The sequence below is a fragment of the Leptodactylus fuscus genome, chromosome 1, assembly GCF_031893055.1.
Source record: "Leptodactylus fuscus isolate aLepFus1 chromosome 1, aLepFus1.hap2, whole genome shotgun sequence".
In the NCBI taxonomy this organism is placed as follows: Eukaryota; Metazoa; Chordata; class Amphibia; order Anura; family Leptodactylidae; genus Leptodactylus; species Leptodactylus fuscus.
This window is the reverse complement of record NC_134265.1, coordinates 94,915,196-95,056,675: the sequence shown is the minus strand read 5'-3', so window position 1 is coordinate 95,056,675 and position 141,480 is coordinate 94,915,196. Positions and strand designations below refer to the sequence as shown.

At 43.4% G+C, this 141,480-nt stretch overlaps 5 protein-coding genes, 16 non-coding genes and 2 pseudogenes across 29 annotated transcripts; 20 read left to right on the top strand and 3 right to left on the bottom strand.

The window, feature by feature from the left end:
* Window positions 1-537: 537 nt before the first annotated feature.
* Window positions 538-656, top strand: LOC142189798 (5S ribosomal RNA). The gene has a single exon (XR_012713751.1). It is a non-coding gene; the product is annotated as a 5S ribosomal RNA (ribosomal RNA).
* Window positions 657-1,370: 714 nt separating this feature from the next.
* LOC142190116 (5S ribosomal RNA) lies at window positions 1,371-1,489 on the top strand. The gene has a single exon (XR_012714047.1). It is a non-coding gene; the product is annotated as a 5S ribosomal RNA (ribosomal RNA).
* A 715-nt stretch (window positions 1,490-2,204) lies between these two features.
* Window positions 2,205-2,323, top strand: LOC142190163 (5S ribosomal RNA). The gene has a single exon (XR_012714093.1). It is a non-coding gene; the product is annotated as a 5S ribosomal RNA (ribosomal RNA).
* Window positions 2,324-3,038: 715 nt separating this feature from the next.
* LOC142189941 (5S ribosomal RNA) lies at window positions 3,039-3,157 on the top strand. Its single transcript, XR_012713886.1, has one exon. It is a non-coding gene; the product is annotated as a 5S ribosomal RNA (ribosomal RNA).
* Window positions 3,158-3,871: 714 nt separating this feature from the next.
* On the top strand, window positions 3,872-3,990 carry LOC142190084 (5S ribosomal RNA). Its single transcript, XR_012714019.1, has one exon. It is a non-coding gene; the product is annotated as a 5S ribosomal RNA (ribosomal RNA).
* Window positions 3,991-4,691: 701 nt separating this feature from the next.
* On the top strand, window positions 4,692-4,810 carry LOC142190229 (5S ribosomal RNA). Its single transcript, XR_012714155.1, has one exon. It is a non-coding gene; the product is annotated as a 5S ribosomal RNA (ribosomal RNA).
* A 714-nt stretch (window positions 4,811-5,524) lies between these two features.
* Window positions 5,525-5,643, top strand: LOC142189948 (5S ribosomal RNA). The gene has a single exon (XR_012713892.1). It is a non-coding gene; the product is annotated as a 5S ribosomal RNA (ribosomal RNA).
* A 1,989-nt stretch (window positions 5,644-7,632) lies between these two features.
* LOC142190228 (5S ribosomal RNA) lies at window positions 7,633-7,751 on the top strand. Its single transcript, XR_012714154.1, has one exon. It is a non-coding gene; the product is annotated as a 5S ribosomal RNA (ribosomal RNA).
* A 714-nt stretch (window positions 7,752-8,465) lies between these two features.
* LOC142191138 (5S ribosomal RNA) lies at window positions 8,466-8,584 on the top strand. Its single transcript, XR_012714748.1, has one exon. It is a non-coding gene; the product is annotated as a 5S ribosomal RNA (ribosomal RNA).
* A 701-nt stretch (window positions 8,585-9,285) lies between these two features.
* LOC142190421 (5S ribosomal RNA) lies at window positions 9,286-9,394 on the top strand (annotated as a pseudogene).
* A 714-nt stretch (window positions 9,395-10,108) lies between these two features.
* On the top strand, window positions 10,109-10,227 carry LOC142189796 (5S ribosomal RNA). Its single transcript, XR_012713750.1, has one exon. It is a non-coding gene; the product is annotated as a 5S ribosomal RNA (ribosomal RNA).
* Window positions 10,228-10,941: 714 nt separating this feature from the next.
* LOC142190115 (5S ribosomal RNA) lies at window positions 10,942-11,060 on the top strand. The gene has a single exon (XR_012714046.1). It is a non-coding gene; the product is annotated as a 5S ribosomal RNA (ribosomal RNA).
* A 715-nt stretch (window positions 11,061-11,775) lies between these two features.
* On the top strand, window positions 11,776-11,894 carry LOC142190300 (5S ribosomal RNA). Its single transcript, XR_012714221.1, has one exon. It is a non-coding gene; the product is annotated as a 5S ribosomal RNA (ribosomal RNA).
* Window positions 11,895-12,609: 715 nt separating this feature from the next.
* On the top strand, window positions 12,610-12,728 carry LOC142189940 (5S ribosomal RNA). Its single transcript, XR_012713885.1, has one exon. It is a non-coding gene; the product is annotated as a 5S ribosomal RNA (ribosomal RNA).
* Window positions 12,729-13,442: 714 nt separating this feature from the next.
* Window positions 13,443-13,561, top strand: LOC142190083 (5S ribosomal RNA). Its single transcript, XR_012714018.1, has one exon. It is a non-coding gene; the product is annotated as a 5S ribosomal RNA (ribosomal RNA).
* A 701-nt stretch (window positions 13,562-14,262) lies between these two features.
* Window positions 14,263-14,381, top strand: LOC142190227 (5S ribosomal RNA). Its single transcript, XR_012714153.1, has one exon. It is a non-coding gene; the product is annotated as a 5S ribosomal RNA (ribosomal RNA).
* A 714-nt stretch (window positions 14,382-15,095) lies between these two features.
* On the top strand, window positions 15,096-15,214 carry LOC142189947 (5S ribosomal RNA). Its single transcript, XR_012713891.1, has one exon. It is a non-coding gene; the product is annotated as a 5S ribosomal RNA (ribosomal RNA).
* A 1,989-nt stretch (window positions 15,215-17,203) lies between these two features.
* LOC142190559 (5S ribosomal RNA) lies at window positions 17,204-17,312 on the top strand (annotated as a pseudogene).
* A 6,805-nt stretch (window positions 17,313-24,117) lies between these two features.
* On the bottom strand, window positions 24,118-37,432 carry TMED2 (transmembrane p24 trafficking protein 2). 2 transcript variants are annotated; one of them, XM_075274331.1, is made up of 5 exons: window positions 37,130-37,432; window positions 33,176-33,368; window positions 32,294-32,314; window positions 29,109-29,216; window positions 24,118-28,020 (listed from the first exon to the last, which is right to left on the bottom strand). In XM_075274331.1, exons 1-5 carry the CDS (start codon window positions 37,307-37,309, stop codon window positions 27,896-27,898), a joined length of 627 nt encoding a protein of 208 aa, XP_075130432.1. In that variant the 5' UTR covers window positions 37,310-37,432; the 3' UTR covers window positions 24,118-27,895. The 2 variants fall into 2 exon arrangements, with proteins under 2 accessions (XP_075130432.1, XP_075130442.1); XM_075274341.1 differs by lacking the exon at window positions 32,294-32,314 and having other exon boundaries at window positions 37,130-37,426.
* Window positions 37,433-50,620: 13,188 nt separating this feature from the next.
* On the top strand, window positions 50,621-84,527 carry RILPL1 (Rab interacting lysosomal protein like 1). 5 transcript variants are annotated; one of them, XR_012716111.1, is made up of 9 exons: window positions 50,621-51,122; window positions 58,598-58,748; window positions 64,003-64,121; window positions 66,829-67,053; window positions 67,214-67,386; window positions 70,299-70,391; window positions 73,371-73,454; window positions 78,394-79,520; window positions 82,021-84,527. XR_012716111.1 is itself a non-coding variant. In XM_075274266.1 (9 exons), exons 1-9 carry the CDS (start codon window positions 50,838-50,840, stop codon window positions 78,397-78,399), a joined length of 1,224 nt encoding a protein of 407 aa, XP_075130367.1. In that variant the 5' UTR covers window positions 50,621-50,837; the 3' UTR covers window positions 78,400-78,511. The 5 variants fall into 5 exon arrangements, 4 of the variants coding, with proteins under 4 accessions (XP_075130367.1, XP_075130354.1, XP_075130382.1 ...); XM_075274266.1 differs by lacking the exon at window positions 82,021-84,527 and adding an exon at window positions 75,114-75,201 and having other exon boundaries at window positions 78,394-78,511; XM_075274253.1 differs by lacking the exon at window positions 82,021-84,527 and having other exon boundaries at window positions 78,394-80,423.
* A 1,101-nt stretch (window positions 84,528-85,628) lies between these two features.
* SNRNP35 (small nuclear ribonucleoprotein U11/U12 subunit 35) lies at window positions 85,629-86,821 on the bottom strand. Its single transcript, XM_075274317.1, has one exon. The coding sequence runs from the start codon at window positions 86,819-86,821 to the stop codon at window positions 86,045-86,047; it is 777 nt and encodes a 258-aa protein (XP_075130418.1). The 3' UTR covers window positions 85,629-86,044.
* A 1,700-nt stretch (window positions 86,822-88,521) lies between these two features.
* On the top strand, window positions 88,522-104,685 carry RILPL2 (Rab interacting lysosomal protein like 2). 3 transcript variants are annotated; one of them, XM_075262472.1, is made up of 5 exons: window positions 88,522-88,653; window positions 92,706-93,033; window positions 97,669-97,820; window positions 97,936-98,049; window positions 104,446-104,685. In XM_075262472.1, the coding sequence occupies exons 2-5, from the start codon at window positions 92,728-92,730 to the stop codon at window positions 104,483-104,485; spliced, it is 612 nt and encodes a 203-aa protein (XP_075118573.1). In that variant the 5' UTR covers window positions 88,522-88,653; window positions 92,706-92,727; the 3' UTR covers window positions 104,486-104,685. The 3 variants fall into 3 exon arrangements, with proteins under 3 accessions (XP_075118573.1, XP_075118574.1, XP_075118575.1); XM_075262473.1 differs by having other exon boundaries at window positions 88,541-88,653; window positions 92,710-93,033; XM_075262474.1 differs by having other exon boundaries at window positions 88,541-88,656.
* A 4,134-nt stretch (window positions 104,686-108,819) lies between these two features.
* KMT5A (lysine methyltransferase 5A) lies at window positions 108,820-123,199 on the bottom strand. 2 transcript variants are annotated; one of them, XM_075274295.1, is made up of 8 exons: window positions 123,061-123,199; window positions 117,464-117,561; window positions 116,049-116,208; window positions 114,700-114,895; window positions 112,476-112,563; window positions 112,230-112,289; window positions 110,815-111,005; window positions 108,820-109,678 (listed from the first exon to the last, which is right to left on the bottom strand). In XM_075274295.1, the coding sequence occupies exons 1-8, from the start codon at window positions 123,068-123,070 to the stop codon at window positions 109,468-109,470; spliced, it is 1,014 nt and encodes a 337-aa protein (XP_075130396.1). In that variant the 5' UTR covers window positions 123,071-123,199; the 3' UTR covers window positions 108,820-109,467. The 2 variants fall into 2 exon arrangements, with proteins under 2 accessions (XP_075130396.1, XP_075130404.1); XM_075274303.1 differs by lacking the exons at window positions 117,464-117,561; window positions 123,061-123,199 and adding an exon at window positions 117,562-117,743.
* Window positions 123,200-141,480: the final 18,281 nt, after the last annotated feature.

Below are 141,480 nucleotides of genomic sequence, written 5' to 3'. Positions count from 1 at the left end.
CGTGGTGGCCACCAGCGTTGTGGCTTTTTACTTTTAATAATAGCAGGCTTCATTTCCATAGTATCTGGGCCTCCCGCCGGGCTGGAAGCCATAGCTAGTAACCTGCAGACCAATTTACAGGGCAACACAGGCTGAACATCTTTGCAGACAACGCGCCCTAAGAAAAGAGAAGCTGACTGAAAAGCAGCTTCGCTTCCAGGCACGGGCAACCATCTCAACTTCTTCCTTAGCCGACTCCTGGACAATGGGCTCTGGTCCAGCTTGCTCTTTCTTTCACCCCCGGGATGGTTTCTTAGCCCTGCGCAGACCTTGCGCCCAGCCCTTTTGAAAGAGGGCGGCTGCGGCCTGTGACTGGTTGCTGAACAACACCTGTGGGTATAAGGGCCGCCCCCAGCTCTTGCACTGCTCCTGTTGGAGTATGAAGTTCCCTTAAGAGAAGGCAAAAAGTGAAGAAAAAGGTCTAGCGTGAAGTAGTGCAAAGAGCTGCCAGCAGCCAGGCTGCAAAGTAGAAGAGGAGTAAGTGAGAAGTTTGTCTCCGCCTACGGCCACACCACCCTGAACACGCCCGATCTCGTCTGATCTCGGAAGCTAAGCAGGGGCGGGCCTGGTTAGTACTTGGATGGGAGACCGCCTGGGAATACCAGGTGCTGTAGGCTTTTGCTTTTCCTCACTTCCACCAGCAGGGGTACCTCTCCTCTATGCCATTTTTACATTCACTTTTTACACTGCACACTTGCTTCTTTTACATTCGCTTTCTCTCTTGCACTCTTTAGGCCTTGCAAAATCCTAGTATTCTCAGTCTTACCGCTATCACTCTTAGCAGCCGCAGCGGGCGTGGTGGCCACCAGCGTTGTGGCTTTTTACTTTTAATAATAGCAGGCTTCATTTCCATAGTATCTGGGCCTGCCGCCGGGCTGGAAGCCATAGCTAGTAACCTGCAGACCAATTTACAGGGCAACACAGGCTGAACATCTTTGCAGACAACATGCCCTAAGAAAAGAGAAGCTGACTGAAAAGCAGCTTCGCTTCCAGGCACGGGCAACCATCTCAACTTCTTCCTTAGCCGACTCCTGGACAATAGGCTCTGGTCCAGCTTGCTCTTTCTTTCACCCCCGGGATGGTTTCTTAGCCCTGCGCAGACCTTGCGCCCAGCCCTTTTGAAAGAGGGCGGCTACGGCCTGTGACTGGTTTCTGAACAACACCTGTGGGTATAAGGGCCGCCCCCAGCTCTTGCACTGCTCCTGTTGGAGTATGAAGTTCCCTTAAGAGAAGGCAAAAAGTGAAGAAAAAGGTCTAGCGTGAAGTAGTGCAAAGAGCTGCCAGCAGCCAGGCTGCAAAGTAGAAGAGGAGTAAGTGAGAAGTTTGTCTCCGCCTACGGCCACACCACCCTGAACACGCCCGATCTCGTCTGATCTCGGAAGCTAAGCAGGGTCGGGACTGGTTAGTACTTGGATGGGAGACCGCCTGGGAATACCAGGTGCTGTAGGCTTTTGCTTTTCCTCACTTCCACCAGCAGGGGTCACTCTCCTCTATGCCATTTTTACATTCACTTTTTACACTGCACACTTGCTTCTTTTACATTCGCTTTCTCTCTTGCACTCTTTAGGCCTTGCAAAATCCTAGTATTCTCAGTCTTACCGCTATCACTCTTAGCAGCCGCAGCAGGCGTGGTGGCCACCAGCGTTGTGGCTTTTTACTTTTAATAATAGCAGGCTTCATTTCCATAGTATCTGGGCCTCCCGCCGGGCTGGAAGCCATAGCTAGTAACCTGCAGACCAATTTACAGGGCAACACAGGCTGAACATCTTTGCAGACAACGCGCCCTAAGAAAAGAGAAGCTGACTGAAAAGCAGCTTCGCTTCCAGGCACGGGCAACCATCTCAACTTCTTCCTTAGCCGACTCCTGGACAATGGGCTCTGGTCCAGCTTGCTCTTTCTTTCACCCCCGGGATGGTTTCTTAGCCCTGCGCAGACCTTGCGCCCAGCCCTTTTGAAAGAGGGCGGCTGCGGCCTGTGACTGGTTGCTGAACAACACCTGTGGGTATAAGGGCCGCCCCCCAGCTCTTGCACTGCTCCTGTTGGAGTATGAAGTTCCCTTAAGAGAAGGCAAAAAGTGAAGAAAAAGGTCTAGCGTGAAGTAGTGCAAAGAGCTGCCAGCAGCCAGGCTGCAAAGTAGAAGAGGAGTAAGTGAGAAGCCTGTCTCTGCCTACGGCCACACCACCCTGAACACGCCCGATCTCGTCTGATCTCGTAAGCTAAGCAGGGTCGGGCCTGGTTAGTACTTGGATGGGAGACCGGCTGGGAATACCAGGTGCTGTAGGCTTTTGCTTTTCCTCACTTCCACCAGCAGGGGTCACTCTCCTCTATGCCATTTTTACATTCACTTTTTACACTGCACACTTGCTTCTTTTACATTCGCTTTCTCTCTTGCACTCTTTAGGCCTTGCAAAATCCTAGTATTCTCAGTCTTACCGCTATCACTCTTAGCAGCCGCAGCGGGCGTGGTGGCCACCAGCGTTGTGGCTTTTTACTTTTAATAATAGCAGGCTTTATTTCCATAGTATCTGGGCCTCCTGCCGGGCTGGAAGCCATAGCTAGTAACCTGCAGACCAATTTACAGGGCAACACAGTCTGAACATCTTTGCAGACAACGCGCCCTAAGAAAAGAGAAGCTGACTGAAAAGCAGCTTCGCTTCCAGGCACGGGCAACCATCTCAACTTCTTCCTTAGCCGACTCCTGGACAATGGGCTCTGGTCCAGCTTGCTCTTTCTTTCACCCCCGGGATGGTTTCTTAGCCCTGCGCAGACCTTGCGCCCAGCCCTTTTGAAAGAGGGCGGCTGCGGCCTGTGACTGGTTGCTGAACAACACCTGTAGGTATAAGGGCCGCCCCCCAGCTCTTGCACTGCTCCTGTTGGAGTATGAAGTTCCCTTAAGAGAAGGCAAAAAGTGAAGAAAAAGGTCTAGCGTGAAGTAGTGCAAAGAGCTGCCAGCAGCCAGGCTGCAAAGTAGAAGAGGAGTAAGTGAGAAGCCTGTCTCTGCCTACGGCCACACCACCCTGAACACGCCCGATCTCGTCTGATCTCGGAAGCTAAGCAGGGTCGGGCCTGGTTAGTACTTGGATGGCAGACCGCCTGGGAATACCAGGTGCTGTAGGCTTTTGCTTTTCCTCACTTCCACCAGCAGGGGTCACTCTCCTCTATGCCATTTTTACATTCACTTTTTACACTGCACACTTGCTTCTTTTACATTCGCTTTCTCTCTTGCACTCTTTAGGCCTTGCAAAATCCTAGTATTCTCAGTCTTACCGCTATCACTCTTAGCAGCCGCAGCGGGCGTGGTGGCCACCAGCGTTGTGGCTTTTTACTTTTAATAATAGCAGGCTTCATTTCCATAGTATCTGGGCCTCCCGCCGGGCTGGAAGCCATAGCTAGTAACCTGCAGACCAATTTACAGGGCAACACAGGCTGAACATCTTTGCAGACAACGCGCCCTAAGAAAAGAGAAGCTGACTGAAAAACAGCTTCGCTTCCAGGCACGGGCAACCATCTCAACTTCTTCCTTAGCCGACTCCTGGACAATGGGCTCTGGTCCAGCTTGCTCTTTCTTTCACCCCCGGGATGGTTTCTTAGCCCTGCGCAGACCTTGCGCCCAGCCCTTTTGAAAGAGGGCGGCTGCGGCCTGTGACTGGTTGCTGAACAACACCTGTGGGTATAAGGGCCGCCCCCAGCTCTTGCACTGCTCCTGTTGGAGTATGAAGTTCCCTTAAGAGAAGGCAAAAAGTGAAGAAAAAGGTCTAGCGTGAAGTAGTGCAAAGAGCTGCCAGCAGCCAGGCTGCAAAGTAGAAGAGGAGTAAGTGAGAAGCCTGTCTCTGCCTACGGCCACACCACCCTGAACACGCCCAATCTCGTCTGATCTCGGAAGCTAAGCAGGGTCGGGCCTGGTTAGTACTTGGATGGGAGACCGCCTGGGAATACCAGGTGCTGTAGGCTTTTGCTTTTCCTCACTTCCACCAGCAGGGGTCACTCTCCTCTATGCCATTTTTACATTCACTTTTTACACTGCACACTTGCTTCTTTTACATTCGCTTTCTCTCTTGCACTCTTTAGGCCTTGCAAAATCCTAGTATTCTCAGTCTTACCGCTATCACTCCTAGCAGCTGCAGCTGGTGCGTTGTGGCTTTTTACTTTTAATAATAGCAGGCTTCATTTCCATAGTATCTGGGCCTCCCGCCGGGCTGGAAGCCATAGCTAGTAACCTGCAGACCAATTTACAGGGCAACACAGGCTGAACATCTTTGCAGACAACGCGCCCTAAGAAAAGAGAAGCTGACTGAAAAGCAGCTTCGCTTCCAGGCACGGGCAACCATCTCAACTTCTTCCTTAGCCGACTCCTGGACAATGGGCTCTGGTCCAGCTTGCTCTTTCTTTCACCCCCGGGATGGTTTCTTAGCCCTGCGCAGACCTTGCGCCCAGCCCTTTTGAAAGAGGGCGGCTGCGGCCTGTGACTGGTTGCTGAACAACACCTGTGGGTATAAGGGCCGCCCCCAGCTCTTGCACTGCTCCTGTTGGAGTATGAAGTTCCCTTAAGAGAAGGCAAAAAGTGAAGAAAAAGGTCTAGCGTGAAGTAGTGCAAAGAGCTGCCAGCAGCCAGGCTGCAAAGTAGAAGAGGAGTAAGTGAGAAGCCTGTCTCTGCCTACGGCCACACCACCCTGAACACGCCCGATCTCGTCTGATCTTGGAAGCTAAGCAGGGTCGGGCCTGGTTAGTACTTGGATGGGAAACCGCCCGGGGATACCAGGTGCTGTAGGCTTTTGCTTTTCCTCACTTCCACCAGCAGGGGTCACTCTCCTTTATGCCATTTTTACATTCACTTTTTACACTGCACACTTGCTTCTTTTACATTCGCTTTCTCTCTTGCACTCTTTAGGCCTTGCAAAATCCTAGTATTTTCAGTCTTACCGCTATCACTCTTAGCAGCCGCAGCGGGCGTGGTGGCCACCAGCGTTGTGGCTTTTTACTTTTAATAATAGCAGGCTTCATTTCCATAGTATCTGGGCCTCCCGCCGGGCTGGAAGCCATAGCTAGTAACGTGCAGACCAATTTACAGGGCAACACAGGCTGAACATCTTTGCAGACAACGCGCCCTAAGAAAAGAGAAGCTGACTGAAAAGCAGCTTCGCTTCTAGGCACGGGCAACCATCTCAACTTCTTCCTTAGCCGACTCCTGGACAATGGGCTCTGGTCCAGCTTGCTCTTTCTTTCACCCCCGGGATGGTTGCGCAGCCCTGCGCAGACCTTGCGCCCAGCCCTTTTGAAAGAGGGCGGCTGCGGCCTGTGACTGGTTGCTGAACAACACCTGTGGGTATAAGGGCCGCCCCCAGCTCTTGCACTGCTCCTGTTGGAGTATGAAGTTCCCTTAAGAGAAGGCAAAAAGTGAAGAAAAAGGTCTAGCGTGAAGTAGTGCAAAGAGCTGCCAGCAGCCAGGCTGCAAAGTAGAAGAGGAGTAAGTGAGAAGCCTGTCTCTGCCTACGGCCACACCACCCTGAACACGCCCGATCTTGTCTGATCTCGGAAGCTAAGCAGGGTCGGGCCTGGTTAGTACTTGGATGGGAGACCGCCTGGGAATACCAGGTGCTGTAGGCTTTTGCTTTTCCTCACTTCCACCAGCAGGGGTCACTCTCCTCTATGCCATTTTTACATTCACTTTTTACACTGCACACTTGCTTCTTTTACATTCGCTTTCTCTCTTGCACTCTTTAGGCCTTGCAAAATCCTAGTATTCTCAGTCTTACCGCTATCACTCCTAGCAGCCGCAGCTGGTGCGTTGTGGCTTTTTACTTTTAATAATAGCAGGCTTCATTTCCATAGTATCTGGGCCTCCCGCCGGGCTGGAAGCCATAGCTAGTAACCTGCAGACCAATTTACAGGGCAACACAGGCTGAACATCTTTGCAGACAACGCGCCCTAAGAAAAGAGAAGCTGACTGAAAAGCAGCTTCGCTTCCAGGCACGGGCAACCATCTCAACTTCTTCCTTAGCCGACTACTGGACAATGGGCTCTGGTCCAGCTTGCTCTTTCTTTCACCCCCGGGATGGTTTCTTAGCCCTGCGCAGACCTTGCGCCCAGCCCTTTTGAAAGAGGGCGGCTGCGGCCTGTGACTGGTTGCTGAACAACACCTGTGGGTTTAACCCCTTAAGGACCAGGCCATTTTTTGGTTTCGCATTTTCGTTTTTCCCTCCTCACATTTCAAGAGCCATAACTTTTTCATTTTTCAGTTCACAGAGTCACATGATAGCTTATTGTTTGCGGGACAAATTGTACTTTGTAATGGCACCATTCAATATGCTGTGCAATGTACTGGGAAGCTGGAAAAAAATTCAGAATGAGGCGCAATTGGAGAAAAAATGCATTTGCGCCATTTTCTTATGGGTTTAATTTTTACAGCATTCACTGTTTGGTACAAATGACATGTTACCTGTGTTCTACGTGTCAGTACAAACGCGGTGATACCAAATTTATATAGTATTTGAAATTTTTTGATACTTTTAAAAAAATGATAAACTTTGCAAAATAGAAAAAAAATTTGTGTCATCATGTTCTAACACCTGTAACTTTTTTATATTTCCATGTATGGAGCTGGTTGTGGTGTCTTTTTATGCGGGACAAGATGACGTTTCTATTGATACCATTTGGGGAAAGATCCGATGGTTTGATCACTTTTTATTCAATTTTTTATAGGAGGCAAAGTGTTGAAAAAAACGCTTTTTGGCTGTTTTTATTTTTTTTGCCGCTACGCCGTTCGCAGTACGGGATAAATGTTTTAATATTCTAATAGTTCAGGCATTTTGGAGCGCAGGGATACCTAATATGTTTATGTTTAATGTTCTTTAATTACTTTTATAGCTGATCTAGGGAAAGGGGGGTGATTTGAACTTTTATATTTTTTTTATTTTTTTAATACTTTTAAAAACTTTTTTTTTTCTTCTGTTACATTTATGATCAGACCCCTTAGGTACCTTGAAACCTAGGGAGTCTGATCGCTCATACTATTCACTGCAATACTACAGTACTGCAGTGAATAGCAGAATCGCAGCACTTCTATTAGACGATGCCTCTGGCATCGTCTAATAGATCTAGTGCAGATACAAGCCTGGAAGCCTTCAATAGGCTTCCGGCTGTCATAGCAACCGATCACCGCCCTCATGTGACGTTCAGGAGGGCGGCGATCGGCGAAACATGGCGGCGCCCATGCCGCCTGCGCTGTTTACACGCTGCGGTCGCGTTTGACCGCAGTGTGTAAAGGGTTAACAGCAGCGATCGGCTCGGGCACCGACCGCTGCTGTTAGTGGCAGGTCCTGGCTGTATTATACAGCCGGCATCTGCCGTGTATGGAGCGAGCTCAGCGTGTGAGCTCGCTCCATACATCCCCATGCGACCCATGACGTACAGTTACGTCAAGGGTCGCTAAGGGGATAAGGGCCGCCCCCAGCTCTTGCACTGCTCCTGTTGGAGTATGAAGTTCCCTTAAGAGAAGGCAAAAAGTGAAGAAAAAGGTCTAGCGTGAAGTAGTGCAAAGGGCTGCCAGCAGCCAGGCTGCAAAGTAGAAGAGGAGTAAGTGAGAAGCCTGTCTCTGCCTACGGCCACACCACCCTGAACACGCCCGATCTCGTCTGATCTTGGAAGCTAAGCAGGGTCGGGCCTGGTTAGTACTTGGATGGGAAACCGCCCGGGGATACCAGGTGCTGTAGGCTTTTGCTTTTCCTCACTTCCACCAGCAGGGGTCACTCTCCTTTATGCCATTTTTACATTCACTTTTTACACTGCACACTTGCTTCTTTTACATTCGCTTTCTCTCTTGCACTCTTTAGGCCTTGCAAAATCCTAGTATTTTCAGTCTTACCGCTATCACTCTTAGCAGCCGCAGCGGGCGTGGTGGCCACCAGCGTTGTGGCTTTTTACTTTTAATAATAGCAGGCTTCATTTCCATAGTATCTGGGCCTCCCGCCGGGCTGGAAGCCATAGCTAGTAACGTGCAGACCAATTTACAGGGCAACACAGGCTGAACATCTTTGCAGACAACGCGCCCTAAGAAAAGAGAAGCTGACTGAAAAGCAGCTTCGCTTCTAGGCACGGGCAACCATCTCAACTTCTTCCTTAGCCGACTCCTGGACAATGGGCTCTGGTCCAGCTTGCTCTTTCTTTCACCCCCGGGATGGTTGCGCAGCCCTGCGCAGACCTTGCGCCCAGCCCTTTTGAAAGAGGGCGGCTGCGGCCTGTGACTGGTTGCTGAACAACACCTGTGGGTATAAGGGCCGCCCCCAGCTCTTGCACTGCTCCTGTTGGAGTATGAAGTTCCCTTAAGAGAAGGCAAAAAGTGAAGAAAAAGGTCTAGCGTGAAGTAGTGCAAAGAGCTGCCAGCAGCCAGGCTGCAAAGTAGAAGAGGAGTAAGTGAGAAGCCTGTCTCTGCCTACGGCCACACCACCCTGAACACGCCCGATCTCGTCTGATCTCGGAAGCTAAGCAGGGTCGGGCCTGGTTAGTACTTGGATGGGAGACCGCCTGGGAATACCAGGTGCTGTAGGCTTTTGCTTTTCCTCACTTCCACCAGCAGGGGTCACTCTCCTCTATGCCATTTTTACATTCACTTTTTACACTGCACACTTGCTTCTTTTACATTCGCTTTCTCTCTTGCACTCTTTAGGCCTTGCAAAATCCTAGTATTCTCAGTCTTACCGCTATCACTCCTAGCAGCCGCAGCTGGTGCGTTGTGGCTTTTTACTTTTAATAATAGCAGGCTTCATTTCCATAGTATCTGGGCCTCCCGCCGGGCTGGAAGCCATAGCTAGTAACCTGCAGACCAATTTACAGGGCAACACAGGCTGAACATCTTTGCAGACAACGTGCCCTAAGAAAAGAGAAGCTGACTGAAAAGCAGCTTCGCTTCCAGGCACGGGCAACCATCTCAACTTTTTCCTTAGCCGACTCCTGGACAATGGGCTCTGGTCCAGCTTGCTCTTTCTTTCACCCCCGGGATGGTTTCTTAGCCCTGCGCAGACCTTGCGCCCAGCCCTTTTGAAAGAGGGCGGCTGCGGCCTGTGACTGGTTGCTGAACAACACCTGTGGGTATAAGGGCCGCCCCCAGCTCTTGCACTGCTCCTGTTGGAGTATGAAGTTCCCTTAAGAGAAGGCAAAAAGTGAAGAAAAAGGTCTAGCGTGAAGTAGTGCAAAGAGCTGCCAGCAGCCAGGCTGCAAAGTAGAAGAGGAGTAAGTGAGAAGTTTGTCTCCGCCTACGGCCACACCACCCTAAACACGCCCGATCTCGGAAGCTAAGCAGGGTCGGGCCTGGTTAGTACTTGGATGGGAGACCGCCTGGGAATACCAGGTGCTGTAGGCTTTTGCTTTTCCTCACTTCCACCAGCAGGGGTCACTCTCCTCTATGCCATTTTTACATTCACTTTTTACACTGCACACTTGCTTCTTTTACATTCGCTTTCTCTCTTGCACTCTTTAGGCCTTGCAAAATCCTAGTATTCTCAGTCTTACCGCTATCACTCTTAGCAGCCGCAGCGGGCGTGGTGGCCACCAGCGTTGTGGCTTTTTACTTTTAATAATAGCAGGCTTCATTTCCATAGTATCTGGGCCTCCCGCCGGGCTGGAAGCCATAGCTAGTAACCTGCAGACCAATTTACAGGGCAACACAGGCTGAACATCTTTGCAGACAACGCGCCCTAAGAAAAGAGAAGCTGACTGAAAAGCAGCTTCGCTTCCAGGCACGGGCAACCATCTCAACTTCTTCCTTAGCCGACTCCTGGACAATGGGCTCTGGTCCAGCTTGCTCTTTCTTTCACCCCCGGGATGGTTTCTTAGCCCTGCGCAGACCTTGCGCCCAGCCCTTTTGAAAGAGGGCGGCTGCGGCCTGTGACTGGTTGCTGAACAACACCTGTGGGTATAAGGGCCGCCCCCAGCTCTTGCACTGCTCCTGTTGGAGTATGAAGTTCCCTTAAGAGAAGGCAAAAAGTGAAGAAAAAGGTCTAGCGTGAAGTAGTGCAAAGAGCTGCCAGCAGCCAGGCTGCAAAGTAGAAGAGGAGTAAGTGAGAAGTTTGTCTCCGCCTACGGCCACACCACCCTGAACACGCCCGATCTCGTCTGATCTCGGAAGCTAAGCAGGGGCGGGCCTGGTTAGTACTTGGATGGGAGACCGCCTGGGAATACCAGGTGCTGTAGGCTTTTGCTTTTCCTCACTTCCACCAGCAGGGGTACCTCTCCTCTATGCCATTTTTACATTCACTTTTTACACTGCACACTTGCTTCTTTTACATTCGCTTTCTCTCTTGCACTCTTTAGGCCTTGCAAAATCCTAGTATTCTCAGTCTTACCGCTATCACTCTTAGCAGCCGCAGCGGGCGTGGTGGCCACCAGCGTTGTGGCTTTTTACTTTTAATAATAGCAGGCTTCATTTCCATAGTATCTGGGCCTGCCGCCGGGCTGGAAGCCATAGCTAGTAACCTGCAGACCAATTTACAGGGCAACACAGGCTGAACATCTTTGCAGACAACATGCCCTAAGAAAAGAGAAGCTGACTGAAAAGCAGCTTCGCTTCCAGGCACGGGCAACCATCTCAACTTCTTCCTTAGCCGACTCCTGGACAATAGGCTCTGGTCCAGCTTGCTCTTTCTTTCACCCCCGGGATGGTTTCTTAGCCCTGCGCAGACCTTGCGCCCAGCCCTTTTGAAAGAGGGCGGCTACGGCCTGTGACTGGTTTCTGAACAACACCTGTGGGTATAAGGGCCGCCCCCAGCTCTTGCACTGCTCCTGTTGGAGTATGAAGTTCCCTTAAGAGAAGGCAAAAAGTGAAGAAAAAGGTCTAGCGTGAAGTAGTGCAAAGAGCTGCCAGCAGCCAGGCTGCAAAGTAGAAGAGGAGTAAGTGAGAAGTTTGTCTCCGCCTACGGCCACACCACCCTGAACACGCCCGATCTCGTCTGATCTCGGAAGCTAAGCAGGGTCGGGACTGGTTAGTACTTGGATGGGAGACCGCCTGGGAATACCAGGTGCTGTAGGCTTTTGCTTTTCCTCACTTCCACCAGCAGGGGTCACTCTCCTCTATGCCATTTTTACATTCACTTTTTACACTGCACACTTGCTTCTTTTACATTCGCTTTCTCTCTTGCACTCTTTAGGCCTTGCAAAATCCTAGTATTCTCAGTCTTACCGCTATCACTCTTAGCAGCCGCAGCAGGCGTGGTGGCCACCAGCGTTGTGGCTTTTTACTTTTAATAATAGCAGGCTTCATTTCCATAGTATCTGGGCCTCCCGCCGGGCTGGAAGCCATAGCTAGTAACCTGCAGACCAATTTACAGGGCAACACAGGCTGAACATCTTTGCAGACAACGCGCCCTAAGAAAAGAGAAGCTGACTGAAAAGCAGCTTCGCTTCCAGGCACGGGCAACCATCTCAACTTCTTCCTTAGCCGACTCCTGGACAATGGGCTCTGGTCCAGCTTGCTCTTTCTTTCACCCCCGGGATGGTTTCTTAGCCCTGCGCAGACCTTGCGCCCAGCCCTTTTGAAAGAGGGCGGCTGCGGCCTGTGACTGGTTGCTGAACAACACCTGTGGGTATAAGGGCCGCCCCCCAGCTCTTGCACTGCTCCTGTTGGAGTATGAAGTTCCCTTAAGAGAAGGCAAAAAGTGAAGAAAAAGGTCTAGCGTGAAGTAGTGCAAAGAGCTGCCAGCAGCCAGGCTGCAAAGTAGAAGAGGAGTAAGTGAGAAGTTTGTCTCCGCCTACGGCCACACCACCCTGAACACGCCCGATCTCGTCTGATCTCGTAAGCTAAGCAGGGTCGGGCCTGGTTAGTACTTGGATGGGAAACCGCCCGGGGATACCAGGTGCTGTAGGCTTTTGCTTTTCCTCACTTCCACCAGCAGGGGTCACTCTCCTCTATGCCATTTTTACATTCACTTTTTACACTGCACACTTGCTTCTTTTACATTCGCTTTCTCTCTTGCACTCTTTAGGCCTTGCAAAATCCTAGTATTCTCAGTCTTACCGCTATCACTCTTAGCAGCCGCAGCGGGCGTGGTGGCCACCAGCGTTGTGGCTTTTTACTTTTAATAATAGCAGGCTTTATTTCCATAGTATCTGGGCCTCCTGCCGGGCTGGAAGCCATAGCTAGTAACCTGCAGACCAATTTACAGGGCAACACAGTCTGAACATCTTTGCAGACAACGCGCCCTAAGAAAAGAGAAGCTGACTGAAAAGCAGCTTCGCTTCCAGGCACGGGCAACCATCTCAACTTCTTCCTTAGCCGACTCCTGGACAATGGGCTCTGGTCCAGCTTGCTCTTTCTTTCACCCCCGGGATGGTTTCTTAGCCCTGCGCAGACCTTGCGCCCAGCCCTTTTGAAAGAGGGCGGCTGCGGCCTGTGACTGGTTGCTGAACAACACCTGTAGGTATAAGGGCCGCCCCCCAGCTCTTGCACTGCTCCTGTTGGAGTATGAAGTTCCCTTAAGAGAAGGCAAAAAGTGAAGAAAAAGGTCTAGCGTGAAGTAGTGCAAAGAGCTGCCAGCAGCCAGGCTGCAAAGTAGAAGAGGAGTAAGTGAGAAGCCTGTCTCTGCCTACGGCCACACCACCCTGAACACGCCCGATCTCGTCTGATCTCGGAAGCTAAGCAGGGTCGGGCCTGGTTAGTACTTGGATGGCAGACCGCCTGGGAATACCAGGTGCTGTAGGCTTTTGCTTTTCCTCACTTCCACCAGCAGGGGTCACTCTCCTCTATGCCATTTTTACATTCACTTTTTACACTGCACACTTGCTTCTTTTACATTCGCTTTCTCTCTTGCACTCTTTAGGCCTTGCAAAATCCTAGTATTCTCAGTCTTACCGCTATCACTCTTAGCAGCCGCAGCGGGCGTGGTGGCCACCAGCGTTGTGGCTTTTTACTTTTAATAATAGCAGGCTTCATTTCCATAGTATCTGGGCCTCCCGCCGGGCTGGAAGCCATAGCTAGTAACCTGCAGACCAATTTACAGGGCAACACAGGCTGAACATCTTTGCAGACAACGCGCCCTAAGAAAAGAGAAGCTGACTGAAAAACAGCTTCGCTTCCAGGCACGGGCAACCATCTCAACTTCTTCCTTAGCCGACTCCTGGACAATGGGCTCTGGTCCAGCTTGCTCTTTCTTTCACCCCCGGGATGGTTTCTTAGCCCTGCGCAGACCTTGCGCCCAGCCCTTTTGAAAGAGGGCGGCTGCGGCCTGTGACTGGTTGCTGAACAACACCTGTGGGTATAAGGGCCGCCCCCAGCTCTTGCACTGCTCCTGTTGGAGTATGAAGTTCCCTTAAGAGAAGGCAAAAAGTGAAGAAAAAGGTCTAGCGTGAAGTAGTGCAAAGAGCTGCCAGCAGCCAGGCTGCAAAGTAGAAGAGGAGTAAGTGAGAAGCCTGTCTCTGCCTACGGCCACACCACCCTGAACACGCCCAATCTCGTCTGATCTCGGAAGCTAAGCAGGGTCGGGCCTGGTTAGTACTTGGATGGGAGACCGCCTGGGAATACCAGGTGCTGTAGGCTTTTGCTTTTCCTCACTTCCACCAGCAGGGGTCACTCTCCTCTATGCCATTTTTACATTCACTTTTTACACTGCACACTTGCTTCTTTTACATTCGCTTTCTCTCTTGCACTCTTTAGGCCTTGCAAAATCCTAGTATTCTCAGTCTTACCGCTATCACTCCTAGCAGCTGCAGCTGGTGCGTTGTGGCTTTTTACTTTTAATAATAGCAGGCTTCATTTCCATAGTATCTGGGCCTCCCGCCGGGCTGGAAGCCATAGCTAGTAACCTGCAGACCAATTTACAGGGCAACACAGGCTGAACATCTTTGCAGACAACGCGCCCTAAGAAAAGAGAAGCTGACTGAAAAGCAGCTTCGCTTCCAGGCACGGGCAACCATCTCAACTTCTTCCTTAGCCGACTCCTGGACAATGGGCTCTGGTCCAGCTTGCTCTTTCTTTCACCCCCGGGATGGTTTCTTAGCCCTGCGCAGACCTTGCGCCCAGCCCTTTTGAAAGAGGGCGGCTGCGGCCTGTGACTGGTTGCTGAACAACACCTGTGGGTATAAGGGCCGCCCCCAGCTCTTGCACTGCTCCTGTTGGAGTATGAAGTTCCCTTAAGAGAAGGCAAAAAGTGAAGAAAAAGGTCTAGCGTGAAGTAGTGCAAAGAGCTGCCAGCAGCCAGGCTGCAAAGTAGAAGAGGAGTAAGTGAGAAGCCTGTCTCTGCCTACGGCCACACCACCCTGAACACGCCCGATCTCGTCTGATCTTGGAAGCTAAGCAGGGTCGGGCCTGGTTAGTACTTGGATGGGAAACCGCCCGGGGATACCAGGTGCTGTAGGCTTTTGCTTTTCCTCACTTCCACCAGCAGGGGTCACTCTCCTTTATGCCATTTTTACATTCACTTTTTACACTGCACACTTGCTTCTTTTACATTCGCTTTCTCTCTTGCACTCTTTAGGCCTTGCAAAATCCTAGTATTTTCAGTCTTACCGCTATCACTCTTAGCAGCCGCAGCGGGCGTGGTGGCCACCAGCGTTGTGGCTTTTTACTTTTAATAATAGCAGGCTTCATTTCCATAGTATCTGGGCCTCCCGCCGGGCTGGAAGCCATAGCTAGTAACGTGCAGACCAATTTACAGGGCAACACAGGCTGAACATCTTTGCAGACAACGCGCCCTAAGAAAAGAGAAGCTGACTGAAAAGCAGCTTCGCTTCTAGGCACGGGCAACCATCTCAACTTCTTCCTTAGCCGACTCCTGGACAATGGGCTCTGGTCCAGCTTGCTCTTTCTTTCACCCCCGGGATGGTTGCGCAGCCCTGCGCAGACCTTGCGCCCAGCCCTTTTGAAAGAGGGCGGCTGCGGCCTGTGACTGGTTGCTGAACAACACCTGTGGGTATAAGGGCCGCCCCCAGCTCTTGCACTGCTCCTGTTGGAGTATGAAGTTCCCTTAAGAGAAGGCAAAAAGTGAAGAAAAAGGTCTAGCGTGAAGTAGTGCAAAGAGCTGCCAGCAGCCAGGCTGCAAAGTAGAAGAGGAGTAAGTGAGAAGCCTGTCTCTGCCTACGGCCACACCACCCTGAACACGCCCGATCTTGTCTGATCTCGGAAGCTAAGCAGGGTCGGGCCTGGTTAGTACTTGGATGGGAGACCGCCTGGGAATACCAGGTGCTGTAGGCTTTTGCTTTTCCTCACTTCCACCAGCAGGGGTCACTCTCCTCTATGCCATTTTTACATTCACTTTTTACACTGCACACTTGCTTCTTTTACATTCGCTTTCTCTCTTGCACTCTTTAGGCCTTGCAAAATCCTAGTATTCTCAGTCTTACCGCTATCACTCCTAGCAGCCGCAGCTGGTGCGTTGTGGCTTTTTACTTTTAATAATAGCAGGCTTCATTTCCATAGTATCTGGGCCTCCCGCCGGGCTGGAAGCCATAGCTAGTAACCTGCAGACCAATTTACAGGGCAACACAGGCTGAACATCTTTGCAGACAACGCGCCCTAAGAAAAGAGAAGCTGACTGAAAAGCAGCTTCGCTTCCAGGCACGGGCAACCATCTCAACTTCTTCCTTAGCCGACTACTGGACAATGGGCTCTGGTCCAGCTTGCTCTTTCTTTCACCCCCGGGATGGTTTCTTAGCCCTGCGCAGACCTTGCGCCCAGCCCTTTTGAAAGAGGGCGGCTGCGGCCTGTGACTGGTTGCTGAACAACACCTGTGGGTTTAACCCCTTAAGGACCAGGCCATTTTTTGGTTTCGCATTTTCGTTTTTCCCTCCTCACATTTCAAGAGCCATAACTTTTTCATTTTTCAGTTCACAGAGTCACATGATAGCTTATTGTTTGCGGGACAAATTGTACTTTGTAATGGCACCATTCAATATGCTGTGCAATGTACTGGGAAGCTGGAAAAAAATTCAGAATGAGGCGCAATTGGAGAAAAAATGCATTTGCGCCATTTTCTTATGGGTTTAATTTTTACAGCATTCACTGTTTGGTACAAATGACATGTTACCTGTGTTCTACGTGTCAGTACAAACGCGGTGATACCAAATTTATATAGTATTTGAAATTTTTTGATACTTTTAAAAAAATGATAAACTTTGCAAAATAGAAAAAAAATTTGTGTCATCATGTTCTAACACCTGTAACTTTTTTATATTTCCATGTATGGAGCTGGTTGTGGTGTCTTTTTATGCGGGACAAGATGACGTTTCTATTGATACCATTTGGGGAAAGATCCGATGGTTTGATCACTTTTTATTCAATTTTTTATAGGAGGCAAAGTGTTGAAAAAAACGCTTTTTGGCTGTTTTTATTTTTTTTGCCGCTACGCCGTTCGCAGTACGGGATAAATGTTTTAATATTCTAATAGTTCAGGCATTTTGGAGCGCAGGGATACCTAATATGTTTATGTTTAATGTTCTTTAATTACTTTTATAGCTGATCTAGGGAAAGGGGGGTGATTTGAACTTTTATATTTTTTTTATTTTTTTAATACTTTTAAAAACTTTTTTTTTTCTTCTGTTACATTTATGATCAGACCCCTTAGGTACCTTGAAACCTAGGGAGTCTGATCGCTCATACTATTCACTGCAATACTACAGTACTGCAGTGAATAGCAGAATCGCAGCACTTCTATTAGACGATGCCTCTGGCATCGTCTAATAGATCTAGTGCAGATACAAGCCTGGAAGCCTTCAATAGGCTTCCGGCTGTCATAGCAACCGATCACCGCCCTCATGTGACGTTCAGGAGGGCGGCGATCGGCGAAACATGGCGGCGCCCATGCCGCCTGCGCTGTTTACACGCTGCGGTCGCGTTTGACCGCAGTGTGTAAAGGGTTAACAGCAGCGATCGGCTCGGGCACCGACCGCTGCTGTTAGTGGCAGGTCCTGGCTGTATTATACAGCCGGCATCTGCCGTGTATGGAGCGAGCTCAGCGTGTGAGCTCGCTCCATACATCCCCATGCGACCCATGACGTACAGTTACGTCAAGGGTCGCTAAGGGGATAAGGGCCGCCCCCAGCTCTTGCACTGCTCCTGTTGGAGTATGAAGTTCCCTTAAGAGAAGGCAAAAAGTGAAGAAAAAGGTCTAGCGTGAAGTAGTGCAAAGAGCTGCCAGCAGCCAGGCTGCAAAGTAGAAGAGGAGTAAGTGAGAAGCCTGTCTCTGCCTACGGCCACAACACCCTGAACACGTCTGATCTCGGAAGCTAAGCAGGGTCGGGTCTGGTTAGTACTTGGATGGGAGACCGCCTGGGAATACCAGGTGCTCTAGGCTTTTGCTTTTCCTCACTTCCACCAGCAGGGGTCACTCTCCTCTATGCCATTTTTACATTCACTTTTTACACTGCACACTTGCTTCTTTTACATTCGCTTTCTCTCTTGCACTCTTTAGTCCTTGCAAAATCCTAGTATTCTCAGTCTTACCGCTATCACTCTTAGCAGCTGCAGTGGGTGTGGTGGCCACCAGCGTTGCGGCTTTTTACTTTTAGTAATAGTAGGCTTCATTTCCATAGTATCTGGGCCTCCCGCCGGGCTGGAGGCCACAGCTAGTAACTTGCAGACCAGTTTCCAGGGCATCACAGGCTGAACATCTTTGCAGGCAACGCGCCCTAGGACAAGAGACGAAAAAGCCGACTGAAAAGCAGCTTTGCTTCCAGGCATGGGCAACCAACACATGTGGGTACAAAGGCCGCCCCCAGCTCTTGCACTGCTCCTGCTGGAGTATGAAGTTTCCTTAAGACCAGACCTGGGTGTGGTTGGGGGCAGGGTTAATCATGGGGGTGTAGATTAGAATCATGTACATATGAAAACACAAGAGAACGTGCAAACTAACCGACATTGCAGGTTATGAAGATGAATACTGATGACAGATATCACTCCTAATGCTGCTATTAACTTCACTACAGCCTCACTACAGCTACATTACACATCACAGGGACAAGTGACGTGTAATGTAGTTGCCCAAAGTTTGGTAGGCGAGTGCGGGGTGGAGCCAAGACCCGCTGCATGTCTTGCATAGTACTAGAATCCCGGACATACAGCGGGTCCCGGCTCAACCCCACACTTTGCTCACCTTATCCTGATGAGCAACAACCAAGCGTCAGTGTTGTGGAGCGGGCTGGCGGGTCCTGGTTCAACCACAGTAGCTGCTGACTCCTCACCGCTGATACACGGACCGGTGCAACATGCCCCGCAGGCTGGTATTGGTCCGCGGACCGGTGGTTGGGGACCCCTGCAATTAGTTGTAGGCTCCAAAAATGGTGTCATTACAAAATGCATCGCATCCCACAAACAATAAGCCCTTATATGGCCACGTCACAAGAAAAATAAAGAAAATATAGCATCTAGCAATGTGAAGACAAAAAAAAAAAATCACCAAATTATTAGAACACAATTGGCTGTGGCAGGAAGGGAATATACAAGCTGTGTGAGCTAATGTTAGCAGACACCCCAGATTTACAGCTTATGAGGGAAAAGACACCAGAAGTGACCCCAGAGTGACTTACCCAATCATAGGAGCTACTGGGACATAGTAGGGAATTTGGTGTTAGCAATGTACTCCGCACAGCTTACATATTCCCTCTTTGCCATCCGCTGTGCAGCCACGTCTGGGATACTAATACTCACTACACCCCCTGATAAATTCTTTGAGGGGTGCATTTTCAAAATGGGGTCACTCCTTTGGGGAATCCACTTTTCTGGTACCTGACACTGTACTCCAAAAGCCGCATCACGCTCCTTCCCTTCTGCAGTTTATGCCATGTGTATGACACTGGTGTACCTGGGATAACTTACGTAATGTCATATGTGGGTATAAACTGATATTACGGCACAGCCGGACACAGAACGGAAGAAGGGTTGTTTGGTTTTTGGAGCACAGACGGTTTGGTTTTTGGACACCATGACACTTTTGCAGAGCTGAAACGCCAGTAAAGTAGAATCCCCTGATATGACACCTTATTTTGGAAACTACACCCCTGAAGGATTTATCCAGGGGTACAGAGAGCATTTTTAACCCCCAAGTGTTGCTATAACTTATCGAAGCTGATTGTGAAAGGTAAAAATGACAATTTTTCCAGGAATCCGTCATTTCAGTGCCTAATATTTTGTGCCCGACTTGTATCAGAGATGAACGCTCTAAAAGCTGTTGCGCCCGGGATACCCGCTTAACAGTTTTTGGAGTGTTTCTGCTGACATAAGTTGGGCAAAACATATCAAACTCTGGAAAAATCTCATTTTTAACTTCTCATTATCAACTGCGATTTCATTTCTGGAAACTAAATAAATTCAACACTCATGGGTTAAAAATGCTCGCTATGCCACTTGAGAAGTCTCATCAGTGGGGTAGTGTCCAAAACGGAGTGACATGTCTGCGGATTCCAATTTATTGGCAATTCAGGGGCTTTACAAAAGTGGCATGACGTCCCAAAACCAAACTGTGCTCCAAAAACCAAAATAGCACCCCTTCCCTTCTGTGCCCAGCTGTGCCAAACATCCATCTCTAACCACATATGGCATTACGTACGTTATCTGGGGTACACCAGTGTCATACATGTGGACATACACTGCCATTTGGATACGCAGCAGGGCACAGATGTGAAGGAGCAATATGTGCTTTTGTAGTGCAGATTTAGATTCTTCATTTTTGGACACCATGTCACATTTGCAGAGACCCTAAAAATGCCCCTACAAAATGGCTCACTTATTGGGGAATTCCAGTTTACTGTTGCCTCCAGGGCTCTACAAAAACAACATGGTGCCCAGAAAGTCCCTCTAAATCTGTACCCCAAAAGCTAAAAAGCGCAGTGCTCCTTCCCTGCTGTGTGTACAAGCAGCAGTTTACAACCATATATATAATTTTTTGCCCCTTGAGATGGCCCAATTAATAGTTTTAGGAGTGCAGGTCTCTGACAACACAAAGTGGGTGCAACGTATTGGGCACTGAAATGGCATATTTCTTGCCATTTCTTAAAAATTTCAATTTGTACATTAATTTTTGGGAAGCATTTTTAGGCTCAAAATGATAATACCTTGATACATTCCTTGATGGGTGTAGTTTTTAAAATGGGGTCACATTTGAGGGGTTTCCATTGTATTGATACTTTAGGGGCCCAGCTAATGCGACATGGCACCTGAAAACTATTCCAGCAACATCTGCCCTCCAAAAGCCAAATAGCCCTCTTTCCATTCTGAGCCCCACCATGTACCCATACAGCAGATTATGGCCACATATGGGGTATTGCCGTGTTCATGAGCAATTGTGTAACAAACTGCGGGGGGGGGGGGGGGGTTCTCTTTAACCCCTTGTGAAAATGAAAACTTTGGAGATAGGGAGAAGGGACATTTTAGTAATTTTTAACCTACACATCCCAAGGTTATTAAAATCTGTGAAATGGCTATAGGGTCAAAATACTCACTATACCCATCAATGAATACCTTAGGGGGTCTAGTTTATAAAATGGGGTCATTTATGGGGGATTTCAATTGTTTTGGTAACTCAAATCTTGTTTGAATGTGCAATGGGCCTGAAACATTTTGAAGCAAAAATTGTGTCTTGAAACCCAGTTGGTGCTCCCATCTTTTTGGGCCCTACTGTGCGTCCGTACATAGGATTAAGGCCACAAAGTGTACATTTTTGAACACAGGAGAAATGGGGTCATCTATTTTGGGGTGTTTTTCTTCATTTTCATGCGTTCTAGGAAAAAACTGCCTTTAAAATGACACTTGTGTAAAAAAAATGACCCCTATGGGGTCAAAATACTCACTATACCCCTCAATGAATACCTCAAGGGGTCTAGTTTCTAAAATGAGGTCACAATTTGGAGGTTTCTACTATTTGGGCACCTTGAGGGCTCTGCAAATGGGATATGGTGCCTGATAATGATTCCAGCAAAATCTGGCCTCCCAAACCCAAGTAGCGCTCTTTCCGTTCTGAGCACTGCCATGTGTTTGTATATCAGTATACCAGAACATATGGGGTATTGTTGCATTCAGTAGAAATTTTGTAGCAATATGTTGCAATTTCTCCTTTAACCCCTTTTGAAGAGGAAAAATTGGGGGCTAAAGTGACATTATATTAGAAAAAAAATAATTTAAAATTTTCATGTCGCAATGGTAAAAAAAATAATAAAAAAAATCTCTGAAACACCTGTAGGGTCAAAGTGCTCACTATACCCTTGGATACATTCCTTGAGGGGTATAGTTTTCGAAATGGTGTCATTTGGGGGGTTTCCACTGTTCTGGCACTTCAGGGGCTCTCCAAATGCAACATGGTGCCTGAAACAGATTCCAGCAAACTCTGCCCTCCAAAATCCCAATAGCACTCCTTCTGTTCTGGACCTTAGTGTGCCCATACATCATTTAACATTCTCACATGGGACAGTTTCATGCTGGGGGAAATTGCTTAATAGAATGTAAAATGCGTTTTCTCCTTTAACCCGTTGTGAATGTGTAAGTTCTAGGGCTAAATGAATATATTGGTGAAAAAAAAATTTAAATTGTAAATTTGACCTCTATTTTGTTTTAATTGCCTTGAAATGCTGAAAGGGTTAAGAAACTTCCTAAATGCAGTTATGAATTCTTCCAGGAGTGAAGTTTTTTTTTAGAATGGGGTGATTTATGGTGGTTTCTATTAGAGAGGCCTTTCAAGACCCCTTCAGAACTGAACTGGTCCCTTGAAAAATGTGTGTTGGAAATATTCTTAATTTGGAAAATTACTGCTTGACTTTTAAGCCTTATAATATCTGAAAAAAATGAAAGGGCAATTAAAGTTTGATGCCAATATAAAGCAGAAATATGGTAAATTAAATTTATGAAGTAATTTGGGTAGTATGACATTGTACATGAAAGGCATGCAATTTCAAAGTTTGATAATTGCATTTTTTCATAATGAAAGACAAAATATATTGACCAAAATGTACCACTGACACGAAGAACAATGTGTCGCAAAAAAACAATCTCAGAATCACCATGATAAGTCAATGCATCTCACAGTTATTACCACCTAAAGTGACACATCAGATTTAAAAAATGAGGCCTGGTCATCTAGGTATTTTTAGGCTTGGTCTTGAAGGGGTTAATAAGGGTTTCTGCAGCAGATGAGAAACTAAGCTTGACTATTAATGCAGATTTCTCATTGTTCTTTTCCCATAGAATTCAATGTAACTCTGATCATTATAGTTGTCGCACTTGTAGTGGTATTACTGACATTTCTTGGGATTGGACTGGTTGTTTATATCTGGTAAGTTACTGATATTACATTTTATATGCCAGAAGGTCCAAAATTTTGACAAATTTTTCACCAGTTGACAAAATTTTAACTGTTGGATTTTACTGCAGTAATAAATATTGAGCGCAGAACATTGCGTGGATTCATTGTATATTCTTTTCTCTTTTTTTACTTCTCAGGACTAAAAAGAAAGCTCCAAAACAAGACACTGAAGAGCTGCTGGAAGTTGTAGTCCATAAATCAGGTAAGACTCCTCATATAACCACTATACATGGCCTCTATTCTGTGCTCGGCCGGTGTAACACAGTAGTCATTATAGTGTAGACCCAACTTACAAAGAATAAAACTAGGGCCAACTCTTGTGGTGACAGCTGCAAATTTCCCTAATCCAGTCCCCTAACTCTGTCAAAAATAAAGCCCCTAAAAATTCCCACATGGAACATAGCAGATCAGTCACCTTTGGTCAGTTTGGTCTTCTTACATTAAATTTAGAGAACATTCACATAAATGATTTTCAGGCCTGGTGGTTGCTGATCCCTCTTCTAGTGAATAATGTTCATATTTTTTGTGTGTCTGCTAATTTATATTTTCTTTCTCTCCAGCCAGCAAACCTGACCACAAGTTGGACAGCTTCGAGCAAAGTAATGCCGGAGAACCGACATTTATATACCTGCCTCTACATCTCCTGTATCTCCAGTCACCAAACCCGACCAGATGTTGTCCAGCTCCGAGCACAGTGAAGCTGAAGAACCAACAGACCTTTCTATACTTGCCTCTACATCTCCTAGAAAACTCATTGAGAGACAGAGAGCAATCCTGGAGGGTGAACACTGGCGAGAAGATGACACTATAGACATCTCCCAGGAGATTCTACAGAAACAATTCGGGGCAGTTGGACTGCAGTCCTGTGTGGTGGCACAACTGGGATTTCAACCAGTGCACAGTCCATCAGTACAAATCCATTAAGATGAAAAACGTAGTCACTGGTTCACCTCCTGCTTCAGAGATGGAAAGATTCTAATAGCTGACCTGATGAACAAAAGATGACTGTCACGTGCAGAGAAGAGACAGCTGAAAGAACTGTACCATAGAGCCCCACATATGCATGTATAGCCTTTAAAAAGGCTATTCAGGCACCGCTAAAATAATATTAAACTAACCCCCCCCCCCGTTTTATAATAAAACCCTAAAAAAGAATATGTTAAACTTATCTATCGTGCACGGTGGGCGGGCATTCAGGGTCCGATGTTATCTTCAGCCACGCCTCCTCTTCCAGCGATGTCTTCAGATCCCGTCTTCCTCCAGCGCTCGCAAACTGCCATGATAAAAAATGGCACGGGTGCATGCGCATTAGCATGCTGCTACTACTACTGCACATGCCCGCACCATTTTTTTTATCAATGTCAGTTCGCGAGTTAGACCTTAACAGTCTTGTACAATAGATGACTACATCAGTGTTATGAGCTGGGACCAAAGAATGACACAGAGGGACAGGCCCTGCCACAGAAATGATGGAAACCCTCAAACCACAACACCCTCCCATTTATCTCATTTTGATGACCTTAGGATATATAGGTCATAGATAGGATAGATAGGTCCAAGGAATGAGTTGTGGGCTTGCAACCAATGTTGGTAGTATAAAACCACTATTTACTTTTTACAAAAAAACATCATAAAAAGCCAGTGTAGCACCAGTTTATGCATTTCAGACAAGTTTTGTCCTCGCATCTCTTCTGTACCCTCCTGCATTTTGCTCGATAAACCGTGTAAAAAAAAAAAATGCAATAGCAACTGAATAGGAGTCTAATAAATTAGGAAAATTTACAAAGAAAAAGCAAAAATTAAGACGCCATTTTGTTAAACAAGGTTTTATTTTTCACTGAACCTGGGTAATATTTAGACAAGCATTCTCTTCTTAAATGTACATCTTTGAAGTAAGTTTGAAAGTGAAATTCAAAAACAACAAATTGGCAAGCAACAGTCCTAACAAAGATACTAGATCATTCTTAGAAACCTGCTGTGCGAGAAGTTGAACCCAGTGTGGAAAATATTCTTTAAACATGGAAACCCATAAGAAAACAATTGTACAAAACAGTTTTGTTGCTCATAAAGATTCCTTCTGCGTCCAGAGGAAGAAAGACAAAGAAGACAAAAAAAAACCAAAAAACAAGCAAGTAATTTACATAATTCACTACTTAACCCTGATCCGCACCAACACCAGAAGCCAATCGATTATCCCATTATCTAAACCACAAACAGTTGAGAGATAGCTGGATGTCTTGTAGAAACAAACACGATGGTAAGTATTTCCCAGTGTAACTAAACTGAACTGAAGCAATGAAAAAGTATAAACAGAAATTTAAAGCAGGGGTGGCATTAAAATATCAGGGTATTTCTCCAAGCTTCCTAGAATACAGTAGTATAATTTCAGCTGAGACACTACACACAGAACAATGCTTCCCAAAGAAGTATACATCACATGGCGGTATATGCAATTGTGAAACAAGTATGTTAAAATACATTATAGACTATGGTGGCATGTTCATCTGGAGTCTGCTGATGTGCTTAGTCATATTAAGAGGTGGCTTTATATAAATTGTGGGACTAATGTGTTATCTGCTATGTATCAGCTCCATACCATCATCCTCTTTCCAGAGTACAATTTTGAGACACAAGTTTGCCCTGTACCCGTACTCCTGTGTTAACATATGAGTGCCCTCTGGTGGTAGTTTAGAAGATGTAACACTTCCATCCTTATAAAGTTGCTGCAGCCAAGCAATATTTATTAAGTTTATTTATTATACAGTACTATACTGTAGCTATTTTGTTACACTGCCTGGTTGATTTTCATAGAATCTGTATATATTCTAGTATATCTTGGGGTTGCTAATATTCCTCCAACTGCGACAGTCATGGAAAACTAAGAACTGATTAAGTGACTTTAAGTGATTTTCCAGGCTAAAATATAGATAACCTCTCTTAATTATAGGTCATCATTACTGAATCCATGGGGTCCCAACACCTCCACTGATCAGCAGCAGCAGTGTTCCCTTTGTAGTGGCCAAACCAGGTACTGCAGGTCAGTTCCCTTTAGCTTGACTGAGAGCTAAGCTGTAGTAACTTGGTTTGGCCACTACACAGAGAACAGCTCTGTCATCTTCTTGCTCCATTATCTATGTACTAGCTGCAACAGCAGGACAGTGGGAATACCAGGTGTCAGACTCCCACCAATCTGATCCTTAGCATAGGTTTTAAATATTTTTAGCCTGGTAAACCCCTTTAATATGCCTGATATCATATTCCAAATAAATAGCATGTATTTTAAGTGCCACCCTAAGTGCATCTGGCCTGATCTCAGCCAGTCTCATAAATGACCAGCTCTACTGCTGGTAATCATTAAAAAGTGATATAATGGAATACACCAACATCACTAAAACACACTAATCTTACAATAAAGTTTCAGACCTCCACAAACCATTTATTGGAAGAAGACTATTAAAAATGGTAGTTTCATTTTCTAAAATGTCTTATAGACTGGAAAGAGGATAAGACAGAATAGATAGAATGTGACAACCTTTTACAGTTATTTACTTTTCACACGGCAAAGACAATATTAAAATCACCTTTGTTGCATAGCAGATGATGACAAAGCCAATACAAGTACTAAAGTGGTGTCATTAACTAAACACAGTTGTTAATGTCTGGTCTGATTTACACTTGCATATTATGGGGTATTTCTGAAGCCATAGTACAGCCGAGAGCCCTGACCAGCCAACAGCATAGAGATCTATGGTGCTGCCAGTTAAGGTCATTAGACCCAATCAGGTCAGAACACTTGGCCATAATAAGGGTACACCCATAACTTTGTGTTAAAGCGGTCTAATGCGTGGTTCACACATCAGTATGCCAAATGTCCTTATCTCAACATAAAAAGGTGTCAGTATACGATCAGTATGTGCATCAGTCCATTTTTTAGTCTCAAACTGAATTCAAACAGAGGGATGGCATACGGATGTGTGAACCAAGCCTAAGAGAAGTTAAACAGCTCAATAAGTTTCCAGGACTAAAAAAAAAACAAAAAAAAACCCCCTAAAACAAACAAACAGCGGTTTCTTCCTAAAACAGTGCCACAACAATACACCAACTGAAGTGAATGGGAATGAGCTGCAATACCACATGCAACCTATGGAGAAACAGTTAAAAGATTTGGAGATGTCTTTGGAAGAAAGCCCCCGTTTTTCTAATTCTGGACAACCCCTTTAATTGGTTACCATGAACAAACTTCACTTTTTGCCTGCTCTAGTTTTTATAAATGAGCACCAATATATATTTTGAAGATTGCAAAGATATTGTTTTAATTGTTACTAAACATAGCATGTCCGGGCATCTTTAAATAGAGCTTTTACCAATGTAAGTGTCAATTTACATGCAACACATTTGCTGCTGAAATTTCTGCAGTTCATGGGAAAGCAGGTTGCATATATCCACAGGTTTGCCAACAAAACTGCCCTATTCAGAAGTATGGAAGCGATTTATTCACAAGTGACAGCACCATGCTGTGCTAACGTTCTGCACCACATTGTTCCTGTAGCAACACTTCAATCGTACCTACTCTTTCCCTGTTCAAGTCAGAGTTCCAAGTATCTCGAAAAAATGCATAGGACATCTTCCAAAGTCTTACCAGGGCTTATACAGGATCAATCCCTTATAGGTATACAAACCTATTTTGGTAATAGTCCCACTCGCTCCTTGTTGGATGGTAAAGTAATACTAGGGTGAGAACCAGGACAACAGCCTGCTTAATCTCTCATATATATATATATATATATATATATATATATATATATATATATATATATATATATATAGTGAAGATACAGGGCACGATAAGGTGATACAATTGTATAACATTTTCTGAATAGTGTTCATTTTGGCATATAGGCAAGATCTTTAACCATTCACTTCCGTTAGTGTGTTGAACACCGATACATATTGCCTATTCCTATGGGTTTGTACTAGATGTTAGCCCCCACAAGTTGTTAGTAGTAGGCCTACATTTTAGACAGTGTACTACCACTCCGGGATATAAACATTTTTGCAACAATTCTGTCACTTGTTAACATACCCAAAGGCTCTCCTACAAGCAGAACATGCTTTATGAGTAACTAGAAAATACATATCAAAGCACAACAATTATCCCAGGAATTCAGGAGAAATACATCTGCTCAGAACAGAAATGGAAGGTTACATTTGTGTGGATTATTTTGAGACACCTTATTTATGAACCTCTTTGGCTCTTAGTCTTCATGAAAAAAAAATTGAAAGAGTAAAGTGGTAAGAAAGAAAAAAATATAACTAGATGTACTTCCAATCCGGACGGGTACCACAACACAGGCCTTGCTCTAAGATCTTCTCAAAATGTCACTTTAGTTTGATTTCAAAGGGACTTTGCTGAAGATAACAAATGCAGCATGAGGTGTACTTGTGCTACAATGAGCATTTCCAAAAGAAAAATTGCAAAATTCAATTTCTAAAGTTGGTCTGGCCAAGTTAACAAGAAAGGGGAAAATCTGGGGGAAAAATTGGATCATTACTTAGGGCAAAATGAAAATCCCCACAGATGCAGCTTCCTAAACAACTCGTCGTACTTCAAAAAATCTCTTCAGATAGTAGATTTGTCCCAGTGTCATAGCAACGAGTACAAGAGCTTCAAAAAATGACCAAAGCACCACCCTACTGTTCGTGTTGTCGTTGACTGTAAAGAGAAGACAGGAGAGTTAGTGCAAACTGGAGCTTATGCATAAGTCATGTTACTGCCCAAATATTACTAGGCAGTAGTAAATGGAATAAGGGTGCATTCACACTGAGTAAACGCACGTGTAATTTTGTAAAAATACATGTGTAAAAATAAGACTCCCACTAACTTCAATGACATTTTACAGGCGTATTTTTACACGTGTAAAAAATATCATTGAAGTCAATGGGATAGCAAAATTTACAAGTGTAATTTTACTCTCCAAAATAAGCTAGCGTTTACTCAGTGTGAACTTACCCTTATACTGCGACAAAGGTCTAACATTAAAGGGGTTGTGTCATCAATATAAAGGCAATAACCCTGCATGGCCTCTTCAACTGTAGCCGGGGCGTGTCATCCCCTTTTTCTGTTTTATTTCATTGCATTTGTTTTTGTTTTCTTGTCAATTTCCTTTTGAAATATCTCTAATAAAATTTGATTACACCTAAAGGGCAATAAACTGAATATCGATTTTAGAGGTTTGCAGAGTAGTAAAAAAAATTATCTATCTATCTATATATTATCCACTTGTAATAGCACCCCCTGGTGTTCAAAATGCAAGTCTATGCAAGTCTATGCAAAATGCAGGTCTATGCAAGTCTTTCTAGTGAGGCTATGTATTGTAAAGATATATATTCTACATGCTCAGAAGAATATACTAAAGCTTTACCCTCAGTGCAAAAAGGGATATATTTTTGGCTGCGTATAGATTTACTCTTTCCTCACTGTATAAATGCTGCTGCTTATGATGGGTTTCCTCTTGAAGAAGCAGAGAGCAATCCAGTGCCAGCCTAAATAATATCCATGCTTCTTTTACAGAAACATACAGAAGCTTTATTGTATTCAACTCGTCATGCATAACTAAGATATGCACAGACCTATACATATTGGAACACCAGTGGGTGCTATTAGTAACATGACTAATACTTCTGCAAGGAAAGAAATATATATTTTTTTATATAACAATACAAAATCTAAAATGCATATTCAGCTTATTTATTGCCATGTGTACTGATGGTAAAAGTCTTTTATGTCTATAGAGAACTTACTTGCTCTGTGTATTCTTTCCCGCACTTCCATGTATTCTTGTTCATGCTTCACAGCTGTCATGGCCACTGCAAGTTCATTGATCATCTCTTCCAGTTTGTTCTGGTGTGCTGCACAACAGGTGAACAAACAAGTTGTGATATATCTTTAAGAAATCAAACAGTGACTGCATGTCATAGGTAACGGGCAAGGTTACTGCAAGTTACTGAGCAGTCATCCAAACTAAAGCACTAAGTAATCCCGTAACATACACAAGATGTTCATATCAGAAAGCACACAATATTTATTAGCAGTTGGACACACAATAACATTTTTCCTTGCTCAGCTTTAATGCATAGTATAAATCCCAATGCATACCCTGAAAAATAAGTGTCCTAAATTGTGGGATATTAAAAAGGGTTTTCTGGGAATTGTACAGAGATTACTCTTCTTTTAACCTTAACTTGAAACAAGACGACCTGCCTCTTTGTGGTTTATTTAGTACCATGTAAAAAAAAGCCTGTAGGCAGCTATTCCTATATGATAGATTACCTGGATGACTGATGTGATTTTGTTCACGTTGGTTGTTTCATTTCAGTTATAACAATATTTGCGAGGTTCCACCTGCAGTTTCATTAGGTCAGAACCAAAACTAAGTGGAGGCCCTAAGGAGGCGAGCGAAAAAAAACAAAAAAAAAACCAAACAGCGTTACTCACCTCTCCTGTGCTCAGGAACGACTACCTATTCTGTTCTGGTCTTCTGACATCAGGGACCCTGAGGCCTCAGCAGTCACAAAGGTCTTGCGGCGTCGCAATACTTGCATAAAATCATAAACCTCAGTGGTCCTTGACGTCAGTCAGAAGACCAGGAGAGAAAAGGGAGTTACAACGAAGATGAGGAGAGGCAAGTAGTAGTTTCTGTTTGCTCACCTCCCCTAGGGCTCAGCATATTATTCTCTATTGTAAGAAGAGACCCCATAGTATAATAGTTACAATTCAGTCATGTTCGGTCCAAATGAACAATGTGAGAGAAATGACAAAAATCGTACGAGGCTTGACAACATTCCTATTCCTACTAATATAATAAATGTGAAAGTTTGGGTGTTTGTTATTCAATCATGAAAAAACGGCTGAATGGATTTGGATGATATTTGGCGGATCATCGACGCCAACAACACGCTCATTATACGGCGTCCCAGCGAGCTGCTTAGATGCCGGAATAATCACAGGCACAGCGCAAGGAATGAGTTCAGTGGCAGGCCAGCTTCACAGCTGCAGAAATGCCAAGCAGTCGGATCATCAACGCGGCAATTTGCTGAATATAGGCAGATCATCGAGCCAACAACACGCAGACGAAGTCGCTGCTCACAGTTTTGCAGTTGTGTCTGTGTGTATGAGAAGTGATTTTGCAAACGAAACATCACAACTGCATGTTACCTCAGATGTGGGTGTAATTTATTACCTGAAATACCAATTCAGGGGAGAAGGGAGGGGTACACAGATAGTGAGAGCAGGCAGATGAATCATAGGAAATGTAGTTTGTTCAGAAATACATACCTCTATAAAGGAATGTGCAATGAAATCACAGGCAAAAACTCACTCCCACATGCTGCTGTAATGTTTTGTTTGCAAGCTCACCCCCCCCCCCCCTTCCTCTCTGGGGTAGCCCAGCTCAATTTTAAATTGTTGACCTATCCTGAGGACAAGGAGACATCCCTTTTCAAGTAGCTGATCAGCAGGGGCCCCAAAGATAAATTATTGATAAAGGAGAAGAAAGCAACAGCCCCTTTAATATAGGCAAAGGGCCTGTGTAAAAGAAAAAAAAAGCTGTTGGCACATTGCATCAGTCTTATCACTGCAGTGAGACTATTCAGTAAGTCCTCTCACAAAAAAACTTATGTAATGGAAATATATAGAAAGAGCTAATAATGCAATTTCCTAACGTATGGTTTAGACTAAAATTCTCAATTCTGCATTTACTGCTGTGAGAGCAAACCAATAGGAATAACTTGTGAGTATGTGAACAAAGCCAAATGTGATTGCTTATTAATATATATTTTGGGCATTCTGACTCTACAGAAATTAATGTATAACATGTCTTCATAGAGGTATGTATTTCTGACAGTAAAGTGTCACATTTTGGCAACTACCACTTGGGATGCTGCTAGTAGTGGGCAATTAATAGACTGCTCAATTGTTGTGAACTTGATCATATCGATTATTTGCACCCATGTCATCCTGTCTCATACTGCCACTGGGTAAAGGAAATGTCACTCAATGCATACTATTAAATCAGGATTGCTGATACGAGAATAACAGAAACCAAAATTCGATGGCATGGTATAGCATATAAATAGGAGGTGTGGCAATGTAAAAATCAGAGTGTCCTAAAATAATAGCCCATTAATCATAATTGAACTAAATTTTCAATCTTTGGCAATATTAGTCATAAATGCCCGGCCGTAACTGCTGCCACACAACGTATCTGATGTGGCTATAGTCAAATTCAGTTCTAGGGCTGCTGGTGCTTTCATTTCATAGCTAATACTGTGTACGTTTGATCCAGCAATGTATTATGATTCACAGATTCCTCGGCTACACACACACACACACACACACACACACACACACACACTATATTGTCTGTTATATTCATTATTAACTTTAATAAAACCAGTTATAAACAACTTTTCAGAAATGAATAGTACCTATTAAGAAACTTTGTAATATATCTTTTTAAGGCTGGAGTAGGAGGCTGCTGTCAGGTGGTTAATGGATTGCCTCATTCTGTGCCTCTTATCTACAACCAAACAGTGATGAAAGCACAAAGTGTAGCAGCAGAAACTATTTGAGTGTATTTTCTTCTAGCCTCTTCCAACTGCCTCCATAGACTAATATGTAAAAAGTAACTCTTCATAGTTACTGTTCGCCAGACTCAAGTTTTTCCACATAGGGTTGTATTAAACCTAATATTTAAAATACTTCTAAAAGGAAACACAACAAACAGCATGCCAACCCTGAACACCACAATGCTTGTTAGGCGAGTTACAGCCAAAACAATGCCTTCATTATCTGCATCACCCCAATTCACTGCCATGCCAAAAAAATTAAAAAAAAAAAAGTTGCACACACAAATACGTAAATGAATTGCATAGCAATGTTAATATGCACAAACAGTAGATAGAACTTTGATCAGCAGAAGACCTACCATCCCATGTATCTCCACCACCTAGGAGAATTATAGAGATGAGAACAAATGAAGGGAATTGTGTTAGTCTTTGAATTTTAGATATAATTGCCCCTCTGAGTGGACCTAGGTTTCTGGTTGGACTAGTTTCTCTTCATATTCTCCTAAATAATCTAAGAGACCATAAGTATACAGCCAGGGAGGCTGCACTGTGTGTTCCTTCATTATTACAGGAGCTGTCTTATAATCAGCAGTAACTAGTAATAGCATCTTAAGCTATGGAGAGCCTGTGGGGTACAGTCCATATTTTGTAAAGTATCCTACATGACCTCAAACATGTACATGTAAAGGCCTTTGAGAAAACGGTGCAGAATGTTGATGATATCCATGTACTGTGCATGATCCGCACGGTCTAGCCCCTGGGCTCACAGCCGCCTAATATATACAGGCAAGTATACGGGGCCATAAGAAAATAAAGGATCAGTGTGCTATTCATTGATAACACAGTTAAGACACTAGCAAAGTATGTGTGTGTGAGAGATCTTATACAGAAAGGTCTTTTGCATGAGATGAACTCCTTGAACTAGAAATATATGTTATTCTCAGGAGTCGCCATGAGGTCACATGATCCATCTGAAGAAAAGGAACCCATCACCTTTCAGATAGGAATTAATAACTAAATAAGGTAATACTCGCTGAATTATATATAGTGGGGGACAAATGCATCCTGAAAGAAAATAACTCAAAGGCGCTATAAGATGCTAGAAAATAAAAGGTATATAAACAAAAGCCATACGAAAGAAGAAAAGGCTGATACAAACTCACATGTCAGGTCTCTCATGGATATAAATGTTCTTTGTTCTATGCAGTCAACTTCATTTCATTAAACACAAAGTAACTCACCTTCTGTCTCCATGTCCTGGCCTTTAGGGGCTTCCCCTACATCAATAGTGAACATCACAATCTTCGGAGTCATTGTTGACATTCTGTTACTGAAGCAAAATTTGTATGTTCCATCCATGTGTGCGGCAAAGGTGTACTTCCCACTGGACTCTCTGTCTCCTTTATAAATACCTTTATTGTCAGGACCAGTGATCTAAAACACAAGAAGCGGTCTTTACAATTTTCTTTAAAGAAAAAAAAAAACCACCTTTAAAACCTGCTCAAAAACCCCCTTGGCACTGCTCAGAGATTTAACCCCTTCCACCTGTAGTCATTTTTTGATTTTTGTTTGTTACTCCCATCCTTCCAACAGACATAACTTATTTTTCTGGTCAAAGAGCCATATGAGGGCATATTTTTTGCAATACAAACTGTACTTCACAATGGTATAATTTAACACAACATGTGATGTACTGGGAAGGTGAAAAAAAAAAACCTGAATGTGGCGGAATTAGAGAAAAACTGCATTTGTGCCAGTCCATGACGGGTTTTGTTTTTACAGCGTTCACTATGCAGCCAAAACGAGATGTTACCTATGCTCTGCAAGTTGTAAAGATTACGGCAATAGCATCTTTATATAGTTTAAAAAAAAAAATCAAAAACTTTGCATAAAAATTTATTTTAAGTCACCATATTCTGACACCCATAACTTTTTTTTTTTATATACTTCCATATATGCAAGTGTAAAGTAAAGGCTTTCTCTGCCTTTAGGACCCCCACAATCACTTGAATTGGGGTGTTTTGCAGTTTGAATTGAGCAGGTCCCCAACCCTCTATCCATTTCAATGGGAACCACTGGAGATAACCAAAGTACAGTCCTCAGCCATCTCTGGTGACTTTCACTGAAATCAATGGTGCGGGAGTGCACATTTCTGACCTGCTTCCCTATTCAAACTGTTGTATAAACCACCCCAGTTCTTGGGATCGAGCTCTCACCACCTTAAGACCCTGAGGGGCACTGCATGGCTAGCAAAGAGAGACCCTGACTCCTCCCATCCCATCTTTTTAAAATATTCTCTCTTTCTTCTTACCTTACCTTTCTCTCCTCTTCACCCCCCACCTCTATCTTTTACCCAACATTCACCGCCTACGCTCCCTCCCTCCCTTTACTGCTTTTTGAGTGTGGAAACCTGCTATATAGCTGTGTGAGCTGTAATTGAAGTTATTTAACTATTGTCTTGCCCTGCTGAATGACATACGTTTATTGACGTCTGTATAGTCTGTGTGTGAATTTAAAGAATTAAAACAAAAAGCCTCATTAAGGTCAGAGCCCCATGGTCCGAAAACGCCACAGGAAAAATCGCAGCATTTTACAGTAACTGCAAAGTGAATGGGATTCATGAGAATTAAAACTTTACTTGACACAGTGTGATTTCCAAAACCAGCACTGTTTCGGAAATTGCAGCATGTCAATTATATCTATGGAAACGCCGGCAGCTTTCCTGTAGATATAATTATAACAGAAAGTCTGTGGGAAGAACGATGCGTTCCCGCCGCGGTTTTTCCCTCAGCGCTTTAGTGCTGCGGATCGTCCCATGGGGCCTTAGCCTAAATAATACATCAAAAGTGCGCTGTGCAAATGCACCCTTAAAGCTACACTTTCCACCCAGCATATACAAGAATTCACTTTTTACCATCACCATGCTCCCCTACTGACCCCCACATATCATAACTCTCACAGGAACTGAATTACTTGTTTTTTTGCGAATTAGAAGAGCTTTTCAGCTTTTATCTGACCATAGCTGTAAACCAACTCTACCCTGTAATAGGGCTGCTGTACACTGTCTGTCGCAGCTTCATGCTGTGTGATAGTTAACAGAACTCACCTATATGTTCACAATGAGGCTAAAACCTGGTTCACATCTGTGCATAGGTTTCCTGTTTTTTTTTTCTTTATGTGAATTAGGTTTCCATTCGGGGTGGTCCCCAAGCGGACTCCCCATATGGAAACCTAAACCGCATAAAAAAAGCGGTTACCTTAGGAAACCTGCAGATCACATAGACTATAATGGGGTCTGTGTGGTTTTCACACAAAAATGCAGTGGAGGGCTTTTCTCTCCGCAGATGTGAGCCGGGCTTAAGATGCCACATAGCGGGATGCAGCAAAATTGCGCTTTTCACAGAAAGTCTGTACAGGCTTCCTCTGCGGACTTTCTACTTCTATTATACCTATAGGAAAACCATCAGCGTTTCCATGGGTATAATTGACATTTTGCTATGTCCAAAACCGCAACGGTTTTGGAAACTGCAATGTTTCTGCTGCACGTATTTTTTTGCAATGAGAAGGGGAGAAGGGGAATGGGGTTTGAGCTCTCAAATGAATCATCAGAGCATCATGTGACCTCAGATGTGGGAGTGATTTTATTGCCTGTGATTTCACTGAAGGGGAGAGCAGGGAGATGCATCATGGGAAATGTAGTTTGTCCACAGATTTACTGCATACAAACAACAGTGAAACAATGAGTCTCAAGTAAAATAAAGCCAAAAGGCTGTACAAAGTGACAGTGAGTATTTAGCACGGCTGTGGATTTATTTGCATATCATTTTTGGAAGCTGAATAACCCCTTTAAGGCAAGTACAGGTGCCATCTTCCAATTAGAAGTAAACACACGCAACTGCAAATTGCAGGCAGTACCTGTAGATGCGATTGCTTTAAATGTGAAACTAAATGTGGCCACTTTTACATTGTCAGTATATGTAATTTAAAAGTGGGTCCAAAGCACAGAAGTATAAATCTTTCCATTACCCCTTACCCATGCAAAATACTGACTGTGTGAAAGTGGCCTTATGTGCTCTCTCCCTAATCAGCCACATCATTAACTCAACTCCATAGCACACGCTTCCATTTGGCAGACATAAAACAAACACGAATATTGTATAAATTGTCAGCAGCACACTGTTATGTGTAAACTGGGACATGCTGCAAAGAACCAATTAAAGTGTATGGTAGGGGAAACCAAATTATGAAGAGGGCACCACACATTACAGAAAGCTGGGGATCATGGCATGTATGCCACGTACATTGAACCAACATTAAATAGGAAAAAGTTGCATTCACAAAAAGGAGACACTCAACCCAATATTATATAAAAGGGCTCTGCACACCCTATAGCTATGCTATTTCTTCCATATACTGTAATCTGAATTATCTGCTGTAAGGCTGGATTCACATTTGCGTTGAAGTCTCTGCTGCAGATTTTGCCTAAAATCAGATTTTTAGTATAAAAACAGACACAACCCCAACAAACCCCATTATAGTCTATGAGGTCTATGGGTAACCGCTTTTAAAGCAGACGGTCTGTCTTTCAGGCCCCTAAGCAAACCCAAACTATAGTGTGAACCTGGCATAAAGCATATGACTGCTGTATAGGTTATATTGTTAGTGGGTGCTTATGTGCCTGAACCCAGGGGGGGATAGGATGTCCTAATAAATGCCACTGGCAATCACAAAAACATTAGAAACTTAACCTGCTGAATGCAAAACATGGGCAGGTGCAGCTCTACACATGAACTACTCCAGGTGTCACCCTGGGGTGCGGCAGCTTCTGTGTCAGACAGCCAGGACATATTTGAGGTCCTAGTTAGCAGACAGCAGAGCCAAACCCTTTCTACAGGGATCATGAAGGCTATACATGAACAATGGCAGGAGCTAGTGCTCTCCTTTATCAGCCCCAGCTGTATGCACAATCACAACCCATACACAGCAATGCAGCCTTTAGTATAACCGGAATCTAATAGCCAAGTCATTGTGTCTGCCCTCATGTATATCTGCAGCAGTGACTCTGGTGACCATCACAGCTGATCGGACATCCCGGGCACACTCCCGCACACTGCAGCCCCCTGCCGCCGGAGGTGAGGTGGCGCTTACTACGAGGTCCTCAGGTGGCCTCCCCCACAGGAGCCGTCCATACTCACCTCCACATCGATGTCCAGGAATCCCCCTTCTGCCACTTCAAAGATCAGGCCCATCTTGGTCCCCGACGTCACATGCTCGTAGTAGCATTCATCAGCGTGAGCGTCGATGCTCACAAAGTATCCTGAGGCCGTGGCGGAGAAGAAGGCGACCAGGGCTACAAGCTCCGATATCGTAAACATGGTGACCAAAGGAAGGGAAACAAGCGAGCACAGGCCGGGAAGCTGGCGGCGGAGTCTGGGCCTCACTATGAAAGAGGCGTCACCGCTCTAGGCAGCCGGGGAGCTAGCTGCTAGTGCCACGTAACGGCTCTACGGTGGCCCAGGAGGGACACAGTCACATCCGGGCACCACAAACGTAGTGCAGACTTGGCAGATCGAGGAAACGCGCTGTTACGTTAAACTGACAGAAGCCCCGGCAGACATATTGTTTAAGGGAATGTATTGGCAAATAATAAATTCATGGGTGTAAAATAACTGTATTTGCATTTGATGCCTCACCAATACTGACAGGCTCGAGAGTATTCATTAATGAAAGCTTCCAGATTAGTTTATTGTCTCTCTGTCGTCCAAGATTATGCTCTATATCCCACATTCAGGGCCGGTTTTAGATAAAGTGTGGCCCTGGGCAAAATTCAAGTGGTTGTGCTGTAAAGAGGGCCAAGGTCGCAGGACGGGTGGAAAGGGGGCCCGGGGTCGCAGGGTGGTGGAAAGGGGGCCGGGGTCGTTGGAAAGGGGGCTGGGGTCGTAGGTGGTGGCAGGGGACTCCGAGGAAAGGAGGAGTGGCCCAGGCCCGCGCTGCATGTGGGTCGCGCAATGCGGGGATGCTGCCGCGGGCGAAGTCTCGGGTACTGCTAGTATATTTATATTTGTTACTTATTGTATGATTAATTCTAATAATATATAATTTAAAAGACAAATTAAAGATCTATTATATTAAACCTATTTTTTTTTTCTTTTTTAAAATATATATATTATGTTACCTATGTGACAAAGGAGAAATTAAAGATTTACTATATTAAGCCTATTTTTATTTTTAGATTATTCCATATTATGTTAAATATATATTACATTCTATTTATATGAATAGATAATAAACTACATACAAGATACATTAAAGGGATTCTACCACTAAAACACTTTTTTCTAGTTACCACGTCGGAATAGCCTTTAAAAAGGCTATTCGTCTCTTACCTGTGGAAGTGCTCTCCGACGCGCCGTTCGTTCAAAATACCGGTTTGTACCGGTATGCTAATGAGTTCTCTCGCAGCGATGGGGGCGTCCCCATCGCAGGAGCAGCGATGGGGGTGTCCCCATTGCAGCTCGAAAACTCACCGCAGCGCCGCCTCTCTGGTCTTCGGTGTCCTCCCCTTGCTTCTTCAGCGTCTGTCGGACGCCTGCGCAGTATGCTCTCTGTTCGGCAAAGATTGCCGAACGTACTGCGCATGCGCGAAATTGCGGTCCCAGCCATAGTGCGGGCACCGCACTTTTGCGCATGCGCAGTACGTTCGGCAATCTTCGCCGAACAGAGAGCATACTGCGCAGGCGTCCGACAGACGCTGAAGAGGCAAGGGGAGGACACCGAAGACCAGAGAGGCGGCGCTGCGGTGAGTTTTCGAGCTGCAATGGGGACGCCCTCATCGCTGCGAGAGAACTCATTAGCATACCGGTACAAACCGGTATTTTGAACGAACGGTGCGGCGGAGAGCACTTCCACAGGTAAGAGACGAATAGCCTTTTTAAAGGCTATTCCGACGTGGTAACTAGAAAAAAAAGTGTTTTAGTGGTAGAATCCCTTTAAAGATCTATGAATTAAACTTAATTTAAGGCAGTTGATCCAGAGGAAAGAGACAATTATAAGGGGAAAAATTCCTTCCTGGTCTAAGAAATGGCAGAACAGGTCCCTGGATCAAAAGCCATTACTTAATCTAGGTTTTGGGTTGTTGTTTTTTTTTTTTTTAATAGTTATTTTAAATATCTGTATTAAGTTATTATTTATAGTACATGTAAATAATAAAGCTAATTATCAGACTAAACCTATTTCTAGACTGTGTTGATCCAGAGGAAGGCAAATTTTCCTTATATAAGGGGGAAAATTCCTTCCTGACCCCTGGTTGCCAGCCAGATATTGAAGGATGCCATGTCAAGGTGTGGGCAACAACTTGGTTGTAACTTTGCAGTATTCAGGTTGGAGAGGATGTTGTTGGCAGCCAAGGTCTTGCAACAAAAGAGGCATGGTCCGAGTCCAACTTGGAGACATATAGTTGAATTCGTCCTTGGGGTGAAGGGTTTGGTTCTCCGGCCACGGCAAGTATTCATTCTCCAGAATAGCCTTGAATGGAATGAAAGGCGGCTGTGCTCTCTTCTTCTCCTAATCCTCCCAGCAAATGATGTTAAAAAATGGATGGTCTTTGAACTTGCTGTACATATCCAGCTGCTTCTCAGGACTTATCTGCAGCAGGTTCAGGAGCAGATCTTCTAGGTCGGCATCCAGCCAAGATGGAAGCTTTGGCTCGTTTCTGGTGATATTGCCACCATAATAAAATGGATGGAATCCTGTTGACATCCTAGACATAACAATCCCCAATCTCCACCAGTCGATTGCTGCATCAAATTCCTACACCACGTGGTCCTGATAACTTGGTGTGCCCGCTGTTCCACGGATCTTAGTAGAGGAGGTGACACTTTCGCAGGCAATCCCCAGGTTGATGATGCAGATATGTCCATTTACATCCAACATGATATTTAATGGCTTTATATCTCTGCAATGAAAGAAGACAGATGACACGTTAGAAAATGAGAATGATAAATCTATTCAAGAAGACAGTGATATAGAAAACATGACATGTACTATAACAAAACTAGATATCAATCAGGACTCTGGAAAAGCTGAGTACATTATTTTCCCCATTACAAAGGAAGTTTCTGCTTACGCTGGGTTCACACTAGCGCCCGGGCTTGGTTCTGAGCTTTCTGTCTTCTGCATGCAGAAGACGGAAAGCTGTAAGACCGGGTCCGGCCATGAGCGGATCCTGTACTGCATGTCCGACTCTGTGTCCGGAGAGCGGAGAGCATAAAACACTCACCGGCGCTCACAGCCAGACATCTTTCAAACCCATTCAAATGAATGGGTATGAAAGAGTCCTGCAGCTTTCCGTCTCCTGCTCTGTTTTGTGCAGGAAACGGAAACCTGTATGAACGGAGACCGGGTGCAGATGTGAACGAGCCCTTACCTGTGGACGATGTTGCGTCTATGGAGGAAGTGGAGTCCACATGCTATCTCAGCTGTGTAGAATCTGAGGACAGAGTATAGAGTCAGTGACATGAAATCCTTCTCTACCAATTCCCTAATATCATGTCATGTCACCCTATATTTTCTGCCCTTTAGTCCTCTTTCAGTCTCTTTTCTCTGATACGTGATTTACTCGCCTTACGCTGTCGATGTTCAGTCTGCTGCACATTGTTATTAATTCCTCCAGGCTGCCACCAGATAGATACTGGCATTCAGTTGGCAAACAAATGGGCAGTCTCAGGCCTTCAGGAGCATCTGCCGCTTTCTCATTAAAACTGCTGCGTTGTGGTCTGTCTTGGTGACAACCTTGGCGGCCATGATGGTGTTTCTGCCGGGTAATGATGCCAGGAACACCTGAAGAAAAGGAAGGAAAACGTATTAAGAGGTCCCACAGGCTCTTTATTCCATGAGAGCAGCTTTCAATCACACTGGATACTCCTTTCTAGCAGACTAGACCTATAGAAAGAGCTGCTGATACCAGTCACACATATGGATATACAGTTACTGGAGATATCAGATATAAGGAGGTGAGCAGGGAGATAGAACATTTCTGGACATCCTAACATTCATGCCATTGGAGACTACAGTTAGCCTCTGATATTGTTTAATTGGCTGATAACATGAAACAATAGCTTGCATACAGATGAACAGCAAAAGAAAAATAAATTATCATATTTTCTATCCTTTTTTTTTTTTAAATTAAGATTTATTTACTTACTTTGCCAAAGCCGCCCCTACCCAACACCTGATGAATGGTAAGTCGGTGGATATAAAAATCTGCGTAAGGGCTGGATGTTGCAGGGTCCTGGCTGCTCCCTGGTCTTGGCCCATCATCCTCCAATGTTCTGGCCTCTCCTTCTCTCCTCTTCTTTGTAGCTCTTGATCCACACTAATCATCCTCTTCTCTCTTCCTCTTCTCCTCTCTCTTCTTTTCTTCCCTCTCCTCCTCTTCTCTCTTCCTCTTTTCCTCTCTCTTTCCTTCTTCTCTCTGCTTCTCTCTTCCTCTTCTCCTCTCTCTTCCTTTTGCCTTCTCCTCCTTGTCCAGTAGATGCCATTCTCTGTAGATTCTCAGGTAATTATTATTATTATTTAGTTATATAGCACCATTAATTCCATGGTGCTTTACATTTGGGTAATCCTGTAGTAAAGTCCTATCTCTGCCGTCGACAGTTGAGACTGTCAGTTAGTCGTGTGCAGGTCACATAATGCCACCTGCCTGCCAGTACTACATGTACCAGCTCCACCTTATAGGATAGCATCATGACTGATAGTCCAGCGTCCAGATGAATGGAGAACTTCATGGCTGGTTTTTCTAGTACTCTATTATCTCATGATGGGGCAGAGGATGTGACTTTATCACTGGGTTGGCAGTGATACTCATAGCCCACCAGAATCTCTGTTGGCATTTTAGAATAAATGCAGTTGTGTAGAAATTCAAATGATCCAGATACATTGCTGTATGTTTTACCTCAATAGGTTTTAATGGGCAATGTCCTTGTCAGTGTGGATCTGGGGGTACAGGGGAGGAGAGGCTTCTATGGAAGTTAGATCGGGGTTCCTCTACTGAGGTGTGAAATATTAGAAAGGTTTCATTTAGAAAAGTATTAGGATAGGAGTGATCTTATCATCCATAGTGATCATGGTTTGGGTCATTGTAGGGGGAGGGAATGATAAATGGTCACAGTAATATATATCCTGCATTTTAAGACGTAACGGCTAAAAGTTTATATTTAGGCAGAGCCCTAAAATGATTCTATATTATGCATTTATATGTGTATCCAATCTACAATATGACAAAGAAGATGTAGCCTGGTATATAGGTGATTTTGTAGAATGATATAATTTAGTATGTTACCTGTATGGACATAACTGGTCTAGTGTTTATGGCCAGGGCCAGGATAATGATTAGGTGAAGAAGGAGGCCCCCTAGGGGTTCAGGGACATGTGAAAATTTGTGACTGCTCAGACAGGCCCCTGAAGTCACCCATTTCCCCTTAAGTGCTGCTAGTCCCTTTTTGTCCCCCACACAGTAAAATTCTCCCTTAGTTGCCCCAGAAGCTATGCTATAGAAAGAATTTACTCACCTGGCTTGGTTTCATGAATTTCATGAATTTCCCCATGGTAGGACTATTAAAGGATTACCTTATCTTAATAATGTGCCTCAGTGGCCTACAGACATTTGATAATGTCCCACAGTGGACCTCAGGCAAGTAATAGTGGCCCCCAGATAACTAGTAATGTCCCCCTGTGGCTCCCATACAAGTAATAATGACCTCCAGTGGCCCCCACACAAGTAATAATGTCCCCCAGTGGCCCTCTGACAGATTATAATGTCGCCAGTGGCTTCCTGACTACTAATAATGTCCCGTATTGGCCCCCTGACAACCAATAATGTCCCCCAGTGGCCCCATAACAACTAATAATGTCCCACCGTAGCACCACACGGTATTTGTGCTATATAAAAAAACCAAAAAAAACAGCACATACCAACCCTCAGTCCCTGGAGCTATGTGATCTTCCTACTCTGCATAGCAATGCAGCAGGTCTTCATCAGGCATTACTACGAGTAATAGACCAGGAAGGCAAATCAGAAGGGGGAATAGGCTCAGAGACAAAAGGAAACCCCTGTCTGTCATTCCCCTTTACATATAATGGTTGGTACCCTGTGCAGCCACAAAGAATGCCTATAGTTATGGCTAGTCCTAAATGTTATAATATGCAGGCTGACAGAGAGAAGTAGATGCTATAACATATAGGCACAAGCTTAGACTGGCCGACCGGGGTACTGTGAAGCCCCCTGATGGACCTTGTGCATTTTGGGGGCCCTACCTGATCAACACCGTTTTTTTAATAGCCAGTGGAGGTTCAATAACCACCCCTATTAACTTACCTATCCCCACTCTTGCTCACTGCAGTCTTCCTCTTCAGCCACCAGGGGGCCCCGTGTGCAGCACATTACGTCATCATGACATAATATGCAGCACACAGGGCCTGTTGAAAGCTGAAGAGGAGGCCACGGGCAGGAGCGTGTATCAGTAAGAATGCAGCTAATTCTTCCAGGTTCTTCTATTCGGTTGTTAAAAATACAACCTTATTGCACCCCTCCACCCAATTCTGCTACGGATAGAGCCACAGGCTTCCTGCTCTACCACTCCTCGACATGTAGGCCACAGGCTACATTAAGTTGCTCCTCCCCATACAGTGGCCGATTTATTGGTTCTCTCTACACAGTGTTCCCTTCACTAGCCCTCCATACTATTGATGGGTCCATTATATTGTGTGGGGGCAGTGATGGGGTTAATATCCTGTGCAGGGGAAATTAAAATGTGAGGCATTAGGGATGAATAATAAAGGGGTTTAATGTTTTTATGGCCTTTTCTCAGGACTCCCAGCAAGAAGGCACCAGCTAAAGTCTGAATAAACACTGGCAACAGACAATGGAGCTTGGGAACAGGTGAGTATGCCATTTTTTAAAAAAATTATTCTATTTTACACCTCCCTTCCGCCCCAGTTCCTTGACAACCACTTTAAAGGTTTTAACCATCTTTCTAATATTGATGGCCTGTCCTTACGCCGTCTGACACCTCCCAGCAATTTTTGGGAATCAGAGATGCCTGGTTGCCCCCCATTCCTGAGGGGTCATCATCACAGATTCCTGCCAGTCACTGGCTTCAGCATTAACCTGCCCTAGTCAGTGAGAGGACATCTCCTGTGTCAAAAGGGACCAGTAACAGAGACTGTCAGAGGACCCAGGAAAGATCTGTTTGGGATTGGTGGGGAATTTGATGTAAAAACTATAGGTATTTACTTATTTATTTATTTATTTATTTATTTATTTATTTTAATAGTATTTTCAACCTGATTTAAGCAAAAGTTATTGAGCAGGGAACCTATTTAACTTGCAATGGAATCTATTTGTACATGTTATGTATAAGAACAGTAAGAGAAATTTTTGGAGGGTAGGATATTAAATATACATATATAAAAAAAACAAACCAATGCACTTGTGCACAACTGAAAAAAACAACAATATAATAACACCAATTTATCTTTTTTGTACATCACATGAAACAAAATTAAGTCAGGTTAACATCTATCACTCAATCATAGTCTATTAATATGACCCTGGAAAAAAGCCAACGTGTTCTATTATTGTCCTAAAATACTGCAGTGCACCGTATTCATGTGACAGCACTGCATACTTTCCATTGTGTAACCTAATTCACTGCAAGGCAATTTCAGAAGCTTCAACAAAAGAGGGAGTGTATTCTTGTTTTAAACATTCAAATATCTAAAGTAACATAAAATTTTTATCATTGTAGCTGGAAACATTAAGACATTTTTAGTAACTACTGTATATGATATAACAGTATGTAGTAGTTAACATAACTTATGTTGCTATGCTATATCTGCTAAAAATGTTTAATTGTCTTATGTGCATATTACTGCAGGCAATCTATGGGCCATGCATTTTGGGTGTGTGGACTGTTTTGGGTTGCGATTTATGCTCACTTTGAGAAAAGTGAGAGCAAGATTGAGCGAGTGGAGTGAATTAACCTGGCGCACATGACATGGGTGCAGCTGTCAGAGGTTAATTCACTCCACTCACTTAATCTTGCACTCAGGCTTAAAATTAAGCGTAAACAGAACCCAAACACAGTACACAGAGCCCAAATACATGCTGCAACCACTACTGACCTTGGGCTCAGTAGAAACCCCACTCACGTATGCACATGTAGTCAGATGCAAACACACTTTAAAAAGGTAATGGGTTCATAGCACACATCTATTATTAAATGTAATAATTTAATACCCAAATGGTTCAGTGTTGATATATACACACATACACACACACACACACACACAAATAAGATGAAAAAGAAGCAAAACAGTGTTTAAAACAAAAGGGATGAAAGACAAAAAAAACCTAATAACTTAACACCCAAGTTATTTTGTTTCCATGGAGCTTGGAGAGTTTCTCTGATGGGATGACCAACATCCAGCTTGTTGCAGATCCACAAAGGTGTGACACAGTTCCAAGGTATTCACAGTTTTTTGTAATGTGAAGCTCCTACCTTGTGCTTACCCTACCAGGGTTCCACTCTCCTCATCCTACCCTGGACTGAAGAGACAATGTGAACCCACTGTAGTGCCTTTCAATTAGTGTGATTACAGGTGAACTACAACCAGTAAGTGGATCTGTGAAAGCTTACGGACCAATGCCCAGTCCATCTTAAGGTGACAATCACTGTCAAATGCTTGGTTATTGTAAACTATTTCTAAGGCTGCGTTCACACAGAGTTTTTGGTCAGGAATATGGTCAGGAAAATGCTTGAGCGTTTTTTGAGGCATTTCCTGAAGCGTTTTTTGAAGCGTTTTCCACCTGAAAAAAATCAATGCAAGTCAATGGGAGGCGGAAAATCTGCCTGGAGTTTTTGAGGCGGTATTTGTCCCAAAAAATTTTCAGGTGGAAAATGCGTGAAGAATGGACATGTCGCTTTTTCTGTCTGTTAGTGGAAAAAAAAAAGCAGGTTACATAGGACTGTATGGTGAGGCGTTTTTTGGAGGAGGATTTTGAAGCAGATTCCTGACCAAAAAACTCTGTGTGAACACAGCCTTAGTGTCACAAACAAGTCTGCTCAGATAATGAACAGAAAACTGTATTGCAGCACATGAAATGAAAACCACACTGAGACCATGAATAATATTTTGTACTGAACTGTGAACTAATACTGTGCCACAGATTAAGTGGAGGCCGAGAACAAGACTGGCACAGTGATATTGACCCAAAGCAAAATCTTTAATAGGGCCCCTAAATACTACGTGCCATCTAGATTAGTGGTATATTCTGTGTGACTGAAGGACCTCTGGGGTCCCCTCAGTGACTGCTACTTCTGCACCATCTTTAACTATGCCCTGATAATGACTGAAACTTCTGTCTCTGTAAGAAGGTGCACTGGAGCTGTTACAGATGTGCCCAATATAACTGAGACTGTGACTGCCACGATAATTGGTTCATATCTGAGTAAACCAGTCGCGTTTGTGTGAATTACATCATCCTTAAAGGGGTATTCCCACTATCATAACCATATCTATATTTATAGATAATGAATTAAAAGTTAAACCATTACACTGTCTACCAAGAAGTATTTGGACACCTGTGGTAGAATAGAAAACCAACATTTATTCCTATTAAATAGATGGTAGAACCCAGCAGATGTGCTTCCTTACGCATGGTATTGATCGACACAATACTCCCGGATACTTGTTGAAACTCCTGGTGTATGTGCGGTTCTGGGTGCGGTTCTTCCGAATTTCTCTGGCCAGTTCCCGTTGGTCTCTAGTATCTCCCAGTTTCGAAGGTCTGCCAACTGGAGCACATTCCAACAATCACCGTTCACCTTCCACTTCGTAATCACAAAGGCCACTGTCAATTTTGGGTAATTCAGTTCACTTGCTATGTTCCTTAAGGATCGACCATTTCTATGGTACCCGACAATTACCCCTTTCTCGAAATCGGACAACTCTGCACTTTGTGGCATCTTGCATGCGACTAATGCTAATGCTGTTTCCTACACGATATTTAACGGCGGAAGGCGTAACACTGCAGATATCTTCATTTGCTTGGGTGTCCAAATACTTATTGGTAGACAGTGTATAAGTAGTTAAAAATTTTGCAGGGTTTTAAAGACGTTCTCTAACCACCTTAGTGGTGACAGTCTGTTGTCTAGGTTGGTTGCCAATGAATACAACCACAAATGCATACATTTTCTATGGTCCGCGACTTGTCAAAAACCCTGCCATGACGTCTTTATTGTATCTGGGTTATCAGGCAGGGACGCTACATGTATCAGAAGATATCCCGGCCACAATAAGAACATCATGACTGATTTTCTGAGCTTAGAAAGGTCCTGCATTCATGGTCGTATCCAAAGGCAACCGATCTAGACAACAAGACTGGGACTTCAAGATATTTAGACAAAAATCTTTAAAACTCTGCAAACTTTTTAATTACTTACATTTGCAAAAATGTTTAACTTTCAATTATCTACAAATTTATAAATGGTTATGTTTGTGGGAATACCCCTTTGAGGGGTCAATAAGCCATGTAAGGCGTTACCCCGTACAAATAGAGAGAAATGTGTGTTCAACCTTTTTCACAATGGACAGATTTAGTTAAATAAACCAGGAGCAGAATATATTGTGAGCAAAAGAATAATAATAATAATAAAAGTGGTCATACTTATAAAAGAGGGCTTTTTACCATCTTCACCTGGTCCCAATTTTGCCATTTAATAGATGCAGCTCTTACCATTTCCAGGTATTCCATGCAATTCGTTTTGGTGCCTGATATGATAGTTAAGGTGTCCAAGGTCAGGGAGGGACAGTCTCCATTTTTGATCCATGTGCCGCTGTCGCTCTTTGCTTTTTAAATGTCCATCTTTTTGATATCGGAATAGATGCACATCATTAAACGTAACTATATTGTTCAAAAACTATCCAGTCTTTAGCTGTGCATTAGACATCAATAGACACCTTAAAATGTCTTTATTCAGATATTGTTTGTGCTAATATTTCAAAATCCCTATAGGTGCTGGGTTAGCAATAACCTCAAATTGCATTAAAAAGAAATCACTAACACTAGGTTCACAACTGCATTTGTGCTTCCGTTTGGGGTCCACTCGGTTTCCGTGGAAATGGGGAACACAATCCCCCAGTGGAGAGCAGGTGCAGGTGTTAAAGGCCCTGGAGTTAATAGTAGAGTCTACCCCTTAAAGTTATTATTTGGGAAAACAACATTTTTAGTATGGTTCCAGGGAAATTGAAAACATTTTTTTTTTTTAAATCCAAACATACTCACCCGTCCCTGGTGTTCCAGGATCTCTCAGCGTAGTCCAGTCCTGCTGCTCTTGTGTTTTCTTCCAGCAGAAGTCCCCGTCATACGTGACTACTGTGGCCAATCAACTGTCTCACTGGCCTAAGGAAAGGGGTACAGAATGTCACAGGTAGTGACGTCTTGTCTTTAGGCCACTGATTGGCTAACTATTAATGCCATTTTTATCCATTCTAACTATACATTCTAAATTATCAGCCAATGTTAAGGTGATTTGGTTTGCGGGGATGCCAGCATGGAGACTAACTTATCGATAGACATTGTGGGCACTAAAGTCTAGGAGAGAACTTACACATCCAATTTTAGCAGGGATTATAGGCAGGTGGAACCAACAGGGAGAATAACAAGCTCAATGCATTTTTGAAAGATTAGAGAAATAATAGAGGATATCCCTTCTCCTGAGTGTAATGGATTTACTTACTGTATTGTGGTTTGTAAGAGAAAAATGAACCTATGTGAACTTACAGCTATTAATACTGCAGTTGTGAGATGTCCTTTATTAGAGAGACACCTCTTTCAAGGACTTCCATCACAACACAGACAAGCAGCAGGACAGGACCACGTTGGGAGACATTGGAGCATCCAGGGACAGGTGAATATGTTGGGATTTTTTTTTACCTCCCTGGTAGAAAGAAAGAAAGAAAAAAGAAAGAAATGTAAGTAATACAATATGCTGGACAACACTTTAAACTGTTGGGATAGCTGGAGGGTGACATTAAACTGTAGGGGTAGCTGGAGGGGGACATTATACTGTGGGATGGGGGTATCTGAAGGGGGACATTATAATGTGGGATGGGGCTATCGGAAGGGGGACATTATCATGTGGGGGCAGCTGAAGAGGGACATTAAACTATGGGAGCAATTGGAGGGGGACTTTATATTGGGGGGGTAGCTGAAGGGGGACATTAAACTGGGGCAACAGGAGGGGATATTAAACTGTAGGGATAGCTTGAGGGGTACATTAGACTATGGGGGCAGATGGAGGGGGACATTAAACTATGGGAGCAACTGGAGGGGGACTTTATATTGGGGGGGTAGCTGAAGGGGGACATTAAACTGGGGCAACAGGAGGGGATATTAAACTGTAGGGATAGTTTGAGGGGTACATTAGACTGTGGGGGCAGATGGAGGGGGACATTAAACTATGGGAGCAACTGGAGGGGGACTTTGTATTGGGGGGTAGCTGAAGAGGGACATTAAACTGGGCAACAGGAGGGGATATTAAACTGTGGGTGCACCTGATGAAAGACTTTATACTGTGGGGGCAATTGAAGGTGGAAATTATGCTGTGAGGGCAACTGAAGGGGACATTACAATGTGGGTGTATATCATGTTAGGGTGACAGTAGGGGTGTTATACTGTGTGGGGGCACAAAGGGAAATTAATGGGAATGGGGGCAGTCAAAGTGGTAGTGGGTGGGACTAAGTTTATACTGGTGGACACATTCTGTCTCTCCTTCTGTCCATTGAAAGTTTCAATATGTGTCATGTCACTGAATTGTGAGAATAAAGAATTCACCTAAAGCTACGTTATCAAGTGCCTGAATTGAATATTGATCTACTAAGCCTATGTGACACCACTGCAGTAGCCGTATCCGCTGCTATGAATTGTACAGCAAGTGATCAACGTAGTGTGAATAAGGTCAGGAGCTGTGTGCCCCTGGAAGCGCGGGAATTATGGGGTGAGGACAGTCAGATCCCCTCTGATCTCAAAGTGCTGACCAATCTTAAAGACAGATAGGCCAAAAAATTTTAAAAAGTGGATAACCCCTTTAACATGAAATAATATCTGACATTAATTTTATCAGTAAACTAGGTTTTGTTGAACATGGTTTATGTCAAGTTCACATTAGTGTTGGCTCTCATCAGGGACCAGAACAATGGACGGCTGGCCTGGTAAACATAGCAGTTACATACGGTGCCCGATAGGCCTATTGACTGTAATGGAGTCCATTGTTATAAAACTGGAAGCGGCTCACAAAAAAAGCTGTGCGTCGCAAATGTGAATGTAGCCTTATTCTTCTACAGACTGACCTTTTCCCTCCCTATAATACTTCTTTCCATACCCAGGTATATTTTCTGTTGAACAAACAAGTTTCATTTGTAATAATGTTGAAACCTATTGCATTTACCAATAATCTCCTGTATACAAATATTTTATTAAACATGCAGACACATAATAATTCCTTATAAAAAAATGTGGAATTCCATCATCCTAAAATCTATAGCCCATGGGTCAGTGAATGGGTTAAAGGAGCTGCCAGCTTGGACATGCGCAGTAGCGCCCTCTGGTGTCATATAACCAAATCGCGTGTTGCTTGCCTAGAGTTGCCTGGCGCTGGCAGTTTTCCTCAGCAGAAGGCCGGGACGAGCTTGTTCTTCAGAGACTATGTAGTCTGTACGTGTAGAGAGCTGCACAGGATCTGAGAGCTGTCTGCGGGAGGAGAGCGCACTTCCCCCGGCTATTCTACGGGAGGCGGCTGTGTGGAGGGCAGGAAGGAGGTTGGGAGGAGGAGGGGAGAAGTCATGGAGGGGACCTCAGCCCTGGAGAAGAATGTGGCCGAGCTGACAGTCATGGATGTTTATGACATCGCATCAGCAGTGGGACAGGAGTTTGAGAGAGTCATTGACCAGTATGGCTGCGAGGCCATTAGTCGGCTCATGCCCAAAGTTGTGCGGGTCCTGGAGATCCTGGAAGTCCTGGTCAGTAGGAGCAACATCAACCCAGAGATGGAGGAGCTGAGGCTGGAACTGGACAGACTGAGGCTGGAGAGGATGGACAGGATAGAGAAGGAGAAGAAGCACCAGAAGGTGAGGACAGAGGCACAGGAGCAGTCAGGGCTGTCCTCAGAGATACTTCTAGGAAGCCTGCAGTCACAGTCACATGAAGTTTCTGCTGTCACCACAGATGATCTCTTCATGGCTCAGTGTGGAGCAGTCAGCACAGAGCTCCATGACTGAGCCACATCACATTGCTGGCATGTCCCTGCCCAATTGTTTGTCACTGCATTGTCCTGGAGGAAGAGCCAGGGGTGCCAGTGAAACCCAGAAGGCCACCACAAGCAGTCTGTCACTTTAGATACTCACTTATACATCCACATATCCTTACACTTGTATACACATCCCGTACAAACACTTGTACACTATGCAGACATAAACACGTGTGCCTTTTACTCACATCCCTTACACACATGTACATAAATCCCTTACATACCCGTATACACTGCACACTTCTACTCACATCTCTTATATACGTATACACTGCACACTTCTACTCACATCTCTTTTATATACGTGTACACGGCACACACTTCTACTCACATCTCTTGTATACGTATATACAGCATACATTTATACTCACATCTCTTATATATGTAAATACAGCATACACTTATGCTCACATCTCTTACATACGTATAGACTGCACACACTTCTACTCACATCTCTTATACATGTGTACTCCACACACATCTCTTACACATAGTTAAACTTTACACACGTCTTACAGATACACAAATCCCTTACATACATGTATACACTGCTCACACTTATACTCACATCACTTATATACGTATATACAGCACACACTTCTACACACATCTCTTACACATAGTTAAACACATGTATGCTGCACACACTTAAATGCCTTATACATTTATACTGAACACACATCCCTTACACATATATACACATCCCTTACAAACTCTTACACAACGCAAACATATGCTTCTTACTCATCCTCTTTGCACACACACTTACACATACGTGTCTTACACATATACTCATTACATTTTAACCTGCATGAAGACATATTTATGAAGATGTATAGTGTGCTACCTGCACCAAATTCACCAATACAGTGTTTACACAATACCACTCTGAATTAGCCCCATTCTGTAAAACTTGCCATACACATAAGAATATAACCTGCCTTAATGTAGTAAATCTTTCATCTGATCTATTTTACGGCTAAGGCCCCACGTAGCAGGCTGCATCGAAAAAACACTGTCGGAAAAACCAAGGTGGCAAAGCACATTTCTGCTTCAATTATACAGAAAACTGCTGGCATTTCCATAAGTATAATTGACGTGCTACGATTTCCAACACCGCGACGTGTCTGCCGCACGTATTTTTCTGCAACATGTGAATGGGATTTGCTAGAATCCACTTTGCAGTGACTATAAAATTCTGTGTTATTTTCTGCTGTGTTTTTTTGCCAAAAAGTGATTCAACTGTTAACATGCCAAACAAAAGTGGTAGATCAGGGAGATGACAAAAGAAATGTAAATTTGACCAAAATATATAATATTACCAGTAAATGAGGACCTTCTTATAGACAGCTATGCCAAGGGTTACCCTAATCTGAGCATTAGGGACTTCGCTATAGGGAGTGCAGAGGTAGCAGTCACTTCTGGGCCCTGGTGGTTAGGAGGGGGGTCTGAAGACCAGTATTATACATAACTCCTGGTAAGCAGGGGCACTATTACAGATTTTTATATTGGGACCCAGGAGCTTCTAAATATTCCATAGCACCATTTTAGAGTTAGTTCAGTAGCCCAACGGTTAAGCCAAGCATATCAATTCTGCAGTTTTGGGCTGGTATTCTTCAGTATACCTATATTCTTATTAGTGGCATTCTAATAATAATATGTACCACGTAGTATGTATTTTTTTAACTTGGGAGACTTATGACATAGTTTGTGTCAGAATGGGTGTCAGGAATTATTTAGAGGCTGTGGCACACCACAGGAGGTCCCTTATACCAGAAATAACAATATGACAGTTATAAACTGGCGCAGATTTCTGGTGTGTGTTATAGTAAATCTGAAGGGTTGAGTTGTTGCTGTTATATCAACCCAATTTTTTTTTTTTTTTTTTTTTTTTTGAGCCAAAATCAAGAATGGCTACAAAAGGAAGGGGAAATATATAGGAATTGATTATATTTCTACCTTCTGCTCATCCACTCCTGGCTTTGGCTCAAAATTTGCAACAAAAAAAGCTGTTTTTCCGTAATGTGAGCGGAAAAAAAGGTTTCCCATCTCCCTGTTTCAGTAGCTTTACCTGCTGTCTCTTCTTCTCAATTCCTGTATTCCTTATCAAACTGACAAAGCTGCCTCCCCCCAGCTTGCTGAACAGGACATTATAAATATCACAATACTTATTATGATTACTAAAAATCTAATATTAATTCTGATCAAATAATATGCACATTTTTCTAGAGAAAGTACTAAGGCTCAAGTAGGACTTTTGTCTTCACATTTTTCAGGCAGAAACCTGGTAGACCCCATTATAGTCTATGGCTTAGACGGATTAGGTTCCCATTTCTCTGTTCCCCAAGTGAACCCGAGGATTCATGCTATTGTTGGATTCCGTTGAGAAGGTGTCCGTTTAAAAAAACAAAAAAAAAACCAACCAAAACCCCTATCATAACGAACACAAACGGACAGCAACTGATAACCATCCACTTGGATGTTGCGCATAGACTTCCATGTTTTAAAAATAACGGAGTCTTGATGTCCATTGTACGGACAATAGCCACGGACACTGCTGACAGAATCCAACAGTAGTGTGAACGCCCCCTTACTGTAGTTTTTATTAAGTGTATTTAAACATTTACAAAGTGAGGCTAAACCAGGAATAAAATCCATTGTAACAATTAACCAGTTACATGAACAAAGAGAAGCAATGCAATAAAGAAGAGTAGAGTCCAAGAACACATAATATATAAAACAAAGACAAGGGTAAAGAACATATACGGGGCTTCGAACACCTTGCCTGATACAGTAAATATCACAGTGGGGACAAATCACATCAAAGGCCTTCACCCTATGGTTAAAGGAGGCTATCAAATATCTTTGAACATCTGTAATTCGGGCTATTAATTCAGGGGCTTGAGAGGGGGGAAGAACCCCTCTCCAATGAAGAGCCAATAAATGCTTTTTAAGCAGTTTGGGCTTCCATTTTTTTGGGTCCCCAAACACAGGTGTGAAACTTGCATAAGTTCTCCCTGCATTAGAATGGCTTTCCCAGCATATCCCACAGGTACACTATCAAATTTAAATTTTAGGAACTTGGGGGCTAAAGGGACACTTGAATTTATTGTCCTGTTCCTTACTCCGTTCCTGAGCTATTTCTGTGGTATGGAAGAGCTTATTTTCCTTCTGAAAGAATGCACTGCCATTAGAGATTACTGTAGCTATAAAGTGGTCTAAAGCAATATTTAGGCAGGTGGCACGTCATAATAGCAATCACATTTCCCACTGTTGCACATACACCAGATATACCCACTTCCTTTACACTTATATAGCTCAGGCATGGTGTGAGAAACATGACAATAAGTTAAAGGTGTCGCCTTGGCCTCGAAATTTCTAAGACCTCAATTTCAGTGTCTGTGGGATGTGCTGGAAAAGCCATTCTAATCCATGGAGGTCCTACTGCACAACACGCATGACTTGGCATGCAAATACTCGTAGCAAATGATCCTGGTTCTCCTCTTATCTCTCAGACCGCACTTTCAGTGTATCATTCGCGGGCTCTGTTTCCTCCCCTCTTTCCCTTGCTGTTGGGGTTCCTCAGGGCTCGGTCCTCGGCCCCCTGCTCTTTTCTCTCTACACAGCCCCCATTGGACAAACCATCGCCAGATTTGGCTTCAGGTACCATCTTTATGCTGATGACACCCAATTATACACATCTTCCCGTGACATCACCCCTGCACTCATACAGAACACCAGTGGCTGTCTCTAATATCATGTCCTCGCTCTATGTGAAACTAAATCTCTCTAAGACTGAACTACTACTGTTTCCACCATCTAACAGATCTGTCCCTGATATATCCATTGCAGTCTCAGGCCTTACTATAACTCCTAGGCAGCATGCCCGCTGCCTCGGGGTCATATTTGACGCAGACCTTTCCTTCACCCCTCATATTGAATCACTCGCACGTTCATGTCACCTCCACCTCAAAAACATCTCCAGAATACGTCCTTTCCTTACCAGAGATACACTAAAGACACTTATTGTCTCTCTGATTCATTCTCGCCTTGACTACTGTAACTCCTTACTAATCGGTCTTCCCCTCACTAAACTCTCCTCTCTACAATCTATTCTGAATGCAGCGGCCAGGCTCATCTATCAGTCTAGACGCTACAGCGATGCCTCTGGTCTGTGCCAGTCACTACACTGGCTGCCTATTCATTATAGAATAAAATATAAAGTTATCACTCTCATCCACAAGGCTCTCCATAATGCCGCACCTCCCTACATTTCTTCCCTCATCTCTGTCTACCACCCAACTCGTGTTCTCCGCTCACTCAATGATCTAACACTTACATCCTCTATTATCAGAACCTCCCACGCTCATATACAAGACTTCTCCCGAGCTGCACCACTTCTCTGGAATGCTCTACCCCGGACAATAAGATTAACTCCCAACTTCTACAGTTTCAAACGCAAACTAAAGACACATCTTTTCAGACAAGCCTATCACAATTCCTAATGCTAACCCTTCGGTTCTTGATGCCTTTTCAGCCTAACATAGTTGTCCAAGCTCTATCCACATGTTAAAGGACACGACTAGTGACGGCTCACAAAGTTTTGTTTGTGTAATGACTGTAACCTCTATTACAAAATTGTCTGAACACTGTATAAGCAATGCCGCCCCTGCTACCTCTTGTGTCACCCCCTCTACCTCATAGATTGTAAGCCCTCAGTCCCATTGTGTGAAATGACGTTCTTTGTTATGTATCTGTCTGTATCTGAACCCTATAAATTGTACAGTGCTGCGGAATATGTTGGCGCTTTATAAATAAAATGTATTATTATTATTATTTATCTAATGACCGCGGGTTTAAGCCCAAATAAATTAGCCATCACCATGTCAGGAAATATAAAAATAATTATCCCATACATTGAACACTGTAGAGGTAAAAAATATAAATGCTTGAATCACTGTTTTGCCTCCCAAAAACTGAATAAAAAGTGATCAAAACGTCCCACAGACCATTCCCCATAATAGTATATATAAAACCTACATCTTTTGTCACAGAAGACACAAAAGACACCTTACATAGCTCTATACATAGAAACATTAACAAGTTGCAAGTGTCAAAATATGATGATTAAAATAATTTTTTTGCATTTTTGGGGTATGTTCACATGGAGGAAAAGGTGGCGGAAACCTTTTCTGCCTTGTGAACTTTCCGCACAGCTAGCCGTGACGGGATGCCGATGCAGCATCAGCATTCCATAGCGGCATCCCGCTCCTGATAGGCCCCATTGAATGGGCCTAAATAAGAGTGTGTCTCAAGCCGCGGACGCCGCGGCTGACTCAGCCATGGAATTCATGGCAAGATAGGTCATGTCGCTTCTTTTTTCCGCTACTAGCTACTAGTGGCTTCCATCAAAGTCATTGGGAGCCATTCTTGCAGAAGGATTTTGAGGCGGATTCCGCGTCAAAATCCACCTGCAAATAAACTGTGTGAACATACCCTTATAAAGGTATTTAAAATATAACAAACACTATATGAATTTGGTATCACTGTGCTTGTGCTGACCCCAAAAGTAGAATTTAACCGCACAGTGACCACTGTAAAAATGAAACCCTAAACTTGCTGTTTGTACATGGAAGAGTTATAGTAATGGTTTTCATACATAAATAGTGACCTCTTAGCAATATTATCCCTATATATGATATATTTCCATTACTCTGAACCTTATACTTCTCCGTGGCAATAAATAATCAAAAATTATGAAATATGTATTTTTAAATTTCCAGAAAAAATGTAATGCGGCCTCTGGACTCCCCAAAATTGGTCCTGACTCTGGCTCCACAGCCCTGATCCTTCTGGCCTTAGAAAGAACTGAGTGACATTGTATGAAGTTATTTAACCCCATTGGAGTGCCATGCTGTTGTAGCACATTTGCCTTATGCAGGTCCTTTCGTATTGTACTAGTCTATAGAGAACCGGGCACAGCAGTGACTCAACTGAGTTCTCAAAGAACTTTTGGGTGCAAACCATCTGGTCCTGGAGCCTTGTTTATTTACTTTATCAGTCAATAGTTGTAGGGTGCCCATACATGATACAGCTGTAGGGCAATAGTGTGTTAGGGTTTACCATGTCTTTAAAGGGATTCACCACTAAATAGCTATATTTTCTGCTTTAGACGTCGGAATAGCCTTTAGAAGGGCTATTCGTTTCTTACCTTTAGACATGGTCTCCGCGGCGCCGTTTCTTAGAAATCCCGGTTTTTACCGATATGCTAATGCGTTCTCTCGCAGCAATGGGGGCTGGCCCCAGCACTGAAACGGCGATGGGGGCGTCCCCACTGCTGCCCGAGAACTCTCTCCAGTGACACCTCCTTCTTCAGCTGCATCCTCCCCTTCTCTGTCGTCTTCCTTCTGCGTCAGCTCTGACGCCTGTGCAGTCGGCTTTGCCAGTGAGACACTAGTAGAGCCGACTGCACATGCCGGCCGGTGGCCATATTTTTGAGGCCGCAATTGCACGCACGCGCAGTACGCTCCTCGAAGTCTTCGCCGAACAGAGTGTACTGTGCTTGCTTAGTAAGGTCTGTACAGACCCTCCGAAGCCTGGATGACTTCACTTGCGCGTCGGAGACCTTACTGAGCATGCTTAGTTTAGTGAAGACTTTGAGGAGTGTACTGCGCGTGCGCGCAATTGCGGCCTCGAAAATATGGCCGCCGGGCGGCATGCGCAGTTGGCTCTACTAGTGTCTCGCTGGCAGAGCTGACTGCGCAGGCGTCGGAGCTGACGCAGAAGGAAGACGACAGAGAAGGGGAGGATGGAGCTGAAGAAGGAGGCGTCGCTGGAGAGAGTTCTCGGGCAGCAGTGGGGACGCCCCCATCGCCGTTTGAGCACTGGGGTCCGCCCCCATTGCTGCGAGAGAACTCATTAGCATACCAGTAAAAAACGGGATTTCTAAGGAACGGCGCGGCGGAGACCACGTATAAAGGTAAGAGACGAATAGCCCTTCTAAAGAATCCCTTTAAAACCACGTGCCTCAGCTGTAGTAGTCACAACACTGAAAAACATGAATCATGAATTTTATATCTGTTCTGCGGGTTATTATTGGACTGTATTAGCCATTAATGATTATTTCTAAAGAATATTAATGTAATTCACTATTTAAGTATCCGTAGAGGTAGTGCTTTGCTTTTTTCCATAGTTAAAACACAAGGGTAATGCCTGCTTGTTGTAATGTACTAGTAGGTCTGCACTGGTGAACAGTAGGAAATGCAATGTCTCACTAATTAAGTTTTCATCTTTCAGGAGCTTGAGCTGGTGGAAGATGTTTGGAGGGGAGAAGCTCAAGACCTCCTTGGCCAAATTGCTCAACTACAGGAGGAGAACAAACAACTACTTTCTAATCAGTCTCCAAAGGATGCAAATCTGACAGAGGAAGACTTGCAAAAGCATGAAGGTGAGCTAAATAGAATGGGCATAACTACTAAAGTGGACCTGTCACCTCTCCTTATTGTCTCTTTTTATTACATAACTACTTTTCCCATACGATAACAGTTGAGAACTTGTTTTGTTAAAACTCTACATTGAACAACGCATTCCTCTTACTCCTATAAATGTCTGAATACATTGGCAACTGTGTGTTAGCCATTCCCCAGACCATATGCCCCTGTACAGGCTTAACACTGTCCACACTGATTGGATGGTAGGAGACTGTAGCTGTACGCCACATGGAGGTAATGGTAACACCATTGGATCCTTTAAAAACAACATCGAGCATTCGTGCTGTGTTGGTGCCCAATGATCAGCACCCAATTTCTTTTTTTTTTTTTTTTTTTTTTTTTTTTTATGTAGATTGTGAGCCCCACATAGGGCTCACAATGTACATTTTTCCCTATCAGTATGTCTTTTTTGGAATATGGGATGGAAAGCAAACACAGGGAGAACATACAAACTCCTTACAGATGGTTTTATGCCCTTGGCAGAATTTGAACACCAGGACTCCAGCGCTGCAAGGCTGCACTGCTGACCACTGAGACACCGTGTGGCCCCTTATCAGCACCCAATTTCTCTCATATGTCCCACAGTGATGAATGGAGCGTCAGCTTGCATACTTGATCAGTGGAGGTTTTATAGATCAGTGATGAGTTGTTGTTGTTCTAGCAGTACCCCATTTAAAGTTGGGTATTGAGGGGTTAAATTGCTTAAAATGGCAGTGACTTGTTGGCTAGTGTTCAGACTTTCCTGCTAATGTATAACACCACTGAATCACTGGACTAAAATACTATTTAAATATAGCACAGCTTCTTACAGACATTCATGTGTTCCAGACTGCAATACCTCTCATGTCCATTTATCCTCTTAGAATAGAACAGCTTGTGCTGGAAATAGTGAAGCCATTCCTGCTGATGGTAAATACAGATGAGTCAGTGCTATAGGCTGGAGTCCTGCCACGGCTATAGAGGCCTGAAAGTGTGTAAAGCAACAATGGACTTGACCAATCACAATATGTGTTTTATCACATAATTTATGTGAACTGTCCAGTGAATAGGGGCTTTTAGAATTGTACAGTAAAAAGGTAGTGCCTTAGGTTACGTCTCTAGGGTATGAATCATCACATAGAAGCAATGTAAAATACTTCCATACTAAAAAAAATAATATATATATATATATATATACACTAGCTGGTACCCGCGACTTCGTCTGCAGTGATTGTAGAAGTGGGTATATACAGGCGTGGGTAAGGTTTTCGTACTGTGTATAAGGTATGGGATATGAAATGTAAGTTTGTATCTTGTTTTTGCTGTAATTCAGAGAATACGTGAGACTTTTGTGTTGAAGTTAATTTGTATTAGAGCTGCTATATATACAGTGTTGTGAGAAACTTTACATAGTGACTTTGGGACAGAGGTATTTGAAGTTAACCCTTTCCCGCCGATGGCATTTTTTGATTTTCGTTTTTGACTCCCCTCCCTCTAAACCCCATAACTTTCTTATTTCTCCACTCCCAGAGCAATATGAGGTCTTAATTTTTGCGGGACAAATTTTTCTTCATGATGCCACCATTAATTATTCTATATAATGTACTGGGAAGCAGGGAAAAAATTAAAAATGGGGTGGATTTCAAGAAAAAATGCATTTCTGCGACTTTCTTACGGGCTTTGGTTTTACGGCGTTCACTGTGCAACCAAAATGACATGTCCCCTGTATTCTGTGTTTCGTTACGATTCCGGGGATACCAAATTTATATGGTTTTAGTTACATTTTGACCCCTTAAAAACAAATCCAAAACTGTTAAATTTTTTTTTGAAAAGTCGCCATATTCCCACTTCCTGGGGCATTAGACTTATATCAGCCATTTATTACATTTTGGGAAAGGTGGTGTATTCTGGCATATTGAATGGCAGACTACCCAAACTTTTAATTTCAAGTCCCCATTGAAACTCCTACATACTTGGCTGAACCAAGTATGCATGTTTATGCTGGTTTCATTAAGAATAGTTGTTGGCCAGACAAGCCAAGCGTATGACTAGCTTTTAGACTCCTAATCATAACCATCAATTAAACCTCTTCCTTTAGTTTATTGTCTCTTTTATCTGTGTTGTAGAAGAAAAAGGCTACAAATGTGGAATATTCCTTGAAGCCTTCTGTCTTGATGAAGTACTGTATGTGTGTGGTATACATTACAGCACTGCAACCCAAGCCACAAACACAGTACTTAGACTTCTATAGACTATTTTCTATTTTCAAAGATCCAGTAGATTTATAACTTCTTACTTGGAACTGGATTGTCCATGGTAACTTTGTGACAGTGTGCTGTATGCTAAAGTATCAAAAACATCTCTGAAGGCAATGCTGATATTCAATGGTTTCTGTACTGTATACTTGTTATAGAATGTAGATTATTGCCCTATTTACTTGGCACAAATTGATCATTTCCAAGCCTGTTTTTGCTGTGCACTAGCTATAGTATTTTCTTAAAGTGAACCTGGCCCCATAAAAGCATAGTGTAATCTGCTGCATATTATAGAGCAGGAGGAGCAGAGCAGATTGATGTATAGTTTGGGGTAAAAGATTCAGCCTGTTTTGTGTTCATTCAAACCACTGTTCTTTTAATGCTCAGAACTGCCCCCCCCCCATGACTTTTTATATCCGTGATTGGCAGCCCTACATATACACTGGCAAGCAAAAGGGTAACAATGTTCAGAATTTTTGACTTTCATGCTCTATATCTCACCATCTGCTGCAGCTTGGAATTTGAGACTACCATCATTTCGTAGACAGTCATCTTGGCTATCTCAAACTTACATTTGACTTGCAGCTATTTAGTGTATGATCAGTTATGCAGATTCTTGTCATGTAACTGCATTGTTACTGTTTGCTCCTGGTGATGGAAAAATCATTTTCTTTTTCTATACTACAAATTACAACCTGTTCTCACATTCCCTAATAGTTCAGTATTTATTAGGTTAATTCCCAAGCGAAAGGTCACTGGTTCAAATCGAGGATCAGCCATGAAGATTTCCCAAGAAAAGAGAGACAGCAAAATCCAACTCATCAATAGAAGTCTCTCGGCCAAGAAAATGATCAAGCTGCATCATGTGAGGGCCATGACAGGTGGAAGAATACAAAATGAAGTCTGTTTATCCGTTCAAAAGCTGGTGGATGTCCAGTCAAAATAGTGGAGTCAGCAAGTTGACGCCTCACAATATCTATCAGTTCGGATATGACGAACACAGCATTGGAGGTGGCTCACATGCTTCGTAATAACGAGATCAAGGATGTCCATGCAAGCACCATGTAATGCGCATTACACAACTCTGGAATGGTGGCCCAAATAAAAGAGAAGAAGCCTCGACTTCAGTATCGTCATAAGAAGCATCGGCTCGAGTTTGAAAAAAGTATGAAAAGTGGACAGTAGAAGATTAGAAATGGATAATATGGAACAATGAGAAAAAAGTCAATAGACTGGGCCAAGATGGGTGCAAATGGGTCTGGAACAAAGAAGGGAAAAGGGGGCTACCTGGATGAGAAACTGAAGGAACTGTCAATCTTGGTGGAGGAAGCCTGATGCTATGGGGTTATTTCACAATCAAAGTGTTGGATACTTGACTAAGATTGATGTTACCCTTTTGTATGACTGTGACTACAGAGATGACTCAATGTCTCTTAGGACCACCTAACAGCATAGAGCAAGGATATAGATAAACAAATTACAAGCCATAGTAAATCTTTTTCCATAAAGCTATATATGAATCAGCTCAAAGCTCCTCCTGCTCTATAACATACTGCCTACAGACTGCATTGCATTTTCAATGTTCTAGGTTTCTTTTAAACAATATGGCTGGACTTGTTTCATTATTACCGGAGTATCTGGGGAAACAGTAAAAGCATTTTTATCTTTAGGCTGGGTCCCCTGTGGCATAAACGCAGCGTTTTACAGTCACTGCAAAGTGGATAGGAGTCTAGCAAATCTCATCCACACATTGTAGAAAAATACACGTCCCGGTTTGGGAAATCTCAGCATGTCAGTTATACCTACAGAAATGTTGGCTGTCTCCCTGTAGGTATAATAGAAGCAGAAAGTCTGTAGAGGTTTCCTCTGCTGACTTTCTGTGAAAAGCGTTGTGGGAAAAACCGCAATGCGTTGCTGTGATGCGTTGGTTTTTTGCTGCGGCCGCTTTGTGAGGCCTTAGCTTTAAAGGGATTTTTTTTTTTTTTTTTTTAGGTATTGTTGGGTTTTTGATATGTGGAGGCCCAACACCTAGCACCCCACTGATCAGCCATTTTGTCTGTACTTGAGCTGGAAACATTAAGTTCTGTGCACTTTGTACTGCATATCTGATATTGAGGACCTATTCCAGTGATAGGTGATCAGTCTCAAAATCCACTGAAGCCCAGGCAACCCCTTTAAATGCAGTATTCTATACTAGTCTAGTTTCTACAAATTATACAGTGTATTATCACAAGGTGTTACAAAGATAATCACTTGGGGCAAGATACATTTGTACTTATAATCAAGGAATGGGGAGGGCGTCATCATTGTGAGATTGTGATAATCTAAAAGTTTTTTTAAATAAGACTTCCAGTGGAAACACATTTTTTTCCATTATTGTACTTCCCACCTCATTGTCCTAAATAAGCTAAGAGATTGCATGTCTACAGTCAGCACTCTGATCTCCTTCATTATAACTGTGTGATAGAGGCTATCTAATCATCATTGGTAGCTGGGATGGGAGTTTGCGTCGGGTACAATCCAACCAATTTCTATCGGTGACCGACAGTTCTCCTTAAACTCAAGTAGAAAAATTTCACCAAATTCTGATTCACACTGTTCCCAGGCAACGTCCTTAGTCTAGTATATAGAGATTGGAGCATATGGCAAACTTTAGTTTTGGGTGGGCTAGTCATAACATTATCAGGCTTTTACTGCATTTCTATATGCTGTTTGTTACTTCGTGTTCTTTCCTCCTTATTTGTGTGTAGAGAGAAATATGGGTGCCTGTCTGGTTTACCATGTAGAAAGTACACTTTCACTTTTTTTTTACTTTTAGGTGGAATTTTTTGGTATATAATATATATATTACATCCTCATATACTAGAAGACTAACTGTTCCTGGAGTATTTTCTGAGCACAACCTCTAGCACTTATTGGCAGTGTATGAAAGGTCCATGAACTGTCCCTTTTTTACTATTGTCTGTGGCAATTCTAGGCATGTCAGAGAGAGAAAGACAAGTGATGAAAAAGCTGAAGGAAGTAGTGGACAAACAAAGAGACGAAATAAGAGCCAAAGACCGAGAACTTGTTCTGAAGAATGAAGATGTAGAAGCAGTGAGTACTGGGATAATTCTCTGTTTTGTACATGAATTTGACTAGGGTGATTTCACACAAAGCATTTTTTTTTTTTTTTTTTTGAAAACCACAATTTTGTGGCATTTTATGGAGTTATTTGGACTAAAGCCACAAGTGGATTGAAAATGAATAGGAAATATGTCAGGGAGCAGAGGAATGTGGAAATACATGGTTGTGTGTGTGTGTGGGGCTGTAGGGGCCCTGTATGGGGCTAGTGTTAAAAAACATAGCTAGTACGGTTATGTATATGAGCCCTAAAATAAAGTTCTCCTTCCTGCTACATCCACTTCTGGCTTCAGCTCAAAAAAACTACAGCAGAAACTAAAATAGCATTTAAAAAATGGCATAAAATGCTTTCTTAAATGCCTTTTACAGGGGTTATTCACATTTTCTAATGTGGATGGGCTATACTTAATGGAGCTATGGGGGTGCATAATGTGGAAGATTGCAATCGGAGACAGTTTATCCACATGGTTGATAAATTGTTACATTTTGGGAAAACCAGCCCACAAATGTTGTGTATCTTGACAGCACATTGGGTAATAACATGTCCACAGTCCCATTTATAAATCAATGGATGGATTAAAAAAAAAAAAAATAAATAAATAAATTTTAATTTTTGAAACCGATCAGAATGTATTTGACATATCCTTTATGGCCCCCAATGTGAACATATTATTATTGTCTGGTACCTTGTATGTTATAATAATCTATTTTGATTGCTAAATTGACTTTTAGTAATTAGTATTTTTCATTAAAGGAGTTGTTTAATTTATTATACATTAACAATGCAGCTGATGAGACCAGTTACATAAAAAAAATTGCTTTCTCCTAGGGCTGGGCGATTATGACTTAAAGAGGACCTTTCACCTCCTGGGGCACATGCGGTTTTATATACCGCTAGAAAGCCGACAGTGCAATGAATTCAGCGCACTATCGGCTTTCACGTTCTGTGTCCCCGGTGAAGAGCTATTGGTGCCGGTACCGTAGCTCTTCACTGTTAGAAGGGCGTTTCTGACAGTCAGTCAGGAACGTTCTTCCTCACAGTAGTGCCTATTGCGCTGTACTGTGAGAGGGGGCGATGAGTACTATCAGGAGGGGAGGGAGGCGTTCCTCACCGCTCTCACAGTACAGCGCTATAGATGCTACTGTGAGGAAGGGCGTTCCTGACTGTCAGAAACGCCCTTCTGACAGTGAAGAGCTACAGTATCGGCACCGATAGCTCTTCATCGGGGGCACAGAACATGAAAGCCGATAGTGCGCTGAATTCAGCACACTGTCGACTTTCTAACGGTATATAAAACCGCATGTGCCCCAGGAGGTGAAAAGTCCTCTTTAAAGGGATCCTATCACTCAGACACAATTTTTTTTTTTTCTAGGTACCACGTCGGAATAGCCTTAAGAAATGCTATTCTTCTCCTACCTTTCATTGTCTTCTCTGTGCCGCCGTTCGCCTACAATCCTACAGTTTTTTCTCGGTATGCAAATTAGCTCTCTCACAGCACTGGGGGCATCCCCAATGATTCGAGAAAACTCTCTCCGGCTCCATCTTCGTCAGCAGCGTCCTCTTCTTTCGGCGGTGGCTTGTAACTTGTAGGCCTCGGGCCTTGGGCAGAGCAGACTGCGCATGCCCACAGGCCACGAGAAAATGTCCGCCTACAATACTGTGCAAGCGGCCATTTTCTCATGGCCTGTGGGCATGCGCAGTCTGCTGTGCCCGAGGTCTAGAAGTTACAAGCCACCGCTGGAAGAAGAGGCCGAAGAGGACACTGCTGACGACGATGGAGGCGGCGCTGGAGATAGTTCTCTTGCAGCATTGGGAACGTCCCCAGTACTGTTTGAGCACTGGGACCCGTCCCCACTGCTGTGATAGAGTTAATTTGCATACCGAGAAAAACCGGGATTGTAGGCGAACGGTGGCGTGGAGAAGAGGACGAAAGGTAGGAGAAGAATAGCCTTTCTTAAGGCTTGTGTTGTTGTTGGGGCTGTTGGTGGCATATTTTAAAGTTCCTTTTTAGATCTATCTTGCGTTTGAGAAAATCAGCTTTCATACTATATGCAAGCAAACGATTCCATGTACCTGGGGTGGGGGTGTAGCTGTGTCTGCCAGAGCACCCATTTCTGCCTGTGGTCCCACTTAACACTATTCCCTAACATAAGGATTGATGGATCCTGATGGACAGTGAAAATGGGTGCTCTGGTAGACATGGCCATGGGTGCACTGAATTATTTAAAAACTGATTTTTCTTAGCAGCAAGACTGCACTTTGACATGTTCAACGTGTGGCTGAGGGACGTTATAAGTGTTCACACATTGGAATTTGGTGCTGAATTTGACTTCAGGCTGATTCCGCTTGAGAACTGCTATTGAAATGAATGGGAGTTGGAAAATACACATTTTCCGTCAGTATAGAATTGGAATTTGTCAATCTGATTGACGATTTTGGAATTTGGTTCTGCCCAATTAACGCAAAATAGACAAAATACAGGGACATTTTCCAAATTCAGCTTCAAATTCAGTGTCAAAATCTGCATCAAACTCTTACATGTAAACAGCCTCTAGCAGCTTATAAATAGTTTAAAAGTGAATTTGGTGGCGGGAGACTCCCTTTACTCTAGTATGACTGCTTTTAAATAAAAATAAATAAATAAATAAAATGGAATATCTCTTTCTGGGCAAACTTTAGCTACAGCAGCAACAGAATCGGCTCATGAAGATTAATCATGACCTGCGGCACCGCATTACAGTGGTAGAGGCACAAGGAAAATCTCTAATAGAGCAGAAAGTGGAGCTGGAGGCATATCTGCAAGCCAAGGAGCAAGAATCTGGTAATATGAGAATGGAAATTGCAAAACTGAGGGAAAGGTTGAAAGGAGAACCAGTGCAAAATGGTGAAGAGAAAAAAGAGAAGGTAAGAGCTTAATGTTTCTAAAAGCGGTATAGTCACTGGTGACCATAATTGGTAAACAATATACTTTCCCACAATATTACTTGTAGAGACATTTGTGTCTGAGTTGGAGAGAAATAATGCTTAGTCTGCCATGTTGATGGGTGTTCTGATGTTTTTGTAGACTGAAGCCATACCTGAAGACTGTATTTTTGACTCCGAGAAGATATCTCTTGACCTTAAAGACTCCAATCGGCCCAGGTTTACACTACAAGAACTGAGAGATGTATTACATGAAAGAAACGAACTTAAAGCTAAAGTCTTTATGTTGCAGGAAGAACTTGCATATTATAAAAGGTATAAAATAACTGAATTCGATCTGAGATGTTTGAGCTTCAAATGACCACTAATGTGATGTACGATGTGCAGATTTTTTTTTTTCTTCACCATGTGCTTACAAATAGGCACATATGCATATATTCACAGTCCCATTTTTATGCTCTCAAATGTCTGATGGTCTGCTTTCTCTAGGGAAACCTGGTAGTAAGTGTTCAGTTTCCCTGCAGAGTCACCACATGGGAAATTAAATGTTACAAAGTGCTCGTACATATCAGTGAGTTGTCTGTATAATGCAGGACAGGACTGGTCCCCCAGAGTGATAATTACTTTGTATCTGCTCTTTCCTCTGCCTAGAGATGAGAACTTATAACCAAGTACTCTCTTATCTCACAGTGGGTTTATACAGTCCTATGAAAAAGTTTGGGCACCCCTATTAATCTTAATCATTTTTAGTTCTAAATATTTTGGTGTTTGCAGCAGCCATTTCAGTTTGATATATCTAATAACCAATGGACACAGTAATATTTCAGGATTGAAAAGAGGTTTATTGTACTAACAGAAAATGTGTAATATGCATTAAACCAAAATTTGACCTGTGCAAAAGTATGGGCACCTCAACAGAAAAGTGACATTAATATTTAGTAGATCCTCCTTTTGCAAAGATAACATCCTCTAGTCACTTCCTGTAGATGTTAATCAGTTCCTGGATCCTGGATGAAGGGATTTTGGACCATTCCTCTTTACAAAACAATTTGCGTTCAGTTCAGTTTGATGGTGGCCGAGCATGGACAGCCCGCTTCCAATCATCCCACAGATGTTCAATGATATTCAGGTCTGGGGACTGGGATGGCCATTCCAGAACATTGTAATTGTTCCTCTGCATGAATGCCGGAGTCGATTTGGAGCGGTGTTTTGGATCATTGTCTTGCTGAAATATCCATCCCCGGCGTAACTTCAACTTCATCACTGATTCTTGAACATTATTCTCAAGAATCTGCTGATACTGAGTGGAATCCATGCGACCCTCAACTTTAACAAGATTCCCGGTGCCGGCATTGGCCACACAGCCCCAAAGCATGATGGAACCTCCACCAAATTTTACAGTGGGTAGCAAGTGTTTTTCTTGGAATGCTGTTTTTTTTGGACGCCATGCATAACGCCTTTTTGTATGACCAAACAACTCAATCTTTGTTTCATCAGTCCACAGGACCTTCTTCCAAAATGAAGCTGGCTTGTCCCAATGTGCTTTTGCATACCTCAGGCGACTCTGTTTGTGGCGTGCTGGCAGAAACGGCTTCTTTCTCATCACTCTCCCATACAGTTTCTCCTTGTGCAAAGTGCACTGTATTGTTGACCGATGCACAGTGACACCATCTGCAGCAAGATGATGCTGCAGCTCTTTGGAGGTGGTCTGTGGATTGTCCTTGACTCTTCTCACCATTCTTCTTCTCTGCCTTTCTGATATTTTTCTTGGCCTGCCACTTCTGGGCTTAACAAGAACGTCCCTGTGGTCTTCCATTTCCTCACTATGTTCCTCACAGTGGAAACTGACAGGTTAAATCTCTGAGACAACTTTTTGTCTCCTTCCCATGAACAACTATGATGAACAATCTTTGTTTTCAGATCATTTGAGAGCGAGCTGTCCATGCTCGGCGACCATCAAACTTAACTGAACTTGAATTGTTTTGTAAAGATGAATGGTCCAAAATACCTTCATCCAAGATCCAGGAACTGATTAAAAGCTACAGGAAGTGACTAGAGGCAAAAGGAGGATCTACTAAATATTAATGTCACTTTTCTGTTGAGGTGCCCATACTTTTGCACTGGTCAAATTTTGGTTTAATGCATATTGCACATTTTCTGTTAGTACAATAAACCTCATTTCAATCCTGAAATATTACTGTGTCCATCAGTTATTAGATATATCAAACTGAAATGGCTGCTGCAAACACCAAAATATTTAGAACTAAAAATGATTAAGATTAATAGGGGTGCCCAAACTTTTTCATAGGACTGTATATTATTTGGAAATAGGCTTTATAACTTGGTCAACTTCTTTAAACCACTGTCATGCCTTTATGCAGTTCAGTTTAGCGTACCTAACCTGGCAATAGCAAATTTGTCCATTTCCTCTCTAGGCACATGAGCATTTCATCAATAAAGCTGAAGACTGTATACTTCAATGAGTATGCCCAGCTGAGTATGAACTTTCTGGTGGCCCAAAACCTAGTCACGGGCTCCTTTTATTACTTTGGTTGTAACTCTCAATTTGTTTAGCTGACCTAGTGTGACATGATTTGCTGTTGTCTGTTTTATTAAAGAGGACCTTTCAGCACTATCGACTTTCCCCTACATGCCCCTGTTGAAGAGGTATTGGTGCTGGTACCGTAGCTCTTTACTGTCAGAAGGACGTTTCTGGCAGTCTGTGAGAATTGCCCCTCCTTACAGTAGAGTCCATAGCGCTACACTGTCAGAGGGGGTGTTCCTTATCCCCCCCCCCCCCATACTAGTCTGGAAAGTCGATAGTGCGCTGAATTCAGCGCACTGTTGGCTTTCTAGCAGTATATAAAACCGCAGGTGGCCAAGGACATGAAGGGTCCTCTTTAATGCTTTTCATATAATGCTCTATAGCAGGGGTCCTCAAACTTTTTAAACAGTGGGCCGGAGGCAGAGCAGATCGTGCAGACATCGGGAGCGGTGCCCCCCAATAGGTAAAGTGAAGTGCGCTCCATGGCCTGGCCTGAGCTCCCCATGAGCTTCATTATAAATGCATGCCTGCCGGCGTTGTCGGCGGGGGCAGACACAAGTGCTTGGCGGGCCGCATGTGGCCCGCGGGCTGCAGTTTGAGGACCCCTGCTCTATAGCATATTGTCACATTGTAATAAATAATAAAAATGCCTTGATTTTAATTACTATATATCTATCTTTAGTGAAGAAGCAGATGAGGAAAGCAAGGTTCCACAGTCATCCCCAGTAATTAACCCCAAACCTCCCAATCCACAGGAGTCTGGCATCAAAAGGCTGTAAGTAATGCTCTAATAGATGAATGGACACATTATGTACAGAGGTACTGTACATACGTGTGTATATATTAATGCTATTTTGTTAGAAATCATTGTATTTGTTTATAATTGTGTGTTATACTTCATAATGGGTTATACATTTAAACCATGCTGTACTTTAAAAATGTAAATCTGTAATATTTATATTGAAAGGACTATATTGTATAGATCAGGATAGTGTTAAAGAGAACCTGTCAGGTAGATTTTTCCACCCTAAACTGGCTCCAGCACATGTAACCTCAAGTATTGACCTTTCCCATGGTGCCTAAAAGGTCTGTTATACGCTTTTAAAAACTTTTTTTATTTTTTTGCAAATTTTGCTGCCGTTTTTTGAGCCAAAACCAGGAGTATATTGAGCAGAAGGGAGAAGGATAAGTACTTTCTATATATTTCCCATTCCCTTTGTAGCCATTACTGGGTTTGGCTCAAAAAACACAGCAAAATCTGCAACAAAAAAGCAGTGTTTTTGCAACGTGGGGCCCCAGCTATAGTCATAGGGGGGGACAGGGAATAGCTTCATCTAGAAATGCAGTCAGGGCTGGCTCCAGGTTTGAGTGGGCCATTGGGGTGACAGAGCCTCAATGTCAACCCAATGGCCCACTCAAACCTGGAGCCAGCCCTGACTGCATGACTAGATGAAGCTATTCCCTGTCCCCCCTATGATTATAACTGAGGTTCCACGTTGTTAAACACGCAGCAAAACCAACCAAAATTGTGTGTTTTTGCTGAAGCAGACCTACTGGAGTTGACTGTAATACAATCCATTCCATACAAGCAGATAGAACCTGTTCAGATATTGCAAAATAAAGGGAATTTTAGACAGACATCTGCCTTAGATCCCTTTTTATTTTCTGTATTAAAGGAAATGCTCAATGCAGAAACGTCTTCTCCGTGCCACCGTTCGCTTACATTCCCGGTTTTTCTCAGTATGCATATTAGCTCTCTTGCAGCACTGGGGGCGGGCCCCAGCGCTCAACAGCACTGGAGGCGTCCCCAATGCTATGAGAGAACTATCTCCAGGGCCGCCTCCATCTTCGTCAACAGCGTCCTCTTCGGCCTCTTCTTCCAGCGGTGACTTGTAACTTCTAGGCCTCGGGCCTTGGGCAGAGCAGACTGCGCATACCCACAGGATTCGAGAAAATGGCCGCTTGCACAGCTCATTTACATACCGAGAAAAACCGGGAATATAGGCGAACGGTGGCGCGGAGAAGACGACGAAAGGTAGGAGAAGAATAGCCTTTCGTAAGGCTATTTCGACGTGGTACCTAGAAAAAATTGTCTGAGTGATAGGATACCTTTAAATTACTGTAAACACCTTCTCCATTGCTTCCCAGTGAATACTCTCGCCCTCCTCCAGTCCACCTTAAACTCACTTAATGCACCTCACCCCCCATTCTTTATCGGCCACTTTCCTCTGCCAATCCCTTCACTGGGTACCTGTTGCCCAGCGAATAGAATTCAAGTTACTAACACTGACATACAAAGCCATTCACACCCTGCCCCTTCCATATATCTCTGACCTAATCTCCTGCTACCTGTCCTTAAATTGAGTCTTCCACCACTAAAACCATGTATATGTTGTTGTAGGGGCCATTAGTTATATAGTAAACTTTTTGTGTCGCAGGGTAATCTCACTGTTCAGTGCACCTGGGGTGTGGTTGCATCTAGGAGAGCTCCTTCTTTCATATATGGTTGTCATTCAGTGCCGTGGCCTAAGATATAAATTCATAGGTTCCAATACACATTGGGCAAAAATAGATGGTGCAGCAGACGCCACTGTGTCCCAGATGAGAGACTGGAGACTTCTGGGCTCCAAAGCTAAAGCTGTAATTGGGACTCTACTTACCTTGTGCAATTCAGAATAGTGGTATTTTATGTGGCAGAGAAACCTTTGGGGCCCCCTCAGGGTCCAGGGCCTGGTAGCGACTGCTGCCACGCCACGTCCTATAGCTACACAACAGACCTGTGTGCACCAAACAGCTCACTTAGATAAGGATTAAAAGTTGATTATCAAAATTATACCCCGACGCTAAAAGGCTTTTACATTACATCCCCAATAGCATGTAAGTGGTTAAGAAATAATGTTGATAGACTCTTTTTAAGAAGTTACGGTGATTGGCTCAAGGGAGAAGGGAAGAAATAGAAGATAGTAAAGCAAGAAAACTTCTGACTATATGAGGCTGTCATGTCATCCAGGGGGGTGACCTCAGGTACCCAGAGTTACATATAATCTATGGGGTTTTATGCATCTTGGCATGTTCAGGACACTGTTTCAGTGTGTTCATCAGTATGGTAAGAGCGACTCTACAGATACCTGTTTCACTGGACTAAGTACTCTTTATTGGAGAGATCATCAATTATGTATAAATGTCATTTATCCTATTCATCCACTGCATCACAATATGGTTCAAACCATTTCCCAGAGGACTGTCAGGCTAGCATACATCTACATTATGTGGGTACTGACACAGGAAGCTATAGAAAGGTTATCCTATTGATCACTGCTTTTACTGGCGGGATTAAAAGGGATGTTAACCCCATCAAAATGCTGAAAAATAAGAAACTTGTACTCGTCTTCCAGATCTCCAGCTAGAATCTACAACTATCCTCTGGTCTCTATCATGGGTTCCAATGATTACATTTTAACAGTCATGTGACCGCTACGGCAGTGACCTCCATGGTGTTTTTTGCAGCCACTGACTGACTGACACTGGCACATGACCATGTTGTAATGTAATTTCTGGAGACAATGATATGATGGTACAGAAGCAGTGTGTGTCATGAAGGTGAGCTCTTGCGAAACTCATTTTATGGCTGGATAACCCTGTTACAGGGTATATACCAATCCGTTGTTGTTTTCGCTTCCTGACACTTTCCTATATAATATTATACATTCTAAAGTCGAGGATATAATATAAAAGTTGTTTTTATTTTTTGTAGTGATGAGTTCCACACAATATACAGTTATTTGCTTATTTTCACATCATGGGTTGTCTGTATCCTCTCTATGATTGCATTTTCCAGGTAAAAAGGCCTTCCATTACTTCCTCATTGTTTCATAGTCATTGAGCATGTACTGAAGCTGCATGACATGATGTGCCTCATCAGTTTGTCATTCTTGTGTCATGTCCCCTTAACAGTTTTACACAATCATGTGTAAAAACGTTATTTATCTGCAACCTTTTTTCAATAACCATATACTGTAAGATCCTACAGTGTTGCTCACATATACAGGGAGGAGAGGGGGGAATTATTTAGTAGACACCATCATGGAGGTCTATGGCATACTTCTGGACTTCAGCACATCTTCTGACCATCACCGTGCCAAAAATCTGTATTGTATGATTTAGTTTGCTATTGAATTTGCAAGCCTTAAGATGCCTTTTTACAGCAAAATAGCATTGATGCTTATGGAAGTGTATGGCATGCTCATTTCTTTCACTCGTCCCTTTAGGGCTCGTTCACATCTGCGCCCGGGACTCTGTTCTGCAGGTTTGCGTTTCCTGCACAAAACAGGGCAGGAAACAGAAACCTGCCAGCATCTTTCAAACCCATTCATTTGAATGGGTTTGAAACGTCCGTCCGTGAGCGCCGATGAGCGTTGTTTGCTCTCTGCGGCGAAACCGGGTTTATTTTAACCGGACACAGAGTCGGACATGCAGTACTCTGTGTCCGGTTTTAAAAAAACGGTTTTGCCGCAGAGAGCATAAAACGATCACCCCATGCTGGAATAATGAGGTTAGCACAGGTATGCTAATGGTAATGGGTAGGAAACGACAAAAGGCTGTGTTTAAAAGTGCTAAGAAGCCTCCTTCCTGCAATTAAATAGGTTTTGTTACCGGGCACTCTTGGTATGGGAAGTCTGGCCAGGTAATAACTCGCCAAGGCCAAATACAAAATTGTAAAATTCATATCTGGGAGTCTCTTATCCTCACAGGAGGACTTGTACCTCTGCCACTTTCAATTTAAAAGCAACAAACACCCAAGGGACCCCATTAGAGTCAATGGGATCCGCTGGGCTCTGTGTGTAATGACTGTTTTATCAGGCTACCTCCCTGTTGTTCAGGTCTCCAGACTGACTAGAACAATGGAGAGCCAGTATTATTGCCACCGATTCTGTTTAATTCTCAAAGATTTTGCATAAAAGTGCTTTTAAAGGGGAGGGAGGGGTATGGATGGGAAAAAAGTGTTTTTTGTTTTTTTTGCTGAACTGCTTTTTTGGACCAGCCACTTGCATTGACAACTTTTATGGCCACCACTGTTATGGTTAAATCAGTTACACTTTCATTAGCTACATTTATATACCATAGGAGTGTTCTTCTAATATATCCTTGGCCACTGTATGTCTGGATACCATTGCCACAACTTTATTGAACTCTGCTACATAAAAGTTTTTTTTTTTTTCTTTTCCAGCGGTAAATATATACAGGCATAAAGCAGTAAATATATGCAGGCATAAAGCTCGAGACATCTGGAACATATGCTCAGTGGGATCAAATTTATTTGATCATGATATTAAACTAGCTTAATATGCATTTGTGATGTGTAGGCAATAATCCCATCATGTTACATATGCTATACCATTTGTCGTCAGTAGCACATATCATATCATATGCTTTATTTTCATTTTCCTGTACTGACATTCGGTTATGTTTTTGCTGTCTGTTGTGTCTGTTTCATCAGGATGTTTACAGCCATAATGCCCATGGTTGCAGCTGGATTGATTGCAGATGATCCCACTTTGCAGCCAATCAGCAGGCTTATCTCTCTTGTAGGACTTCTTTTCATTGCCTTTGTATTGTGATTTTCACTTTGTGCATGGAGTGGGTGTGCTCCGATTGTGTTACTTGTGCCATTCTGACTGGCTGATTGTGGGATTGTTAAATTGTACAGCCAGCTGCCAATCAGAATGGCCTGTCAGTGTTTTGCTAACAAGTATACAAAGGTATCATATACTTGGAAAGGACATGTAGATCAGGCACTGCTCACATCACATTTAGAACCTGGCCTGGGCATAAGCAAAGCTAAGAGTGTGCACCACAATATCTATAGGTTTCCATTCATCTGACTGAGGCCAGAAGGGTGTCTTGTAGGCCTCTGATGGACGAGCAGAAGTTGATTTTACACTTATTTATTTATTTAATTTATAGCATGGAATGAAAAAATAGAGAAGTATGGGTGGGCACTCACCAATCAGTAGACGGCACTTTTCTTCTTTATGTAAAATGAGCTTTATTTGAATATAATAAAACAAATCCTCAGGGAGGGAGAGATGACATAGTTGGCAGAAAATACAGGCAACAGCCGTTTCGCGTTGTCTACAGTGATTCAAAATCTGGCTGCAGTGTTTTGTTTTTACACAGCATATAGTGTGAGATATATTACGCTGCAGCCAGTTGTTGCAATAAAATCTACAGTAAAATATAAAAATGGGTACAAAGCATTTTGAATTGTGATATGACTTTTACATTATAGTAGGACTTGAAAAACACTAGGCATGTTGCAAAGATATCCAAATAAAAACTGTCACCCAAAACAAAAACAAAAAACAAATTCACAGTGTTTCTTGTATGTGTGAAGGAGACCTTTGGGAGATAATGGTATATATATATATATATATATATATATATATATATATATATATATATATATGTCAGGCCATTAGTTATTGGGTTGGTAACTGGGCAGTTGGATAGTTTTTGATCCTCTGTCCAACAACACACTGGTCGCCTAAGGCCTCGTTCACCTCTGCGTTGGTATTCCGTCCGGGGAAGTCCACATGAGGACCCCCCCAAACGGAATACCGAACACAACTGCAAGTGGTGTGCCAGTGAAAGCACACAGACCCCATAGTGTTACCCCAGGGGCTGCATAATTTGTACCTCCAATTTCTTCCTTGCAAGTGGGTTTCCCGCATTTATTAAACCACTATCCCTATTCCTTCAGTAAACTAATATAAAATAGCTTTGGATAAAATATTGTCTAGATGTGCGGTATGGAAAATGATACATTTGCATATATTTTATGTAAACATATGTAATAATTGTTACTACTTTGAATGCAGTGCACTGGTCCTACGTGCACAATGCATGCACTGCAGTGTGACATTCTAACAGCATGCTCTACACAACCCTTGGATTGATGCAGTGTTTTTCTGATGTCCTGTTTTAACCAGAATTTTACTTTGTTATAGCAGGAGCCAGTTGCTATTTCCATCAGTCACTATGTGGGTTATTTCTGTAATGCTGCTCAAAGGTTAACAAAGCCTATTCACTCATCTGGAAACATTATCTAAACATCAACATTGCATAGTCATAAATGATAACAACTTTTATATAAGCCTACGCATTATAACATTTGTAGTACTAAATCTCATCCTCCCGATCGCTCATCAGTTAGGCCCGGTTCACATATGCGTTCGGGTTTCCATTTGGGGAGTCTGCTTGGGGACCTGCAAGCAGCACTTTTCTCTCCACATGTTTTGTTTGGAAATCGCATGGACCCCATTATAGTTTGTGGGGTTAGTGTGTTTCTTAAGGTAACTGCTTTTTTTTTTTTTTAAATGTGTAAAGTTTTCTGTTCAGGGGGGTCCCCAAGCAGACTTCCTGAATAGAAACCTGAACGCAGATGTGAACTGGGCATTATATAATTGTCATGTCAAAACACCATAAATGTAGATTGATGTGTTAAATGGGGTTTTCTCTTTTAGACTAAGGCCCCACTTTGTGGAAAAACCGCGTTTTAAAATACTAGCAATGTGAATGAGATACTGGCTAATCCCATCCACACATTGCAGAGAAATAACCTCTGCAGTAAAGCTGCATTTTTACATTTAGAAACTTCTGCGTTTTCAATACAGATTTAATAAGGCAAGGGAAGCCAGGGAGAAAAATGCATTTCCACTGTATTTTTATTAGCTGTGTTCCGCAATGTGGGGCCTCAGCCTTAGGGTGCACTTACAATTTCAGGTTTTTGCATGTGGTTTATGTATCCAAAAAGTACCATCTGTCAGCTATACTTTCTCTCCCATTGTTCCCTCCTCCTCTCCTTATTTTAGCTTTAAAAACGGCATATAAAAATCTGAATGTGTAAATGCAACGTTGCTTAAATAAAGCTTAAAAACTGGGTTTCACATAAGATCAGTGCTTTTTTTTTCTGTGCCCCATTACTAAAACAATTGTCCTGACTTGAGAGAGCTAGGACTTGACAAACAATTGTTAATATGATCATTCATCCTCATGCAGTTTACATATGTCAGCAACACAGCCTAGTTTACACAATGTGCTGCTGCGGTACAATTTTTATTGCCGCATAAAACATCTGATAAGCCAACAAGTCTTTGCTTGTCTATCAGCAGATCACCGGTCATATTTCTACGGGGTAACACGTTTTCTTACAAGTTTTTGTAGAGACGATCATTAGCCTGTGTAAAGGGACTTAACGAAGCACTACAGTTTGAAAATGAGCCTGTTTCTAGTGTAATGTTACTGAATAATTTACTGACAGCATTAATGTAAAGCTATGTGCTCCCCTCTGAAGCATTGACCTTCTCTGATGTACACAATGTTTCACATATGAACAGAAGGTCGGATGCACAATGCAGGTCTATAGGAGTCAGAGCTTTGATAGACTTCCTGTTCATACAGAAAACACTGGGTACAAAGGAGCAGAAAGTCTGTGCTCCATAGGGGAGCACATAACATGCTGAAAGCTTTATTAAGTTATTCAATAGCATTACATTACACACAGGCTTATTTCCAAATGAGTGGAGCAGGTTTTTTTGTTGTTGTTTTGACTGGAGTGTTTCTTTAAAGGTTAATTCACATATGGGGGGGGATAAACTCAATTTATGGAACCGATTTTCAGTTGCATTTATTTCAGCAACAAATCTTCAGCATATGAACTTACCCTAATATGGCTTCTACTAGTCCTATATGTAACTATCTTTATGTTTTTTCTCTAGGTTTAGCTTCTTCTCAAGGGATAAAAAGCGGATGCCCATAACGCATAAAAATGTCACCTTTCAGGAATCCTTCGGTGTCTGGGCAGATTACAACAGAGACGACGGATACACAGAACAGGGACAGGAGGCTTTACAGCATATGTGACTGGACAATAGACAATACATGTGCACATCCAGTGGCTGAAGTTTTTGTTCTGTCTTACATGCCTGAAAACATTTCACCATAACCATACTTAATAAACTGTGCCAGAAGTAATGTTATATAAGGATGTCTGTGCACTGCATGGGCATTAATCCCAGTATCTCCGGTTTCTTTTATAGAGGTTTGTTTATATTGCAAGTGCAGGGAAAGTAGAAAGGATTATTTTTTGCATTGTAGGTTGTACTAGTTAACCTACAAAGAGTTTGCAAAGCTTTCCTATCAGTATTAAAGAATACAGTGCCTGGCACATTTCATTGATGTTCTATGGAGTTGTCTCCATTCATAGTGATTATACCACTTTGATGTCACCAGATCTGTATAAACAGATAAAGACCATATTAAAAAGCCATGCTTTACATATCTGGCTGGAATGATGTTACCGGCTTCACTGTATGTAGACAGCGGATGTTACAGAGGATGCTTTGGATCCAAATATATATTATAAGATACGAGAAGGGTTACCTGTTGTGTTCACAGCTTAAACACCTAATAATCCAGAATACCGACATCCAGATACTAATCGGCTACCACAATACTACAGAGTGATGTGCAATAGAAAGCATGTTGTGGATTTTTACTAATGGGGGATAAGGGGAGCTATATGCACTGCCACTGAAACTAAAGCATGCATTGGAAACTACAAGCACAAGTTTTTGGGGGGTTTTTTGTACTCTTTAGACTGACCTGTAGACTGAAAAGTTGTTTTCAATGTACCTGCAATACAAACCTTCATAGAATTTATGGTTATGACTTTCTGAACTGTTAGATCTAAACCAAGTGGCTGACAGGAAGATTATTCTGCACGGACCACCGATTTGCTTAACATTTTGTGAGGATGTTCGACTTTGTGGTCTATAGACTGAGGCTCATGGAAACGTATCTTGGAAAACTGGAACAGAACATCTTTGCTTATGCGTGCCTGCAGGTACTAAGAAATATTAAAACTTTGGCTGCTTTGTGTTGCAGTTACATTTTTCAGCGTTCCATCTTCACAATGCGCCTTTACTTGTTATATACCACTGCTGCACTACAGCTTTTTTGCCTGTAGATTTAGCTCTTTGCTATTCATTACATTTTGTATGAGACTGTTTCCTGCTCCCTATAGTCTTTTGATGAAACGCCAAACTGTGAAGATACTCGGTTGAATAGATCTGCACAACCACAGGATATGAAATAAGATGTCTATATTTTGTATGCATAATATTCCCATTCAGCTATTTTATGTTATTCAGTTTCCTGTATCAAGAAATGCAGCTAATAGAAAGAAGGGATAACTGATCATCTTGCTATCTTGTATCACAGTGGTGCCAAAGGGTCTTTTACAGTATGTAAGCTGGCATTATCACACACTAGTTAGTAACATAGAGTAAGGCTAAGGCCCCACATTGGGGAAAAGCTGCATTTTGTTGTTGCACACTTTGCACTGTTGTATGAGGCAATACCAAGAGTGAATTTTGCAGAATGGAGAAGTCTAAGTGCTACCTATGTATTTTCTATTCCTATTGAAACTACCCTTAGCTTTGCTAAAAAGAAACAAAGAAACACAGCAAAATGTGCAACTTGGGGCTTTAGCCTAAAGCAAATTTTAGCAGGAGGCAATACATGACTACAATGCACGTCTGTATTGGCCAAATACTAAATCTGAAATAGTTGCAGGCTTTAGAAGGGTTATGCAGTTGTATCTAGGTAAAGCTTACCTATTATGGAACAAAAAGTTATGCAACTTAAAATTACAAAATTGTGTATTTTATTTTTAAGGTCTCTGCTTGTTCTTAGGTCTCATGTTCACAACAAGAAAATGTTGTCTAATACATTGCATCTCATAGAACATGGTGAATTTTCATTTTTTAAAATTGTTGTTATTTGACTTTTTGTTACAGAAGTCATCCCAGCCTATGCTCTGCATAAAGGTAACAGCCATATTGAGAAAGGAACATGTATCTGACAGGGGAACAGGGTTGTATACCACTCAGGCCCATGACACAACCCTGACTACTACCCCTATCAGCCCTGCACTACCACCACCATTGTGCACCCCCTTGCTCATTGCAATAGTATACTGTGTGGGGAACACTATGGAACAGTATACTGTGTGGAGGGGCCACTGTAGGACATTATACTGTGTGGAGGGGCCATTATGGACATTATTCTGTGTGGAAGGGCCACTGTAAGACATTACACTCAGCACTAAGATACAGTTAGGGCCAGAAATATTTGGACAGTGACACAATTTTCGCGAGTTGGGCTCTGCATGCCACCACATTGGTTTTGAAATGAAACCTCTACAACAGAATTCAAGTGCAGATTGTAACGTTTAATTTGAAGGGTTGAACAAAAATATCTGATAGAAAATGTAGGAATTGTACACATTTCTTTACAAACACTCCACATTTTAGGAGCTCAAAAGTAATTGGACAAATAAACATAACCCAAACAAAATATTTTTATTTTCAATATTTTGTTGCGAATCCTTTCGAGGCAATCACTGCCTTAAGTCTGGAACCCATGGACATCACCAAACGCTGGGTTTCCTCCTTCTTAATGCTTTGCCAGGCCTTTACAGCCACAGCCTTCAGGTCTTGCTTGTTTGTGGGTCTTTCCGCCTTAAGTCTGGATTTGAGCAAGTGAAATGCATGCTCAATTGGGTTAAGATCTGGTGATTGACTTGGCCATTGCAGAATGTTCCACTTTTTTGCACTCATGAACTCCTGGGTAGCTTTGGCTGTATGCTTGGGGTCATTGTCCATCTGTACTATGAAGCGCCGTCCGATCAACTTGGCAGCATTTGGCTGAATCTGGGCTGAAAGTATATCCCGGTACACTTCAGAATTCATCCGGCTACTCTTGTCTGCTGTTACGTCATCAATAAACACAAGTGACCCAGTGCCATTGAAAGCCATGCATGCCCATGCCATCACGTTGCCTCCACCATGTTTTACAGAGGATGTGGTGTGCCTTGGATCATGTGCTGTTCCCTTTCTTCTCCAAACTTTTTTCTTCCCATCATTCTGGTACAGGTTGATCTTTGTCTCATCTGTCCATAGAATACTTTTCCAGAACTGCTGTTTTTCAGCAAATTTAACTGTGGCCTGTCTATTTTTGGAATTGATGAATGGTTTGCATCTAGATGTGAACCCTTTGTATTTACTTTCATGGAGTCTTCTCTTTACTGTTGACTTAGAGACAGATACACCTACTTCACTGAGAGTGTTCTGGACTTCAGTTGATGTTGTGAATGGGTTCTTCTTGACCAAAGAAAGTATGCGGCGATCATCCACCACTGTTGTCATCCGTGGACGCCCAGGCCTTTTTGAGTTCCCAAGCTCACCAGTCAATTCCTTTTTTCTTAGAATGTACCCGACTGTTGATTTTGCTACTCCAAGCATGTCTGCTATCTCTCTGATGGATTTTTTCTTTTTTTTCAGCCTCAGGATGTTCTGCTTCACCTCAATTGAGAGTTCCTTTGACCGCATGTTGTCTGGTCACAGCAACGGCTTCCAAATGCAAAACCACACACCTGGAATCAACCCCAGACCTTTTAACTACTTCATTGATTACAGGTTTACGAGGGAGACGCCTTCAGAGTTAATTGCAGCCCTTAGAGTCCATTGTCCAATTACTTTTGGTCCCTTGAAAAAGAGGAGGCTATGCATTACAGAGCTATGATTCCTAAACCCTTTCTCCGATTTGGATGTGGAAACTCTCATATTGCAGCTGGGAGTGTGCACTTTCAGCCCATATTATATATATAATTGTATTTCTGAACATGTTTTAGTAAACAGCTAAAATAACAAAACTTGTGTCACTGTCCAAATATTTCTGGCCCTAACTGTATCTTTGGCCTTGAATTGACTTGTGTCAGAGGCGGCATCCTATTGTGCCCCAACAAAGTTACTGAGCTCTTCAATATGATCCATACTATTACTGGGGGTTGTCCATAGAGATTGCACCACCTAGAATATAAAACTTTAGAAGTTTATTTTGTATCCAAAATTAAAAATATAAGGACACAATCAAAATCATACACATAAATAACAGGGAAACTGTGAGGTTAAAGTGCCAGCAACACCAAAATGATACAGGTAAAGATGCAGTATTATAGTACTTTTCAATGTAAACATTGCCCACAATAGCATATAAAAATACATAAAGTCATAGGTTACCAGGAGGTTAAGGGAAGGATATAAGATTAAGCCTCTAAAGTGCAAACCACCTCCCTGAACGCCCTATGGCACACCAGCCAATAAGATCCAAAGCAAAATATCCAAATCGCAATGTAGAGCAATACCAATGTGTATAACACCTTACCAATGTATCATTATAAACTGTCTGACGCGCGTTTCACCTTTACCACCAGCAATCCTACAGGTCCATGGTTATAGCAACACTGTGTTGGAAGGAATACGTTCCCATGCCAGGCAAACAAAACCGCATTTCTAAAGCAATATATTTAGGAAAAGTCTTCAATTTAAATAAGCTACCAGTATAGATGGGATCCTTGAGGTGGGATTACGCTTTTAAGGCCAGGGCTTCACAGCGTTTTACAGTAAGAGCAAAGTGGGGCCTTAGCCTAAAACTGACAACTTCATCTCTTTTAACCCCCTTCTGACATCCACTGTAATAGTACGGCAGATGCCATGTTTTTAAAGATGGTGATTGCTCTGCTACAGCATGGCCACCATAGCTACTGACTCTCCTCTGTGATGTACAGTGGAGACCTGGAGCTAATGCCATCTGATCACAGGTATTGCAGATAAGGATCCCTTCGCTAAAAGAGAAAAAAAAACCTTATCCGTTGCAGGCCGGTTCACACAGTGAGCTTGTCAACGACCAGCCTCAACAGTAACATAGCGATGGTCCCATAGACTGCAGTGCAGGTTCAATTCCCCCAGGGGGTCCTAGTAAAATAGTAAAATCAATAAATAGTTTACAAAAAAATAACCTAAAAGTTCAAATCCCTTTCCTTAGAATACATATAAAACTAAAAGAGTACTGTGAAACACATTAGGTATCCCTGTGTCTGAAAAACGCCTGCTCTACAAACTTCTAAAAAATATTTTTTTTCTATACAGTGAATGCCATTAAAGGAAAAAAAAATCTACAGTGCCAAATCCTATTTTTTCATTGCTTCACCTCTGCTAAAATTTTTAGTAAAAAGTGAGCAAAGCAATAGAAATTCCACAAAATGGTATAACAAAAAAATACGCCTTATATATCCCCGTACATTGAAATATTAAAAAAAAAAAAAAAAAAAAGTTACAGGTGTCGACAAATATGGCAACTTTGAGAAAAATGTAACCTTTTTTTTTTTTGCAAAGTTTTAGATTTTTGTTAAGGGGTTAAAATGTATATAAATTTGGTATACCCAGAATCGTACCAAAACACAGAATACAGGTGACACGTCATTTTGGCTGCACAGTGAACGCCGTAAAAAGAAAGTCCGTAAGAACGTTGCACAAATATTTTTTTTTTTTCCAATTCCACCCCATTCTTAAATTTTTCCAGCTTCCCAGTACGTTGTACAGAATAATAAATGGTACCATAATGAAGAACAATTGCAAACATTAAGCCCTGATGGCTCTGTGAATGGAAAAATAAAAAAAAGTTATCAGGTTTGGAAGACACAGGAGTCAAAAACAAAAAAGTTACTGGTGGAAAGGGGTTAATGTCTCTCCCCCTCCCACTGTTCTGTTACTTGATATGCTGTTGAACAAATTATCTCCGTATAAGTTTCAATCTTGGTTTAGGTTTGAAACTTACGCAGAGGATAAGATGCTGACAGTGTAACAATGGTCTTACAACCAGAAACATTCCTCATCTGTTATTTTTTTGAGGCTAAGGGCCACATAGCAGCCGGAAGCCAAAAATGTTGAGTTGCAGACTGCAGAGGTACAGACTGTCTGCTCCATGGGTATATATATCATTTTATTGCTCCATGGGTATATTTGACATGTTACGATATACAAAGATTTTTTTGCCACATCCAAAATGCAGCTTTTTTCACAACGTGGAGCCCCAGCCTTATATCATAATTATTTTATTTTTTTGTAACAGAAAGCCAAATACTTTGGTATAAATGTGACAGCCTCAGGCTAAGGCCCCACTGGGCATCCTGCAGCAAGAAAGCATTGTGGGGAAAAAACACAGTGGCAACGCAATGCCATTCTTCCCACAGCACTTTAGACAGAAAGCTTACAGAGGCTTCCTCTGCGGACTTTGTTTCAATTATACCTATAGGGAAACCGCCAGTGTTTCTGTAGGTATAATTGACATGCTGCAATTTTCAAAACTGCGCCAGTTGTCTGTAGCGCTTTTTTTTTTTTTTTTTTACTGCAAAGTGGGCATGGGATTCGCTTTGCTTTGACTGTAAGACACCACAGGCAGATCGTGGCTTCTGTGTCACGTGAGGCCTCAGACTGCATGAACCTTCACCTTTCAAAGTCTTCACTGTATATGCAGAAGAGAGTAAGGGGAAAAGAATAAATAACAGAAAAAACTATGATGCTGCTGGAGCCTTATCTCCCGACCTGTAGTTTATAGCAGGAGAGCATTTCTTAGTATTATAATTATGTATGATGCTAGGAATCCCTGCCTCCCGCCTCTATACCTTAAAGGGGCTCTATCATTGGGAAAAGATATTTTTAACTAAGCACATCCTTGCATAGGCTTTAGAAAGGCTATTCCACACCTACCTTTTGTATGTTAATCGCCTAAGCTTTTGAATGAGCTGTTTTTATTCATAGACTAGTTATCCTCCCGGTAGTCTTATTGAGCACTGTCTGTATGTGTACAGCACAGGCTGCTGATAACTCATCTCCCTGCTCTCACACATAAGAGAGAATAGCAGACAGTGCTCGCTGAGACTTCCGGGTGCTCGCTGGAGGCTAATTAGCATATGAATAAAAACGGCCTCAATCAAAAACTACTGAGGCGATTAACATACAAAAGGTATGTGTGGAATACCCTTTCTAAAGGCTATGCAAGTATGTGCTTAGTTAAACATGACTTTTCCCAATGATAAAGCCCCTTTAATCAGTACAGAACAGGATGTCCCTGGATGCAGGGACTTATAGTGTTGTATGTATGATGCTAGGAGTCCCTCCTTTGGCATAAGGTATCAGCCTAAATCTGTAAGTATTGAAAGTAAAAGCCCCCCATGATTGAAGAGACAAGATAGAGAACTACCACCAGTAAACATCCATTCATCACCTATCCTGTGAATAGGAGACAGGTTTTTAATATTATGTAGGCTAATTCCTTTAATCACTAAGAGCTAGCAATCTTCACATAATGCGCACATCAACAGCAACTAACATTAGCATTGCCTTATTTCTTGTTTTGCATGTCCATCCGGTTTAGAAAACTACAATTATACAAATATGTTCACTAAACCTGTCTCATAGTAGGAGTCTTAGTTCTGTAATATGTGCATATATTAAACATGTATCCTCATTTTCTGTGGTCTCGCTCTCTGCTTCTGTCTCTTTTGCTGTCTCTTCTTCTCCTGTCTTTGTCATCTCTCTCACGATCTCTGTTCCTTTCATCCTTTGAATGTCTCTCTCTGGTATAGTCTCTGTCAGATCTCTGTGACCACCTATCTCTTCCTCTATCTCTTGTGTACTCTGTCTTCTTCCCCCTCCAGTCATGAAGTCTTTCCCTGGAGCGGGACCTTTGTCTGTTTTCTCCATGGCCTTCTAGGCGGATGTTACTTGGAAAAACTGGCAAATTAATTGGCTTTCTAAATGGTCTATCACGGCCTCCAAACCTCAGCTGGCCCGACTCTTTCTTGCCACCAAATCCACCTCCTAGCCTGCGAGGGATCCATCCTTTCAGAGATCTTTCAAGTTCATAATCCACAAACACCTCCCGCTGATCTACCACCAGCTTGTTGGCATCTCTGTATGCTTTCTTTATGGCATGTTCTTGTTTATACTCAATAAATGCATAACCCTTTGAAAAGCCCGTTATGAAATCCCTGACCAATCGGACTCTCTGAATGTCTCCGTAGCGAGAAAATACTTCTTTAAGTTTTTCCTCAGTTGTCTGTTGGCTCAAGCGGGCCACAAACAAAGTCAATTGTGGGTCTCCAACCACACCTTTATTGGGAACATAACGGGCCAACATTGCCCTAAGTACAGCTCGATCATGAGGTTCTTCATCAGTGCCATCAATACTTCCAGCTTTAAGTGGATCATAATCCTTTGCTATAGGTGTCCATTCATTCATTTTCTAAATCAAAGAAATGAAAATATTAGAACAGTAGGATGTAGAAGAGACTTTTTAATGCAGTTATATACAAATTTATGAAAAATTATTACATTTAAGGCTACATACACGTGACTGAACTGCACAGATGGCACATAGATGACTTGTGTGCCGTCTGTACCACTAGGGTCACATTCACTCTCTGGAGATTTGCCCTGGGCTCATTGCTGCATACACGGGCTGATGAAAATACACAGACATGTACGGCCGTATAAATTAACAGGTCTGTGTGCAAGCTGTACAAAACAGCCAACACACTGACAAAGCACATGGTTGTGTGCATGTTAGCCTAACCCTGCAAGTTTTTTCTATGGTAGTTATGGGTTTATACACTGCTCACAAAAATAAAGGGAACACCCAAATAACACATCCTAGATCTGAATGAATGAAATACTCATTGAATACTTTGTTCTGTACAAAGTCGAATGTGATGACAACAAAATAAAAAAAAAAGATTTTTGCGTGATTTTGTTGTCATCACATTCAACTTTGTACAGAACAAAGTATTCAATCGGAATATTTAATTCATTCAGATCTAGGATGTGTTATTTGGGTGTTCTCTTTATTTTTTGGAGCAGTGTACTAAAATCCAAAAATTCTAAAATCTAAAAGCCAGAGGTAAAAGTAGCAATGGCCATACATATCTGTAAACGCTAAACAATTTCCAATGGAAAATCTGTAATAGGGCCAAACCACTTTCCACGCAATTTAGCTTCTGTTCACAGAGTGGAACTCTCTGGATTCCCTGAAGCAAAGCTGTGGCTTCCATTTACTAATTGGGATCAGATATATGGGCCAAATCTGCAACAAAATTTCAAGGGGAGGCAGATATTCATTCTCTAGCTGGAAAAAAAAATAGCTTCATGTGGACTCAGCCCAAACCTTACACTGAAGTACAGGAAGTCATTTCTGTGTCAACAGCAGGAAGATCTACTTTATGGATTTTGCATGTGGGCCCCACTGTGTAATCTTATACAAGCTTCCATCATATTTACATGGAGGTGAACGTAGATGGACACCTGATGGAGTGGGTTTCATCTGATTCTGTCAATTACCGTGGTTTGTTCTTATGCTGTGATGTCATGGAAGTGTGAACCTACCCTTAGCATTGTATATCTACCGGATTGTGTCTTTGGCGGTATTTGTAAGAACTTACTAAAGGTACTTGGCTTTAAAAGGATGAGAATCCCTGCACTTAGGCATTCACTAGGCTTTAATTAGTCCACACTCAAGCCGCAAAGTGTGTACACAACCAAACAAGTACAGTCTCAAGAATACAGACCCCAGAATAATCATCTCCAATACGTATAGCCCCTGAGCCGAAACATGAATACTGTGTGTGCATCTTCTAGGGCCGGAGAGTTTCCATATCTCCTCCACACCTTTCTGCGGAACGCACGATCCTGAATACGCGTAGCCTATAGTACCATTATTCATACAAGTGCGTTTACCTTCCACTTACCGCACACTCGCGCGCAGGTCGCAGCCGCCTGGAACCTAATACACTAAGATTATACAGGAGTGGCTCGTGCTATGTGCGTACACCAATCACAGCGGGCTATGTCCTCAACAAGCACTACTATTGGGCGCCTCATCCTGAGGCCTGGAACGCAATACGTCACATCGTGCGCACTCTACGTGTGGCAGGGAGGTGGGCCGGGCTAAGGGAGTGGACTGAAAAATGCCGTCTCCATGACGACTGCCTGCAGGGTCACCTGCTGAGCCACTAGAAAGTGACTTGAGGAAGTGACCGAACTGGGGACGAAACGGAAGCCTCGGCTGCGATATCTGTTGTGGTAAGAGACTTGTTGGAAGTTTGCGAATGTTGCTTGATATGCCTTCGTCTTGGAGAAGTTGCCTGCACACTGCTGCCTGATATATACTGTATAGGTGCTGGGGAACTTATTAGGAGAGGCAATACGTTACCCCGCCATGAAATGGCCACTGCTTTCCACTATAAGGAACTTCCCTGTCATTTTAAATACTGTGTGTGTGATATATATATATATATATATATATATATATATATATATATATATATATAATCTTATATCTCACACACACACACACACACACACACTATGCAACATATATATTATAATATAATGTCTTTTCCTCTTTTTAACTCCCAAATTCCCGAGTGTTTGCTTTTTTTTTTTTTGTTACAACAAACAAGATGATATAAAACATCCGAGTCATATACATAAGCACATGAAACTGTTACAGCATTATTGTGACCAGAGCATTAAGATCGCTGGCATAACTGTACAGAGTGGTGTGCTTTATGATCATATAGGATAATACAACATATATAGACTTCTATAGATTTATAGATACCAGCTGCACCCCAGTGCTCCATCCTCTCCTGAAGAACACAGTCTGTTATAGCAAAGAGGCCAAGTGTGCAGTCCTGGGGTATCCACCCGTATGGATTCAGTTTTGCCTCTGCTTTCCCTTTACAGTATACCCCTAATAATATTGTTCAAACAATCTGAGGTGAAGGATGAAGCCAATGCTAAGCTATCAATTTTCTCGCTTGGTAAAGCACTATAGCTATTCCTTTCTTCCATGTTGCAGTCATCTATCAAGACCAACAAACATATCTTAGGTTCCACAGCTAAGTATATCCCGCGCAATAGGACCAAGATCCCATTCCAGAAGGGGCTGAATAAACCGCACTCTCATTAAATATGTAGGGTATGTACACCCTCCCTGTTGCAGCCTCATTTAACTTTTTTACTGGACTGACAGAGATTACCATAGAAATGAATGGAGTAGTCAGTCCACCAGTCAGCCACAAATATCTGCTTTTGGCCAATCATCAACCAATTTGTGCAGATTCACTTTTTTTGTTTTAATCACTAAACTTCTTCCCCCACCTTATCAGGCATCATAGTTACTAGTATCAGTGGCGGGATCATTTGAATATTCCCCCATTATTTATATGACAGCTGCCTAAAATCTGATGTGTATGGCTAGCCTCTATAGTGTGTGTTTGTGAAAAAAACTATTTTTCTAAAGCTGTTCACAGGCTAAACAAAATGAGCTAAACAATGTAAAGCATCTAATAATTTTTCATGGAATTGTTCCCTTGTCCTGGAATGAAATGATATGTTGTAATGATACTGATCATTTCGTGCTCACTTCATTCTACCTTGCACTTGATGCTAATGGTCAAATTCATGTTATAATTCATGTAATGAACAGCTAAAAGAAAACTGTTTGGTCATCACATCTTATGTTTTTACAGCCATTTTTATAATGCTAATAGTTCGCATTTGCTTCATGCAAGTATGGTAATAATGTATCCCTAGTGTGAATCATAAGACTATCAGCCATCAGTATAAAAACATAAATCTGATACATCTTAATCTATGCTGCTGCAGAACCTCTTTTTACACAGAAAATTCCCATTTACATGTATTATATGAATATTATTAAGGGTTATTTACATGTCTTATTAGAGAATGCTAACAGCATTACTAGTAGTAATAAATGTGTTCCTTTGTGGAAAGAAAATATATAAGGGACTTTAAAAAAAAACTATATCCCACAGATGTGATAAATGGAATTGCATTTTAACCAAACATATCTTTTTACAAATGTAACATGTAGTATAGACAATAAGCTTGTATCTCATTATGTTCTACTGACTACATTTAAATGAATAAGATAAAAAGTATTTTTCTACTGTGTAGCACAAGGATGGTGTGAATTTAGCCCTGTACATGAGGCCAGATTTTATTTACATACATTATCATAGTAAAAGCCCACAGCAGGAGGGCAGCAATTCACTTTTCTGTGTGAGAGGCCAACCATTTGCTTCTTAATTGATGTGATTTTACCATGTTTGTGTGTAAAAAGGTTGGTTATGTGCAAAATGCATTTCATGTGCATTGGTAATAACATAAATAAGTCTATATTCACAACAAATATCGGTGTGTCAATTCACCCCTAGCCTATGTCCACATGGGGCTGATTACATGGTTGATTTTCCATATCTGAAAATCTGCAAAGAAATCCTCTAAATAGTGTGGCTTTTGATGCATAGTTGCTTCACATATGTTACATATTTCATCTTATACATTGCAAGGGGTGAAATCTGCTGTGGAAATCTACAACATAAATACTGCAGACTTCAATACACTGCACGCCCGTGCAAATTATGCTGCAAGTAGATGACAACTGGGAAAACCTCATCCACTTTGTTGTAAATGATGATTTTTCACCTGAAACTACATAGTGGAAAGTCTGGGTTTACAATGTGTTTTTTTTTTTTTTACACACACGTACATGTAAAATGTATTCATTTTATTATCAAAACTGCATGGGGAAGATCTATGAAGACTGGCATTTTCAATCATTGGAGGTAATGGAGGGTTTGCCTGATAAATGATTCTAAATCTGCAATATCTGGTAGGGCTGATGGCCCTGCGTCATGCACACCCTCACAGGGTCTCACAGGATCTCACAGGGTCTCTGAAGACTAATTCCCCCGCCCCCTCCTTTCTTGCCCTCCTCTTCCTTCCATGTGTTTCCCATGGTCTGTTGTGGTTTGATTTTGGTCCTTTTTTTTTTTTTTTTTCATTTTATTGTTGCTTGTGATTTGTAGTTTCTATATTATGGACAATGTTTTTTTTGTATCTGTTTGTACTTATTTCTTTGAAAATGTTAATAAAAGCTACACTTTAAAAACAAAGATTAGAAAATTGGATAAATCTACCTGAGAGTTGTCTTTAGGGTTGTGAGGTAATCCGCTTGTCCACAGTAGAGCATTCCAGAGAAGCGGTGCAACTCAGGATAAGTCTTAGATATGAGTGTCGAAGTTTTTATAATTATGTTAGACTTAGGTTATTGACCAAACAGAGAGCAGGGGTTGGGTGATAGACAGAGATGGGAAAGGAAATGTAAGGAGCTGTAGTGTTATAGAGAGCTTTGAGGTTAAGGGCGATACATTTAAATTGTGCATACAAGGTATAATAAATCTGTCCCATTATGTATGCAGGTATAACTGCACACAATTCTGGGGCCACCACTAATTAAAACACAGAATAATCCCAGGTTATTTCTCATTTCCTATACAACACAAGAAAAATGACACATCAAGGCATCGCTGGACTGGGCTGCAGGAAGAGAAAAATGACACATCTTTGGTGCAAAAAAGGTTGATGCATCAAAGTTATACTTCTAACTATTCCATTTTTTTGGTGTAGATGAAAAGTTAAGTTTCCCCCACTGTGTGAGTACCACGTATATGTCCACGTGGGATGTGTCCACTGCTGGTTTAAAACAGTAAAAATGTACTGAGCAACTGACTTCTGTCGATCCCAAGAGTTTTTTTAGAGTATGTGACAGTACAAGGTGTTTGGATGGATTAACCAGAGAAATGATGAGCAGCAGGAAAACCCAACACCCACAGGAGGTGGAACAAACCGAAGGACGACCAGAGGATGGGAAAGACACTGCGCTAACTCCACATGTGTGTAATCTAATAAAGTGCATGTATATCCAACGCTTACTGAGTTAGCGCAGTGTCTTTCCCATCCTCTGGTCATCCTTTGGTTTGTTCCACTGCTGGTTTGTCACTATGGGAAATGATTATATTGCTGTTTCTACATCTTGTATGGTAGTTTCATGCATGTCATTTGTATGGGTCATGCCTGTTTGTGCCATACTTGAAATATGGTTGTTTTGGTCGCGTTGCTTATGGTAATGTAGCTAACATCAACGCACTACCCTCACCCCCCCCCCCCCCCTTGGTGAATTTATGAAATTGAGGAAGCTGAAGAGAGACTTTTTATTGCCTCAGTTGAGAATATAATATTGCATTTTTTGTCTTTGTCAGGAAGTAAGTGGATTACAAAAAAATGGAAATTGAACAAGAGGACATGTCGCCAGAAACAGCATTTGAAAAGGACCCTTTCCAGATGACAGTAGAAGATGTGTATGATATCTCACATATTATCGGCCAAGATCTTATGAAGATCAGCAAAGAAGCCCGTGGTGTATCAGACCTTGTGGCCGATCTTCAGTTTAAGATTGTACGTGTCCTGGAGGTCCTGGAAACACTTGTGAACCAGTCAAGCCTCGCTACTGAGGAGATGAAGATGGAGAGGGATAATCTAAAGGGAGAGGTGGAAAGACTTATGAGGGAAAGACCCACAGCTGACCAGGTATATGAAGATTTAATTTTTTTTTTGTTTATTTTATGTTCGGAACATTTTTTTTATTTTTCACAATTCATATTTGTATCTTACAAAAGCCTCATTAGAGTGTATTCAGCTGGTGCTGTCATGTTTGGTTGAAACTGTATCATGAACATGCATATGTGGTTTTGCTGTGGTTTTCAATGAGGCACATTAAGTGCTGTGTCCTTAAACGGGTTATCCAGGAAAAACATTTTTTTTCCTGGAGGCTAGGAAAGGTGAAAATGAAAAAAACCCAAAACACTTATATACTGATCTCTGGTGTTCCAGGCTGCTGTGCGTTCCCATTGCGCCCCTGGACTTATTCTGTTGGCCTGGGACATCACTCACATACATAACCTGATCAATGGGGGCCTGACTGTTTGGGATCTTCACGAGTATAGGGGTCTTTTTCCCCTTTCCAAATGAACAGGCAAGGTTTATATCTGGTAATGCCATAGAGTATGGATGGAGTGTGCAAGTACGGTCCACCACACCATTTGGATAAGGAAACCTAACCTCTATTCTCATGATTTGTGCATGTCCCAGCAGTCAGCCCCCCACTGATCAGCATGTTATCCCCTATTTTCTACAAAGTTGGGCCAAGCCATTTAAGCCATGCTCCTTTCCTGATAAGTCACATTTCTTAAAGCACCACCTCCTTGTTAGATGAAATATAATAAGTGCCTAACCCATTAAAGGGAGTCTCTCAGTAAGAAAGTCAGCATCAAATGAATAACCATACCTTGTAGAGGAGCTTCTACACTTTCCAAAGATGCCTCTCTTATTCTTATCAAGCTGGCCAGGGACAAATGGTGGTGTTCCCACATTGGCAATCACCACCATTAGTCACATGATCAGTATGCTAATAAACATGTGTTGCAGCTATTACAGCTCCATAAAATTGGCCAATAATGGGGCTTCTGTTCCCTCCAAATGCCACTATTGGCTAGTCATTGATGTCAAACACAGTCTTTTCCTGTTGAACCCACACTGAATGGCTCTGTTGGGCTTTAGGAGTCATTCAGAGTTTAGTGTCAGAGACTTAGTTAGGTTTAGCATCAGGAAAATTTGCATCAAATTAGTTTGTGTTAGTTTCAGAGAAGTTTGCATAAAATTAGTCTAGGTGGACACCCGCGCTGCTCTCTGCTGGGGGATTACGTTCTCCATTCCGCTTTAAAAATTCAGAGAGAAAAGTCCTACAAGCAGAGCTTTTTTCTTCGCACATTTTGCCCTTTTCAGGAAGAAACCTGGCAGACCTTATACACTGTCTACCAATAAGTATTTCGACACCCAGTAAAGTTCGGGGGAGATATGGTCTGAGGGTGTTTCTCCTGGTATGGACTGGGACCCTCGGTCCCAGTGCATGGTAAACTCAATGCCGACGCCTATTGCTCTATTTTAGATAACAGTGTGCGTCCTACATTATTGCGGTTCTATGGGTTGGACCAATGTTACTTCCAGAATGACAACACTAGCCGTCATGTAGCGAGGTCTACCATTGCTCGGCACATTGACAATCAGGTTATCCAACTGGACTGGCCTGCCCAGAGCCCTGACTTGAATCCTATCAAGCACCTCTGGGTCGAGTTGGATCGCCAAACTAAGGGGTGCAGCAGCCGTCCAAAATCGGTGAAAGAACTTACCTGTCTTCTCCAAGCCAAATGGAATAAATACCACTAGCTGTCATACAAGGACTTGTGGAAAGCATGCCCCGGATGGTTGAGGCTGTAATTGCCGCTCAAACCACAGGTGTCCTAATACTTAGTTAGACAGTGTAGTCTATGTTTTGTTGTTTTGTTTTTTTTTTTAAAGCGGATTAGGTTTCCATTCGAGGGTAACCAAGCGGACCCCCTGAGCGGAAACCCGAACACAGGTGTGAACCTAGCATCAGTTAGGTTGCGTGTCATGGAAGTTTGCTTAAAATTAGTTAGGCTTAATGTTAGGAAATCTTCGCCATAGTTAAGTTCAGTGTAGGGAAGTCCACTAGTTCTGAAAAAGTATCAAAAAATTTTTTTGATAGCTGCCTGTTGCAGTAAAGTTAGTATATAGTGAATTATATTTTTATATACTTTTAGAGTTATATTCTTATTTTTTGCTGAATATATATATATATATATATATATATATATATATATATATATATATATATATATATATATTCAAAATCTGTAGTAGTCTGCTCTATACAAATCCACAGTTCTCGCCCGATTTTGTTGAAATTTGGCACGCCCCCTCTACACCCACAGGAGCAGAATACTGCGCAGGTTACATCTCGCTAGAGTCCCCCCATCATGAGATTGGGGCCCCCCAAGTTAGGCCCTATACATATAATGGGGAAATGTGAAAGTACTGAGGGGAAAACAACAGTTCTGACTGACAGAGACGGATTATAGCGACGGCACCAAAGAGTCCCTGCCTAAGGGGTCGTACCACCACACACAACACACAAACATTTCACAAACACCATATAAACATCACACAGACAGCACACATACACCAACACACAAGCACAACACCACACAAATGTCACAACACACCACACAAACACCAGAGTACTCTAGACACTCACAACACAAACACCACACACAAATACCACACATACACACACACACACTCAGATGGATGCACACTACACACACGGACGAACAGAGCACATGCATACTCACGCACACCTACCCCACGCCATAGTGGCTCCTGCACACAGTATTATGCCCCATAGTGGCCCCTGCACACAGTATTATACCCCATAGTGGCCCCTGCACACAGTATTATACCCCATAGTGGCCCCTGCACACAGTATTATACCTCATAGTGGCCCCTTCACCCAGCATTATGCCCCATTTTGGCCCCTTCACCCAGCATTATGCCCCATTGTGGACACCATGAACAATTATTATACTCTGGGGACTTTTCAGACCCCAGAGTATAATAATCAGAGACCCAAGAGGGATACAAACATAAAAAAAACACTGTTACTTATCTATCCCTGGCTCTGCTGTACTTCCCGCTGATGGCAGCCATCTTCAATGAAGTCTGGGATGACACGTGACCTGGGGGGCCTGCGTCGCAATGCAAAGGACGCAGGCCCTGGTCATTTGAATTCAGGGATGTCACACAAGAAGGCCCAATGCCTGCCCGAAGCCTGGAGAGGTAAGTAACATAGTTTTTTATGTTCCCTCACCTCTCCTGGGCCTCCAGTCGTTATACTCAGGCCCTCGAGTATAATAATACTGTTTGTGGGGCCCGTGGAATCACTTACCGATTCCGGTCACTGCCATTATCAGTAAGTAAATAGGGCCCGTTACAGGCTGGAGTAACTCCAGCCAGTAACAGCCTATTAAAAAAAAAACAAAAAAAACACAGTGGTAGTTACGTCCCTGGTGTAAATGTTTTATATGTTTGTGTAAGGTGCATAAATTTAAATTTTTTATAAAAAAAAAAAAAATAGTTAAAAAAAAAATAGTTGTATGTATTGAATATGTAAAATCAATAAAAATGTTGAAATGCAGAGCTGAGTGTGCGCTGAACACTGCTAAACCAGAGATGCATCTCTGGTGTAGCAGAGCTCAGCGCACACTCAGCTGTGCTACATCTCTGGTGTAGCAGAGCTCAGCGCACACTCAGCTGTGCTACATCTCTGGTGTAGCAGAGCTCAGCACACACTCAGCTGTGTTACATCTCTGGTGTAGCAGAGCTCAGCGCACACTCAGCTATGCTACATCTGAGATTAGACTGTGGACCGATCTTAGGGCTAGTTCACACGTGAGTATAAGGGGAGGTTTTTGACAGCGGATTTCGCGTCCAAAACCTCCCCTTATAATGGTGGTCTATGGAGACCGCCGGGCTTCTGTTCTCCGCTAGCGGCGAGCTGCTGCTAGCGGAGAAAAGAAGCGACATGCTCTTTCTTCAGGCGGAAGCCGCGCGCGCCTCCTTCGGCACTCAGCTCTGCTACATCTCTGGTGTAGCAGAGCTCAGCGCACACTCAGCTCTGCTACATCTTGGGTGTAGCAGAGCTCAGCACACACTCAGCTCTGCTACATCTCGGGTGTAGCAGAGCTGTGTGCTCAACACTGCTACATCTGAGATCGGACCACAATGGAGACTGCTGTAGACCGATCTTAGACTCCGCCTCCTCCGGCAGAACCAGCGTTGATTGGTCGAATGCTGTACTCTGTATGGTGTTCGGCCAATCAACGCTGGTCAATGCATTCCTATTGGAAAAAGTCAGCTCCTGCATATCGCAAGCTGACAGGGATCCCGACGAGATAGTGGCGTAATACAGGTACTTGGGCATGTTAGATGCCCCCCAGACATGCTTCCCCTGCTGTCCCAGTTGCATTCCAGGGTGTTGGCATCATTTCCTAGGGTGTCATAGTGGACTTGGTGACTGTCCTGAGTCGAAGTGTGGCTTTGCCTGAAACGAAGCATTTTTCCCCCTAGACTATAATGGGGTTCAATATTCGTTTGAATAGTTGAATATTGAGGGGCTATTCGAAACAAATATCGAATCTCGAATTTTTCACTGTTCGCTCATCTCTACTTGTAACATATTCAAACACAGCTAATACTAGACTTATATCACATATACTAATATGCTTCCAAAATTTTTTTGTTTTACAGGCCGACCTTGGACCAGACAAAATGGTTATAGATCTCACTGACCCAAACCGTCCACGATTTACATTACAAGAGCTAAGGGAGGTGCTGCAGGAGCGGAATAAGCTGAAGGTTCAGCTGTTGGTTGCCCAAGATGAATTGCAGTGCTATAAAAGGTGACTTCCCGCATTCAGCAGCCTTGAGAATTTAAAACTTGTTCTTTAAAATGATTTTAATACTAAAAGTGAAATCTACAAACCAATAAGTAAGCTTCTCTATTCTCCCTCTTAGTGGTATCACTCCTCCAACTGAAGACCAAATTGTGACACTCGAACATGAATCCATAATCACCAGTTCTCCAAGGCCAAATGACAACACTAAAGAAAAGTCCACTATAAGACGCCTGTAAGTATTACACTTCACTACATTATGGTCTCTGCTTCCATAAAGGCCAAGGACTATTTTATTGTACATGCTTTAGTGTCCGTACATTGGGAATTTCAGATGGATGCTTTCTGAACAACATGTTATTTATGGCTAGAAGACAGTGACATAAGTTAAAAAGCTGATTAATCTCTGCCGTGATGTCTGGCCTAGTCTGGACCTCCATTAATGGAATAATAATACTTCCAAAAATAACTAAATAAGTCTCCAATAATTCACCATAAATGTAACATCCATTAATGGGATGCAGATCTGTCCAGTCATAAATGGCTTTCATACTCAGCACCCAAAAAGTACTGAAAAGTCCAATTGTCTTTCTTGCAGAATGGCACAGACAGCTGGCAGAAAATGGTTTGAATTGGCTTTTTGGTCAATCCAAAAACTTTAGCTTATGTGTAGCTTTACTCAGTAGATAGGTCAAGGGCATTTTCCAGCCTCCCCTTGTTGCTATATCTCATTTACATAAAACAATTAAGGGAGGCATAAAGGTAAATTAATATTCTGCTAAATTGCTGCCTAAATTTGATGGCACTTTACAATACAAGCCATGTGGAAGAGGTTTTGAAAACCCCTACACAGAAAAATCAATTTGGCTTTCAGGTCATACTTCATGAATTGGGTAAAATAACTGCACCAAAATGTTTGTGTAATGCATGTTTTTTTATCGGAAGATGTCTGTAGTCAGGGCTGGTTTTAAACAAAGTGGGGCCGCAAATCCTGACATACCAATTACACCAATAGAATAGAAATTCTGCCACTCCGTATTTGCTTCCACAAAAGTCCAACAAATCCAAAACTTTATTACGGTATATCTAAATAAACAAAACATTTTGGTTCTTATCCAGACCTTCATCAGTTAACGGATATGGAGCGTACAGAGAGGCATAGCAGGGAAGCAGCATAGAGTAGGCCGATACGGAGTGCCAGAATTTCTATTCTATTGGTATACGGCTGTGAGAAGCTCTTCTGTGCACCTTTTCTGTCAACCAAGTGACGTATCATTACTACCTGAATACCAACTACGTCATTATATTTAGTTATTTCAGAAGTCAGTGCTGCGCTTCCTGCAGCATTGATATACTCTTAAAAGATCGGTAGCAAACACAAAAAAAAAATTGGGGAGAGTTATTACCGCTATACAGACAATTACCAAGCAAAACACATCATGTAAAGACCAATAATACCTCTGTACAAGGCTCAGATAGTATACTACCGCCACACTGTGACATCCTGTCCACTACCAGCTATCAGCACCCCGAGGCTGCTAGAGCAGTTGCACCCCGCCAGATCACATAGTGATGTCCTGAGTTTGTGGCTGGAATACCCCTTTAAAGTAGTGATTTAATAATATCCTTTTCTGCTCCCAGTAACAATCCCCTTTCTGCCCATATGCAATAGAAATGAGCACCTTTGTATCAACTCAAGAGTTATTATAGTGCCTCCTATAAATAATAATCCCTGCTTATGTATAATAATGCCCCCTTATAAATCAATCCCTCCTACTAATAATAGTTCCTCCTTATTAATAAAACGTCCCCATCAGTAATAGTTCCTTCTTAAAAATAGCCCAATATATATATATATATATACTAGAGGGATGACCCGGCTTCGCACGGGTATATTACATGTTATGTTTGTGTAGTGGCCTCATAAGATTTGTCCAATTTTGTACTGATGTATTTTGTATGTGGTTTGTGTGTATGTCCATAAGCGTCATGTCATTATGTGTATCTCATTTTGGATATCAGTGAAAAACCTGTGATCAGTTGTTATGGATACCTGGAGTAAAGCTGTATCTAATCCTTCCCCATGCATTACTGTGTTTAGACGCAAGTATCTAATCCTTGTTGGTGTGGTACTGTGTACAGTGGTGTGTATCTAATCCTCCCCCGTGTGGCATTGTGTGAAGAGGCACGTATCTAATCCTCCAGTAAATGAAACTGTGTGCAGACGTGCATATCTAATCTTACAGCATGTGGTACTATGTGCAGACACGTGTATCTAATCCTCTGGCGTGTGGTACTGTGTGCAGACAGGTGTATCTAATCCCTGGCGTGAGGTACTATGTGCAGATGCGCGTATCTAATCCTCCCCCGTGTGGTACTGTGTGCTGAGATGCGTATCTAATTATCTGGCATGTGGTACTGTGTGCAGATGCATGTATCTAATCCTCCAAAGTGTGATCCTGTATTCAGACGCATGTATCTAATCCTCCCCTGTGTGGTATTGTGTGAAGAGGCGCGTATCTAATCCTTTGGCGTATGGAACTGTGTGTAGACGCGCGTATCTAATCCTACAGCATGTGGTACTGTGTGCAGATGTGTGTATCTAATCTTATGGCATGTATAACTGTGTGCAGACGTGCATATCTAATCCTCTGGAGTGTGGAACTGTATGTAGATGCGTGTATCTAATCCTACGGCATGTGGGACTCTGTGCAGACGTGTGTATCTAATCCTATGGCGTGTACAACTGTGTGAAGACACGTGTATCTAATCCTCCCCTGTGTGGTATTGTGTGAAGAGGTGCGTATCTAATCCTATGGCGTGTGGAACAGTGTGTAGACGCGCGTATCCAATCCCCCGGCATGTGGTACTGTGTGCAGACACGCGTATCTAATCCTATGGCATGTGGTACTGTGTGTAGACGCGCGTATCCAATCCCCCGGCATGTGGTACTGTGTGTAGACGCGCGTATCTAATCCTCCCCCGTGTGATACTGTGTGCGGAAACACGTATCTAATTCTCTGGCTTGTGGTACTGTGTCCAGAGGCATGTATCTATTCTTCCAAAGTGTGGTACTGTGTGCACACACACGTATCTAATCCTCCCTTGTGTGGTATTGTGTGAAGAGGCGCATATCTAATCCTTCGGTGTGTGGAACTATGTGTAGACGCGCGTATCTAATCCTACTGCATGTGGTACTGTGTGCAGACGCGTGTATCTAATCCTATGGCGTGTACAACTGTGTGCAGATGTGCGTATCTAATCCTCTGGAGTGTGGAACTGTATGTAAACGCGTGTATCTAATCCTACGGCATGTGGTACTCTGTGCAGACGTGTGTATCTAATCCTATGGCGTGTACAAATGTGTGCAGATGCGCGTATCTAATCCTCTGGAGTGTGGAACTGTGTGTAGATGCGCGTATCTAATCCTACGGCAAGTGGTACTGTGTGCAGACACGCGTATCTAATGCTACAACATCTGGTACTGTGTGTAGACGCGCGTATCTAATCCTACGGCATGTGTTACTGTGTGCAGACGCGTGTATCTAATCCTATGGCGTGTACAACTGTGTGAAGACACGTGTATCTAATCCTCCCCTGGCGTGTGAAACTGTGTGCAGACGCGCGTATCTAATCCTATGGCATGTGGTACTGTGTGCAGACGCGTGTATCTAATCCTATGGCGTGTACAAATGTGTGCAGATGCGCGTATCTAATCCTCTGGAGTGTGGAACTGTGTGTAGATGCGCGTATCTAATCCTACGGCAAGTGGTACTGTGTGCAGACACGCGTATCTAATGCTACGACATGTGGTACTGTGTGTAGACGCGTGTATCTAATCCTACGGCATGTGTTACTGTGTGCAGACGCTTGTATCTAATCCTATGGCGTGTACAACTGTGTGAAGACACGTGTATCTAATCCTCCTCTGTGTGGTATTGTGTGAAGAGGCGCGTATCTAATCCTCCCCCGTGTGGTATTGTGTGCAGACGCGCATATCTAATCCTCCCCCGTGTGGTACTGTGTGCAGACGTGCGTATCTAATCCTCCCCCGTGTGATACTGTGTGCGGAGACGCGTATCTAATTCTCTGGCTTGTGGTACTGTGTGCAGAGGCATGTATCTAATCCTCCAAAGTGTGTTACTGTGTGCACACACACGTATCTAATCCTCCCTTGTGTGGTATTGTGTGAAGAGGCGCGTATCTAATCCTTCGGCGTGTGGAACTATGTGTAGACGCGTGTATCTAATCCTACTGCATGTGGTACTGTGTGCAGACACGTGTATCTAATCCTATGGGGTGTACAAATGTGTGCAGTTGCGCGTATCTAATCCTCTGGAGTGTGAAACTGTGTGTAGACGCCTGTATCTAATCCTTCGGCATGTGGAACCGTGTGCAGATGCACGTATTAAATCCTTCAGTGTGTGGAACTGTGTGCAGAAGTGCGTATTTAATCCTCTGGTGTGTGGGACTGTGTGCAGACCCGTGTATCTAATCCTCTGGCGTGTGATACTGTGTGCTGATCTGTGTATCTAATCCTCTGATGCGTGTATCTCAGTTTGGTTATCAGTGTTGTATTGTGCATGTGGAGTGACCGTGTGTATTGCAGTTGGAATATGAGCGAAAGTCTTGCAGGTTTGTATTGGCTAAGGGGGGGGCACTGTGTTTGGAATGCTGTATCTCAGCAACGGTGCGTCCGAGCGAGTTGGAGTCTCGTCTTAAACCTTCCCGGATACCTGAAGTGTCTCTGTACCAAATTTGGTGAAGATCGGTCCAGTCGTTTGGTTCGCATTAGAGCACAGACAGACAGACAGACAGACAGAAATTCATTTTTATAATATAGGGAGATATATATATATATATAGCCCCCTTATTAATAATATTTCCCTTCCACCTTATTATTAATAGTTTCCCCTTATAAATAATAGTTCCTTATTATAAATAGCCCCCACCCTTATAAATAATAGTCTTTCTTTTTATCTATAGCCTCCTTATTAATGATAGTTTCCCCCTGGCCTTATTATTAAAAGTTCCCCTTATAAGTAATAGTTCCTCCAGCCTTACTAATATAAGTTCCGCTTATTAATAATATTCTCCCACTGGCTTTACTAATAATAGTTCTTCCCATTATCTATGTATCTATTTAGGCCAGTGGTTCTTAACCTTGTTTGAGGTACCAAACCCACCAGTTTCATATGCACATTCACCGAACCCTTCTTTAGTGATAAATCAAATATGATTTTTTTTTTTCCCCAAATTCAAGACATAGGTGTATGGTTTTTTTTTTTTTACTGGTACACAAAATGAACCGTGCATAGGGCCTAGGGTTTGATCGAACGCTGGTTAAGAACCACTGATTTAGGCTCTCTTATTAATAGTAGCTCTCCAACTGGTCTTAATAGTTCCTCCTTATACACCCCTCCTATAAAATAGTTCCCTTAGCCTTATTAATAATAGATCCTCCTTTAAATAAATAATAAAGACCTAGAGAGAGAGCGAGTGAGCACTATTTATAGGGAGTAACTATTAATAATAAGGCCGGGGGAACGATTATTAAAAGGCTCCCTCATTAATGGTTCCCTTATCGGTCTTATTAGTATAGATCCTACTTATGAATGTGTATGTGTGTGTGTGTATGTATATATGTATGTGTATATATATATATATATATATATATATATATATATATAAAGATAATCCTTTAATAGTCCCACAGTGGGGAAATTTCAGCATGTTACAGCAGCATAGTAATACAGGTACAGGGATAATACAAAGTAATATATTACAGACGTAGGCACACATACGCTGAGAAGAGAAGATATACTAGTGTCCATAGCAGCTAAGGAACAGAAGAGAAAGAAGGAAGACTTCATAACCGTAATCATTAGTTTTCTGTGCAGAGTGATCTTCGCTTAGTCTGATGTAGATTATACAGCCTGGTCGCGGTTGGAAGGAAAGACTTGCGATAACGCTCCTTCTCACACTTGGGGAAAGCAGAAGGTCACTTACAGTGCTGCCAAGTCCCATCAGGGTCCCATACATGGGGTGGGATTTATTCTCTGTCTCTGTCCGAGCAGGGACTTTACAGCTCCCTGCTCTTACATAGATATCAACAGTACTGGTGTGCATAGCACACCAATACATATGTCACTAAGGCTCCCCTGATCCGGGTCACCAGACCAAACGTCTGGAGCTGTGGTTCCAGGGGCCCCTTTGGAGTTGGGGGGATAGTGTTTAGATGAACATGTACGAGTCTGTGAGAAACCAGCTCAGACAGCACATAGATACCGTAGTACCCGTGTGCCAACAGTGTTCTCCACAGACTCTGACACATTCATTTCAGTAGTGAGCCTGGACTACAAAAAAAAAAAGCCAAAAATAGGACCTGTGTTGAGTTTTGCCCTGGATTCAGAGCCCCTATGATAATACATGAACACGTGTATGGAGTCAGAAGAAAAGAATGGGTCAGTGTAGTAGCTAAGAACACAGCTAGACACTGATGTAGCTCATAATTGTTTCTATCGGAGCTAAGGAAAAGTGCGTGTTTTTTTTATACTGCATGTGATTCTCTACAGTATGCATGCATGCTGCATTTTTCTAACTTTTTTTTTTTTCTTTTCTCCACATGCAGGTTTTCCCCGTTTAAACAAGAAAAGCAAGGAGAACAGTAATATTTTCTGTATTTTGCCCCAAGTATTTTTAAATGCTTATTTCACAATGTGTCCATGATGTAAATGGTATGCCTCCCAAAACTGGATTTTTATAGCCTAACAAAACCTTTATTATATAATATATATATGTTCTCCTAATTACATCCTGGAGGATAGATTTGCGTACATTCCAGGAGTCTAATTTTTGTAATTTTTGCTCGATTCTATTCCTGTTATAACAGGATGAAAAGAAAAAGGTTTGTCTAAGTTCTTCTGTACTTCATGTGAAGTATGCTCTGTATTATTCCCGTTTTCTCACTCTGGAGAGGGATCCAGAAGGGGTTTTTTTTATTATTTTTTTTTTATATACATAAGGATATATGAAAAAAATCTACATTATTATTTACTATACATTCCTATATAATACTGTTTTTGTATTTTTATGAGCATCCCTTAAATTATTTCTTTACTGCCAATAAAAGTTAGGATTTTGATTAAATTACTTTTCTTGGTGTAAGAAGAACTAGATGACATAAAAGGCCTTATGCTCCTGGCTTGTATTATTGGCGCCACAGATACACCTCTGATTGAAGAATGTGTGGTCTGCTCCATTGGATGCATTGTGGAGGTGTGCTATAGCTGCATTGACTGTAGGCAAGAATATATACCTCCTAATGTTAAGTTATATGAAAGCACTTGGCTCTGTCTCCATAGTATGGAGGTGAGTGAATGTATCATATTCTTGTGTGAGAGCTAGTAAGCAATTTTATTACATTGTAAGACAACATGCACAAGTACAGTGCATGGCATTGTATACATATCCAGACACCCAATAGATTTAGTGCTGAACATTATAAAATCTTCATGTTCTGTTCTGCCACAAATGTGCAGATATTAACTGGTGTCTGTGGTGAATAGGGGCAGATTATAGTAATGGCAAAATGTGTTGTAGCCCAAGACTATAGTTGTGGCAAGTAATTGTCCATTTGCCCCCATTATAATCTGACCTCAAACAACTATATTGGCATCTGCTGATACAGTTGATTACTGTGGCACGACATGGGAGTCTACTAGAGGTGAGTTGGTATTTGTTGGGTGAGATTCGCACATCTGAACTGAAACTGCAGTTATCTTACTCTGGGGTGTTGCAGAGTATAATAGGTGGAGATCCAGCAAAGCGTAAACATGAAACAGAGTTTCTCACCTCCCCAGGCCTCAGTGCAGGTCCCCATCCTCTTCAGGCCTCCTGAATAACAGAGACCCCTGTGCTTACGACTCACTGGTAACATGGGTTGTGCTGGCTTCATGGTGTCATGTGACTACTGAGTCTCAGAGACCTCAGCAGTTCCTGACTTCATTCAGGGGGCCCAAAGAGGATATGGAGCCCAGTGGAGGTGAGTAACTGTTTATTCTGCTCACCTCCCCTGGGTCTCCATTTATTATACTCTGCTTCAGGCTCTCTTCAGACCCCAGACAATTCAGTCATTGTGTAAGTGGCCTTATTGGGGACCTGCTGCTAAACTCCTATTCAATTCAGTGGGAGCAAAGTAGCACAGTACAGCCACTACATAGAGGAACCTTATTCTGCCTCTATGTCAGCTGGTTGTCAGATCGCACTATGTGGTCTTGAATAATCCCTTTTTATAGGGAATCTGTAAATTGGATTTTTCCCCTTAAACTTGTGGACAGCAGTCAAGTAATGACATTTTCTAGAATACCCAGTCATGAAGCAGTATTGCTCAAATGTCAAGGTATAACTTTTTTTTTTTTTTTTTTAAATTAAGTCTTAAAAGGGGTATTCCAACAACAGTAGTCGTGTTTCATACAAACATACTTTGCAAAATATCACTCATACAATTTGGCTTATTACTTTTAATGGATATCACTAGAAGAAGCCCAATAAAATCCCCACCCCTATTTGAGTTTAGTTGTCCACTGTCATTCAGAAAGCGCATGCTTAGTTTTTTTTCCTTCCATACGGTTATTTATATGATCAGGGCTATATAACCATACATTTTACAATGGCCAGTTAGGAAAAACACAAAGAAATGTATGTGCACCAGGCAAATGTAGTTTTCACTATGGAGCAGAGGGCACATACATTTCTGAAATCACAGGTACAGTGCAGATAGTTTCAGAATTATTTAAATGCAATGAAAAACCCTTTAAACTGTCATATGCAAATATTCTTGAACTAGCCACAAGGGGTGATCAGCTATCCTCAGCATTGTAATGCTAGTCGCACCCTGGGAGATGTCTCCAGTTCCCAGTCTTTCACACTGGCACTTGCTTCTGCCTTGACAATAGTCAGCCTCAGGAGACTGGCGCACAAGCGCCCAGCACATGAAGCAGACAGTCGGTTAAAGGGATCCTATCAGTCAGAAACAATTTTATGTAGGTACCACCTTTCGTCGTCTTCTCCGCGCCGCCGTTTGCCTACAATCCCAGTTTTTCTCGGTATGTAAATTAGCTCTCTCTTGCAGCACTGGGGGCAGGCCCCAGCGCTCAGACAGCACGGGGGGGCGTCCCCAATGCTGCGAGAGAACTTATTGTATTGTAAGCGGCCATTTTCTTGTGGCCTGTGGGCATGCGCAGTCTGCTCTGCCCGAGGCCTAGAAGTTACAAGCCACCGCTGGAAGACGCTGAAGAAGACGCTGCTGACGAAGATGGAGGCGGCGCTGGAGAGAGTTCTCTCGCAGCATTGGAGACGCCCCCAGTGCTGTTTGAGTGCTGGGGCCCGTTCCCCCCTTGTTGCTGCTAATTTGCATACCGAGAAAAAATGGGATTGTAAGCGAACAGCGGCGCGGAGAAGACGACAAAAGGTAGGAGGCGAATGGCCTTTCTTAAGGCTATTCCGACGTGGTACTTAGAAAAAAATCATGTCTGAGTGATAGGATCCCTTTAAGCCACACTGAGGGCAACTTGAATTAGTAACAGAAATTAAATAGACATTGGTGTAAAGCTGGAGATATAGATTAGATCTTAGATGGCTTTCATGAGGCTGCTCGAAAGATGATGGGAACGGTTTCATGAACTATTTCGAAGAATGGCAGCAACAGACTTTTACAGCGCCAGAATAACTGAAGATGTAGCCCCATCTGCTTCAATTATTCCAGCTCCGTTTGAGCAGCAAGCTTTATAAAGGGAAGTATGAATGTGAATAGTTTTCTAAAAGGATAGAAGAAATGCTGCATGTTTTCTGTCCGAACGTTCTGGTGGAAAATCTGCAGCATATAACTGTAACTACAAAGATATTATTAGCATTTCGATTCTTTTTCCCGATGGTCACTGTGAATTGCACCCTTGGCAACACCTAAAGTTAATTCTACAGCAAGTGCATCAATATGTCTAATAATACATCGCCATGTGTAATAGATCTGCCCAAGTTATAATATATTAAGCTTTACAAAAATCTCTGTAAATAATGTGAATTCAGTTTCTCCTTTTGTTTCTTTATCAATAAATATTTATTTCCCAGAATCCTCTTTCCAATGCAATATAAAAAGTCTTTACAATGTCATATTTTACACATACTGCATAAAAAAAAAAATCTCACTATAGCAATCTGTACAATAATAGCCTATAGGACATCCTGGACCATGAATCTAACTGCCTCATGCACAACCATATTACTGATCTGAACTATACCCATATAAATCCATGTAAATATACCCATATAAATCCATGTAAATATACCCATATAAATCTATGAGTTTGTATTGTACAACTTCATCAAAAAAGTCTCCTCAAAGATTCATTCAATTCCTTTAAAGGAAAATAAGTTATTGGCAAGTTCTGTTGGATGCAGTGCTCTTGGGGGGGGGGGGGGGGGTGAAAAAAAAAAAAAGTGCCACATTGATACATGGAGTGCTTGTACACAATAGTACAGAGTTTGAGAGACTTAGAGCCATGTACACACGTGATCACACACGTTCTGCCACATGCCCATGTGGAGGAGGCCTTATGCCCTATTCACACAGCTGCATTAAAAGTAATTCATGTGACTGACAGACTTTTTTTTTTTTTTTACCCATTTTCTTGGATCCCTCTATAGACCCAAATCTATCCAATATATGTGAAAATGGATGAAGACAGAAAAAGTCTCTCAGTTTTTGCTCCTTGGTCATCTAAATGGAGACTTGGTCATACAGCAAGTTCCCGGCCAGCCATATTTTATATACTGGCATTTAAAAATCTTACACTAAAAAAAAAAAAAAAAAAAAGTTATCTTTCCACCACCTCTGTTATTCAAACACTAACAAAAGCACCAAAGTCTGAGATAACAGGTGGCAGGTCACATCCCATAAACCTGTGACTGTGGAACAATACAGAAGCGGTGTCCAAAGAAATTCACATTTGTTTAAAAGCGCCTCTTATGACTAGCACATAAAATGATATAAGATGGATAGCTGCAACACAAAGTAACATCTGTACAGTGAATAGCAGGGGAGCCTTCACATACAGAGCCTGAGCCTATGATTACAGCTGATGGAGCTGGTTTTGCAACCGTGTAGCTAAAAATACAAAAAACGTTGCACTTGCCATGGTCACAATTGTGGCAGAACTATAGTTATGCTTCCAGCATTAGACATGATTATTCCAGAATACAACCTATGCCGCCATTATACCAAGTAGGGTGAAAAACTATTCGGAAATCTACAGTTAAACGTGTCAAGTAGAAGAGAATATTGCTTCACTTATATACAAAACAGATTGCCTCCTCTCATAGCCCTGTTTTTTTGTTTTTTTTCTGGCATGTATTTGCCACCAACAAATACTTTTGAGGAAAATTATTGATTACTATGTAGGCCCAGTATAAATAGTAAAACAGGTGCATATCAATGAACTGCATGCTCGGGAAGCATAGACTTCTCTATGAGAAACACCGAATAAAACTAATCTCACTCTCTAAGAATGCCGGCACTAAAGGGAATTGTGCACAGACAGAAGGAGGGAGTATAAAACCAATTCTAAGCAAGCTGTAAAATCCAGTAGTCCATAATTTAGTTTTTCAGCCATGGATGTGCTTCAATGGAAGACTTGCTTCGATCTCCATAATCATACAACAGTTCCTCTCCTGTCTTTATGTCCCTTGATGCAATTAATATAAGGTGAGGTACATTGTTGATATCATGTAGCTTTGTATGGCAATTCCCATTCTTGCTATGATTTATTAGTCTTCCCAAGCGGTTGGTTTCTTTTGTAGCATCAACACTAAAGAAAGATTAGAAAAACGTTAAATATAGATGAGATGGCGTAATTGAATAAGCTTAATACCTCCAGGTATATCCTCCCACTAGATGCGAGCTGAGTGTGGAAAGCTGCAAGGAATGCTGGTAGTACAGTTGGCAAGAGTATTTTATGTACAAGACATAGACCTATCAGTGAAGGAGTAGGAGGGAGTTGGATTTACACCGTATTTAAAAAAAAAAAAAAAAAAAAATTTATAGTTATTGTTAAGCCAAAGACTACTGCCAGTAGCAAGAACGGTGTGGTCACTCAATCCACAGACTAATGTGTGCTTTTTATTTTAATTGTAACCAGTTCTTGGCAATTCTGACATATATATGTATTTCACCATTTTACCTCAATTGCAGTTAATGGCAATTCTTTAGGTCATGCCCCATTTAAACAAAGCCCCTTACTCATCTCTCCTGGGCTCCGGCATGGCTCTTCACTATTAGGCCTTCTGACCAACGTTAGGGACGGCTGAGGTCCAATGACATTGGTCACGCATTGCCTATGCGCCATGTGATCTGGCTTCAACGGTCCCCGACGTCAGTTAGAAAACCTGACAGGAGGAGCAAGACTCTGAGCCCATGAAAGGTGAGTAACACCGATTATGTTTGCCACCTCCTCTGGGCCCCTGCTTATTATACTCTGGGGCAGTGGTGTAACTAAAGTTTTGTGGGCCCCAATGCAGTCTTTTGGGCTAGTAATGGGTGGGATCGCTAGGCTAGGGAGACAAGGAGGGGGAGTGCAACTGAGTGAGAGGGAGCAGAGTCAGAGGAAACTAGTGTAGAAGCTCCACAGCAGGAAGTTACACCAAATAAACAAATGCAGAGGATGCCAGCAGCATCCAGAGACACCCAGAAATCACTCCAAACACTGCTAAAGGTATATGGGTGTACTTATTAACCCATTACTAGCACTAAAAGACCTTTCTATATAAACAAAAATAAAAAACACTCCCAAAAAAAAAAACCCTTTAATCATCCAAACCTAATTTGAGTACAATTTTAGCTTACTGACCAATACCATCTTTTTTCAATGTAGTTACACCTGAAATATAACCTTTCAAATAATATTTCAAATCTACTTCTTGCTGCATATTAGCCTCGAATACGCACCAGTAGGTTTTATTCAAGTACTGAAAATAGTACATGTAGCAGCCCGTGGAGGAATCCTGAGCATATAATGCCTCGCGCCTTTTAGCATCTGTCGTTTCGATAAGGTCTCCATGGTATTCCACTACATATTCACCACGCTGGAAGTTCCGAGTTGCAATCACACCTCTGCCTTTACCATCAATAATGTCAACCTGGCCAGAAAGAAGCGGAATTATGCCATCAGTACGGAAGGTTTTCTGAAAGTGCTCAGTAACAGTTCAGAGACCATAAATTAGATCAATATCACTTTTTTTTTTTTTTTTTTTTATAAAGCAGCTATCCTGTTTTTATTAATATACCGTATATACTCGAGTATAAGCCGACCCGAATATAAGCCGACCCCCCTAATTTTACCACAAAAAACTGGGAAAACTTATTGACTCGAGTATAAGCCGAGGGGGGAAATGCAGCAGCTACTGGAAAATTTCAAAAATTAAAATGGTTGGAGTTTTTGGGTGCAGTAGGTGCTGGGGAAGGGGAGGGGGTGTTTTGTTTGTCTGTCTGCCCCTTCCCTGAGCTTGAGGACTTCTCCCCCCCCCCCCACACACACACTTGGAATTCAGCCTGGCTGACTATAGGGGATCTGCAGTGCTCCTATTAACCCACCCCTTCCTGACAGAACAGGAGCACTGCAGATACCCTATATTCAGTAGACTGGGCACTGTCAGACACAGGGATACCTAATGTGTATATGTGTCACAGTCATTTTCTACTTTTGTGTCTATCCTAGGGAAAGGAGGGATTTAGAACTTCTAATTTTTATATTTTTTTTCAAGCTTCTTTTTTTCCCCCACTATTTTATGGGAGGTTCTATACATTGATATTGCTGCTGGTCATAGACCTTACCCCCCTAAAAAAAAAAAATAAATAAATTTTTTTTTGCTGACTCAAGTATAAGCCGAGGGGGGCTTTTTCAGCACAAAAATTGTGCTGAAAAATTCGGCTTATACTCGAGTATATACGGTACTTGTATAGCGCCAACATATTCCACAGCGCTCTACAGACATGGTCACTCAATGTTCCATATAGGGTTCACAATCTAAATTCCCTAACAGTATGTCTTTGAAGTACAAGAGGAACTCCATGCAAACACGGGAGAATATAAACATCTTGCAGATGTTGTTCTTGGTCAGATTTGCACCCAGGACTGTAGCACTGCAAGACAACAGTGAGATAACCACTGAGCCACTGTGCTGCTTCTATTAAAAAAGTATTTTGTTTCTATGGGATTTACAGGCAATTCCTGTCATCTGATCCACCCATTTCATTTGCCCCCTTCTTGCTAGTATTTGCTGCAATTTGTTAAAGCTGCCTATATGTTTCCATCACCTTTGGCCCGAAAGCTAGATTAACCTCAGACATGGTGCAGTACAGACCTTCATCCCTTCCTCTTTGCCGCTTAAAATAAGATCATCTATTCTCTTCTTTTCTTCTGTCTGAAATAAGGAATTGAGAAGACAATCAGGAACATTGGGGCAAGTTCACACAGTGTTTAATCGGAGTGGATTATGAGGCAGATTCTCAAAACCAGCTCAAAATTCCATCCAGATTCTGCCTCCTATCGCTTGAAAGGCAAAGCTGGATATTTTTTTTTTATTTTTTAAAACACTACTTCTAGTTACCTCTAGATCTTTTTTGCTTTTTCTGCAGCTTCGTCTCACAGGGAAGTAATCTGTAACTTTTCTGCTTGGAGATTTTGTTCCTTGTACCCTAAAGAAAAAGTTGTAAAAAAAAAAAAAAAGTTATTGTATTTGACAGAAGTCTCCGTAGGTCATCAATACCTAAAATTTGATGGTACCAAGGATTTAAAATAGCTTAAGGCTTAACATTTGAGCAGAAAAGCATTTGTCAGAGCCTCTGCAGAACGCAACAATTATCAGTAATGCCACATTAGAAAAGCTATAGTTTGGTATAATTCACCTCACCCCCTGTTCTTCATCGGCTGCCCCCCTCTGCCAATCCCTTCACTGGCTACCTATTGCCCAGCGAATAGAATTCAAGCTACTAATGTTAACATACAAAGCCATCCACAACCTGGCCCCTCCGTATATCTCTGAACTAATCTCCCGCCACCTGCCCACACGTAACCTCAGATCCTCCAACGACCTCCTACTCCGCTCTGCCCTCATCCGCTCCTCACACAACCGCCTCCCGTGCATCTCCCATACTCTGGAACTCCTTACTAAGACACATAGCACTGACACCTACAATCACAGGCTTCAAGAAGGCCCTGAAGACTCACCTATTCAGGAAGGCCTACAACCTCCAATAACACTATCACCTCACTGCCATCTGTACAGTCTCCCCCTCTCCTTCTGTCTCTACCCCCTTCCCTCATAGATTGTAAGCCCTCCCGGGCAGGGTCCTCTGTCCAACTGTACCAGTCACTCATTGTTAGTATCATATCTGTTTGTACATTTGTGTACTGTATGTAAACCCCCAAATGTCAAGCACCATGGAATTAAATGATGCTATATAAATAATAATAATAATTATTATTATTAATAAATCACCAGTATCAGCATACAGAAAGTGCTGTGCGCAAGAGAAATATGGATGGGTTTGTAAATGACTTCATGATTCCTGATAGGTCAGCAGTTAGTTGATCAATTGTTGTCCAGGGTCTTGGAGTCTTAAAGGGGATGTGCACCATCAATTTTTATGAGAAACATTTTTAAAGAAATTTTGGTGAGGTTTTTTCAAAATTTCACGTTATCCATATTTTCTTTAAAAAGTTGGGGCAACACAGTGGCTCAGTGGTTAGCACCACAATCTACACACCGAAAGAAAAAAAAAAAAAAAAGTCCTAAAAATTCTGACACTGGCTACTAAGCCAAATAATTTGCTCCATCTCACAGAAAGTCAGACAATTTAGACAGTAGCAAGAGATGGTATTGCAGGATTATTATTATTTTTTTTTTAAATATATATATATATATATATATATATATATATATATATATATATTAAAGTAGTAGAAGATCCTGTCTTCACACGGGCATATTTCATTTTGTTTGTGTATTGGCCACACTACACGAACAGTTCAGAGCCAGAACCTTGTGAGTTGTTTAAATACGTTTCAATTTCTAAGAATGCTGACATCCAGTATGGCAGTGCAGTATAGGTACAGTCTATTTATGGCTGTGCTGTTATGGGAATTTGGTAAATGAAACGTGAAGTTATATTGGCTGATACACGTCATACGACTGAATATTTAAGGACCTGCGAACTGCTATTGACTAAGACAGGTCCTAAATAGCTTGCTAGCTATGTAAACCTGGTGTAAAGATGTGTGTATGTCAAGACTGAAGTACCTGCAAGTTTTCATTGGTCCATGAGCATCATGTGTATCTCAGTTTGGATAGGAGTGAAAAACCTGCAATTGGTTGTTTTAGAAACGTGAAGTAAAACTGTGTATGTGACCTTGTCAGTGTCATCCACAGAGCCCTTTAAAGCTGACCTACAGCAGTGAAGATAAATGGCTGGGTTGTTATGGAAACTTGGAGTAAAGCTGTTTGCATGTGGAGACTAAGCGCCTGTGAGCTTCTATTGGTGGATAAGGGACATGTGACTGTGTGTATGGCAGTTGGAATAGGAGTTAAAGACTTGCAGGCTTGTATTGGCTAATGCTGGTCATTGTTTTGGGAATACTGTATCTCAGAAAAGGTATGTCCTAGACAAATGAGACCTGGTCTAAAAACTCAGACACTAGATAGATAGATAGATGTAACATGAAAAATGAAAACACTAACAAAAAATTTTATTTAAAAAAAAAAAAAAAAAAAAAAAAGAACGGAAAACAAATTCAAACATTTTTATCTGGGCAGACAGTCATGCCATACTCACTTCCTTCTGTTAGATTTTGCCTTCACCATCTTCTGAGGCTTCGATGTCTTGTCAACAAGTGGTAACAGTGATTTCTTAGGAGTTTCAGAGGCCGATTGTTTCTGGTCAGGACTAACTTCTGTAGAGTTACATTCGTTCTGTTTGTGTTCAACGGCTTTTGCCAGTTCTGATGTGGCAATAAGTTTTACTTTCTCAACTAAAAATCACATACCAGATAAAAGTATTAGCATCTGTGCAAAGTGAAGCAACTTTCTATATACAGTTTTCACCAAAAACTTCCTTTTCATTTTGCTGCTGTGGAGTCTTTGGAACATCTTTATCTACCTGGTTATGTTGCTAAATCTAGAACAGATGTGACAGAGCACTGCTCCACTTCGTTCTCAGGCTAGGTTCACCTGTGTGCACGGGTCTCCGTTATTCAGGGCCGCAAAGGGAACCCAAATGACAGAGCTGGACCGCTAAAACACTGGTTACCTGCAGACCCCATAGACAATAATGGGGGGCTGCTCAGTGTCACAAGTGGATTTAAAAGGTAAAACCTATACATAGGATTAACTTCTCTCCTTCCTGCTGCATTCAATTCTGGCCCAAAAGTACCAGCACAAGAGAGAAGCGATCCCATACGCTGAGTTCAGACAGGGTTCTTTGGTCACGATTTTGACACGAAATCCGCATCAAAATCTTGATAAAAAAAAAACGCCTCCCATTGAAATCAATGGGAGCTGGTCATTTCTTTTTTGCGAGCGGTTTGTTCCCGCTCATGAAAAAAGAAGAGACATGCTCTTTCTTCTGGCAGATTCCCCCTGAAGACACTCCCTTCCGACTAGGCCCATTCATTTGGGCCTAATCCGGAGTGGAATGCCGCGACTTGATGCTGGTGCACTGCATTGGCATCCAGTCGCAGCTACCCATCTTTTGGTCCACAATCTGAGGCGGCCTCCGCGTCAAATTCCAGACCAAAAAACCCCGTCTGAACTGAAATGTGTACAGAGTCTAAGGGTAAGTTCACACGAGGTTTTTTTGGTCAGGATTTTGAGGCCGTATCTGCTTCAAAATCCTGACCAAAAAGACGGCTCCCATTGAAATCAATGGAAGCGGCTCCCGGAAAAAAAAAAAACAAAAAACGGACATGCTCATTCTTCAGGCCGAAGACGAACCAGCCTGAAGACTCTCTCTCCTCCCGACTAGGCCCTTTCATTGGACCTAATCTGGAGCGGAGTGTGCGACTGGATGTCGGTGCAGCGCACTGGCATTCAGTCGCGGCTACCTGTTTTTTGGTCCGGAACCTGAGGCGAAAAACCCTGTGTGAAATGACCCTAAGGGAATTTATGTTATGTTAAATAAATTACCTGAATCTGCTTTTTTGCACACATCCACAGATGCTTTACCCAGATATTTGCCTTCATTATGGATTGTTGAGTTTTCTTCCTGAAGAGGCGGCCTTGTACTGGCAGATTTAGTAGGACTCATAAATGAGAAGATTTTCGGCTGTCCCCCATGTCCCAGATCCTGGTAAAACAGAGATTTGTAAGAAAATTTAAATTTAACTTAACTGACAAACTAACCAGTTATCCAGGCAGTTCTGCGACGGCACGAAGCAGCAGGGACATTAGATCCAGTAACAACTACACTTGCATATTGCCTGGTCACGGCTATAAAACCTGCACGACTTTGGGATTTACACTCTTGCTAGCTTAGCAGGAAAACACTAAAAACTCCCCCCATGCCAACACAAGCCATCGCAACAGCTGCCCCCGTCACTCGAAACTAAACATTACGACAAATAAAATAAGAAACCCGTTTTAACATTACAAATGCACACAGACAATAAGAGAATAATAGGAACATAAATATACATTAGTGCACATTACCCTTAATAACCTGCAGATAAACAGTGTGCAAAGGAGCTGAAATGCATCTGCTTATTTAGGACTAAATTAGTCTGATCGTTAAGGGGTTAAGGCCATTTTATATAGCAAGCCGCAGGCTACAGAAAGAAGTGCGAATTCTGAAGGAGGACGCGATACGCTGTAAATGTGCCCATTGGAGTTGATCCCAAATATACACTGGCAGCAAGACGGGCAGCTGCTAGTAATGCCCATATTGCATGGGGACTATGGCTGTGCATGGAATCAGCAAATATATTACTAGCCAAGTGATAGATCTGATAGCCCGGTAGAGGAGCAGCTTTATTTCTACAAAACCCATTACTCTAAACTAACAAATCTAGGTCTGCTCCCTGCGGTCGTGTTCCTAATTCACATAAGCAGTCAGGGCTGCCCAGTACTGGCAATGAATGCCACAAGATGGCAATGTGTAACCTGTAGAAAGCTCTAGAACAAATCCATGTCTATTGCTCATGCAGGAGTCGCAGAGACCCTCACAGGGTACGACAGCCTGATGGAAACCATAGCCCAATGTGTGAAGACCCGTTTACATGTAGCAAGAGGTCGCCACGCATGGGATGAAGCCAATATTTTGTTCACTGCTGGCTGCTCCATGTACCCAGATCTGTAACCTTAATCCCATCCAGTAATGCTGCAGCCGCCATCCATATACCCCACAGTCTAGTACCTGTCCATGCCCCTCTAGTACTCACTCCCCCAGACCCATCACCAGCCATAGACAACTAGTTCCACTAGTTTTTCACCTACAATGCGGCAAACTACATGTAGGGGGCGCCCAAGCGGCAGCGATCTATACACGGGCTCCTAGTCAGAACTTGGATCAGCAGCACAAACAAGACAGTTTCTAGCCCACCGACCCCGTTCATTTTCGGGTTGTTCTCATTGGTTCCCCCACTTCCGCAGGATTCCGGTGCTTCCCCGATTCTTCCGTCGCTGGGTTTGGACATTTTCTTACCTAGGAGACAGACAGGGAGGGTTTGTTTGCGTTTGTTGTAGTGGGTTTGGTCAGCGACTTATGACAGTGCCTAGCACCGCCATCTTTAAAGGGCCAGGAGGCGGGGTAGCAGGGGCGGATCAGGCCGATGCTACCGGAAGACAGAGCCCTCCCGCCCTCCACACACCGGGCACCGCGTGCACCTCTGTACGCAGCGCATATCGTGGGTGCATGTGCTCAGACAACGGAAAGTGCGGGAAATGTCGGTTACTGAGCAGACACCAGGCGGAGGGCGGCCGCCCATAAACACAAGGCAACGTGGCCGAGGGGGCTGGGCAGGCTGCACACCTACCTGCGACATGATGTGTGCGACACAACTACCACTAGGTGTCCCTGGTCCAGCCTGTCATGGATCACAGATCTGCGAAAGCTGCCTCGCTGAGAGGTGGCCCAATAACACTGATGGCCCGGCCATTCACTATAGGGGACTGGGATGGCTGAAACCATGCACAGTCAGTCTCTTGTAGTTGTACCTTCATATATGTCCTAAACCCATAAATAGAGGTAGTGGGATCCCTGACTTGGGGAGACTGTGCACATCTGGGTGCACCCAAAGACACCCATTAGACAGGCTTCACATGGGTGACTTTGGTCTGTCTAATGGCTACTGTATGTCACCCCTATCTACTCCAGCAGTTATAGGAAGATTTCTCCTCTTATAATGTCCTGATTAAAGGGGCTCTATCATTGGGAAATGCCATTTTTAGATAAGCACATCCTTGCATAGGCTTTAGAAAGGCTATTCCACATCTACCTTTAGTATGTAAATTCCTCAGTAGATTTTGAATACGTCCGTTTTAATTTATGTTAGGGGGGGGTCACACTACCGTCAGTGTCCAACAGCTAGTGTCCGCTACTAATGTCCATTCAAAATCTTGTGCAGACATTAGCAGCGGACACTAGCTGTGTCCGTGACATTTTGCATTGATTTAAATGGACATCGGGTGCGTTCTTTTACAGTCCATGTCTGTCCTTAAGTGTCCGTTCCCAAAAATGTCCGACTTTTCAAGCGGACAGCAAAACCCGACATGTAGGTTTTTGCAGTCTGCTTAAAAAGTCGGACATCATTGGGAACGGACAGTTAAGGACAGGCACGGACTGTAAAAGAACACACCTGGTGTCCATTTAAATGAATGCAAAATATCACGGACACAGCTAGTGTCCGATGCTAATCTGTGCAAGATTTTGAACGGACAATTAGCAGCAGACACTAGCTGTTGGACACCGACGGTAGTGTGAATGCTCCCTTAATGATCTTAGATCATGCACCGTCTGCTCTATGCGTATGTATAGCAGAGGCCCCTGTGGTAATGACTCGTCTCTGCTGTGCATACACATAGAGCAGACAATCCACACAGACACTTCCGGTGCATGGTCTAAGCTCATTAGCATATGGATAAAAATGCACTTATTCAAAATCTACTGAGGCAATTTACATACTAAAGGTATGTGTGAAATAGGGGGATGAGGAGCCCTGCACAGAGGAGAGGAAGCATTCTTTTCTCTGTGCATAACCTGAATGTGACCCCAGGAGGGGAATGGCATGGATTTTAGCCCTTGTTACCCCCTCCTTTCAATCAGAGAGCATTCTATACTTTTGCTCTCTGACTGTCACATAATGTAATTTCCCCCCCTGAGCTTTACTATTAGAGTATTATGTAATACCCTTTAAACATAACCAGGAAGTTTATTGGTGCTGTGACCCAGGCATTTACCATTGTCCAGGTCACAGCACCCCCCAAAAAGTTGAACCAAACACATATCACATACACAAAGTCATGAATAAAGTTTACACAATGTTGTAAGCAGCCATTTTCTTGTGGCCGGCGGGCATGCGCAGTCGGCTTTGCCCTTGGCCTAGAAGTTTGAAGCCACTGCTGGAAGAAGACACAAAAAAGACCCGTTCCTGAAGAAGATGAAGGCGGCGCTGGAGAGTTCTCTCGCAGCATTGGGGATGCCCCCAGTGCTGCGAGAGAACTCATTTGCATACCGACAAAAATCGGATTATATACCGAATGGCGGCGCGGAGAAGACATCTAAAGGTAGGAGACAAATAGCCTTTCTTAATAGAGATGAGCGAGTACTGTTCGGATCAGCCGATCCAAACAGCACACACCATAGAAATGAATGGACGTAGCCAGCACGCGGGGGGTTAAGCGGCCGGCGTCAAAGCGAAGTACCAGGTGCTTCCATTCATTTCAATGCGTGCGTGCTGATCGGATGATCCGAACAGTACTCGCTCATCTCTATTTCTTAAGGATATTCCTACGTGGTAGGCAGAAAAAAAAATTGAGTTTTAATGATAGGATCTAGAGATGAGCGAGTACTGTTCAGATCAGCCGATCTGAAAAGCATGATCCATAGAAATGAATGGAAGCACCTGGTACTTCCGCTTTGACGGCGGCCGGCCGCTTAACCCCCCACGTGCCGGCTACGTCCATTCATTTCTATGCGAGCGTGCTGTTCGGATCGGCTGATCCGAACAGTACTCGCTCATCTCTAATAGGATCCCTTTAACTCTTGTTGTGCTGGATATTTTCACATATATGAGTGACTACTATTGTCACTCACATTACATGTGTTTTAAATGGGTATACATCTGTCTAGGTACTGTGCACAATTGATTAATAGCACTACTACCGTGTTTCCCTGAAAATAAGACAGTCTTATATTAAATTGTCACTCTAAATATAGGACCTGTCTTATTTTCGGGGGGTGCCTTATTACAACCGGCAGTCATGCCGGCACTTCCTTAGTGGAGCGTCAGCATGACTGCCGGTTGTAGGTAGTGTAGGGGAGGGGGGAAATTATCATACTTACCTTTCCCTTCTTCCTAGCAGCGCTGGTGCTGCTGTTCGTCATGGAAGTGGTGAACGGGGCTTAGCGAGGCTTCGGGGGGTGGGGCTTAGCAGAGCTTTGCAAGCTCCACTTCACTGACACAGCAGCCGTGCTCTATGCTCCGTGTGCACAGGAAAGCCGGCTGCTGTGTCAGTGAAGTGGAGCTCGCTAAGCCCCGCCCCCCTAAACCCCACACACCACTGCCGGGCATGCCTTTTTTTTCAGGGGATGCCTTATATTAGGCAATTCAACAGAAACCCCCGCATGCCTTACTTTCAGGGGGTGTCATACTTTCAGGGAAACACGGTATATGCCTTTGACTATACTTTACATGTGACCCTGCAATCTCCACTTGTATGTCGATGCGATTTTCTTTTAATTATTCCGTTTTCCCTTTTTCGGCATTTGTAATATTAATAAAAGTATTTTTTGGATTATTATTACTTTGTCATTATATTGATACAGATACCATATAGGTTCGCAAATTTTCCATAGACCATTGGCAGTGAAAGAGTTAAAAGAAAACAAAACAAAGAGTCAAAGACGGATTAATCCAAACACTCATTCAAAATGGTTACACAGCAGATAACTGAATCAGTCTTTTCATACGCATTAGTCAATGGGGTAACGGCCAGCGTCTCCGTATGTGTAATTTACATGCTGTGATGTCCAAAACCACAATAGTTTTGGAAATTGCAGTATATCCGCTGCACATATTTTTCCACAATGTGTGGATAGGATTCACTAGAATCCTATCCACTTTGCAGGGGCAGCTTAAGCCACGTGTGGCTCTGACCTAAAGGGTTTTTATGGGGAGATAAAAAGTTCTAGGTGCCTTACACTAATGTTTGGGTTTCCGTTCTTCCGGTCCACTTGGGGACCTGAAAAACGGAAATCCTTTACGCATAAAAAGCAGGTACCTGCAGAAACCCATGGACTCAATAGACTATAATGGGGTCCACCAGGTTTCCGCCTGAAATCAAATAGACTATAATGGGGTCCACCAGGTTTCCGCCTGAAATCAAAGAGAAAAGTCTCCACCTATTTTAAGCCGAACGCTAGACAACCCTTAGACTACATTTAACACGTTGTCGGAGGCTTCCAGCGTAGAGCAGATCTAATATTATGGTTGAAAAAGTCCTGCAAACGGTGACACAATGACAAAAACAATAGAATCTCAGTGGACCTCATTATAGTCAGCAGGCAGGCACAGCAGGGTGCCAAAAGTCTCTGCGCCAAGCCTCCTCTGCTGATGTCATAGCACTAGGGCACATAACTGGACCGCTTCTACTATATGTACAAGCAACAGAAGAAAAGCAAAGTTAGTGACACAACAAAGCCAGACTAAAATGCTGAAGACTTTGCACTCCGCTAATGCAATAATTGGGGGCTCTAGGGGACATCATCTATATCAGTATGTTCATATCCACCCAAACATGCTGTACACCCAACTCAGGAACTGGCATGTTTATGTAACGCTGCTTTCACACGGTTCGGTCAGTAATTTTCATCAGCGATTGTATGCCAAATATAGGATTGGGTTAAAAACACAGAATGGATACAAATATTTCTATTATACCTGATCTCTGTAGTCACCATTCCTAATTTTAGCTCACAAACGCTGGGGAAAAAAAAAAATAAAAAATCAGTGTTGTGTGAAAGCAGCAGGGGGCTAGTTCACCAGGGGCCAAAGGGGCGGATTTTGACAGCGGAATCCACCCCTTTACAATGGTGGTCTATGGAGACCACTAGCGTTCTTTTTTCTGCTATCGGCAGAAAAGAAGCGAGCTGCCCTTTCTTCAGGTGGATTCTGCGGCCCATTCATTTGAGCTGACTCTGGGGTGGGGGAAGCCACGACCGCAACATCGTGGCAGGCGGGTTTTGACCATATTTTGTCGTTCCCCCACCCCCGTTTGAATGAACCCAGTTTATATAAAAAAAAAAAAAAAAAAAATAGTTTCATTGATATCTATAAGGCTGTGTGCAGACTGTTAATTCACCCCGTTGTTTGACTAAACACTATAGATATGCTCACACTACTCATTACAGATTGTCGTTATCAGACATAGGAAGAAAACAACGGTAGTAGAAAAGAACTTTGTCTTCCGTCAGAAAAGAGAAAACATAATTAGGAGAAAACTTCCATCATGTTTTACACGTCTATGAATATGGACGGACTCAGACGGAGACTACATCTGTCTATTAAATAACAGTAGTGTGAACCCCTCCTAAGGCTTGTTTATCCAGTAGAAGGCACCAATGGGGCACCAGCTGAGTGGTTATTATTTTAACACATCAGGATGCGCAGACTACATTACACGAGCTAACTTGCACACTTGTCAGGATACGCACAGTACATTACACGAGCTAGCCGCACACTTGCCAGGATACACACATTACGCGATCGCAGATGTGGCTCATCTTGGACTTCCATCAAGGACATAGTATATAGCAGAATATGCTACTAGTGGTGACAGAGAAGAGGCTATAGAATAGCTAGTGACTCCCAGCAGTCCTAGAAGGCATCCACTGAGCCGTCCTGCACAATACAAGTCCTAGCACAAGAGACCACTGCCCGGTACCACCCACCAGTGACCACACGGCTGCACAGAAGCTCGTTACCTCTCCCCATGATGTCTCCGATGCAGATTGTGCGATTCGTGCAATAAATTCCAAAGCGCTGAAACTAAAAGAAAAATCGCCAAATGAACCTCTATTAGCCCGAACCTCGCCGGCCAAGTTTAAAGCCCCACACGCTGTAACTACCGAGTTAGGGGAGGAGTAGCATACAACATCACCGCCCACCTCACAGATGATTGGCTCAAAATGATGTTTTATTAGCTTATGCAGTGCTTCTATTGGTCAGAAGAAAACAACCCGCCCTCCGACGTGCCCGGCCTTCTGTATGGTGCTTGGTGTTTAAAATTCCGCAAATGTATCCTATTGGTCGAGGTACAGATGCATCTGGAAGGTGATTGGTTGTCTGAGAATACCATGAGCGCGGCCGGCAACTGCACAGAGGATGCAGGCTGAGCACGGCTGGTTAACGACTTTATTACCAGACATGGAATGATGTATATCTGTAACTTGATGTTGTATATGCTATGTAGTGTGTATATATATATATAGTGTATATGCTATGTAGAGTGTATATATAGTGTATATGCTATGTAGTGTGTATATATAGTGTATATGCTATGTAGAGTGTATATATAGTGTATATGCTATGTAGTGTATATATTGTGTATATGTTATGTAGTGTATATATAGTGTATATGTTATGTAGTGTATATATAGTGTATATGCTATGTAGCGGTCTTCCCCTCACTAAACTCTCCCCTCTACAATCTATTCTGAATGCAGCGGCCAGGCTCATCTACCAGGCTAGACGCTACAGCGATGCCTCTGGTCTGTGCCAGTCGCTACATTGGCTGCCTATTCAATATAGAATAAAATGTAAAGTTATCACCCTCATCCACAAGGCTCTCCATAATGCCGCACCTCCCTACATTTCCTCCCTCATCTCTGTCTACCGCCCAACCCGTGTTCTCCGCTCACTCAATGACCTAACACTTACATCCTCTATTATCAGAACCTCCCACGCTCGTATACAAGACTTCTCCCGAGCTGCACCACTTCTCTGGAATGCTCTACCCCGGACAATCAGATTAACTCCCAATTTCTACAGTTTCAAACGCAAACTAAAGACGCATTTTTTCAGACAGGCCTATCACAATTCCTAATGCAAACCCTTCTTGATGCCTTTTCAGCCTAACATATTTGTCCATGCTCTATCCACATGTTAAAGGACACTACTAGTGACGGCCCATAAAGCTTTGTTTGTGTAATGGCTGCAACCTCTATTACAAAATTGTCTGAACACTGTATAAGCAATGCCGCCCCTCCTACCTCTTGTGTCATCCTCTCTACCTCATAGAGTGTAAGCCCTCAGTCCCATTGTGTGAAATGACGTTCTTTGTTTTGTATCTGTCTGTATCTGAACCCTACAAATTGTACAGCGCTGCGGAATATGTTGGCGCTATATAAATAAAATTTATTATTAGTGTGTATATAAAATCAAATAGGCTTTATTGGCACATCCGAATGGATATTTGGCATTGCCAAAGCTAGTAAAGTGTGTGTGTGTGGGGGGAGTTGGAGTCGAGGGTGAGAGGTGGGGGTGGGGTGGCTGATTTGGGGTATAACAGTCTGTGGAGTCTCAACTTCCTCTTAGTTGGTGACCGCTATATGGGGAGGTGGGGTGGGGCAGGTGGTTTGGAATATAACAGTCCGTGAGGTCTCATCTTCCTCTTGTTTGGTGACAGCTGGACACGTATTGGGCAGCGATCTCCACAGTGGCCTCTTCTTCTCCCAGTAGGATGTAGAGTTCCCTCTTCTCGTCTGCATATATAAAGTCTGGGATGTGGACAGAGAGTCTTTGGTAGTAGACGGCCCTCACAGCTGAGTATTTGGTGCAGTGTAGCAGGAAGTGGGTCTCGTCTTCTAGGGCCCCTTGCTCGCAGTGCTGGCACAGTCTATTCTCCAGTGGCTTGTACGTCTGCCTGTGTCGCCCCGTCTCCATCTCCAGGTTGTGGGCGCTCAGTCTATACCGGCTCATGGTCTGTCTTTGTTTGGGGTGGCGTATTCTCTCCAGGTAGGTGGCCATGGTGAAGTCTCTTTGCAGTGACTGGTACACGGTGAGTTTCTTGCAGTTATTTATTGTGCTTCTCCATTCCTCGATGTACCGCTCTTTGTCTCTCTCAATGACTCCTTTTATTTGAGCCTTGTTCAGGGCATGTTGGGGGGTTTGGCTTGGCAGATGGCTGATGCTTGGTTGGGGGGTATCAGTTTTTCTCTGGGCTCTGTGGCTCAGCCAGGCTTGGTGGTGGTAAGAGCCAGGACTGCTGTCCTGTATGTGTTTCCAGAATGATAGCGCCCTTTTCTGTATGGTGAGCCATAGGGGGAGTCTGCCTAGCTCTGCCCTGCAGGCCATGTTGGAGGTGCTGCGATGGACATGAAGCAGGTACTTGCAGAACTCCAGGTGGAAGTTCTCTGTTGGGCTGAAATCCCACTTTGACTGGTCTGGGTAGGTGGCTGGGCCCCAAACCTCACTGCCATAGAGAAGGATCGGAGAGATGACTGCGTCAAATATCTTCAGCCAGACCCTCACTGGTGGTACAGTTGTCTTCTGATGGCATGGAAGGTTCTGCAGGCTTTTGCTTTCAGGGTTTCTATTGCTGCTTTGAAGCTTCCTGATTGGTTGAGCTCCAGCCCCAGGTAGGTGTAGCTGTTGGTTTTCTCCAGTGTGGAGCCGTTCAGTGTTAATTGTGGGTTGGGGGCTTTGTTGTGGCCCTTCTTCTGGAATACCATGACTTTGGTCTTCTTGTGGTTGATGGGTAGGGCCCATGTGGTGCTGAATTTTTCCAGCACTGACAGGCTTTCTTGGAGGTCTTTCTCAGTGGGGGCCAGGAGTAGGAGGTCGTCGGCGTATAGCAGGAACTTTACCTCCCGATTGTTCAGGCTGAGGCCTGGGGTTGGTGAGGCCTCCAGGGCTGTAGCCAGTTCATTGATGTAGATGTTGAAGAGTGTTGGGCTCAGGCTACAGCCTTGTCTGACCCCTCGGGCCTGTTGGAAGTATGCTGTCCTTTTCCCATTCACCTTCACACTGCACTGGTTTCCGGTGTAGGAGCTCTTGATGACGTCATATGTTCTTCCTCCTATTCCACTCTCTTAAGAGTTTCAGGAGCAGGCCTGGGTGCCATACTGAATCAAACGCCTTCTTAAAGTCCACGTAGCAGGTGAATATCTTGCCTCTTCTGGTGTTGTGGACGTGCGTCTTGATGAGGCTGTGCAGGGTGTAGATATGGTCTGTGGTGCGGTGGTTTGGCATGAACCCTGCTTGGCTCTTGCTTAGGCCCCCGTGTTGTGTGAGGAAGGTGAGGTGAGGATTCTGTTATTGATGATGCTGTTGAACAGTTTCCCCAGTGTGCTGCTGACGCAGATCCCTCTGTAGTTGTTGGGGTCATAATGGTCTCCATTCTTGTAGATGGGGGTTATGAGGCCTTTGTTCCAGTCTTCGGGGAAGTGTCCAGCATTGAGCACGAGGGTGAATAGTTTTGCCAGTGCCGCGTGTATTGCTGGAGGGCTGTATTTGATCATCTCTGGTAGGATGCCGTCAGGGCCACTGGCCTTTTTGCCTTTCAGCAGAGCAATTCTTTCCTGTATATCTTTTATGATGATTGGCGAGTCCAGAGGGTTCTGGAAGTCTTTGATGACTTTCTCCATGTCCCTCAGTTTGGTGGTTATCTGATGCTGTTCTGGGGTTAGTTCTTCTTCTGGGATGTTTTTGTAGAGACTTCTGAAGTAGTTGAGCCAGATGTTGCCATTTTGGATGTGGAGGGAGTTTTTCTTGGGCTTTGTGCCCATGTGGTGCCAGGTCTCCCAGAATGAGCTGTCCTGGAGGGAGTCCTCTAGTTGCTCTATTTTGTGGGAGAGGTACCTCTGTTTCTTCTCTCTGAGGATGCCTTTGTATTGCTTGCATAGATTGTTGTAGGCTTCCCTCATCTCTCTGTTGTTGGGGTCTCTGTGTTTCTGGTTGGAGACTGCCCTTAGAGAATGTCGTAGAGCCTTGCAGTCGCTGTCAAACCATTTGTGAGACTGTTTGTTAGTCGGTCTCTTGGGCTTTGTCTGTTTCAGGCCTGCTAGTTCTGCCGTGGTGTACAGGATGTTACTGAAGTCCTTCACTGCTCGGGTGACCCCTTTTTAGTCTGGCTGGTAGGAACTCATATAGAAGTTTGTGAGCAGTTCCTTGATTTCGGGTTGGTTAGCCGCATTGGTGTATTCGGTGGCCCGGTGGCTGGCCCATTTAAAGGATGGTGGTAGGTTGTAGAGACCAATCTGGTGGGGCTGCTGTGTGAGTGGCTTGTCAGTGGATCTCATGTACAGCAGGATCTGGTTGTGGTCTGACAGGTGTGTCTCAGGGGTGACTATGAGAGTATCTATGTCTGCTGGGTCTGCGTCTGTGATGACATAGTCCACCACGCTGTTGCCCACGTGGGAGTTTAGTGTGAAGCGTCCCTGAGAGTCCCCTCTGGTACGCCCGTTCATTATGTACAGTCCCAGACTCCGGCACAGGTTCAGCAGCTGTCTCCCGCTCTTGTTGACGACTACTTCATAGCTATTTCTTCTTCTCTGTGCAGACTCCAGGTGGTGGACCTCGCCTACTGGGATGTGCAGGTTTCCATCAGAGGACAGGTAGTCTATCTCTGTTCCAGTCCTGGCGTTTAGGTCGCCGCAGATCAACACTCTGCCTTGGGACTGGAACTGGGCAGATTCACAGGTTCTAGGACCTCATAGATGTCTGGGTTGTGGTAGGGGGACTCTGATGGGGGGATGTATACTGCACAGAGATAAATGTTGTGTTGGTCGTTGAGGATGGAGTTGCTTATTTTTATCCACATGTGGTTGTCACCGCGTTTGATGGCTTTCACATGTTCTTTAAGCTCCTCCTTGAACCATATTAGTATGCCTCCTGAGTGGCGGCCTAGTTTGGTGGTCTTGCTTTTCCGGGCAGCGACAGAGAATTCCTTGTAGCCCATGGGTGTTAGGGATTCATCTTCTGCCCGGGTCCATGTCTCTAGGAGGATTTGGATGTCGATATATTTTAGTCTGTCTATAAAGTCTGGATCGTTTGGTTTGGATCCAAAGGCTGAGGCATTCAGCCCTTGGATATTCCAGCTACTGATTTGTAATGAGCTGTCCTGCAGAGGACGGGCTGGGTTCCTGACTGGTGGCCATGTTGTGGATCCCAGTCTGGAGCAGTGTGTTGCACAGGGTGTTGAACATGGTTTTTATCTCCTCCATGTCTGTGCTCTGCCTTGTTCTGTATGGCACAGGTGGCTTCCGCCCTGGCTTATAGTAGTCCCCATTTCCTTTTTTTGGGGGGAGACGTTGTGTTTGAGATATTTTCCAGCCAGGCAACCTCCCCATGGGTCTTTGTCTTGTATGTTGAGGGGGGTATAGTGTTTGGGTGTGTCTCCTGGAAGGTGACTTCTCCACAGGTTTTTGTCTTGTATGGTGTATGGGCCAGGGATCTCTGTGGAGCATTATGTCTTTAAGTTCTTTGGCCAGGAGGCTGACTCCCTGTTTGTTGAGGTGTTTGTCATCATATAGGTGACGTTTGTCTATGGAGGGGTGTTGTGCCAGGGTGATACCTGATGTTGATCTGATTTTGGATGCCAGCTCTGAATTGATATCTCTGATGATGTGTTCAGAGATGTCTTTTCGTGGGAGCAGAGTTGACAGGATGATTTTACAGTCTGGGAACTGTTGTTGCGCTTTCTCTGCTAGCTGGGTCAGCTGTCCCGCTATCTGTTGGTGCTGGTCCTGGGCCTCAAGGTTTTTTTGTCCCTGTGTGTATGATGACGTGGTTGGGTTTGGTGAAATAAGGGTCGTTGATGACAGCGTTTTCTTTTTCGATTGTTAAATAGCGGAGTTTGGTGACTCTTTTCCCTGGGAACAGTCTATATGTGTGCAGGTATTTGCATTTGGAGTCTGTGATCAGGACAATATCTGGACCCGGTGATCTCCTAGTCAAGACTTGTCTGCTGTTCGGCTGGGTTGTTGGGGTTTGTTCTAGTTCTGATCTTGGGATGGAGGACAGCTCTGGTTCTGTTTTTTGGGTGGGGGGCAGCTCTGGTTCTGATCTTGGGTTGGGGGGTAGCTCTGGTTTTGTTCTTTGGGTGGGGGGCAGCTCTGGTTCTGTTCTTTGGGTGGGGGGAAGCTCTGGTTCTGATCTTGGGATGGAGGGCAGCTCTGGTTCTGTTCTTTGAGTGGGAGATAGCTCTGGTTCTGTTCTTTGGGTGGGGGGCAGCTCTGGTTCTGTTCTTGGGTTGGTGGGTAGCTCTGGTTCTGTTCTTTGGGTGGGGGGCAGCTCTGGTCTCTCCTGTGTTGTGTTTCCTTCTGCTTTGTTGGTGTCCTGTCTGTTGTCTGTCCTTTGTTTCTCACCCCCCTTGTTCTCTGACCCTCTCTCTTGGGTGAGGTGTTATATCTGAGATTTCATGTCTGCTATCACTCTCCACAATTCTGCGTTTTCTTGGCGTAGTTTATGAAAATCACATTCTAGTTTCTGCAGGGCTTCACACCTCAGCCTGGTCGGCTCAGCAATGGTTTGCTTATTTGTGTTGTTGTCACTGAGGTTCCTTTTAATTTGTTGTATGAAGTACGTGAAATCTCTTTCTAGTTCAGATAAGGAGTCTCTGAGGATCTCAAGTGAAAGGTGAGGGGGGTTGTGGCTTAGAGCAGTGGGGGGGTTTGCTGGTGGGTGTTCGTGTAGAGGGGGGTTTGCTGGTGGGTGTCTGTGTACAGTAGAAGGGATGGCTTTACTGTGTCAGTCTCTATGCCGGCAGAGGCAGTCTGTCTTCTGTTTGTGGGTTTGTGCCAGTCTCTTAATCTTTGGAAAGGCATTTTCAAACTGCTGTAGTTTGACTTCTCTGCCCTGTATTGTAATATTACCAGTATTGTATACGGATATACAGGGCCGCCATCAGGAATTTTGGGGCCCCATACAACCTAAGTGTCTGCCCCCCCCCCCCCCCCCCGCCATTTTAAAACTACTTTATTTTGCGACATACCAATTATGTATTACATTTCCCTTTATTTAGCAGCATTACAAGGCTTAATCAGATTCTATTTGCAGGTACAATCTGCTACGTGTGACAGCGCCTATAGAGAGCCAACACCATTTATAAGAGCCCTCTTAATAAATCCTCAGGGCTTTTTCACATTGCGTTTTTGGTCTACGTTGGTAACCAGTCAGAATCAGCTGTCAACTTATCCCTGCACGAAGAACTGGCCATTAAAAAAAAAGGGGGGCCTGCAGTTCTCCGTGCAGGGATAATTGGGGAGCTGATTGTGACTGGTTACCAACGTACCCCGGCAAGGGAGGCCAAAAACACAATGTGAACACCTTTAAAGTGAAAGTCCCACCCCCAAACAGGCTGCTATGCTAGTAGCATAGCGGCCTACATCATTATTAATACAAAGCACACATACCTTTGGAGGTATTGTGTGCCTTGTAGTTCTCCAGCTAAAAACTTATATATTATATATTATTGCCCCAGTTCCCTCTCCACAGTGCCGCACACCCGATGCCCCAACAATCCCCCCCCCCCCCCGTCCACCTTCTAACATCTTTCCATTGCCCCCTGTACCCATACCTCCCAAATTTTGAAGAACCGAAAGAGGGACAAAATGTGCGGCGTGCTCTGCGTGCCATGGCGAATTTAACCCCGCCCACTTTTATGTTGACTCCGCCCATTCTCATTCATTTTTCATGTGCCTGCACACAGTATAATCCTCCTACAGTCACCCGTAAATTATATGTCCCCCCTCTATCTCTCCCCCAGCTTCATACACACCCTTCATTTGCCCCCAGTTTCATATCCCCCCCTCCATCTCTGCCCCCAGTTTCATGTCCCCTCCATGTCTGCCTCCAGATTCATGTCCCCTCCATGTCTGCCTCCAGATTCATGTCCCCCCCATCTCTGCCCCCAGATTCATGTCCACTCCATCTCTGCCCCCAGATTCATGTCCACTCCATCTCTGCCCCCAGATTCATGTCCACTCCATCTCTGCCCCCAGATTCATGTCCACTCCATCTCTGCCCCCAGATTCATGTCCACTCCATCTCTGCCCCCAGATTCATGTCCACTCCATCTCTGCCCCCAGATTCATGTCCACTCCATCTCTGCCCCCAGATTCATGTCTCCCCTATCTCTGCCCCCAGATTCATGTCTCCCCCATCTCTGCCCCCAGATTCATGTCTCCCCCATCTCTTCCCCCAGATTCATGTCTCCCCCATCTCTGCCCCCAGATTCATGTCTCCCCCCAGATTCATGTCCTCCCCCATCTCTGCCCCCAGATTCATGTCCTCCCCCATCTCTGCCCCCAGATTCATGTCCTCCCCCATCTCTGCCCCCAGATTCATGTCCTCCCCCATCTCTGCCCCCAGATTCATGTCTCCCACATCTCTGCCCCCAGATTCATGTCCCCCCCATCTCTGCCCCCAGATTCATGTCTCCCACATCTCTGCCCCCAGATTCATGTCCCCCCCATCTCTGCCCCCAGTGACATGCCGTCCTCTCCATCTCTGCCCCCAGTGTCATGCCGTCCTCTCCATCTCTGCCCCCAGTGTCATGCCGTCCTCTCCTTCATCTGCCCCCAGTTTCACGTTCCACCTCAGTACGCATTACACTTACCTTCTTCCACATTCCCACGCTGCTCTCCGCGCGCCTCTCTCCCTCACTGGCGCACAGTTGTAGACGCGATGTGACGTCATCGCGTCTACACAGCCAGTAGGCAGCGTTCAGCGGTGAAGAAAGGAGCTGACACAGGTCAGCTCCTCGCTGCACGCCTCTCTTGCTGACACATATGCGGCTGAAGCGAGGAGCTGACACAGGTCAGCTCCTCGCTTCAGCCGCATATGTGTCAGCGAGAGAGGCAGACATACCATATAATGACTGCTGCGGGCGCCAGGGGTCGGCACACGGTGGCGGTCCAAAACCGGGCCCCCCCATTTTTCAATTTGGCCAGGCCCCTGACGCCAGTAGCAGTAATACTGGCCTATCGGCGGCCCTGCGGATATAGTGAGTATCAAGTCGTCATCGTTTCGTGGGTCTTCTACTCTAATTCGTCTGCCCGTGCTGTTGTTCCCTTCTGTCGTTTTCTTATAGTGGGTGGACAGAGCGGCATGCCAGGCAGATAGATGCTTAGTATAGAATATTAAATTGGTTCTTCTCCTGGTCTCTCCATTAAGAGAGTAATCAGCAAACCAGACCTCTGGATGTTCCCTGAGTGTGGCATGTTTTATGGCTTTCTGCTCTTTGAAGCTTAGGCTGTTAGGATAAACAATCTCCAGGGTGCCTGACCCCCTGCTGTGCAAGAATGCAGTCCTCACCTCTGTCTTATTAAGGGCTGCAGTATTGGGGCATTCTTCTAAATTTTGGATATCCATATTGTAGTTTCCCAAAATTCCCAGATTCTTAAGGTGTTCTCAATTTTCTTATTTCTGCTGGAGTCTAGAGGGCTAATCTACTTGGTTTGGGGAGTTAGCCAGAGATGGCCCTACCTTTAGATGATTCGCTCTGGTGTCGGATTGTGTGGTCAGATGTGATGCTCCTGTTGCTTACAGCCAAGTCCTGTAGGTAGGATTCTTGTCTTGGATTTTAATGTTCCTTTTTGTTCTTGTTTCTTTTTTCCTTAAGATATTTTTAGTCTTCCTTAGTTCTGTCTTCCATGGAGTCGATATTTTCCAAGTTTCGTCTTACAGGTAGCTCATTACAAGGTATTAGTTGGAGGGAATTCAGGAGCTCGTTCTCTCTATCTCTCTCTCGTGTATATGTTATATAGTGTGTTATAATACAGGAAGTAACAGTTCTCACGTATGTGCAACATGATATAATAAAGGTTACCCATTCAACAGGTATTTTCCAAAGAAGCCAACCTCCATACATCCTCGGCAAGCGTGCCTGTGTCTTGAGTGGGGAGAGGGCATAAGATTCAATATGCCCGATCCTATTCTACCATCAACCTAGGCCAAAGAAATTCACCTGAACATCAAATACACATGAAATGGTTGTGCGCTCCTGTTAATATAGTCTAATGTACAGGGTGGCCATAATATAACCTCAGGTGTTTGCAGTTGTGTGCAGGCTGACCCAATGGACGGAATTGCCTGAAAATTTGTATGTGTGCTAATCAAGGCATGGGGAAACGGATGGCATGAAAAAAAAATGTAATACCAAAACTCCCCACCAGGGGATAATGTGGTGCTGTACAGTAAACGTCCCTTATTGTCTACTCGGTCTCACTCAGTCATCACGATGCCTGTCTATTTGCCAGATCGTGCGCGTCTAGTTAGGTTGTTTTATGAGAATGCTGGGAACACCACAGCTGCCCTGAGAGCTTTTTGTCATTTGAAAGACCTGCATACAGGTGCCAGCCCAATGTCTGTAACGTCGCTGAGACAAATGATGAAACGTTTTGAGGCAACTGGGTTACGCACCGAGGTCGTGGAGGATATTGCTGCAGCTGTTAAGGAACAGAGCACCAGTAGTCATAGCGGTAACTGCAGTGCACGCAGTGTTTCCAGGCAATTGGGCCTCTCATACAGTACCATTGGGAAAGTTCTGCGAACTTGTGGGCATACCCATACAAAATTAGCCTTCATCGCCAACTGCTTCCTCGTGACAATGACATTTGCATGACATTTGCATTAATGTTTCTGGTCAGAGTGGAAGTGGATACCAATTGGCCATTGAATATCCTGTGGAGCGACGAAGCGCATTTTTACCTGAATGGAACGGTCAACACACAGAACTGTTGCATATGGCCCACCGAAAACCCACGTGCACTCAAGGGGGTTCCGCTGCATTCGCCCAAGGTTGGTGTGGGTTCACCTCATTGTTCATGATCGGACCGTTCTTTTTCGAAGATTTGGGCCCAACTGGGGGTTGCCACCTGTTCCGTCACAGCAGCGAGGTACCGGACAATGCTGGAAATAGTGGTCGTACTCCAACAGCGGCAGTGTCTGCAGACAATCACCTTCATGCAGGATGGAGCCCCTCCTCACATCGCAAATCCTGTGAAGAACGCTATTCGTGCAAATTTTCCTGATGACAGGATTTTGAGCCGCTCATTCCCTACAGCGTGGCCACTGCGCTCTCCTTGTGATTTCTGGTTGTGGGGACACTTGAAAGAGCGTGTTTATCGGGGGAATGTCAAAACCCTGCCTGACCTCAAAGACCGCATCACATTGGAAGTGCGCAGCATCTCACCAGAGATACTACACGCAAGCGTCGAGCATGTTCTGCATAGGATGACCATGCTCACCATGCATGATGGCGACCACATTTAACAGTCATGCTAGTCGGTGGTCCAAATGGGACATCCCCAAGTATCGACAGTTGGGTTTTGCGCCACGCGCTCACTGTACAGCGCCACATTATCCCTTGGTGGGGAGTTTTGGTATTAATTTTTTTTTTTTCATGCTGTCCGTTTCCCCATGCCTTGATTAGCACACATACAAATTTTCAGGCAATTCCGTCCATTGGGTCAGCCTGCACACGACTCCAAACACCTGAGGTTATTTTATGGCCACCCTTGGATGTGGTGTTATGTATCAGCATTAGCCCAAAGTTTCAAAGGATAGAAAGATGGCTCGGAATGTGAAATAAGCCCCACCCACTTGTACTTTGACTCTGCCTATAGCCATTCACTTCTTTGTGCCTGCACATTGTATAATGTCCCTACAGTCACCCTAATATGATATGCCACCACATTATAATGTCCTCCTCTCCGTGCCCCCACAGCTTAATGTCCCCTTTCATCTGCCCCATAGTATAATGTTCCTCTCTAATCTGCCCCCCCTTCCCAGTATAATGTCCCCTCGATCTACCCCCCAGTTTAATATCCTCCTTCTCCAGCTGCCCCCATGGTTGAAACTTCCCCTCCTGGTAACAAACATAAAAAAAACTTATACTCACCTAGTCCCCCATTCCATGCTGACCTTCTCTGCAGTCCCTGCTCCTGGTAACTTCAGGGAGCTGCTGGTGCAATGTGAGTGACGTGACATTGAGCCTGCAGCTCCCGGCACAAAGATGGGGCCGAATAGTAGAGCAGGGAATGGATGGCTCCTGCTTCACCATTCTTGAATTCAACTCATCTGCATCCATAGAAGACACAGATGAGTTGAAACCGGGACATACCAACCAGGACAGGACCTGGAATCCATTGGGAGGTATGCATAAAGGCCTATGTGAGTTTCTAGCATTATGATGTCATCCCTAATGCAGACTATAAATACATGTACAGAATCAGGCACACTTTAAGCTGCTTGTTTCTTTTTTTTTGTAGTAAATTGACCCTTTTTCATTTTATTCCTGCTCTGCACTTTATTTATGAGCATTTGCACCTTTTTTTTTTTTTTTTTTTTGCAGATGTTTTGCTGCTGTCAGCACTTTTGCTTTAGGAAAAGACAGAGTAACCTTCATGGAGATCCTTTAATGTTGTATCTATTACTTGTGCCTCTTTGAAAAGGGGCAAAAAAACCCGCAAATTGACTCCAGTACAATGGCAGCGTAAAATGCCTGTCACACAGCATTAAAAAGCGGCAATTGCTCTAAGTTTCACACAAAAAAAATAAATAAATGGGTGAAGTGCACATAGCTAATAAGGCCAGGTTCACACGTGGTTTTTTTGGTCTGGATTTTGACGCGGAATCCCGGGGGGGGGGGGGGGTAGTGTACCTTTTGGGGGGAAGGGGCCGCCGATACAGACCCGCCATCCGCTGTAATAGATAGGCAGATGCCGGGGATGGTTAGACGCCAGCACAGATGCCTGCAACATCGCTATGCTCCTGCCCTGCATGAAGCCAGCAGCGACAGGAGCGTTGCTCCTGTGGATGCCGGGTCTGTATTCACATATGCAAAGCCAAGCGGCGAGATGCCGCTGGCCCTGCGTGCACGCTCATAGACCAGTCTAGCCTTCACAATGTGAATACAGGACCCGGCATCCGCTGTAATAGAGAGAGGCGGATGCCGGGTCTGTATTCGCATTGTAAAGGCTAGACTGGTCTATGGGTGTGCACGCAGGGCCAGCGGCATCTCGCCGCTGGCTTTGCATATGTAACCCCAACCAACAATGACGCAACAAAGCCGGAAGAAAGAAGAATTTACAGCAACGAAGACTGTTGAGTATGCGACGTGGGAATACCCCTTTAAGAAAGGCTATTCTTCTCCTACCTTTAGATGTCTTCTCTGTGTAACGTTCTGTAGAAATCCTGGTTCTCTCGCATTTGCATACCGACGAAAACCGGGGTTTATACTGAACAGAGATGCTTAGAGTCTATTCACATGGAGTAAGCGCGCGCTCATTTTGGCAGAGTACACATGTAAAAATAAGACTGTGTATTTTGCCAAAATGAGCGCGCGTTTACTCCGTGTGAATGGACCCAGAGTGTTTTTTTTGCAGGGCGTAGTATACTTTTTAATTGTATCATTTTGGGGAATGTCTCTTGCTTTGATCAATTTTTGTTCAAATTTTTTTCACAGGCAAAACAGCGAAAAAATGGCAGTTTGGCACTTGATTTTTTTTTTTTTTCCCCACTGCTTCATTCACCTTGTGGGAAAAATAGTTTAATAGATTTGTAGATCAGGCGTTTTTGGACAGAAGAATATCTAATGTGTTTCACAGTATGAAAGTACTTTTATATGTGTTCTGTGAGGGGGGGATCTTGAACCCCAGGTGGACTGATCACTAATGCAATGCATTACAATGCTAATATATTGCAAAATATCAGCACTTCTATTGCAGGCACTTCTATTGATCTCTGCGGGTACAGATCATGGGCATTAGCGTCAGGTCAGTGCTGTATAACACAGGAGACACTCCGCAGCCTATGGTGGCCGCCCTGCTTCTAAGCGTCCGCCATATTTAGATCTGCTGTACTATTACGTCGGATGACGGGAAGGGGTTACCAAATAACCACTTTGAAGCATTTACCAAGACGTTGAGTCTTGTGGTTTTCTTCTATATACTTCATTTGGTACATCATAAATAGACACCACAGTAAAACTAGTCTTTAAAGAAAAAAAAAAAAAAAAAATTGAAAAAGGCACACCTGCAACATATATGGCCAAAAAAGGGGAAGTTGATAAATAACCCCCAATAGGTCCACACACAAAGATGCAAAATTGTGATCTTGAAAAATAATCCGAATTAGTGCAGGTTACAAGCAGCCCAAATACAGGCTACTAACACATATACAGTTCAGCGCACTGTCGGCTTTCCCGATCTGGGCCCAGTGTGAAGAGCTTACGGCCCGGTACCGTAGCTCTTCTATGGTCAGAAGGGCATTTCTGACAGTTAGCCAGAGACGTCCTTCTTCACAGCACAGCCAATCGCGCCCCCCTCCCTCCCTGATAATGCTCGTCTATGGACAAGTACTGCGAGCAGATAGAGGGGGCGTTCCTCCCGGCTCTCACAGCACAGCGCGATTGGCTGTGCTGTGAAGAAGGACGTCTCTGGCTAACTGTCAGAAACGACCTTCTGACCATAGAAGAGCTACAGTACCGGACCGTAAGCTCTTCACACCGGGCACAGATCGGGAAAGCTGACAGTGTGCTGAACTCAGCGCACTGTCAGCTTTCCGGCAGTATATAGAACTGCCTGTGGGCAAAATGGTGAAAGGTCCTCTTTAAGTGTAAAATAATGGTATTGTAAAAGAATCCACCCCCAGTATGGGCTACATTTATATGTGCATGTACATGAATCCACAAAAACTGACCCATAGAGGAGCCAGACAAAAATAGTATCTGGCTCAATTATCATATGATAAGACTGCTGCAACTATCTCCTGCCCATGACAATAGTGACTTCTTTACTGGTAAAATTCATCCTGTTATTGTTTTGTAAATACAGGTTTGTGCATATGCAATTGTAGCTTGCATTGGGATGTATATTATACCACTAGGATCCACCCTGACCATTGTGTCTGGCTCCTCTGTTGGTCAGTTTTTGTTTATTTATGTATATGCAGATACAAATGTAGCCTGTAGAGGGGGGTGGGCGCTACACTACCATCATTTTAGACCTAGGTGTGGGAAGGCCTTTGCATATGTGTATTAGCATATATTTGGGCTGCACTAACACTAAAAAGCTCACATAGGTCCTTTGTAAACTGCAAGTAGGGCAGATTTAAAAACAAACAAAAAAAACTATTTTGGATCTTTGTGGGTAGACCATTTTGTGTACATGTGTCTGTGGCCTGTATTAGGGATGACATTTCAACCCTAGGTCTTAAAGGGATCCTATCATTAAAACACTATTTTTTTTCTGGTTGACACATGGGAATAGCTAAGAAAGGCTATTCTTCTACTATCTTTAGATGTCTTTCCTGCGCCGCCGTTCCATATAAATCCCAGTTTTCGTCAGTATGCAAATGAGTTCTCTTGCAGCACTGGGGACGGCCCCAGCGCTCAAACAGCACTGGGAGCGTCCCCAATGCTGAGAGAGAACTCCATCTTCTTCAGGAACGGACTCTTCACACATCTTCTTCCGGCACAGGCGGTCAAACTTGTAGGCCTCGGGCAGAGCAGACTGCGCATACCCACAGGCCACAAGGAAATGGCTGCTTACTTATTATGTAAGCAGCCATTTTTCTTGTGGCCGTGGGCAGGGGTGAGCCTTCTCCTTTCGCCGCCCGAGGCTAACTGCAGAAAGCCGCCCCCCCCCCCCCCGCCGGGAGGAGGGGGCGGATCGGGGTGTGGCCGAGTGAAGGGGGCGGGGCTTAGCCCCGTTCGCCGGCAGAGAGTAGGCCCGGAGACTGCCTGCTCTCTGCCTGAGCGTGAGGGGAGGCTGCTGGAGTAGCGCTGCTCCAGTGGCCTCCCCAAACCACCGCTCGGTGATAAGCCAGTCCAGGACAGCTTGTCCTGGACTTGCTTAGGTTAGCAAAAAATGCCGCCCTCCCTGAGGCCCTGGCATAGCGCCGCCTGAAGCGCTCGCTTCAGGTCGCCTCATGGGAGGTGCGGCACTGGCCGTGGGCATGCGAAGTTGACTCTGCCCGAGGCCTACAAGTTTGACTGCCTGCGCTGGAATAAGATGCATGAAGAGGACGTTCTTGAAGAATAAGGAGGCATCGCTGGAGAGTTCTCTCGTAGCATTGGGGACGCCCCCAGTGCTGTTTGAGCGCTGGGGCCGTCCCTAGTGCTGCAAGAGAACTCATTTGCATACAGACGAAAACCGGGAATTATACGGAACAGTAGTGCGGAGAAGTCATCTAAAGGTAGTAGAAGAATAGCCTTTCTTAAGGCTATTCCTACGTGTCAACCAGAAAAAAAGTGTTTTAATGATAGGATCCCTTTACAGTATAGCAGTGCAACCACATAATGAAATATTTATTTTGCATTTGTGTGCCGATTAGAAAATTGTTCTGGGGATCCTCTTTTTTTTTTATTAAACTGTATTAAAAGTTATGACACGATTGCTGATATTTAAGAGTTTGATTGCCTTGGTGTTGTGATACACCTGCTCAGGTGGGATGCAGATGTATAGCCTTGGCTCTTGTTCTTATAATGTGTATGGTCACATTAAGGCTAGGACCTTAATGTAGCGGGCCGCAGCAAGAAGGCACTGCGGGGAAAACTGTGGCAGCAATGCATCTACAGCGTTGGCCAAAAGTATTGGCACCCCTTCAATTCTGTCAGATAATACTCCTTGTCTTCCAGAAAATGATTGCAGGTACAAACTCTTTGGTATTAATATCTTCATTTATTTTGCTTGCAATGAAAAAACACAAAAAAAAAATGAAAAAAAAGTCAAATCATTGATCATTTTACACAAAACTCCAAAAATGGGCCGGACAAAAGTATTGGAACCCTCAGCCTAATACTTGGTAGCACAACCTTTAGACAAAATAACTGCGAACAACCGCTTCCGGTAACCATCAATGAGTTTCTTACAATGCTCTGCTGGAATTTTAGACCATTCTTCTTTGGCAAACTGCTCCAGGTCCCTGAGATTTGAAGGGGGCCTTCTCCAAACTGCCAGTTTGAGATCTCTCCACAGGTGTTCTATGGGATTCAGGTCTGGACTCATTGCTGGCCACTTTAGAAGTCTCCAGTGCTTTCTCTCAAACCATTTTCTAGTGCTTTTTGAAGTGTGTTTTGGGTCATTGTCCTGCTGGAAGACCCATGACCTCTGAGGGAGACCCAGCTTTCTCACACTGGGCCCTACATTATGCTTCAAAATTTGTTGGTAGTCTTCAGACTTCATAATGCCATGCACACGGTCAAGCAGTCCAGTGCCAGAGGCAGCAAAGCAACCCCAAAACATCAGGGAACCTCCGCCATGTTTGACTGTAGGGACCGTGTTCTTTTCTTTGAAGGCCTCTTTTTCTTTTTTTCCCTGTAAACTCTATGTTGATGCCTTTTCCCAAAAAGTTCTACTTTTGTCTCATCTGACCAGAGAACATTCTTCCAAAACGTTTTTGGCTTTCTCAGGTAAGTTTTGGCAAACTTCAGCCTGGCTTTTTTAAGTCTCTGGGTAAGAAGTGGGGTCTTCCTGGGTATCCTACCATACAGTCCCTTTTCATTCAGACGCCGACGGATAGTACGGGTTGACACTGTTGTACCCTCGGATTGCAGGGCAGCTTGAGCTTGTTTGGATGTTAGTCGAGGTTCTTTATCCACCATCCGCACAATCTTGCGTTGAAATCTTTCGTCAATTTTTCTTTTCCATCCACATCTAGGGAGGTTAGCTACAGTGCCATAGGCTTTAAACTTCTTGATGACACTGCACACGGTAGTCACAGGAACATTCAGGTCTTTGGAGATGGACTTGTAGCCTTGAGATTGCTCATGCTTCCTCACAATTTTGCTTCTCAAGTCCTCAGACAGTTCTTTGGTCTTCTTTCTTTTCTCCATGCTCAATGTGGTACACACAAGGACACAGGACAGAGGTTGAGTCAACTTTAATCCATTTCAACTGGCTGCAAGTATGATTTAGTTATTGCCACCACCTGTTAGGTGCCTCAGGTAAGTAACAGGTGCTGTTAATTACACAAATTAGAGAAGCATCACATGATATTTCAAACAGTGCCAATACTTTTGTCCACCCCCTTTATGTTTGGTGTGGAATTATATCCAATTTGGCTTTTTGACAATTCTTTTCATGGTTTTCCATTGAAGACAAATTAAATGAAGATAATAATTCCAAAGAATTTGTGATTGCAATCATTTTCTGGAAGAAAATGAGTATTATATGACAGAATTGCAGGGGTGCCAATACTTTTGGCCAACACTGTAGGTTTCCACTGCAGACTTTCAATTATACCTATAGGGAAACTGACAGCATTTCAGTAAGTATAATTGATCTGCTGCAATTTCCAAAACCGCAATGGTTTTGGAAATCGCATTGTGACTGCTGCATGAATTTTCCTGCAATGTGCGCATGGGATGGAAAATGATGCGCTTTTGTAGTTTCATA

Bases quoted from the DNA above. Each gene is read 5' to 3' on its own strand.
- RILPL1 (XM_075274253.1), top strand. From the start codon at position 50,838: ATGGAGGGGACCTCAGCCCTGGAGAAGAATGTGGCCGAGCTGACAGTC. The intron at 67,054-67,213 runs GTAAGAGCTTAA...ATGTTTTTGTAG, and splicing joins GTGAAGAGAAAAAAGAGAAG to ACTGAAGCCATACCTGAAGA. The intron at 73,455-78,393 runs GTAAAAAGGCCT...TTTTTTCTCTAG, and splicing joins TCTATGATTGCATTTTCCAG to GTTTAGCTTCTTCTCAAGGG.
- KMT5A (XM_075274295.1), bottom strand. The intron at 116,209-117,463 runs GTCGGTGGGCTA...CTGTTTTACCAG, and splicing joins ACAACCCGAAAATGAACGGG to GATCTGGGACATGGGGGACA. The intron at 114,896-116,048 runs GTAATTTATTTA...TGTGATTTTTAG, and splicing joins GTGCAAAAAAGCAGATTCAG to TTGAGAAAGTAAAACTTATT.
- SNRNP35 (XM_075274317.1), bottom strand. From the start codon at position 86,821: ATGAATGAATGGACACCTATAGCAAAGGATTATGATCCACTTAAAGCT.
- TMED2 (XM_075274331.1), bottom strand. From the start codon at position 37,309: ATGTTTACGATATCGGAGCTTGTAGCCCTGGTCGCCTTCTTCTCCGCC. The intron at 33,369-37,129 runs GTGAGTATGGAC...CTTGTGTTTTAG, and splicing joins TCCTGGACATCGATGTGGAG to ATCACTGGTCCTGACAATAA. The intron at 32,315-33,175 runs GTGAGTTACTTT...TAATTCTCCTAG, and splicing joins CCAGGACATGGAGACAGAAG to GTGGTGGAGATACATGGGAT.
- RILPL2 (XM_075262472.1), top strand. From the start codon at position 92,728: ATGGAAATTGAACAAGAGGACATGTCGCCAGAAACAGCATTTGAAAAG. The intron at 93,034-97,668 runs GTATATGAAGAT...TTTGTTTTACAG, and splicing joins AAAGACCCACAGCTGACCAG to GCCGACCTTGGACCAGACAA. The intron at 98,050-104,445 runs GTAAGTATTACA...CTCCACATGCAG, and splicing joins AAGTCCACTATAAGACGCCT to GTTTTCCCCGTTTAAACAAG.